This window comes from Lagenorhynchus albirostris, chromosome 11 (assembly GCF_949774975.1).
Source record: "Lagenorhynchus albirostris chromosome 11, mLagAlb1.1, whole genome shotgun sequence".
Lineage (NCBI taxonomy): Eukaryota > Metazoa > Chordata > Mammalia > Artiodactyla > Delphinidae > Lagenorhynchus > Lagenorhynchus albirostris.
The window spans coordinates 17,148,902-17,275,551 of NC_083105.1; the positions used below are offsets into that span (position 1 = coordinate 17,148,902).

Below are 126,650 nucleotides of genomic sequence, written 5' to 3' on the forward strand. Positions count from 1 at the left end.
TTATGGCTGAGTAGTATTCCATTGTATATGTGTATGCCACAACCTCTTTGTCCATTCACCTGTTGATGGAAATAATTTTATCTTTGAACTTGTGTTTTGTAAGTGAAGGCCAATAAGACAATGGAGCATACACACAAGCAGAGGAGGTATACGCAAGGTGCACATCTGCATTACCTGCTGCTTCATTCACATGTAGTGTCTGTGATGCTCCACGAGCACAGAATTCCAGTGGGCCTACTACATGTGGGAGTTTAGTGACTCAAAGCTAGTATGAGGTAAGCATATTATGGAAGGCATCAGCACCCACTGAGTGTTGATAGACTATGTGCATTTTAAGAAGTGAGAGAAAACAGTTCGGCTAGTTTTGTACAATGGGCTATAAAAAACAAATTGTATCATTTCAGTGATTCCTCATATGAGTTAAACACTCACGTTTGCATTTAAAATGGGCATTGAACAATATAAAGATGGACAGTAAAGTTCACGCTAATCATTTCATTCAACTTTTTCTTTCCTTAGGACATTAAGTGATAAATAAAAGTATCATGACATGTTGAGAGACAGACTGCCAAAAAAGGGAAGAAACTTTATATTTTAGTAAACTTAATGGCACTTTCCCCTTGCTTTCTGAACATTTTGCACCAGGCTCCACAAAGTATGTAGCTGGCCTTAGTGGAGAGCCATTAAAAAAATCCTGAGCAGGGAAGAAACATGACAAGACTATTGCTTTAGAAAAATAACTCTCAGCAGAGTGTGGAAGTTAATACAGAGGGAGGCACAACAAGGAGAAAGAAGATCCGTTATCATGGTCACACTGGCAAAGGATGGTACGGTCTGTGCTAGGGCAGGGCAGGGGGATGGGGAGAAAGGGGTAGAAGTGTGAGGAATTCATGGGCAGAGTTCTAGGGCTGGATAAGTCATTCCATGGAAGATAGCTTGACTCCAGACTTCTGGCTTCAGCCCCTGGGTGAAGTCATTCACTGAGACGTGGAATAGAAGAAAGAGTGAGTATGGGATGGTGAGGGAAGAGGGATGGGTTGAAGGGGAAGTGTGGTCTGCGGGGAGAGGGGGTAGCCTCTTCATGCCTGGATCTATGCAGTACTTCTCCCTCTGCCTTCTTTCATCTCAGCTAGGAGAACATGGGGAAAATCAGCTCTGTATGAGTAAGAGTTCTCTAATACGGAGACTTCGTGACATTCCTCTCTCCTGAAGAACACTTAGAAATTATACGAGGGCAGAAGAATATAGTTCCCTGTGCTATACAGTAGGTCCTTGTTTTTTATTTTATATACAGTGGTGTGTATCTGTTAATCCCATACTTCTAATTTATCCTTCCCCTCCCCTTTCCTCTGTGGTAACCATAAGTTTGTTTCCTATGTCTGTCAGTCTGTTTCTGTTTTGTAAATAAGTTGATTTGTATCATTTTTTTAGATTCCACATATAAGTTATATCATAATAATTGTCTTTGTCTGACTTACTTCATTTAATATGATAATCTCTAGGTCCATCCATGTTGCTGCAAATGACATTATTTCATTCTTTTCTTTTACAGCTGAGTAATATTCCATTATATATAATTCCAATCCCAGGCGTGGGATTACTGGATCGTGTGGTAAATATTTTTAGCTTTTTGAGGAACCTCCATAGTGTTTTCCATATTGGCTGCACCAATTTACGTTCCCACCAACAGTGTAGGAGGGTTACCTTTTCTCCACACCCTCTCCAGCGTTTATTATTTGTAGACTTTTTAAAAAATAAATTTATTTTATTTACTTTATTTTTGGCTGCATCAGGTCTTCGTTGCTGTGCACGGGCTTTCTCTAGTTGCGGTGTGCAGCTCGAGAACGCGGGCTCAGTAATTGTGGCACACAGGCTTAGTTGCCCCGTGGCATGTGGGCTCTTCCTGGACCAGGGATTGAACCCGTGTCCCCTGCACTGGCAGGCAGATTCTTAACCACTGCACCACCAGGGAAGCCCTATTTGTAGACTTTTTGAGGATGGCCGTTCTGACTGGTGTGAGGTGGCACATACTCTTCTTTATAGAACTTTCTTTTCCTTCTATTCCATTAACCTAAACGTAGCCTAAAGAGAATCTTTTCTGACTAACTCATTCTAGGGAATTGTGGCAGAAATGATTGTCCCCAAATTATTACTCCCTTCTCTTTTCTTTCAATAATAGAACCCCTGAATTTAAAAAATTTTTTATTTATTTTTATTGAGATAGAATGCACATATCATAAAACTCAGTGTTTTAAAGTATACAACTCAATATTTTTAGTAGATTCACAAGGTTGTGCAACCCTCATCACTATCTAATTCCAAATTATTTCATTAGCCCCCAAATAAACCCCATGCCCATTAGCAGTTGCTCCCCATTCTCTCCTCCCTCCATCCTCTCTGGCAGCCATTAATCTATTTTCTATCTGTATGGATTTTCCTATTCTGAACATTTCCTATAGTTGGAACCTTATATTAGGTGATCTTTAGTGTCTGGCTTCTTTTATTTAGTATGTTTTTAAGGTTCATTCACATTGTAGCATGCATAAGTACTTTATTCCTTTTTATTGGCAAATAATATTCCATAGTATGGGTATACCATAATACCATATTTTGTTTATCCATCTATAGTCGATGGACATTTGGGTTGTTTCCCACTTTTTGGCTATTATGAATGATGCTACCCTGAACATTCATGTACAAGTTTTTGTGAGGACAGATGTTTTCAATTCTCTTGGGTTTACACTAGGAGGGAGTTGCTGGGTCATATGATAACTTTAACATTTTGAAGAGCTGCCAAACGATTTTCCACAGTGGCTGTGCCATTTTACATTCCCACCAGCAGTATATGAGGAGAATCCTTGGTTTTTAGCTGGGCATACTAAGTCTGGGAAAAGGTCAATTTTCCAGCTTCCCTTGTAGCTATATATGGCCGCACAACTAAGTTCTGGCTTATAGGATGGGATGTAAGCAGAAGTGGTATGTGCAGTTTCTGGTTGAAACATGTCCTCTGTCGCTTTCTCCAACCTTCTGGTTTGGAAGGTCGACTTAATGACTGGAAGGCCAGCAGCCATCTTGGGCCATGGAGTGACTTTGGGAAGGAAAGCCAGAGGACAGGATAGAAGGAATCTGTGACTGACACCATGGAAGGCCATGCTACCCCCTTGGGCTTTTTAAATATGGAAGAGACATAAACTTCTATGGTGCTTGACACTATTATCTTTTTCTTATTAGTTACAGCCAAATCTAACCCTAACTGATACCGTTACTGAATTCCTTCACTCACTGAGCAAATTTTCATTGAAAGTCAATTAAAAGCCAGGTCCTGAGCTTGGTGTTAAAGAAATAAAGATGTATGAAATAAAGACTGAGAAAACAGAAGCAATCAGAAAAGAATTCCTTCAGCCTCCTCCATTTCATCCACCAACCTACTGTCTCATGTATCAGCCTGAATGCACTGTCCCTGCTTCCATCATGTGTGACTTGTATCCCACTCCTTTTTGTCTGCTCAAGGACTTTCATCCTGCAATTGTCCCTTCACCCTCCTGTATCTTCAATTTTCCTCCCTACTCTATTGGATTATCCTCATCAGTGTACAAATAATCTAAGAAATACAGTCTTCTCACCCCTCAGTTTCTCCCAGACTTTTATGTTTTCTTTAAGCAAACTGGAGTTAGGTTTCTGTCAGTTGCAACTGAAAAAATCCTGATTAATACAGGACACATGGATAGGTACCTATGGAAACAGCCAGTGTACTTTTCCCCATTCGTCTTCAATGGGTAAAAAGAGTATAGCTCCATAGAGTTCATCCTTTCTCTCCGCAGAGGACATGGCAACTCTAAATTGTTCATTTGTGTACTTTCTTGTCGCCAACCTCACAGCTGTCCAGGGATTTCAGATATAGTTGTGTGGATGTTTGAAATCCACCCTCACAATAGTTTAATAGGGACCAATATTTTTAATGGAACATTTTTTAAAATTTCTCATGTTTACATGAAAATTCCTCTTACATAGTTTTGCACAGATTATCTGTTGAAGAGGAGAATATTTGGCTTCAGAATTTAAATGAGGGTCATAATAAAGACAGTAAAATGAGTGAGAGATACAGTGCTTAACATCGAGCATATTTTTTTTAATTATTATATTTTAAAAATATATTTATATATTTAAATGAATGAATAATTGGATGAATATTTATTTATATATAAATTTATATAAATAAATAAATGAATAATATTTATAAATTATATTTATTTATATATAAATATAATTTATTTATATATTTATATTATTTAATATATTTATTAAATGGATGAATTAATGAATGAAATTAATTAAATTAACAGTTTGCAAATGTGTTGTATTCCCAGAATTGGTTTTGTAACTTAGTTGGTTTGAATTTGGGATGCATTTTCCCACGGAAACAATTTTATAAATGGTACTTAAGTGCCAAGAAATCCCACTAAGGCTGTTTAGCCAATAGTGTAGCAATAAAATGTAGAAAAGTAATGGCATTGTGTCAGAATGCGGTTTAAACAATTTGGAATACTGGTGATTGAGGAAAAGTAACTTTAATTAGGAGATGAGGTGGTGCATGAAAAATGTGGTAATTCCAAAGGGGACTTCTGAGACCTTTCAAGTGTTCTGGAGGGTACTATCTCCTTTTTTTTTTTTTTTTAAGAAGATGTTGGGGGTAGGAGTTTATTAATTAATTAATTAATTTTTGCTGTGTTGAGTCTTCGTTTCTGTGTGAGGGCTTTCTCTAGTTGTGGCAAGCGGGGGCCACTCTTCATCGCGGTGCGCAGGCCTCTCACTATCGCGGCGTCTCTTGTTGCGGAGCACAGGCTCCACACGCGCAGGCTCAGTAGTTGTGGCTCACGGGCCTAGTTGCTCCATGGCATGTGGGATCCTCCCAGACCAGGACTCGAACCCGTGTCCCCTGCATTAGCAGGCAGATTCTCAACCACTGTGCCACCAGGGAAGCCCTACTGTTTCCTTTTTACATCTATTTTCAAATAAAAATGCATGCATTTCTCTCCCTTGGCACAGTCTTATACTATTCTTATCAGCATGATCATTATTGTTTGCTTGGTAGGCAATTAACAAATGTTGAGTTTCCAGTTGGATGGAAGGGTAGGAACAAAGCAAGATGGAAGGTCGAGGGAAATTTCTCTTAATTGGAAAAGAGTTGGAAGAAATGAACATGTCATAAACAGCAAACTTGTATTTGTTATTATGTGTCTCAGTATTCAGAATAGAAGGAAGGTGACACAGAGAGGCTTACTATTTATACAGGAAGTAAGACCCACACGTAGAAAGAAAAAGTACTACTGGGTAAGTCATGTTGGATGACAATCAAGGCAATGCCTGTTCAGTGATCTTTGGGGCCAGGAAGGGAGCAGGAAGTGCTTGAGTCTGACCTTGTGCAAGAGGATTTCAGTGAGAAAAGAGTTGGGAAAGTATATGAGGTGAAATTAACTGAATGGTACTTGATAGAAAATACAGAAAAAGGGGCTTCCCTGGTGGCGCAGTGATTGAGAGTCCGCCTGCCGATGCAGGGAACACGGGTTCGTGCCCTGGTGAGTGAGGATCCCACATGCCGCGCAGCGGCTGGGCCCGTGGACCATGGCCGCTGAGCCTGCGCGTCCGGAGCCTGTGCTCCGCGACGGGAGAGGCCACGGCAGTGAGGGGCCCGCGTATCGCAAAAAAAAAAAAAAAAATACAGAAAAAGGGTGAAACACGGTGTGAGCATGGTTCTACCCAAGAAGAAGAAAGAATATGGTGGGGAAAGGATGCTGGATGATTTCCCCATGGAGCCTACACGATGGCTCAGGAAAGGTTAGTGCTGATCTAGAGCCAGACAGGGAATAATGAATGGCCTTGGAGTTTTCAAGTGATCAGGCAGCATGTGATCAGACTTTCAGAGGTGTTGGCAATTCAGATTGTGCCTTAATATACCTAAGTGTTTCTATAAAACACAGAATTTGTATTATTTTACCATATTCTGACCGTTTTTGTTTGTTTTTGGTTGCGTGTCCTATTACGCAAATCTTACAGATTCCTAAAGAAGGAGATTCTGAAACCCTTGCCTTTGGTATTAAAAGATGTCAAGTACTTCCCCTTACCTCCTTCTCTTCTTTCTTTAGCTTTCTTTCGTTAACTGACTCTGACCAAATCACTTCATTCTTTGGGTCCCTGATTATTATTATTATTTAATCTCTAAATGACAACACTGAACTAGATTATCTATCCCTTCCACTTCTAAAAACTTGATTATGAAACTTTCCAAAATGACAAAACACAGCAATCGACGAGGACGAGCCCTAATCATATTGGCCAAATTAAATAGCTGTGGTTTCCCAAGAAGTTACTTCTAAATATCACAGATGATTCAGTTACCCCCTTTTTTTCCCCTAGAACTAGTTGATCTCTCTGCTCTCAGAGCTGTTACGAGGGCACTGAGATTTACGTAGAAAAAGTGGTGCGGGAAGCGCGGGATTTTCACACAGCATTTCACAGATTTTCAAATCAGCAAAACTGTTAGCTCCTATCTCCCTGACTCAAAAAATCTGGATAGCCACAAGTAGATAAAACCTTATCTTTCCGCTCTTGAGTTCCCCCTCCTGGGCTTTAGATGCATTGAGCGGCATAAGATTCGGCCCCTTAACTGCTGAGCCTAACACCCTAGACGTTCACTTGGCGCCTGGCTGACCCGTGGGGGTCTGCGGTTTCCCGCGAGAGGTGGGCGCGGGGGGAAAGCGGGGCCGCCACACTTCCGGTGTCCGGGTCGGGCGCTCGCCACACTTCCTGTTGATCCGGCTCCGCTGAGGGCTGGGCGGAGAGGAGGGCCGGCGGGCGGGCGGCGGTCACTCACTGGCCAGGCGTGGGCGCACGCGGGGCCGCCCTGGGCACAGAACGTCGTCCGCCTCGTCGCCTGATCCTCGAGCACTCTCGGCCGCCGCGTCACCTGCCCTCCGTGCTTTCGTCCGGCCCTCGGCCCCGCCGCGCGGCACCATGCCCGCCGTGGACAAGCTCCTGCTAGAGGAGGCGTTGCAGGACAGCCCCCAGGTACCTCCCGCCGCCCGGGTCCCCCTCGCCCGAGGGCTTGAGGCCGAGGAGGCCCTACCAGCCCCGGGGTGGAGGCTGGGAGTACGCCGGGCCCCCTCGGGGGCGAAGAGGGGGCGGGCCCGGCCCTGTGTCTTGAGTCCGGGATGCTCCGGGAGCCGGCATCCCTCAGAAAGGGCTGGAGACGTCGGGAAAGCCCCCCGCGGCCGGAGTCTTTGTGTCCCGACCCCTTTCCAAACTCAGCTGAAACCGAGGCTGCTCGGCCTACGCTTGGGCTCCACCAAGTGCCCCGGGCAAATAATCTTTTTTTTGCCTCAGCTTTGTCGTAAGATAGGAATAATTGTGCCTGCCTCCTAGAGTTGTTAGAATTAAATAAGGAAACGCCTGTCAAGTTGTTCGCGGGCAATGTCTGGTACAAAATAAGAAGTCAGTCTTACTTATTATTACTACTACTGATATGATGGGACCTGGTGGATTTAGGACCGGAGTGGGATACAGAGAGCCTAGACCTCTTCCCCAGCGGTGTCAGACCTCCCTTTGGCCCTGTTTTCCCATTCGTGAAGAGGAAATTACAATACCTGCCCTATTTGCCGCACAGGGGAACTTCATTAGCGCACCCGAGATGAGAATCAAGCCCTTTGAGCTCTGCAGATGAAAGCTGGTGTGCAAATGTAGTAAATGTATGCAGAATGACATTACTTCATAAGTCAGTGCACCTTTCCCCAGGGAACCTTTGTTCTTCATTAACATTTCCCCAGCTTCATATCTGCCCTAGAGGCTCTGCATCCTTGGGTTATTTAAATACCTCTCTTTATTCCCTAGTATCTCAACTCTTGAAAAATTAGAGTAAGAGTAACCTCTTTTCCTTTCACCGTTTCTCATCCCTTTGTGCTTCGTTTCCATTTTCTTCTTAGTGAATTGTGCCTGCCCGGGATGATCCTCTGATGGACTTACCTACACCCACTCTGCATCTCTCCAGCTCAGAATTAGTAGTCAAAAGGACTGTGTGCTTAGTTGCCTTGTGCCCATTTCTTTGTGATCTTCTTTACATAGGCAAGTAAGAAAGTGTAAGCAAGCTGTGATTTTTTTCTTTTTTTTAATTGTCATCCGCTGGTCTGATTGACTTCTCAAAGGCCTCTCTGAAGCCTCTAAACTTCTGGCATTTTAATGGGATCAAAACCCTGGGTAGAAGTCATTTTGTCCATCCTCACACCTGTTGCGTGCGATCTGAAGATAATATTGTGGAATTTCTAATGATATCATTTTGAACAGGGGTTTCCACTTGGTTTGTAGTTGGAGAAACTGAGGTGCAAAGATATATTGCTTTCCTAACTGGACATGGTGATGGCTGAGCCAGGTTAAAGAAGTGGCACTAACTGATTCTCCATGTTGCCCTCACCGAGGAGTTACATTTGGAATTTTTGGCTCTCACATCCGTGAATAGGCACTGGTTCTGAGTTGTTTATAGGATGTGCTCAGCAGTGAGGTAGGAGACAGCGGACTGGCAAACGAGTCAGGCCACTTGGGTCCTAATTGTGGCTCTAACACTAACTTATCATTTGATTTGGGCGAGTCACTCATCCTCATCCTGTGACTGGCTGGGTTTTCTCATCTGCAGAATGAGGGTCACGGAGCAGATAATATTTAAGGGGCTTACAAGTCTAACATATCTGCATGATTTATAACTGAGCTTGTATGAGGAAGAAGAGGTTAAGAGGCATTGTCATTTCTATTTAATGTTCCCCTTTATGTAGGGAATTTGTCATTGCTTTTGAGACGTGGGTCTCACCCTGTGAGGGTTCTTGGTGAGGTTTGAATGGAAGCAAACTTCCAGGAAGGTCCTTGATAACCATCAAAACATATTTAGCTCTTTTGTATGGGGTATGTGCCTAATGCAGCTTTACTGCCAAGGAGATTCATAGACTTGTAACTGGAAGGAATCTAATCCAACTCCTTAGTTTTATCTGTAAAGAATAAAAGCAATAGCAAACACCTGTGTCATACGTGCATTTTTATGTGCCAGGCCCTGTTCTCAGTGCTTTACATATGTTAACTTAGCTAATCCTTTCAACAGTCTTTTGAAGTAGGTACTGTATTAAAATTACGAAGGAGCTGAGAAGTTAAATAACTTGCTCCCAAGATTATACATTATCAAGTGGCAGAGCCGGGATTGGAACCCAGGCAGTCTGCCTATGTTGTTCAAGTTAGCCCAGCTACCTAGCACCTGGCTTTTCTGTCATCAGTGACCTAAAATGTTTCACTAAAAGGAAGTGATCTTAAGAAACCATCTATTGTTTCCTCTTGTTTTATGTAGAGTATTTATGAGGGTTGCTCCAGTAACCTGGTTGCACAGGATTCATTAAATGAACACAAAAGCTTTTATATTTGAGCTCAGTGACCCAAGAAGAGCTGAATAGCAGTTGACTGACCTTATACACATCTATTCATGCCCTTTTAAGTTCACAGTGCTGCACAGTGTATTATAAGACAAGTCTTTGTGCGTACATGTATTATTTCTGGTTACCTCTGGTGTATGAAAGATGAAATGTTTTAGGGATTAAGCTACTTGCCTCCATTGCTGTTTGCGAGCCTCTGCTCCTCGCTAGGTGCTGCTAGATGCTGGGAATGTAATGACAAATAAGATAAGAATGCCTTCCCTCTGCTGGTTCACAGTCTGTTCTGGGAGACAGATAAGGAAAGCAGCAGTTGCAGTACTGTGTGAATGCTGCTGTGATAGGAACACAAATGCTGCTTTGAGCTGCTGCAGCTCACACCTCTCCAGGGGCTTATTCTCTTTCCTGTAAGTAGTGTGCTTTTGAGATAAAGTGTAGCACTGTTGCTTGCTGTTTTGTTACGATATTTGTTTGTTTCCTTTGCAGTTGGCACAGCTGAAGCACAGAGAATTTAAAGATTAAGTTCTGAGATTATTCAGTGAGAGGTCCAGCTGGGAAACCAGGCCTTTTTTAACTCAAGCAGGATGCCTCAAAACATTACCTAGTGGTTTTGTCTTCATTGTGGAGGGCTTTTGTCCTGCTGTACTCTTTGTTTATGATACATTTTCCTTTCAGTAGGCTTGGTTCTACTGAGACATTTCTCTCCCTCTCCCACACTATGGGAATAAGAGTTTTAATTGTTTTTACCTTAAAAATATATATATATGTATAATATTTATACTTATATATGATAAATATTAAAACATTTAAAATATATTTAAATATATATAAAATATACACGTGTGTGTGCGTGTGTATATTTTACAATCACAGCTGTTAAAATTGTGCCATTATATAACTAGATGCTATTCTTAGGAGTGAAAAATGTCTAGAACTAGTTTATTAGATGATACCCAGTTTCTTTATTCTAAGATAGAGGGTAATGTGGAGCTAAGGCTAAGGTGTTTGGTTTCGTTTTTCTGTCCATGCCTACTCTTGAGAGTGTAGGGTAGTAGAAAAAGGACAGAATTTAAATCTTGATTCTGCAGGTTACTCAAACACAACCGCTTGTGTTTCAACATGGGTAAAATTAGAGTAAAAATAGTTGCTTAATTCTTATGAAGAATAAATAACATATGTAAAGTATCTTCATGCCTGCATATTATAGTAACTCCATAAATGATTGCTGTTATTGTCTTTATAAGTGATATGCACCAGTCTTTCAGATTTTTTTGTGGAACTTTCGAGCAACTGGTATACCTGCCTGGTCCTTGGTCTTATTCCTTCTTTAGGTCTCAGAACATTCTTGTTCTTCCAAATATGTTTAAGCAGATGCGGAGCTGATAAATGTGGATATTAAAACAGTGTCTGAGATAGCTGGGTATATTTTTTTTCAAGGATGATCATGGCCTAGTTAAGTTAGAAAGGGAAGACGGGAGTGTTTTTGTCAGTTCCAATGGATGTCATGGTAAACATGTTCAGAATATAAAGAAAAAAAAACTTCTGATGTAGTTTTGGCAGTTATCACAGGTGAGAGCATGACAGTAGGATGACCCAAGAGAAGTCAGCTCCAAGCAGTCAGCATCCTGCCTCCAGACAGGATGGTGGGCTGTGGGCCAAAGAGCATGCCCACTGATGAGTGGATGCAGCCTCCTGCGGTGGAGGATGCAGCCTTTGCTAGGTGGTGGATGCAGCCTCCTGCGGTGGAGAAAGCATGGCCATTGGTACCAGCCAGACCTGGGTTTACATCGCAACCCTGCTGCTTCCCAGCTGTGGGAGGTTGAGCAAGTTTCTTAACCTTGATGAGCCTCAGTTTCATCATCTCTAAAATGGGATTAATGTAACTGTGGTGTCTACCTCATAAAATTGTCGGAAGGATTAAATGAAGTAATATTTAGTGCTCAGCACAGTGTCGGACACATAGGAAGTACAGAGTAAATGGTAGTTTTAGTTTTCTTTCTACTCTCTTTATGGAGGACATTTATACAAGCCCTCTCTTTTCATCCTGTGGCTCATTTTCCATTCTATGTATTTTATTTCTAAGAGTATTAAAAACAATAAATAGGACTCAACTAAATGGACATCAGTAGTATTTAAAAAATTAAATATCCTCAATCCAGTTGTATCACTCTTTTTCATTCTCTTAGATATACTGTTATAGCAAAGAAAGGAACGAGAATCATCATAAACATTGAAGGACTTCTCCAGCATTGGCACCACAAATACCAAAAGATTCTCTCCTATTAGATGACATTTATAGATAACTGTGTAGATAATAGTGTTGCTTTAGTGTTGAAATGAAATCATAACATGTGAAACCCTTAGTGTCCAACATGTTATAAGCAAAGTTCATTATCTTCTTCATAATCAGCATCATCTGCTATCATTGTGTATTAGGCACTGGTAGGCACTTTATGTAATTCATTACCTCTAGTGTTCCCTGCAAATTAGTGTTAGAGCCTAAATTTGGACCCAGGATTGACACGGTCCCAAGGGGATTCCAGATCCTTTGAGAGGCCCCAGTAGACTGTAAGCTCCTGGAAGACAGAGTTGGTTCTGATCACCTTTGAATCTCAGATCCCAACACAACGTTTCATCAAATATTGGATTAAGGCAGAAGTATATACATGAATGAATGTAGAGTGATAGACCAATCACTGTAGGTTCTCAAAACATCTTTTAACAATCTTTGTTTTTCAAGTAGTGTATTTTAAAGAGATGTAATAAAGAATTCTAAACCAATGTTTTTCACCTACTCATTGACATCCATTAAAGCATTATGAGATCCAGTGGGTCACATCCATGATTTTTGTTTTGTTTGTTCTGATCCTTCTGTTGATAAGAATTGGTACTGAAGAGAGTACATTCGTCTGAGAGCAGGTATTTTTAGCCTTAAAGACCTCGGGCAAAACCAGGGTAAACATGTACTACTGTGAAGTCCACCAGAGTTTGTCAACAAAATCAAAGGTAGAATGATTCAAACATCGGGGTTCCTCTTCCAGTTTATTGGGGGTGCTTTTGGGTCAGTTATTATTCTCTTACCTGAGATAGGTTAGAAAAAGAAAGAAGGAATTGAAATTCATTTGCAGGAAAATAACGAACCTTAATGGATTGTTCTTTGTAAGGTGCCTTTGGTATCATCTCATTAAAGACATTTCTATAGCTTACTCTCCATTCTATGCCTAATGGGTTATTTTCTGAAATATAGATCCCATTATCACTAATGTAGTATTTGAAATTCCCACTGTGCTGGACACATTAACAAAAGTCTCTTATGTGGTCCCTTGATACTTCTTTAGGCACCGTCCAATATGTAAATATTTCTTTAGTGCTCAGCGTATCAGGCACTACGCATGAAAATGAGAGGAAATACCTTTCATCTAAGACATTGCTCAGCTGCTCTCGAAGCACTGAGTAGTCTTCCCAGAGGAACTGAGCTAGCATTCTTAAGTTGCTATTTGAGTTTTGTGCCCAGAGCTTCCACTGGTGGGCCCATGGTACATGAAATTTCCTGGTCATGAGTTTGAAAATTGGTTGAATAGAATATGACGAAAGACATGGAGCCTGACTGTAGTATCTTAAGTAGAAAGAATGGCACACCCCTGCAAGACTTACAGGATTGCAGAAAACTGGACAGATGGTTAACTGCTGTGATGATGCAGTGCTGGGTGACCACACCCCAGGTATACAGACAGGCCAGACAGTGAGTTCAGTTTATGGGCTTGAAGGGAGAGACTGCCCTTTTTAACACTTATTTTATTGGATGGACTTTACTGGTACTTAGGTAGAGGCTAACGTCAAGACAGATAATAGCCCTTGAGTCTTCTTAACCCTTTAAAAATTGGCTTTCTTTCCCTGGCCCCAGTACTCAAACTGTATTCAGTTTGCCCTCGCAATGTAGTCTAAAGGATTAGAAAAGAAGTTCTGAATTAAAGCTCTAGGAATCAGCTTATATTAGTATTAACAATAAAAAAGTAAAGCCAGACAACAGACATCTTCCCTCCCCGTATCTCTGTGTGCGTGTGTTTGTTTTACCTCCATGTAACTTCTCCACTTAGAAATAAAATTGACCTCTTTTCTTGCAGACTCGCTCTTTACTGAGTGTATTTGAAGAAGATGCTGGCACTCTCACGGATTATACCAACCAGCTGCTCCAGGCGATGCAACGCGTCTATGGAGCCCAGGTATCCTCCTGCCCCCTCACCTGGAGAGGAACAGAGTGGGAGCCCTCTGCCCACCTTGAACTTCTCTCAGGAGGTTGAGAGATTTGAGTCAGAACACCACCATTTAAACTTTTGAAATAAAATCACAATTGTTTTTCTCTTCTGTTCACCTCAAAAAACTGAGGACAGTTCATTTTCACAGGTTAAGAAATAGGGTAATTTTTCTGTAACTAGTAGACCCAGTAGAAAGGTACCACATAACTGCTTTTTAATTTTTAAAAAAATTCTACTCCAAAGGGAAACATTTGAGTCTCCTCTTCCTACTTGTGAATGAGTGGGTTCAGTATTCTAAGGCATGGCTCTTTGTCTTTCTCATAAATGGTCAGTCTTAGATGTCAGTGCAGGCGAGTAGAGATGTTTTTTCAAGGGCTTCCTCTGAAAAGACTTGAGTCACAGTTCTGGAACTGTTGGGTGGCTTCTTTGTTTTGAGGAACAAATATCTCTGCCTTGCAAAACCATGGAAAATAAATTGCTGAGCAGCAAAAGTGGATCTTTTTAAGATCAAGAAATGCCCATGTATGTTACTTTCTAAGAGAAAACTTGTGAGTTACTTAAAAATAAAATTTGTCATGTTACACATCAAAATATTATGGCAACCGATACTTTTCATTATTGATTCCTTGCTGACTTAAGCCTGTATCTGTTAATATGTTCCTTTTTCTCATTGACGATCTCTAAATAAATACCACATTCAGTGTATAATAATAATATATCAATAATATGTATACTCATTTATTTTACATAGCTCTTAATATTCATATATAATCATTTATTATTATCATGGTTTTATTAATCATTCATTCATATCCTATATGGGGAAAAAACTCAGCTCTTGCCATTAGGGAGCTTACAACTGGGTTGGGAGACAGACAAAAATAATTACCAAAGAGTGTTAGAGGTGCTAGGAGAGAAGGGTCACCTAACCTGGAGGAATTGTGCTGGGCACCCAAAAGGAGGATGATTATGATAGTTGAGACTTACTGAATACTTCGTAGGTTCCAGGTGCAGTTTCAGGGGCTTTTACATGTAATCAGTTCACTTCAATTCCCTAACAACTCTGAGGTGGCTGTTGTTATTATATCTTCATTTTATAGGTCAGGAGATTTAAGGATTCTGATGATGAATGACTTTCCAATTCCACCCCATTAATACATGGTAGAGCAAGTCAGCCTGAAGCCAAAGCCCAAACAATTAACTACTAAGCATAAGGGTGGTAGCCTGAGCTAGGGAAGCGGCAGTGGAATTGGGAAGAAGTGGATTGGTGACTGATTCTATGTGAAGGGGTTGGATGGGTGAAGGATGAATCAAGAATGATGCCCACGTCTTTGACTTCAATAACAGGGTGCATAGTTGGGAGAATACAGGAAGAGGAGCAGGGTGTGTGTGTGTGGCAGTGGCAGGAATGGCAGGGATGTCAATCTTAATTCTTTCCTTTTTTTTTTTTTTTTTGGTCGCACCATGGCTTGCAGGATCTTAGTTCCCTGACCAGGGATTGAACCTGGGCCCTTGGCAGTGAAAGTGCAGAGTCCTAATCACTGAACCACCAGGGAATTCCCCTTAATTCTTTCTTGAGAGGCTGATTTTGAGGTGTCCATGGGACATAAGAGTGGGGAAAGAGATCTTGTTGAAAGTTCAGGTCCAGAGTTCAGGCTGGAGATAGATATTTGCAAACTGCTGTATTATAGAAGTGTAACTTGATTAATTGGAACTAATTTTAATGACCAAAAGAATCATGTGCACATTTGTGATTTTGCTCGTTTGTTTAGGTAAAACATTTAAAAACTGGGACATACTTTGTCGATTTTTTAAAAGCCCTATTTATTTCTATTACATGTTTTTGTATTTTTCCCTAACTATTCAAAATTTAAGAGAAGAGAAAATTTTTTACTGAGCTTATACCTGCTCTTTAGTAGTTTGAATATTGTTATTAAATGATTTTTCTCATGTTTAAGAGTCCCAAGACTTACGGACTGTGACTCCACCACTCCCAAGAGTCTCTGTTCTGCCTTTCCATGTCTGTCAGAATCATTTACTTGGAGATGTCCAGATGCTCTCTTATGCGTTTTTTTCTTTTGAGCCAGAAAACTGCATTTTGCCAAAATTAAGTGGGTCTTGCATTCCAAGAGGCTGTAACCAGCTTTTACTTCACATCACATGATCATCACATGGGTTACTGGCAGAAGCCCTTCCTTCTGCCTCGGCATTTCCTGCAGCAGAAGCTAGCAAGAACGTCTGGCTAGTGCTGCCAACTCAGTGACAGATACAAGCAGTGGTCAGTGGCATTCAGGTCGGCTGGGTCAGGGTCAGTTGTTTTTCAGGTTTATTTGAAGATGTTTTGTTTCTTTTCAATTAAATTAAAAAGAAAACTTTCTAACTCCTCTTTGATCAGTTTGTTTATATGTATGAGGGTGGGAAGAAAGAGAAAGAAAGAAAGAAAGAAAGAAAGAAAAGAGTTACCAATGTTTTCATTCAACTTTTTTCCCCAAAGTTATGTTTACCTGGTTTTATTTAACATTCTTCCTTAAATATTTTACACCTAGTTGTGTTAAATTGCATTAATAGAGTTTTATAATTTCATTTTTAAAAACAGAGGCACTTAGTAAGATGTTGTTTTTCATTATTATATTTTTTAAACCAGATTTATGCTACTGATAAATGATAAATGTTCATAAAAGATACTTAAAATCAGGCCACATGGTAAGTTTCTGGATTCTGATATAGTGAATAGCATTTGGACCTTAGTTTTAGAAAGAGGAAGAGTAAAAAGAACTAGAGGAAAGTTCTGTGAACAAACAGTTTTGCTGATTTTGGCTAGTTTGGGGGAGATTTTAAATTTTATTTGGCTTAAGCAGTAGAATGAAGCTATAGGCTATAAGCTGTTTTCAGCATTTTACAGCAGTCCCTGGTCACATCTGGTCTCCTAATTGTCAGATGTGCCTTTGCACATGGGGGAACTGAGTACTCCATCATGGGTCATCTGAATGAAGGAAGCCATACACACTTCTCATGCAGCAAGAGACGGGTTACTTAGAAAGCTCTGCTATCTTTCAAACTATTGACTAAATTTAAAACTTCTATAGTGTCTGAATAGATGCATGGGTATACTTATTCAGTAAAATCTGCTCCAATTTTGCATTTAATACATTTGGTATACTTGTTTTGATTCTGTATATCTACTGTGATTTTGTTTCTTTCCTAGAGAGGTTAAAATTTTTAAAAATCTTTTCGAAATGGATTTGTTAGGGTCTTACAATGAAATTTACTTACGTAAATTTCTTACTTCTCCTCTCAGACATTGTATTGAGAAAACTGGAAGGTCAAATGATGTTCCTAGCAGTATTAATGAAACCTGGCATCTCCTGGAACCTGTCTTTCTCCTCCAAAAGATGACAAGCCTCTGTAGTTGGTGCCTTCAGTCTGGATGGAATTTTTTGTTTGTTTTGTTGATTTTTTTTTTTAAGTACATTTTGGATGGAATTTTTCGAAGTGAGAACCGTGGTTCAGGCTCTCTCACTTCCTTTCAGCAAAGCAGGCTTACACAAACACAGTCTCATCTCTGCAGCTGCTCTGAACCAGACCTTTGGGAGTGCAGAACTCCTGATCCTGAAATGTAAAAGCCCGCATTGGAGTTGGGAGTAGTATCTTTTCAAACTGGGGTGAGACCGTGGGAGGGGATAGGAGTAAAATACCTTGAAGGGAAGATATGCATACATTTGGTATTATAAAGAAGAAAATATTTTTCTTTAGAAATGATAATATATATAGATATCAAGCTAAATAAGTTAATGTTCCTCTTGGGAAACAGAGTAGTGGGCATCCAGGAGTGTGAGCTTGTGATAGGGGAGAGAGAAGGATTTGGGAGGCAGACAGGATCAGAACTGTATATTTTAATAATAAAAATATTATTAGGCACATAAACATACCACACACTAGGCAAGGCACCACCTGTGTATAATCTCATTTAGCTTTCACAATAAAGGAGAGGTATTATTATATAAGAGAGGTTATGTAACTCCCTGTGGTCACACAGCTGATGAGTGGCAGGAACAGAATTTGAACTCAGGTCTTTGACTCCAAAACCTCCGCTGTCACTCTGAACCCCTTTGCTGTACTCTTTTGACATACTGGTCTCTAGAAATGGCAGCAGAGGCTAAGGAAGTGGGAGTCTTCAAAGGTTGTTCTTGTCACCATAGAACACCCACACTTATCAGCCTAACAGCTTTGTAGTGTGTTATGGGTGGGAGCCAGCTCCTTTTTGTATCCCCGAGTAATTTCCCTTGTTTAATTGGTTTTTATCCATAATGGTTTCAATCAGTGCATTTTAACAGCTCTCAAAAACAGTCAAATTGAGGTTTCTGTGACAGGGACAGAAAAATATGTGTGTAGCTTAAGGCATTTGGGAGTAGAGAGCCCCTGAGTGGTTTCTGGAAGCACCTTCAGAGACCTGAGTTTTTGCACTTGATTTGCATGTGGGATCTACAGCCTTCCCTCATTCTGGCATTGAAGGCTTTCAGATTAGTATGGAAGATTATTCCGGGCCAGGCTCATTCATTAGGTATGAGGTTAAGTATGTGACCTTAGATGCATCAGATCTGAGTTCCAGTCTTGACTTGGCCACTTGCTGTGTGACCTTGGGCAAGTCACGTGATTGCCTGAGTTTCCTTGTTGGTTAAACAGGCCATAATAATACCCACCTCATAGGTTGTTATTAGAACTAATACCTGTAAAGTATAAGATCAGTCCCTGGCACGAAGTGCTCACTGTTAACATAACCACCTTCTAAGCCTTAGAATAATAGTAGTTATGATAGCACTGTACCCTGGGACTGCTACTTGGGTTAAATAGAAGCTTGGTCCCCTGATCTTGACCTTCCTGAAGGAGCAGTCTGTACATTCCTCACTTCCTCACTGCGTAGTTGATATTTGCTCCTCAGGCACCTCAGTCTGGGCTCGATCCCCCACTGGTAGCACAGGCTGCTTAATGCCTGGTTCATAGCCTCTCTCCACCCTCCATCCCAGGTAGCACCCAATGCTATTAACAATGCCCCCCTCGAAACTGTCCTTCTTTGGTTCCTGTGACAGTGTCTGTCCCGAGTCTCTACCCACCATTCTTGATTTTTCTCCTTTCCTGGCGCCCTTATGCTGCCTGCCCCTTAAGTCTTGGTGTTCTCCAAAATTCCACAGGAGTCCTTCTCTGGTTAGTCTCTACTCGTTTCCTGGGCAAGGTCACTTCTTCAGCAAAGCCTGGCCATTCAGAATCTGTGTCTAGCCCTCGTCTCTAGGTCCTTATTCCAAACGACTTTTGCCTATTGTCACTGTGGAGAGTGAGTTTTCAGCTCTTACCTGGGCTATTGCAGCACCGTCCTAAGCAGTCTTCCTGTCGTCAGGGGCTTGTTTTCCCCTTCAATCCATCCTTTACTCTCGAGCTGCCACATGCAAACCTCCCTTCCCTCCCTGTCTTCACCTGCTTCTGTGGCTCCCTGTAACCACAGGCAGAGGTAAAAACTCCTCATCAAGGCACGCAAAGCTCTTCATGAGCCGAGTTTCAGCCTACTCCTCTAGCTTCGTCTTTGGCTGTTCCAGAATGTGCCAGGCCCTCTGCACATCTCGAGACTTTGCTATGCCCTTCCTGCTTCCAGGACTCCACATGGACCCCTTGCCCTGGCAAATGGCCTTCCCAGCAAATGGCTTTTAAGACTGACCTCAGGTCCGAGGTGTCTGACACCTTTTCTTTCTTCATTTTCTCCCTTCGGACGAAAGCACCCTTCACCCGTGTGCCCAGATGACCTGCACTCTTGTTGGTCAGAGCACTGAGGGACAGTGGGGGATTTTCTTTCCTCCCTGTGCACTATGAGCTCTGAGAGTAGATTGTCTTTGTCTCCAATGGCCAGCACCTTCCGTGGCCCCACTCAGTGTTTGATAAATAGGTGTTAAATGAAAGACTGCATCCGGGCCACCTTGACCAGACCGTCGGCACACCCCCTCTGTGCGATTTATTGTCCCTCCCAGATCTGTGTCCCGTTGTCAGCACCTTAGCTCGGTGCACTGCCATCATGGGTCATCCAGTCTAGGGTCCATTCATCTTGGACTCCCCCTCCTTCCTCATTCACTCTAGCCTGTTGTTTTTGCCTCAGCGATACCAGGCATATCTCTGCTACTTTCTGGCTCGGGCTCAGCCTTCTTTCTCTCTCACTCGACTTCAGGTGGTCTCCTGACCCTCACGTCATCCTCTTTTTCCACCACAGCCATTCATGATTTTTCTTCTGCTCACATCTGACCTTGTCGTTCTCCTGCCAAAGTTCCTTGGGGCTTCCCTGGTGCTGGCAGAATAATGTCAGAGTCCTCAGCAAGCATCCCCACATGGCCTGCCCCAAACACAGCTCTCCAGTCTCTGTCCTCGCTACATTCCTCGCCACTCCCTCTGTGCGCAGCCCCCCCCCGCCGGGGGCTCCTGATCCAGTGCGACCCCCTGACCCCAGCTTTGGGGTAGTGCTGTGATGAATCAGACTCTCAGCCACTTGGCTTTAGGTAACATTTCTGGCCAGTTGTTTAGCCTAGATCAAAGCAGTGCCGACACTGTGACTTGGACTCTAGTGGATTTCCTCTGCCCCTGCTCCTGGCCTCTCCTTTCCTGCCCAGAGGCCTTTGGGTAGTTTCAGGTGACAGTTGCAGTTAGCGAGCGCTCTGTGCCACCATAAGGTAAACATTCCTTTGCCCAGAGCTCAGTTTTCCTTCCGGGTTTGTTAACCACTGGTCTTTCTGCCTTGGCGCCAGCCTTGGGAAGTTCTGATGAACATAGGATATTCTGTCGGTAAACCCTTCGTCAGGTCATCTCTTAAGGCTTCCTATGAGGTACCCAATAGCATAGATAGTAACCAGAGAGCTTTTCCAGGGTGTCGCAGAACTCCATTTAGAATCTACATTTTACGCCACCACTTTTGCTGGACTACAGCTAGAAAAGTATGGGATTTATGCTGGTATCTGTAGCGCCTGTGAGGCCTGCTCACTGAGTACAGTACTATTAAATACAGTTTTGGACTTCAGATCAGAATAGTATGGTGTTAAGCACTTGGACTTTAGATTTTGAGTCTGACAGATCTGAGTTGAATCGTTGCCTTGCCAGTTACTAGTTGTGTAATTATAGAAAGGTATTATCCTTTCTGAACCTTTTTCTCCTCATTTGTAAAATGAGGGTAAGAATATACCCTACCTCATTAGTGCCTTGTAAGAATTAAATGTAATAATATATAAAAAGTGCTTAACAGCAATGTCAGGTCCTAAAAAAGACTCAGTAAATGTTAGCAGCTATCTTTATTATTGTTACTGCTAATATTTACTCTTCACGCAAGTTCCAGTTTTGCAAGTCTTATTGAAGAGATAATTAAGCAGGCTTACCTCACAGGGTGTGTATTAATTAGGTAAAGCATTTCATAAAACCTTTGTGTACAGTAGAATCTTACAGTGAGTAAGATTAAAGTTGGTCTAGTTTAAAAGACTTTTCATGTCATGTGCTCTGTATAGGAGAGGTTCATTTCTTTTCAGGGCAGATGACAGGCCATTTTGTACATGTATTGTTTGTACCCAGTGGAATCATGCTGGTAGAACAGAATCTTGCTGCCTGAAATCACACACATCTGAAATACATAGCACTTTCAGAAAGTATTTCTAGGGGAGACCCGGCAGAGTCCACTGTACACAGGAATTTTGGAAGCAGTTGTCTGTTGTGTGCTGTGCCCCTTCTTCCTGGCCTCAGTGGAGTTGTGCGCATGGCACACGAGTGCCCCCCATTGACCTGGGCACAGTCGGATGCCAGCAGCTCCCTGGCAGGTGTGTCCACTACACGTGGGGTGCTTGCCAGTACCTTCTAAAGGAGAGAAGAATTCAAGTAGCCTGTGGCACTTGCTTGTTATGAAAGCACGGAGGGCGGTTATCATATCTGTTGACCGGTCTCTAAAGAATACAGATATGGGGGAGTAATATTTTAGACTTAGCTAAAATAAAGAAAAGAATGGACTAGAAGAGTAGAAACTAGAAGAGTAGAAGAGTAGAATTCAATCCTTCTTGAATCTGAAGGATTGTAGCTTCATGGAGAGCCTCCTGAGGGAGCTGTGGCAGAGGACAGCTCTTTTGAGACACTTACTGTCTGAAGCAGGATCAGTACTTTACAGCCCTTGGACTGGCCTCTTATTTTTGTAAATAAAGTTTTATTGGAACGAAGCCATACTCATTTGTTCATGAATTATTTATGGCTGCTCTTGTGTTGTGACAGAGACTGTATATCCCATAAGCCAAAAATAATTGCTCTCTAGCCTTTTACAGGAGAAGTTTGTCAACTCTAGCCTAAGGCAATGGCCTTCTCAGGTCTTTTCTCTTAGCAGGACTTGGGATCTTAGAGAGTAGTGTTTAAGAGTGTGGATTTTAGACAGACATGAATTCACATCCCAGCCCTGCTACTAACTAGCTGTGTGACCTTGGGCAGGTGGCCTAACATCTCTGTGCCTCCATTTCTTCTGTAAAATTGAGTTACTAATTAGAACATGCCTGACAGGGTTGTCAGAATTAAATGACATAATGCCTGGATTGCAGTTAGTTGGTATCTGGCATGAATTAAGTGCTGTGTAAATGTTAGCTGCTACTGTTAGGATGATTCTGTGGGTCTGCAAATCATAGTCTACTTGGGGCTGCTTGGGGAGGCAGATGCCAAGGTAACTTGAACAAATCCATCTTAAACGTACTGCTGCTAACTCAGAGAAGAGGAGATGGGGATTTTCTGATACAGCAGGGTAGCAGCTCAGTGAATGGGCTAAGACCCTTGTTCCCATGCACCCTGATCTTCAAAACAGCACTGCTAAAGATGGTCAACTGGCTGTTTCCTGGCTGACTGCTTTATGCCGGTCCACTCTGTATTTTATTTCCCACCATTTGTGATGTTGCCTTACAGGGTTAGGAAGTATTTCTCCCCTCACACTATGATTCCAGGTATTGTTTAAAAACTTGAAATTTATATGAATCTTCTAACCTTGTTTGTTCCTTCATTCATCAAACATTTGTGGAGTGCCTGCTCTGTGCTAGGTAATGGTTGCATGCTCTTGTCTAGATCCAGGACATAGTACTTCTGGATTTGTTTGTTTGCCCTCCTCTGGGCTTTGTGACTGCCAGCTCTGGTTAGTTTTCAAAGTGGTGGCACCCCAGTAGGATGCCAAAGCCAGGAATTATCATTATGTTTGCCTGACTTCATTCTGGGGGAGAAGAGAGAGCACCACGTTTCAGGGTCTACTGATGGCTGTTTCTTGGGGCAGATGAAGGAAGTCAGGGAACAGGTTGACCAGTTATCTGCAAAGAAGGCCCAAAAAACATAGGATTAGGCTCTGATGGGTCTTGCAAAGGAGGCCCATGAAAAATAAAACAAGCTCCAGCAGAGTTCAGGCCTTACCCCTAAGGAACAGCAAACCCAGGGGAATTAGAAAGGAAGTGGAGGCCAAGGCTGGCCAGTACCCTCCCCTTATCTGCTCCAGGTCAGACCCAGTAGCTCCCTCCCTCTCTTAGGAATACACCCTGAACTTAAAAAGAATCCTTAACTGAGCTTTAGAAACGTAAGACACGTTTTCTAGGCTGGATGTGTTGATGATGGGAGGATAGTGGTAGACAGCTGCTGTGTAGCCGGAGATCAGAGGGATAAATATGAGAAGAAGAAAGTGGACAGTATTGGTCAGTGAAAAACAACACAAAAAGGGCCTTCCCAGGCATTGTAGCTGTGCTTCTGTGTTACCATCCATCATTACTGACCTAGTGCTATAAGTTTGGTAGAATCTGACTGGGTCATAATGTTGCTTAAATTCCCACTGCACTTAAAGTCTGCAACTGGGCCATGGAGCCCCGCATGCCCTTGCTCTGCCTATGTTGCCAGGCTTGTCTCATTTCCACGCCTTGCACCCCATGTTCCAGCTATGCCCTGCTTTATAGCTCTTCAGACAGGCAGGGTGCTTTTACTACATGCTTGTCCCTTGTCCCATGGGGAAAGCTCATCCCCATGGCTAGCTCCTGGTCTTTCTCCAGGGGTCTGCTTAGAACATCTCTTCCATGGTCTTCTTGAGGACCATGCAGATCCTCCAGTCAGAGCCTCCTACTGCACGCAGTATTTCCTTTGTGGTTCTCATGCTTGTAACGATTTTTTAGTGTCTGCTTCCCCAGTAAACCCCATGAGGGCAGGGACCACGTCTTTGCTGGAGGTTTGGCACATGTTAGTTGTTCAGTACATTTGTTTACTGACTGAATGACCAGAAGGAACATCAGTTTATAAATGATGGGGAGGAAAAAGCAAGCTTTAACCTTTTAATTTGTTTTGGTCTTGTTTTCCAAATAATTTCTGAACAAAATATTTTATTATTTTACAGATACATACATATTATGTTTAAGTGAGTCTCTGAGGTGGCATTTTTCAGTGACTTTGTATGCACTGGATAAATCTTACTTGTTTTTCTCTTCTCCCTACAGAATGAAATGTGCCTGGCTACTCAACAGCTTTCTAAGCAACTGCTGGCATATGAAAAACAGGTAACTTGATATATATGTGGCATATAATGCTGTGCTTAGGACTCAAGCAGAGTTCTTATAAAGGAATTCTCTAGAGGCAACCTTTAGAGACCTTCCTTCCTTCCTTTCTTTTTTTCCATAGGCAATTTCCATTTTTTCTTTTGTCTTGCCTTTTCCTATCCACTGATAAATTCTGATGATTATCCCAATGTTTTTATGATGTATTCTTATTAGCCTACAGAAGTAATCAACTGCCCTGAGGGTTCATATTTTCCGAGGGACTACAAGTGAATCAACACTAAGAATTCCAGGAAATAAACTGAAAGATACCGTTATATCTCAACAGAAGGGTGCTGACCGACAAAGGAATAGCCTGGGAAGGGCGGTTGACTGTGTGGCTGGGGCAGAACAAGGGGAGAGCTCTAGTTCTCCGCAGACGCTCTGACATGATGTGCTCTTGGGAGAAGAGAGGAAGTCGAGGTGGAGGGCAGGGTATTGTGGGGTAACGCTATGGTGCTGAATTCCCTAGCATTCAGTTAACACCTGCTGCTTTTCTTTGGTGGTAGAATTTTGCTCTTGGCAAAGGCGATGAAGAAGTAATTTCTACACTCCACTACTTTTCCAAAGTGGTGGATGAGGTAAGATAGCCACATGGCAACATTTTATTTGATTCTTTTTTGAACTTTCTTTCATCTTTATTTTGGCCCACTTTTTATTTTTAGATATCTACTTAAATATCTGAGAAGGTATCTCAACCTTATCTTCCAAGGTTCATTTCATAAAAGAGGTTGTATGCTGTTCCATTTGTTTCTGGTTTGAGGGGAAAGGCTTTGGTATATATATGAACAATAGACTGAAAGAAAGACTTCTAAGAATTCAGTTTCCTAAGGAGGGAGAATTAGTTTCTCAGGACTGCTGTAATAAAATTACAAGTAGGTGGCCTAAAACAATAGAAGTTTATTCTCTCACAGTTCTGGAGGCCTGAAGTATGAAATCAAGTTGTTGGCAGTGACACGTTCCCTCCAAAGATCTAGGGGAGAATCCTTCTTTGCTTCTTCCAACATCTGGTGACTCTGGCTGTTCCTTGGCTTGTGGCAGCATAAGTCCAGTCTCTGCCCCTGACTTCACATGGCCTTCTCTCCCCACGCCACCCTCGTGTTTTTTCTCTTCTGTCTGTGTCTTTTCTTCTTATAAGAGCTCTTGTCAGTGGATTTAGGGCCCACCAGGATAACCTAGGGTGGTCTTTTTTTGAGATCCTTTATTGAATCTGCAAAGACCCTTTTCCCAGATATTCACATGGTGTTTGGTGTAAACATATCTTTGGGGGGAGTGCGATTGAACCCACTAAAGAGAGATTTCTTACAACTGTTTTTGTAGCTGTATTGTATAATACATTTGGAATATTTGTGAAAAACAGGTATTGTTATAGAAAAAGTACATAAATCGTAATTGTAAAAAACATGAGCTCAGATGCTACAGGTGTTGGGCAGAACCCTCTGCCAAATTAGGTAGGTATGAACTGTTTCACCTTCCAAGGAGTGTGTAGTACCTACAGTAGAATATCACCGTAGAGAATAAGCAAAAAAGGCAATGTACAGGTGCCATTTCACTGTGCAGTCATTGATATGAACGTAACGCTATCTTCAGTTCATAAAATGAGAAACTAACGTTCATATGAAATTGTACCAGATGCCTGTTCATTCATTCAACAGATCAGTTCACCGAGGCATTATTCATTCAGCAAACATTTACTGACCACCTACTATTTAGCAGATGCAATTCTAGGCACCGGGGATATAGATACAAACTGTCCACTTCCTTGTGAACTTTGTCCTCTGTCCCACTGCTGTGGCTCTTTGAAGTGTGTGATAATATGGATGCATATCTATTCCAGAAGAGGAGGAGGATGAATGGAGAATGGAATTAGAGAGGAGCAGAAAGTAAATTTTTTTGAAGGTGGGGAGAAGAATTTTTCTTAATTAACAGTGAATGAATAACCCAGGGGGAGAAGCAGTAGTCTACACCCACTGAAGTTATGTGTTTTCTTGACTAGAGGAGATTTGCTCAGGAGATGTGATTAGTTGTCAAAACCCTAAACCAGGATTTCTACTTTAAGATATTTACTCAGAGCTGTATTTTCATGGGTGGGAATGATGATTCTTTTTTTTGAATTAATTTTTTATTGAAATATAGTTGATTTACAATGTTAGTTTCTGGTGTACAGCAAAGTGATTCAGATATATGTATCTTTTTTTCACATTCTTTTCTGTTATAGTTTAGTACACAATATTGAATATAGTTCCCTGTGCTATACAGTAGGACCATGTTGTTTATCTACTTTATATAGAGTAGGCTGTATCTGCTAATCCCAAACTCCTAATTTATTCCTCCCCTCTTCCCCTTTGGAAACTATAAGTTTGCTTTCTATGTCTGTGGGTCTGTTTCTGTTTTGTTAATAAGTTCATTTGTATCATGTTTTAGATTCCATGTATAAGTAATATCATATGATATTTGTCTTTCTCTCTCTGACTTAACTTCACTTAATATGATAATCTCCAGGTCCATCCATGTTGCTGCAGATGGCATTATTTCATTCTTTTTTATGGCTGAGTAGTAGTCCATTTTGTGTGTGTGTGTGTGTGTGTGTGTGTGTGTGTGTGTGTATGTGTACACACCACATCTTTATCCATTCATCTGTCAATGGACACTTAGGTTGCTTCCGTGTCTTGGCCATGTAAATAGTGTTGCTGTGAACATTGGGGTGCATGTATCTTTTCGAATTAGAGTTTTCTGTGGATATATGCCCAGGATTGGGATTGCTAGGTCATATAGTAACTCTGTTTTTAAGTTTTTTAAGGAACCTCCATACTGATTTCTTTAGTGGCTGCACCAATTTACGTTCCCACCAATAGTGTAGGAGGGCTCCCTTTTCTCCACACCCTCTCCAGCATTTAGTGTTTGTAGACTTTTTAATGATGGCCATTCTGACCGGTGTGAGGTGGTACCTCATTGTAGCTGTGACTTGCATTTCTCTAACAATTAGCGATGTCGAGCATCTTTTCATTTGCCTATTAGCTAATGACAGTTTCTTTAGTGGGGGGTGAATCATTCCAGAAGGATGGAAGCCTAGAATTGTGATTTAAAGGCAGTGTCATGGCCTCCTGGAAGCTTAACACTGTGAGTTTTTAAACAAGCCTCTTGATGTCAAGACCTAAGCCAGTGAAAGCAGTTAACTCAGGTGGGAAGAGTGGAGTAGCTTTTGAGGTGGTTTTCTCAAAAGGTGGGCCTGCATCAGGTTGAAAATTTTTCAAGAGAAGTAACTTAACTCAGAAATTGAAAAATCCAACTAAAAGTAGAGATTTGTGTTGCTTATATTTAATAGAATGCATTAGATTCAGGTATTCGATGTCCTAGGCATACAGAGATTTTTTATCCTTGGTGATTGTACCAAAAGCAAGGTTTCTAGATTACTTCCTTTTAGTGCATCTGAGACAGGAAATCTTTGACATTATGGATTTCATTGCCCACTATGTGTCAGGCCCTCTGCTCTGAGTGTTTCCTATTCATGTTTTGTTTTATCGTCACAAGAGCCATGCAAGGAAGATGCTGTTATGCCCATTTTCCGTGTGACGATACTGAAGTGCCAAGAGGTGGTCTGTGCTCTTCGCACTCTCCTCAGCAAAGGTGCTGTGTTTGGAAGTGATCATCCCTTACCGCTCAAAGCCCCAAGGCAAAAAGTTGGTGACACAGACCACTTGATCCTTAAGAAGCAGTAGCAGAGTAGCTAGGAAGTTTGCCATTCTTGAAGTGCATAACCACTGGAAAGAAAACCATTTAACCTCTCTGAGTTTTGGTCTTTTTCATCCGTAAATGGCAGTAGCAGGACAGCCCACAAAATTAGGCTGTTATAAAGGTTAAATTAAATAATTATATCAGAGCATTCGGTGCAGAGCCAATTCATCTAATTAACTGTTAGTAAAAAAAAAAAACAAAAAACAGTACATTTCTTATTGAAGCTATTCAGGAAAAGTAGTTAACACATTATATCCTAATGCATGTTTTGGCATGGCTGTCTTCATGTGTTCCCCTCAGAAAAAGCTGCCATTCTTTGGCTTGATTGAAAGATAGGGAGAGCATTGACTTCTTGGCCTGTCACTCCCTGACCCGACAGATGGTTGACCTGAAGCCAGTCTTTAAGCTTGTCAGAGCAGCCTCTGCAAGCACAACCCTGAAGGACCAGATCTGTTGCGGGGAGATCCGTGTGCAGAAGGGGGATTCGGACACGTGACTGCTATCGCTGCCGAAAGAAAACTTTGCCAGATGTTTACTCCACAAGATGACTGCTGGGTGACCTCCGCTTATATACCCAGCAGGAATCCCAGAGCACCCTCACAATATCCAGAAGTCTGGGCCTTGCACTGTGTTCATTACTGACTACCACGTGTTTAAAGTTGTGGCAGCTTTGTAAGCATGAAAGACACACTCTGTATCCCACACGGTGTGTTGGAAAGAGCATAGATTTTGGATCCCAGTAGCCCAGGATTAAAATCCCAGGTGTGTCACTTAGTTGCTCGCTGGATTTGGCGATTCATTTGCCCTCCTGTAAAAATGAGGATAATAAATAACAGCCATCTAACAGAGTAGGTGGGAACTGAGTGGTATAAAGCATGTAGAGGCGGCACACAGAAAGAGCTCAAAAGTGGTAGTGCTGATGGCGATCATTTTTATTTCTCCTAGACGATTTACAAAGACAGGATTTAGTTAAGGCCTTGGGGTAGAAGGGGAGAAAGAATCAAGGGCTGTTAAAATTATCTAGTGAGGAGGAGCACATTTGAATACAGCTTTCTTGTGCTCAGAAAGGTCAGATGTCTGAAATCTGGCTGAGTTATTTCTGCGGGGAACATTCTTTCTCCACGGCAATTCCCGGGCCCCCAGTGTCTGTAGTTGCAGGGTTAGTAGGTTCCCAGCAGGCCTGTCTTTCAGGGGTGACTTCAGCCCCCTCTTAGGTAGGAGCACACAGAGGCCCGGCAAAGTGCTGACCTGTGCTGCCAGCACATCAGAGCTTTCTCCCTGTCTAGGTGGGTGTGGCTCACATCAAGAGCACAGGGCCGCATCTTGCACAGTTAACAAACAATAACTGTGGGCTCGGAGACTCCTAGCAAACTTAACTGATGCCCCGGTCAGCTGGAAATTTGCATTTAGTTTTTAATACCTCTTAGCTTATGTCATTTACTGCTTTGTGAAGGGTATTTATTTGCTAAGGAAGTGTAACTGAGCTCTTTAACCACATGGATGTGTTCAGTGTGATCCCTCAGTGAAATAAGACAGTGTCAGTAATAGTGGGTATAATTTTCTTCAGTAGATTTCTCTTTCTTTCAGCTTAATGTTCTCCATACAGAGCTGGCTAAACAGTTGGCAGACACAATGGTTCTACCTATTATACAGTTTCGAGAAAAGGATCTTACAGGTAAAGTAACTGAGTTCAGTGCCATATACTTTAAGAATATTAATTCATTTAATAGTAATTTTTACTGGAATTATTTGTTTAACTGTGTGGATCATTGAGAAATGCCCTCTTTTTCAGCTTTTATTAAATCTTCACTATGTTCTTGGCTCACCTAAAGGAAGTCACAGGCCAATAAGAAAACAGACTTGGAAGCAGACAATTGTAATATTATGTGATGAGGGCAGCAGGACAGAGATGTACAAGGAATAGAAATGGCACACAGTAAGGCGTGATTACCCTTTGAGGATGAGGTGCCAGGGAAGGCTTCCCAGAGAAGAAGAAGATCTCTGAGCTGGGTTTTGATAAATAAATGTTTACCAAGTAGACAAAGACGGCAGGCTTATATTACAGGTTAGGGGACATTTGTAAAGGCATGCTGTTCTTGAGGAGCCATGAACACTTTGGAATGTAAAGTGGGAGGCTTGGAGAAGAAAGGACAGAGTGGGGACCATGCTTTATCTCTGCGAGACTCTGGGGGTACAGCTGTGAACAAGGTAGATAGGGTCCCTGTTCTGATGGAGCTCCATTTTAGTGAGTGGGAGTATCTGTGACTAGTTCAGAGAGCCTAGTTGATCTTCTGGATTAATTTTGATTCTTCAACTAAAATAAAACTTCAGAATAATTTTATATCATTTGAAATCAAGGTAGTCAAAAACTAAATATAAAGAATAAATAAGGGCTTCCCTGGTGGCGCAGTGGTTGAGAGTCCGCCTGCCGATGCAGGGGACACGGGTTCGTGCCCCGGTCCGGGAAGATCCCACATGCCGCGGAGCGGCTGGGCCCGTGAGCCATGGCCGCTGAGCCTGCGCGTCCGGAGCCTATGCTTCGCAATGGGAGAGGCCACAACAGTGAGAGGCCCGCGTACCGCAAAAAAATAAATAAATAATCTTGAAAAAACTTAGTTGATATTACAAAAGGGAATGCAGATTTTCTAGTCCTTTAGTCCTTTCTTATGTCATTGAAAATATTCATTGCATAGAGAATAAAGAATTGTATTTTCTAGAACACTGATTATAAAACATTGCAGACCAAAAAAGTCTAAACCTGAGTGCTGAAATATCTGTTGTTCAGTATAGTACTTCCTGTTTAAAAACAGGAAGTTTAAAGCTTTCTTTTTAGGCAGAAAAGATGCAGTAAATGGAAGGCCAAATCTTAAATATGAAGCTTTTTTCCCCTCACTTTGAGATCCCCTGTCATCATGTCATCTGCAGCCTATGGGGGAAATAGCAGAACTGGCATAAACTCTACCCAAGGGCAGAGCAATAGCACTAACACTTGATAAATAAAAAATAATAAATAATATGTAAGCTTGTATAAAGAGAAACCTTGATTGAGCAGGGCTTTTAGTGTTTTTTAGTGTTACTCGTCTGTAATCGCGTGTAAAACCCAAACTTAAATGCGGTCATGTGCTGATTATCCAGTAGTAACTGAAAGCCTCATTGCGTGCATTTTTAAAAAAGATTTTCTCTAAATGAAAACATTAGAAATGTGTGGGGATATCATTTAAAAAACAAACTCCAAGTCTTTTAGAAACAAAATAATTACCCCCTAAGACTTGTATTGTCAGATTGATGTCTTTCAGGTTTGTTTATAGGAACCTAGGATTGAGAATGCCCAGTCGTGTTGATGATGTGGCCTTTGTTCGTCCAAAAGGGCTCAACTTGTGGATTAGTAGTATCAGTAATATTTACCCAGGATGATGATTTTTTTTAAGAAAATAAAACTGTCTAGTAGTAGTAAAAGGAGAAGCTCTTAGTATCTATGAAAAAAGTTAATCAAGGTATACTTTTCTGCTGACACCAAGACAGAAATTTTAAGTATCTGGCTTGGGTCATACCTGAGTCAGAATCAGAACCAAATTAGAATCTGGCATCCCCTCTGCTTAGTGGTGTTTTTTTTGTTGTTGTTTTGCTTTTGTTTTTTAACATCTTTATTGGAGTATAATTACTTTACAATGGTGTGTTAGTTTCTGCTTTATAACAAAGTGAATCAGCTGTATATATACATATATCCCCATATCTCCTCCCTCTTGCATCTCCCTCCCTCCCACCCTCCCTATCCCACCCCTCTAGATGGTCACAAAGCACCAAACTGATCTCCCTGTGTTATGCAGCTGCTTCCCACTAGCTATCGATTTTACATTTGGTAGTGGATATATGTCAGTGCTACTCTCTTACTTCATCCCAGCTTACCCTTCCCCCTCCCCGTGTCCTCAGGTCCATTCTCTATGTCTGCATCTTTATTCCTGGCCTGCCCCTAGGTTCATCAGAACCATTTTTTTTTTTTAAGATTCCATATATATGTGTTAGCATACGGTATTTGTTTTTCTCTTTCTGACTTAACTTCACTCTGTATGACAGACTTACTACAAATAACTCAATTTCGTTTCTTTTTATGGCTGAATAATATTCCATTGTATTATGTGCCACATCGTCTTTATCCATTCATCTGTCGATGGACACGTAGGTTGCTTCCATGTCCTGGCTATTGTAAATAGAGCTGCAGTGAACATGTGGTACATGACTCTTTTTGGTTTTTTGGGGGTTTTTGGGGTTTTTTTTTTGCTGTATGTGGGCCTCTCACCACTGTGGCCCCTCCCGTTGCAGAGCACAGGCTCAGCGGCCATGGCTCACGGGCCCAGCCACTCCACAGCATGTGGGATCCTCCCGGACCGGGGCACGAACCCACGTCCCCCGCATCGGCAGGCAGACTCCCAACCATTGCGCCACCAGGGAAGCCCCAAGACTCTTTTTGAATTATGGTTTTCTCGGGGTATATGCCCAGTAGTGGGAGTGGTGTTTTATTTTACATTTTGTTGCCTTTTTCATTTACCCACCAATGTAAGTACATAATCTGAATGAAGAGAATACAAGAGTTATTTAGGAAGCTATTTAAAATTGATGAGGAAGAAACTCTGAAACTGCTCCATCAGGAAGTAGAAGATGAGAAAGAAATGAAAAATTAAAGAAGAGAAAGGCAGAAAGCAGCCCCCTATCAGAAAGAGTAAGAAAAATGTGAAGAGAAATTTAAAAGCTGCAGGCAGTTTTGAAACAGATCGAAAAACAATGTAGAAGATGTGAAAATGCTTTGCTCTGTTTGACAAAGTAAAAATGGATTGTTTTAGAATCGAAGAAAGTGTCGCTTCCTTTTAAATATCTCTGTGTTTTTAAATTTTTAACCTTGGACAGTCATTGCTCTCACTAACTTTTTGTTTTTTTGGTCTTAGACTTTGTTAAGCCGTCTTTGTGCATGATGGGTGTGGCACCCACATGGAGTAATATTTATTGGTGTTGGCTTGTTGCAAGTACAGTATACTAGATTGCTTCAGATTTCTTTCATTAAAACAAGCATCCCCAGGCACCGGGACCCGAGGGTGCTGGCGGAGGTTCCCCCTTCCACGCACATACCTTTATTTTCTTGGGAAAGCACAGAGCTCCAGGCTAGCATATTTTATTTTTCTTTGCTTTAAGATGTTTCTTTTCTCTTGTTCAGAAGTAAGCACTTTAAAGGATCTTTTTGGACTCGCCAGCAATGGTAAGCATCTTCTGTGTTCTTGGTATGTGAGTTTAGTATGTCTGTGGGAGGAGATGCTGAATGAATGTTCTTGCCTTTCAGCCCATCTAGGTGCTAAAATATCTCTTTATTTTTAGAGCATGACCTCTCCATGGCAAAATATAGCAGGCTTCCTAAAAAAAAGGAGAATGAAAAGGTACGAATACCTACCTTCCATTTTTCACTTCATTTACTTAAGCTCCTTTTATGTTTCCCTATTGTGAATTTATGGCATTGAGGGTGTCCTGATGAATTCTTTTTTTTCTCCTGTACATGGATTTAAAAAAATAATATATTTATTTATTTATTTTTGGTTGCGTTGGGTCTTCGTTGCTGCGCATGGGCTTTCTCTAGTTGGCGGCGAGCAGGGGCTACTCTTGGTTGTGGTGCATGGGCTTCTCGTTGTGGTGGCTTCTCTTTTTGTGGAGTATGGGCTTTAGGCGTACAGGCTTCAGTAATTGCAGCACGCAGGCTCAGTAGTTGTGGCTTGCGGTCTCTGGGGCACAGGCTCAGTAGTTGTGGCACACGGGCTTAGTTGCTCCGTGGCATGTGGGATCTTCCCGGACCAGGGATCGAATCTGTGTCCCCTGCATTGGCAGGCAGATTCTTAACCACTCTGCCACTTGGGAAGTCCCTGGATTTTTAAAATATTTATTCCAAATCTCATAAGTAGACTTCTTCTCTGTTCTAGCTTTTTTCAAACTGGTTTATTAAATGTCAACTTGGAACCATTGTAAAATGATAATCACATAATGATTCTAACTTAAGCTTGATAGCTCATATGGTTATCTGACTCACATATACTTGGGCACTTGAACTCCTTGCCCTGAATGTTGACTCTGATTTTTTAACTCATGCTCTCTAGCTTTTTAGCTGCTATAGATAATATCGAATATTTTCAGGCATATAGCTTTTACTTCTGTTCCATGATTTCCTGGGAGTACAATCTTATGAGAGAACCAAAATAGTTATGGCTTCGAATGCACGCTGCCATATTGTTTTCCTAAAGGACTGTAGCTCTTTGTAGTGCTACCAGCAGAAAGTATTGTCTTCACCCCAGTGCAGCCTCACAAACACTGAGATGCCATTAATTTGGTATTTTTAATTTGGAATTTTTAAAAACTTGAGGTGGAATCTCATCTGTTTTTTATTTGTCACAAAAATTGTTCTAATGAATAAACAAACATGTTTTGAAGTTGCATGCTCTTACAGAATTGCCACTTGCTTTGGACAACTTGATGTTTGTTTTCCTTTCCCCTTTTAACCAGGTGAAGACTGAAACTGTAAAGGAGGTGGCAGCTGCCCGGCGGAAACAGCATCTTTCATCCCTTCAGTACTACTGTGCTCTCAACGCGCTGCAGTACAGAAAGCGAGTGGCCATGATGGAGCCCATGCTAGGCTTTGCCCACGGACAGGTAGGGTGATCCCTTTCCCTGAGGCGTCAGACCTAAGCCAGCTGTGGAGAACAGCATGTCATTCTGCTGACGTAGCCCTTAGGAGATACTGAGGCATCATCAGAGAAAGAAACACAGGTGCACAGCCTCCCTAGAAATTTCTGAGATTCAGCACTTGGAGAGCTTCCAGAGGGGCTGGGTCATCATTAGTTGGACTTACTAGGCTATACGTGCAGGAAATGATGGCTTTGATCTCAAGACTCCTATGGGGAGGAGCTGGCATGACCCTTTGTGTCGGATTCAGATGAAAGCCAGGCCTGGTCCAGTTTCCTGAGAAGCAGCTGACTCCCAGGTTGGTGGAGCTAGGCCTACAACCCAGGACTCCACACGATCCTTTGCTGCTCGGTGTGGTAAGGGTCACCCTCAGCTGGGCTGTTCTTTAAAGATACGTTGCTGAGGTTATTGCTGGCACCTGGGCATCTGGGGCGTGGGGAAATGTTGCCATTGCCTGGTGAAGTCTCTGTAGAATATTTATCTGGCTGCTTCCTCCCATTTCGTGGGCTACTGAACGTTTGTTTGCAGGGAGGCTCCAGTTTTGGGATGGGCCCTTGACCGTGCGGCACTAGCCCTCACCCTCCATCCCTGCCCTGCTTTAGCCCCACTTAGGTTGACCCCACTTAGGTTGACTTGGGCATGTGAGAAACACAGCTGGGAACCTTCTCTCAGTTGACAATCTAGGAACAGAAAGGAATGTGAGGAAGCAAAATGTTGAGAAGAAAAAAAGCAACTTAAAAAAACCCACATGTGAGCATCTATTTTTTTAAATACATTTTAAAAATACATATATTACAAAAGAATACAGTATCAGTTTCATTCAGGGAAAAGGAGAACAAGAGAGGATCTTTAAACATCTAAGCTCAGCTGTCTGTCTTCTTCATATGGTTATTTTATTGTTGAGTGATAGGGACACTAAGGTCAGCTTGGTGTCTTTAGAGGTAGTATTTAACTAGAGCAATAAAATCTTTCTGTGTCAGCTGAGTAAAGCTGGATTAAACCAAAAACTAGCACTGTGCAGCTGTGGGCTTCAGTCCTCAGCAAATCCTTGGGAGCTTCCCCTGCTTCCTCATAATGGGCACTGTGTCCACACGTGTATACTCGCTCACTCTCTGTCACCCTCCCCTCTCCTGTTGCACCTGTGCCCCTGCCGATGTCCTTGCTTTGTTAGAGAATGCCAGTACTCCTTTGCTCTCTGTGATTAATACCTCCTTTCACATCTGTCCTCCCTGATTGACATTTCTTGCCTTTGAAGCAGTAATTCCTGCTCAATTGGAGACCCTGAGTCAGGGAGGGACCTGGACTCAGCATCTCAGAAGGATGAACTGCTCCAGGCCTGATGGATCAGTGCTTGGGGAGCTTGGTTGTTTAGAGGAGGGTCTTCACAAGTCCTAAAGGACGGGTTTGATACTGGCTGGTTTCACTCGCTTCCATGGCCAAGGACTCCACCACCTCTCCCAGCCTGGACACAGTGGGGAGGACAAGACATTGGGTGCATTAGCACCAGTGTAGCCCCCGTGCCTAGGAAGTCAGAACAGAGCACACCGTCGTTGTTGGGTGGTGGCAGGAGCATTTTTGAGGACCGAGGATGGCATGTTTCATTTTTCATATGAAAAGTATGCAGATTTCAAGACAGAAGACCAAATAAAAATCTCACCCTGCAGACTTTTTAATCCTGATGAAAACTATAGTTCCTTCCTAAAGACCAGGTTGTTGTCTGACACCATGAATCTTTGGGATGATTCTAAAGCATTTGCTGTCCTACTGCCTCATCAGCCCTCTTTAACCAATGCCCATTGAGCATCTACTTTGTCAGTTGATGGTCATATGACCATAGTACTTCCTGCTGTTCACAAAGGGCCATGAACTTAGGTCTTTGGATGATGTTGCACTGAACGAGACTTCTCAGCACCACCCACCTTAGTGGAGGTGGTTTGACTCCATTTCTTCCTTCCGTGGCCCTCATTAAAGAGGTTTCCAGTTAGACCATGATTCATTCCTCAGGCCTTCATACAAACTGAGGTTTTGTTATCTGTGTACAGGTTCATGAGAACACAAAAATGAACTCTAGTGTCATATTTACAGGGTAAGTACTACATAATGTGGCTGTAGAAGCCAGTGTCGTATCCCTTCCTTCATCCGTTCATTCATCAGGTATTTTTTAGGGATTGCATGAGCCCCTGCCCTAGGCATTTACAGAGTAGTAGAGGAGCTAAGACATGGACTCAGAGTATAAATTCCAAGGAGTTCAGGGAGGGGAAGGAGAGAAAAAGCCACCTTGATGTTGTGCACTTAGAAATGTAGAATGCTTATTTAACAGACCTTGATATTCAACATTTCAGGGACTCAGGATGGCATTTACAGTGTTGATCTCTGTATGGTTCAAAGATCATGGGGCCAGAACATCTCCCTGCAGGTATACCTTGCATTAGGATAATCATGATCATCGTGTTTCTGTACTGTGAAAACTAAGTACCTTGGTGTACATACTTCCCCAGGGTGTCTGGGGAGCCAGGTGTAAGGAGTCAGACTGTGCTGATGACACCTACTAGCCTTCTAGAGGTGAGAGGTCGATCTCCATGCCCACCACCCAGGGTCAGGGCTGCTTCCAGATCAGAATGCTGGGGAGTAGCAGGGGCCTTGTCCCCCGTGTCCAGCACCTGTGCAGTCCTGCTGTGTCCTTCTCATACACAGTCACTTTGAAGTTGATGTCTGGGTTGGAAGAGCCTTTTAAGGATCTTCTGCCCGGTCTTCCCTCTGCAAGATCGCAGCCAAACCACCATCCACACAGCCTGTGTTCAGAGCCGCACGAGGCTCGATGAGCAGGGGCAGTCGGTGGTGGCCTTCACTTCACTGAGAGCCGCACGCTGCTTGTCTGCTCCTTGCTGGTGCTGTGCATGTCACTGGTCACCAGTTTAGCCCCTGGAGATGCAAAGGTGAACAAGACCTAATCCTTGCCCTCAAGAAACCGTTTACTGTCTAGAATTCACACAGGAAAAAGGCTGCTGATGATAATATCAAAATAATTATCAGTAGTAATTATGGATGAGGTGGTATGTACCAAGCACTTATATTATCCCTGGTCTTTACTGCCTTGCAGCAAGTTAGGAGGCTTCACCCTCCTCCCTCTACAGATACACCAGGGGCTTTGGGAGTCAATCTCAGCCAGTGAGGTGGGGCTCAGCAGAGAGGCAGCAAGTGCGTGAGGAGGGGCCAGCCAGTGTCTGCTGCCCCTGTGCTCTTAGTCTCACATGTCATGAATTCATCGATCACCTTTCTTAGACAATTTTCAGAATATCATAATTATATCTTTCAGATTAACTTTTTTAAGAAGGGAGCAGAGATGTTTTCCCAAAGTATGGACAGCTTCTTAGCCTCCGTTGCAGACATGGTTCAAAGGTAATGCTGCGCTCCGGTTTGCATCTCGTGTGCCTTTTGCCTCTCCTGCTGAATCAGTCTCTCTGGGAGGTGGGGGGAGGGCCCCAGAGAGCCCCCTGCCCCCTCCACTCCATGAACGCTCAGAACAGCGCCCTCCTCTTAGCTGCTGCTCTTGGTGTGGTTGAAAAGTCATGATTTCTGCAGTTCTTGACCCGTGTGGAGCCAGAGTCCTATCTACTACATTAAAAGACTAAATAAAAGGTGCTTTGTGACCGCCTGGAGGGGTGGGATAGGGAGGGTGCGAGGGAGGGAGACGCAAGCGGGAAGAGATATGGGAATATATGTATATATATAACTGATTCATTTTGTTGTGAAGCTGAAACTAACATACCATTGTAAAGCAATTATATTCCAATAAAGATGTTAAAAAAAAAAAAAAAGATTATAATGTCCGCAGGAGTACTTTCCCATTAAGTCCAAGTTCCTATTCTTAGGATCTCCTTTTGTTAATATTCGCATTTCACATGCTATAAGCCTATGAGTCCAGTTTAGAAGAGATGCTTGCTTTTTTCTTTGAGAGCCAATAGGGTTAGCGGCCAGAAGTGCTGCAACTTTTCAGGAAACTTAACATCACATTGATTTATGATAGATAAATAAGGCCTTAAGCCTTTTTTTGAATTAATTTAACAAACTGCAGTTCAGCCTTGCAAATGTTTATTTTTAACAAATACAGTGTCATCTCTGCAGACTGTCCTGCCCACGTTTAATTAAGGCTGGGGCTGCCCTGAGTCTTCTTGCTTCCTGTCATCAGCGTCTGCGGTAGTGAGCTCGCGGGAGGCGCCCAGGCGCTGCCAGCACCAGGCTTATTTCATTAACAGCGCAGACGTGTGGTTCCTTGAGTACTCCTCATGATTCCTGGAGTATAGAAATAACGCCTCTCTGTATATACGTGTGTAGTTGATAGGTAAATATACAAAACAAGTATAAGTATAGGATTTTGTGTGGAAAAATGAAGAGAAAGTTGTTCATTTTCTTGAGGATGTTGCATTTCAAAATACCTTAAGGAGGCCAAGCAGTAAATTTATTTAGACAGTAGTTTCCGTAAAATGCTGAAGATAGAGAATGAATCCCAAGGAAGACCAGTGCTGAGCATCGTACAGGCACGAGGGGAGAGCTGTGGTTTAGGAAAGCATATATTCCTTCCTGAAAGTCCCTGAGCTGTTTTCTTCCTGATCGTTGGATGCAGGTTAGATTTATAATTATGCTAGAAGGCAATTTGTGAAATCCGAGCTCCGTTTCCTGCCTTTTAATTTGTTAGCCCCTGGAGGGTTAGGAGAAAGTGAGAGAAGGGAGCCTATTAAATTGTCATTTAAAAACCCTCTCTCCCTTGTCTCTCACTGTCTTTCTCTTACCTTCCTTAACTCTCAGAATCCCATGGTTTTTGTTTCTGAGAGAACTACCTGTGCTTCAGATTCTTTTCATGTACTAGATTTTTTTATTAACTGGTGGCAGGACATTCATGCCCATTTCCGAGATGCTGCAGTGTGTATCTTTCCACACATCCTGCAGCCTGTGTCCTCTCTCCTTGTCAGTGTCTCTCTGAGCCGTTACTAGGCCACCAAAGTGCAGCACCAGCTGTTCCCACAGTTTTGTGACCGGCATTGAAAGCCCCGGCCACACAGCCTGCTCCCGAGGGCCGGGTCTAGTTCTGTGAGTTGTGCTTCTGCTGCCTGACCAGGCACATCTTGTTACAGGGGCAGCAGGCAGAGCTCCCAGTGGAACCTGGGAGCACAGGAACCTCCTGGTTCAAACGGCTGAAGCATTCAGCTAAGAATTCTAGTTTTCTTATCCCTTACGTTGTATCCTGGTGAGTAGATAAATACTGCTGCGCCTGTGCCACTAGGTGGGGTCTTGCTGCCACATTGCTGGGCATCAGCAGCCAGCCAGCCCGAGTGGCCAAGGAACAACGTCTAGTGGTGGCTCTGGGCTCTGCAGTCCTTCCCCGGGAGGTGGATGACTGGTCTCACTGCGTCAGGGTGTGAGAGGATTCAGAACCCAGCCTAAACCCAGATGGGTGGCATTTCACACCACCCCACAGTTCCAGGGGCTTTCCTTTCAGTCCCTACTTCACAGTGATACACTTCAGGCTTTTTTCTTGGCTCCTTCACACACACACACACACACACACACACACACACACACACACACACACACACACACACACACACACACACACACACACACACACACACACACACACACACACACACACACACACACACACACACACACTTTTTTAATTAAATGAAACATGATTTAAAATAAAAATCTTCGAAGGGAACAGTTGAAGGGAGTCACTTTTCTACCCTGTTCTTTGAGTTCTGGGAGGCTTGGATTAGCTCAGAGTTTTTTGTTTTTTTTGTTTTTTTTTCGGTACGCGGGCCTCTCCCTGCTGTGGCTTCTCCCGTTGCGGAGCACAGGCTCCGGACGCCCAGGTTCGGCGGCCATGGCTCACGGGCCCAGCCGCTCCGCGGCATGTGGGATCTTCCCGGACCGGGGCACGAACCCACGTCCCCTGCATCGGCAGGCGGACTCTCAACCACTGCGCCACCAGGGAAGCCCTAGCTCAGTTTTTGAGCCTCCCTGTATGGATCGGGGAGCAGAGGGGGTACAGTTACTAAAAACTCCCTGGAGTTGTGTGCATGGTGTCACTTTGGTTCACATGAGGGCTTTTCTGGGGGAGACAATCCTTACCTTTCATCAGATCTTCAAAGAGGCTCCTCACAAAAGCTGAAGGACCTAAGCGGTTCTGTATACTTCTGGCTCCCTCCGTCCACTTCTGTACAGCTTAACTTCTTTTTTCTCATTCCATTCTCAGCCTTGGCAATGACAACCCTGTTAAACTAATGAAGTTTGTTGGTGGAGCCCCAGATCGTTCCATTCAAACATCAAAATAGCCAAAATTAACTTGGACTGACGGCTTGCCTTAGGGTCGCATTAAACAGGATACAGGTGGTATACACTGAACCTCTAAGAGGAGCATCTGGAACACACAAGCCCAATCTCACTCACCTACAGAACGCTTTTGAAAGGAAATGCTGAGGAGCTCACTCTGTAAAACACTAGACTCGCTAGCCCCTAGGGTGCCTCCCGATTTCAACATCGGAATTCAGTCCTACCTCCTTTACACAGTGGAGAAGTGGAACAACGCCTCTAGAGTTTGTTTTCTCGGATGGAGGGCGCATTTTGGCAGACTATGTTTAGGACTGTCACCCAGGCTGTCACCCCTGGGTGGGGTAGCTGTTGAGGCCTCACTTTATGGGGAGAAAGGGCAGCTGCTTATTTCAAGCTAAAGCTTCCAGCTTTTCCACGCCTCAGACCATGGGCAGACGGGCCGGCCAGCCTGCACCGCCTCAGGGCAGTTGTGAGGCTCTCATATAAGGAAAAGCATTGCTCTTGGCTTTGCTGTCGCGCCTTGGTACCACCTCCTGGTCACCTTCCGGTCTCCAGTGGCCGTCCCCACCATTCCTGCCTAAACCTGGGGGTGGGGGCCACAAATGACTGCCATTTCCTTCTTGCCTTTCTGGCTCTTTCACAGGCTGCCAGCACACGCGGCTCCTGAGGATGGGTTCATCTTCTAAAACTTGCATCGACAAGTCTGAGACTGGATACCACTGTGTCAACAGAGAAATTATTTAGCTGGGTTCAGGCATCGTCCAGTGGTATTCGTTATGCTCTGTTTGAAAACAACAGTCATATAAACAATTTGGTAGCACAGACCGGAGTCCCTGTGATCTCCAGCTTTCAGAGCCTCGGAGGTGGAGTGTCGTGCCCCCCTGTGTGAGGCAGGAAGCCATGGGGAGGCTCCACCATCTGCTGTGACAAGTGACTGACCTGACACCTTCTGTCTCAAGCATCCAGGTGGAACTGGAAGCGGAAGCGGAGAAGATGCAGGCATCCCAGCAAGAATTACTTTCTCTTGAGGAAGCTGTTTACACTCCAGATTTCGATGTGGCTGCACCCCAGATCAACAGGAACCTCATCCAGAAGGCTGGTTACCTTAACCTTAGAAAGTGAGAGTTCATTGCCTGCCTCCTTTTCTAAAATCTGTGTTCCCTGGGAGTGGCTAAAAAGCACCTGTTAAGTACCCCATCAGAGGGCGGGGGTGTGTGAGGTTGGGTTATAGCTCCCGCCACAGCGCCCCTCCTGCCTGGGACATAGGAAGTGTCTGGGCCGAGGTCCCAAACTGCACTGAGAGATGGGGCTTGAAACAGTCTTGTGAGTAAGAACCCAGTCAGTGCGTAGACTCCCAAGACACCACAGGCCGCCCCTCCCTGGTCACCATGGCCGTTTGACATAGACTGCTCTTAACTGTCATCATCCTAGACCATTGAGACCCTTCCCCAGACCCCCTGATGGGTGAGAGCAGTGTGCCGGTGATGCAGCACTGAGGCCAGAGTCTGAGGGCCAGGAAGCTTCCAGAATCATCTAGGTTCATATAGACTGAACCCCATGTTTAACCCTCAGGTTTCAGATGTTCACTGTGAATTAAAGAGGTGCCCAGGTTTGACTGTGTCTGAGAGCAGGTGGGGTTGTTGTCAGGTGTGGTGGTGAGCTCTGACTTCGGTCAGACATCCTGGCCCAGCTGGGCCCCGCTGCCCCGGCATTTCATCTGTAAAATAGAGCTGAAGATTGCACCTACTTCATAAAGTTGTCTCAAAGATTGAGTGAGGTAATTCCTAGCAGGTATAAGTACTCAAATGTTAGCTGTTACCATTATTGAGGCAGGAAACCTAGTGCCCCATACATGGTCGATACTCAGTAAATACCGAATCAAATAAATATATTTGATATCCCCCAAGTGGAGGATGTGTGAAGAGGAATTGCCAGCTGTTTTCTTACCAGGTTAGAGCCTTTCAGAGGTCTGTAAAGCGCGTTGAGATCACAAGCCAGAGGTCTCCTTTAGTTCTGTACAGATAGAAAACTCCACAAGGTTCTGGTTTTATTTGCCAGGAACTAGATTTTTCTCTTGTAAACAGCCCACAGAAGAAGCATAACATGTAGCTGGAGCAGAACCCAATCTGGTATAAAGTGCCCAGGATTCTGGGGTGTGCGCTGTGGCCGGGGTAACCCTGGTCACTCTAACTAGACTTAGAGCAGTTCAGCTCTGTGTCTTAGAGAAATGATCTTCCAGGTTTTCAGTTCCCGATGGTGATGGACTAATTCTGTTTCCAGATCCCGGCTTTAGAAGCCAGAGACTGGCTGCAGTGGGGGTGGGCGCCCCCTGCCCCCACCCTGGAGTTGGCTGTGGACCAGCCTTTCCCGTCTGAGCAGAGCCCATCAGCTCCCAGCTCATTCAGGCTAACCTGTGCCTCTCCTGCTACTCTTTGCACTTGAATTCTTTTCAGAGAAGTTTTGCTTTAATGTAAAGCAACACATTATTTCTAAAATGCTACCAATACCCATAAAGAGGCAGCAAGACTGAGGTGCCTCTTATGCTTCCCAGGACTAACGAGCTTTTCACAACACAATTCTTACAGTAAAACAGGGCTGGTCACCACCACCTGGGAGAGACTCTACTTCTTCACCCAAGGCGGGAATCTCATGTGTCAGCCCAGGGGCGCCGTGGCTGGAGGCTTGATCCAGGACCTGGACAACTGCTCAGTGATGGCGGTGGACTGTGAAGACCGACGATACTGCTTCCAGATCACCACTCCCAATGGAAAAGCGTAGGCCACACGGGTTTTATGTGGGAGGAAACAGGTGCGGTGACGCCACTTCTGCCAAGGGCCTCCTCGGTCACTCCCCTGTGCCAGCCCTCCACAGGGGAGGCCCCGTTCTGGGTGGTGGTGACCTTTCGGGAGGGTGGTTTTATGTCCTCTTTAAGCAAGCACACATGACCATATGGAATCCAGCCTGCCTTATCTAAGAGGTCCCAGAGAGGATTTGTCTGTGGCTATGGAGAGGAGGTGACCTCCACGTGTAAGACGGCGATAGGAGCTGTTTGTCAGCGGAGACTCAGAGAGGGGTGGGGCCATAGCCGCTCCTCGTCTGTCCTAGACAAGCCTTTGTGTCCACATCACGGGGTCTGGGGGCTGACGGGGAGAGTGGGTGCCTGCCTGAGGAGTCCGCTTCCCCAGCTGACACAGGAGATGTGAACAGGACATGCCGCTGCAGCAGAGTTATTCGTCAGCACTCTGTCCCCACATCTGCCGTGCACCTCGGGCCCGGGAGAGGCCATGTTTGCAGAATGGCAGCCGTGTGTCATCACAGTAGATCCCATCCCAGTGGGACCCCCTCTCACTTAGAGCAGTGGTTTCAAACTGCTCCAAGGAGTTTGGAGCCCCATGAAGTGCTCCAGGCTTCACCTGCTTGAGGGAGAGGAGTGGCCCTGTTCTCAGTCAGAGCTGCTCTGCTTGCGTTTGCTTTCTCTGTTGGGCTTCTGAGTTGAGATTTTATTTGAACAATAGCACATTCATGGGGAGGGGGCAGCGTTGGTATGATGTAGACCATCTCTTCTCCCAGAATGGCAGAGCATTTTTAGACATCATCCTTCCTCTCTGGGTGATGGCAAATGACCTGGGAACGAAGCTTCTGGATTCTAGTCACAGTCCCAGGCAGTTACTTAACTCCTCTGGGCCTTGGTTCCCTCAGATAAGAAATAGGGATAAAATCCATGTTCCCCACCTCCCACAGATGAGATGAGGAACAAAGGGACTGGCAGGTGTGGAGTCCCTTTAAGAGTGACGCCTTCACAGAAGTAGAGCAGAATTATTTGTGTCTTATTCCTGGCCCGCTGCATGCAGATATTCAGTCACTGAGGTCCAGGAAGCACTTACTTAGATGTACTTTATTTCAGGGGAATAATCCTCCAGGCGGAAAGCAGAAAGGAAAACGAAGAGGTAAAGGTTTTGTTTGTTTCACTTCTGTTCTAGTATAGTGGGTGACTTTGGGATTCAGCACGTTTTTTTAATGTCATCTACAGTGGATATGTGCAATAAACAACATCTCCAGACAGATCTACCTGACTGACAACCCAGAGGTAATTCACAGCTGCCCTACATGCGTCTCAGCTCTTTTCTCAATGTGAAAGGTAAGCGTCCACCTCTTGGAACTGAGCCTGTCTTCCTCTGGATTTTTAGGCAGTCGCCATCAAGTTGAATCAGACGGCTCTGCAAGCAGTGACTCCAATTACAAGTTTTGCAAAAAAACAAGAAAGCCCTTGCCCCAGGTAACTAAAGGACAGAAAAAAACTAGCTTTCGTGGAGCCAAACTGTGTAGTAGGGATTTCACCTGTACTAGGAATTTCATCTTTACAGCACCGTGGTGTTCAGCCCTGCTGTACAGCAGCAGTAACTCTGACCAGGAAAGGGTAAATACTTTGCCCATGTTCACACCACAAATGAGGGGCCGAGTCAGAATTCAAAGCTGTCTGCTTTCCATGTCCACCTCCTTCCCCTGGACCATGCAGCTGCAGCCTGAGCACATAGGACATGCACTGAGTATCCTGCTAGTCAGGAGTTCTCCCCACATTTCGTATCAGCATCAACAAAATCATGAAACCAAAACAAAATTTTTTTTAAATAAGGAAGAAAATCACCTTTTGTGTGTCCATGTTATGGTGCAGGCCTTATCATATGTGCATTTGTTTCACATATATATTTTTCATATTTTCACATTTTTCGTAATTGTTCCTTTACACACTATCCATCATTTATTATTATTGACTATTTGAATATTTAGTTTGCTTCCCCTTCCTTTGTTTGCTCTTGTCGTTTATAGTGAGCATTTTCACACATACAGCTTTCCTCGTTTTGAATACTGCTTTAGGATTTATTCCAGGAATGCCATCTTAATGGGAGTTTCCATTTGATTAAATAATAGAAGGTTGTATTATCTGTTATGCTAATGAAAGCATGGCATCACAGTGCAAGTTGAAATCATGACTGTATTAGGCCTCCATCTTTAGTGGCATGGTAGAAAGAATCCCATTACATGTTTTACAGATACTGTCTAATAACTCCAGAAGAAAGTTGTCAGAAAGCTCAGAGTGGTTGAGTAACTTCCCAGGGTCTCAGTGCGGTGCAGTGTGGAGCCAGCGCTCGCACACCCAGCCCTGGGACGCCAGGAGGAACGGCCCGAGAGAAAGCAGAGAATAGGCTGAGTCCGATGGTGAAAGAGCTAGGTGCCCTGCTGAGGAGCCACAGGCAGGGGAACAGAACTGCAGGCTTTGACAAGAGGGGAGGCATAGTCAGAACCGGCTGGAAAGACTGCTGGGCGGCACCTTCTGGGAGAGAGCAGGTGGGGCGGGAGAAGGGAGGGCAGCGAGGCCCCACGGGATGTCCCTGTGATAGTAGCTGTGAAACAGAACATGAGAACCTGAGCAAAGGGAATAAAAATGGGGACGAGGCAACAAGTCTGAGAACACTCCAGTGCCATAATTTAAGGGTAACAGTTTACACAAAAGTAGCATGTTTACTAAGTGCAGCTTTAAGGAAAGCACTTTATAAATGGAAATGGAAATACAGATCTGGCCAGTGGGGCTAACCTGTGAGCATTGTACTGGCTAAATGTGTCTGTCTTCTCTCTGTAAAGCCACACAAGTGTTAAAGGGACATAGTGGAGAACCCTGCACTAGACTTGGAGTTAGGCGACATGGTCTTAATAACAGCTCTGAACACAGCTAGATGTCCTTGAGTGGGTCGTCAGCACTCTGGGCCTCTGTCTCCTCAACTTTGTGATATAAGATGAGAGAAATCAGACCACCTCCAAGGCCTCTTCCAGCTCTAAAATGCTGTCTTTCTGGGGTGTAATCAGAAGGTGTGATTGGTTTTCTAAAAAAACAGTCTGCAGCTAAGATTTATTTATTCTATTGTTCTACAATAGAATAAGTAAATCACATTCTTAGAAAGGAACCCATAGAAGGGATACAGAAGAATCCCTAGGAAAAAAAAATGACTGTAGCCAGACAGCTGAATCAATGCAAAGATCGGAAGGGTGACAGATGTGGCTGCCAGATGATGGCCCCAGAGCAGTGGAGGGCCGGGCTAGCATCTCTCTTAGGGTCAGCTCATTAGGAATAAAGAGGTGTTTTGATGACAGTGGGAGAATGAAGCAGAGAAACTCTGTTCTTGGGAACAAACTGCCGTTCACTTCCAAGCAGATTTCCTACGTGGCCTTCCCTCGTTCTGCGGTTACTTATATGTAATATTCATTCACTTATCCAGCTGTTCAACAGATGTATGTTTCCAGGCGCTGAGCTAGATCGTGAAACTTACAGACTTGTAGGAGAAGACAGGCAAAAGGTAAACAAATACTGAGTTAAAATACAGGAAAGCACTATTATGTTAAAGATGGGGGTGCTGTCATGGAGAATGAGGAGGAGACCTATTTAGGGCCTGTCTGTAGAGATAATTAAATTGAGAAGTAAGAGATGAGAAGTAGCCTCTCTTGCAAAGAGCCAGAGGTAGTGCATTCCTGATCCCAGCTGTGGAGGCTGAATGGCAGAGAAGAGCTTGGTGTCTTTCAGGAACTGAAAGGAGATCACTGTAACTAGACAGTGGTCGGCAGAGGGAGGTCATAGAGCAAGACGAGGTTGGGAGGGAGGCGGGTAGGGACAGATCATGAAGGAAGTCAGGGCAGGGGTTTGGGGAGCTCTGGAAGGGTTTTAGAGGTAGGGGTGTGTGTGTGAGAGAGTGAGAGAAAGAGAGATGATCCACTTTACATTTTCCAAGGTCAGCTCTGGCTGCTGTGGAGGACACACAAGGCAGAGCTGGGCAAGCAGGTGTCCAGTGAGGAGTCTGTAGCAATAGTCCAGGAGAACACGATGTTTAAGACACAGGTGTCTTAAACGGATCATGGCAGAGGAGATGAAAAGTAGGTGGATTGGGGACTTACTTTGAAGGCAGAATCTGTAGGACGTTTGTTATGTGAGATGTGGAGTGGAAAGAAAGGAACAAACAAAGGATGACCACAGTCTGGGTTGAACACCTTGGCAGTTGGTGGCGATATGACACCACCATGAAGACATGAAGAGTTGGTAGTCAGTATCAGGAGTTCGGTTTATGACAGAAGTTTGAGAGGCTTGTGAGACATTCCAGTGAATTGTCAAGTAGTCAACTGATATATGTCTGGAGGGCAAAGAAAATGTCTGGGCTGAGTCTGAATTGGGAGCCCATCAGCATGGAAGTGGTGGTAGAAGAGGTCAGCTAGGGAGAGTGTAGAGGGAGGGAAGTGGAGCCTGGGACAGAAGTCTAAAGAGCTCCAACATGTGGATTAGAGGAGGAGCCTGCAAAAAACACTTCAGGAACAGCAGAAGAGTAGGAGGAAAACCTATAACGTGTGGCATCAGCACAAACCAAGGAGGAGAATCTCACGGAGGAGAGGTCAATTATGTTAGATGCTTTGGGAGATCAAACGGGATGATGATCCCAAAGTGTCCATTCGAGTTGGTGACATGCAGAGCACACGTGATGCTTTAATTTCTATCATTTCACTCCTCTGTTCGAAGAATCTTCAGTGGCCGCCTACATGCAGAGTCAAGTTAGACCTCACCCGATGGTATTAACAGCCCGGCACCGTCCTGTCTTCCTTGTGTGATCTCTCCTCATACCCACTAGGGAGCCAAAATCTTGGGACTCGCTTCCTTCCCTTGAAGCTTCTACTCACCCCTTCCTCCAGTGCTTCACTTACTGTATCATACTCCTCTCTTAAAGACTGGTTCATAGAGCAGATGTGATTGATTTTGGTTACTGAGGCAGTGTGACACTGTGGGAGAGCGCTGTGCTGGCAGTGAGGAGACCTCAGTTCTTAATCTAGCTGACCCACCGGATAACTGAGTGCCTTCAGGATTACCACTCAACTTCTCTAGAGGCCTGTTTCCTTTTCTGTTAATAACGGAGGTTAAAACTAAGCATCTCTCCTTGCAGTGACCATCTACCATTCTGTCTATTGTGCTTGTATCCATTTTCCATTCATTATGCTCATTCGTCAGCTGATACTATAACAGTTCCATACAACCTATTTTTTTTAATTTATTTATTTATTTTGGCTGCATTGGGTCTTCACCGCTGCGCATGGGCTTTCTCTGGTTGTGGCGAGCGGGGGCTACTCTTCGTTGTGGTGTGCCGGCTTCTCGTTGCAGTAGCCTCTCTTGTTGTGGAGCACAGGCTCTAGGCGCACGGGCTTCAGCAGTTGCAGCACGTGGGCTCAGTAGTCGTGGCTCATAGGCTTTAGAGCGCAGGCTCAGTAGTTGTGGCACATGGGCTCAGCCACTCTGCGGCATGTGGGATCCTCCTGGACCAGGGCTCGAACCCGTGTCCCCTGCGTTGCCAGGCGGATTCCCAACCACTGTGCCACCAGGTAAGCCCCATACAACCTATTTACTTATTGACATACTTGAGAAATTTGCAATACTGATATACAAAATATCAAATGAATGGAAAGATATTGAGAGTCTTCTTATGGTTCAAACAATGTAAGAAATCAAAATACTTTTACATGATTTGCCCCTCAAAGGTTTTTACACTCTAGCTGGGGAGAAAAGATTATAAACATGAAAGGTTAAATTACAGCATTCTGACACTGGAAAAGAAACCCGTGCTCTCCTTTTACGTGCCACAGTCTCAAAACAGTACATGTGGGCACAGTGCTGCTAAGCTCAGGAGGCACATAGAGATCCAAGACTGTCCTCGTGGCTTACTGAGAAGAACCACAGGACTGCAGAGGAAGGAGAGGGTCAGGCTGGCTTGAAAGGCCTAGTGGATGAGTGGCGATTTGAGCTGGTGTTTGAAGTGCAGGAGAGAGTGAGTGAGCAGCAGACCTGCGATGGAGCTGGAAATGAGAAGCACGTGGGTGTTTGGTGTAGCTCTAGTGGAGGATGCATTAAGGGAGGGGAGAGGGAGACCTTCAGGAGAAAGGACAGCCAGGTGGTTGAATGCTAGGCCAAGATGTATTATTCATTCAGCTAACGGTTTTGAGTGCCTACTACGTACCAAGTAATAAATATGATTTAGCTATATAGCTCCCACCCTCAAAAACCTGTCTCAACGAGAGAAAAATACAAACAGGAAATTAACAGGTAATATAATAAGTAGTCTTAACAATGCAGAATGCTGTGCACCAGAACAAGCTATAGGTAATGTGGAGATCTGAGGGATTTTAACCATGGACGTGAACGACATTTTACGAAGATTTATTGGTAGAGTGGGTTAAATCTTCTCCCTTATCTACTTGTAAAAGTTACATCGGCATTCAACAAGTATTCATTTGATTGTAAAAGCTTAAGGTTAAAAGGGATTTAAAAAAATTTTTTTTTCCTATTTTGTACTCCAGCCAGAACATGAAAAATTCAGAGGTGGAAAATGACAAGATTGTTCCCAAAGCAGCAGTCATACCTGAAGCTGAACAACTAATTGCACCTGGAACACCTATTCAGTTTGACATTGTACTTCCTGCTACAGAATTCCTTGATCAGAACAGAGGGAGCAGGTATGGGCTAAGGGGGTTTATCTCTGGGAGAACTGAAAATAAATTTAACATCTCGTGTCCCTACCCACCTCCAGAGACTATCACCTTCTGACTTAGAGTTCAAGTGTCACGTGTCCCTTTAGCTGAAACTGTCAGGATGTTTGACTCTGGCTATTCCCCTAGGCGTATCAACCCTTTTGGTGAAACTGAGGATGAGACGTTTCCAGAAACAGAAGGTAAGTGGCTAGTTCTGTGTACTTATTCTTTCCCCGGCACAAAATGACCAGGGCCGTTGAAATAAGATGTGAAGTCATGTTCTAAAGAGCTTTGACTTGAAATATGAATTGAAATTATGATCCACAGATGTGTGTTCTCTGTGCAGACTCACTAGGACACATGCAGTTAGGGCCACCCTGGCATAAACACTAAGGGGAGGCTGACGGATTTCCTGCAGCTGTCGTACCATCAGCCACATCCATGCCCTTTTTGTAGCTCCTGCAGAGAAATGCTGCCAAATCTAAATTTGCTATAACATTACTGCAAAACAAAGTCCAAGAGGATAAAATCTGGGTGAGTCACAGACTTGCTATTTCATTTTAGAAAACCAAAAACACAAATAACTCATTCTTAAATTTGAAGATGACATGAAAAAAAATGGTATTTAATTTGTTCAAATTCAGATTCTGATTTTTGGTGTTTGATTTACATTCTTACAAGGTACATAAGAACATACTCAGTAGAGCTGACCAAAACCTGCTACTCCCAAGAGCTACACTGACCAAAACCTGCTACTCCCAAGAGCTACACTTCCCAGCCAAGGCAATTTAGAAGTGCGGGCAAGACCTCATTTTAACACAGCCCTTGACTGAAGCCTGAGAATGTCATTGGAATGAAATGCCACTTATTTAAATTTAAAAGTAGGACTTGAGAACTGGCATTCCTTACAGCTTTAGGTAAAAAAAGAAAAAATGATGTTAATCGGCTCTGCATCTAATCTGACTCTCTATCTAGCTGACTTCTCACACAGTCCAGTTTCTTAACTGTCTACATAAAAAACTTCCTGACTTGTAAAAACTAGCTTCATATGGGAGTAACCATTTACAACATATCAGTTATATTTTCCTAATAAGTTTTTTTAACCCTTATTTTTTAGGGGCAAGGATACTCATAGGGAGGACAAGTGAAGAAAAAGTAGGTTCTTAGTTTCAAATGGTGGATAAGTGAATTACTGTTCTTACAGGAAAAAAAAAGGATCTTTTAAACCTTCATGATCTTCCAGGTGTGGCTGCTGTTACTCAGTCTGTCAGGTTGCGTGCCGTTATCAAGAGGCCAACACTGCCAGCTCATTAGCATCAAATAAGCTGATAGTTCTGCAATCTCCATTAGTTTATGGAACGTCATCACTGCCCTTCAGTAATAAATGATGTGCATGATTTGAATGAAACCCAACATCAGGTCTTATTTCTTCAAATACATTTTCTTCTGTAAGAGGACTTTACAGCAGGCCAAAGTAATGAATGAATTTTCTAGTGTCTAGTGGAAAAGCTCTTATTTTCAGAGAAAAAGTAAGATGCATATACTGCCACTTACGTGTAGTCAACCTAGAGTTTTCATGCTAGAAGGATGTTCATGTGGTTTCATTTTATAGATGAAGAAAAAGAGGTGCTTTTCTAGTCTAATGAATAGTTCCAAACAGACAAAATATGGACAATAGGAGATTCAGAGCTTTGGCAATTTGTGGCTTATATAAAAGCAGAGTATTCAGAAGTTTTGGTAGAAAGCCCTCCAGAAAGCAAGGCAAACCCTAGGTCTTCAGCCTGTTCTCAGACCAGCACATGTGCTTCTGGTATGCGCATCGACAGGCAGGAAGTGAAATGATCCTGAGCAGAAAATGCTCTCTTGCAGATTCTCTTTTGCAACAGATGTTTATAGTTCGGTTTTTGGGATCAATGGCAGTTAAAACAGACAACACTACTGAAGTGATTTACGAAGCGATGAGACAAGTATTGGCTGCTCGGGCTATTCATAACATCTTCCGTATGACAGAATCCCATCTGATGGTCACCAGTCAAGCTCTGAGGTACATTCAGTTTCGTTTTCAGATTTTCTTACAGCTTCGACTGATTCCCCTTTGAAAGCACGTTTAACCATCTAGAATGTTCATAGTAAGTAAAGATGCTACTCATGTTTCTGCTGTTTTTTACATTTTGGTTTTATAAGATACATTGGCTAGACGAAGTGCCCTTAAAGACAAGAGCTGATATTTTTAGCAACTGGTATCTTTAGTGGTGAGTGAATTCTACCCTGTTGGGCGTAAAGACGCCATCACTCGAGAGTTACTCTCTGTATCTCAGAGGTTGCAAGTGGAAGGGTTTTTGTTTTTTCTCTTCCATCTCTAAGAGTACTATTTATAAAAATTAAAAACTATGAAAACAGAACATGAGCCTGCCTGAGATAACTAGACCACCACAAGGAAAATCTGATTAATGTTTGTTGGGCTGAAAATAAAGGAGCCAAGTCATGTTAGCTACATGATTTGTGGTTTCAAGTAATAAGATCCATATGAATGATGGCAAATGACAGTCAAGCTGTGGCTGCCATGGGCATTAAGACCTGCGCTGTACAATACTGTAGCTACATGTAACACTTGAAACCTAACTCATCTGAATTGAGAAGTGTTTTAAGTGTAAAACACATACCAAACATTTAAGATCTCATACTATCCCCCCAAAAAAGAATGCAAAATAATTTTTAAATTAATAATGCACCTAGCTGGTAATATTTTCAACCTATTAAAGGGTATTAATTTCAGCTGTTTTCACTTTTTTTGATGTGGCTGCTAGAAATTTTTAAATTACATATGAGGCTTACACTAAATTTCTGTGGGACAGCAGAGCAGCACTGCTTTAGAGCCTTATTCCTGACTTTGGCATTTATTAGCTGTATGAACTTGAGCAAGTTACTTAACCTTTGTGCCTCGGTTTCTTCAGCTATAAAATGAAAACAACCATATCCACACCCCATAGTATTGTCATGAGGAATAAGTGAGTTAATTCATGTAAAACACTTACAGCTGTGATGGGCACACAGAAAGTAATAAATGATAGTTTCAAAAAAGTTAATCAGCAGTTTGGCAAAAATCAGAATATAGTTTCTTCCATTCATTAAAATCAGTCCTTTTCATTTGTTATAAACCTTTTACTGAGAATGAGGTTCTTATGAATAAAGCCTTATATTTATTTAAAGATTTTCTCTAAGTATGTCCTGGACCTTTCATAGGCATTGAAAGCTTTCATAAGCTACAAAGCTTATGATAATCTTTCTTAAAATCACCACCAAAAAGATCAGAGTAAATATATGTAAAAGCAATGTGAAAAACCATAGTACATCAAACAACACTATCCCAAAAAGTGCAAAGACAACCCACAGAATGGGAGAAAACATCTGCAAATCATTTATCTAATAAAGGTATAGTACCTAGTATAAAGAACGCTCACAAATCAACAAAGAAAGAACCCAGGTAAGAAATGGAAGAATGTCTACTTGAGTTGACATTCCTCCGAAGATATATAATTGGCCGACAAGCACATGGAAAGATGCTCAGTGTCATGAGTCACTAGAGCATGCAAATCAAATCCAGAACCACTTCACACCCACTAGGATGGCTGTGGATTTTTTTTTTTTTAAAGAAAGTAACAGGTGTTAGCAAGGATGTGGAGAAATTGGAACTCATTGCTGGTGGGCATATAACATTGTTCAGCCACTGTGGGAAATAATCTGGCAGTTCCTCTGTAACTTAAACATAGAATTCCATTCCTGGGTAGATACCCAAAAGAACTGAAAACAAGTGTTCATATAATAATACTATTCGCAGTAGCCAAAAGGTAGAAATAATCCAAACGTCCATCAAAAGATGAATAGATAAACAAAATGTGGTATATACATACAGTGGGATATTATTCAGCCTTAAAAAGGAATGAAGTACTGATACATATTACAACATGGATGAGCCTTTAAAACAGTATGCTAATTGAAAGACAGACACAAAAAGCCACATATTGTACGGTCATTTATATGAAATATCTAGAACAGGCAGATCTATAGAGACAAAGCATATCAGTGAGAAGCTGCCAAGGGCTGAGACGAAAGCTGAATGGGAAGCGATGCTGTAACAGGGATGCAATTTCCCTTTGAGGTGCTGAAGGTGTTCTGGAACTAGATAGTGGTGATGGTTGTACAACGTTGTGATGTGTTAAATATCAACAATGGTAAATTTTACCATACATATCCTTGTATGGGAATTCATGTTTTGAGACAATTTAGAAGTCACACAGAAAATCAGATCTTAAGCAAATCCAGGTTACCTGATGTAGACAGCAAACTTAAAAGTTACTCACAAAATATGAATGGTTTAAATCTTCATTTATAGAAAAATTTTACAAAATATTTAAAGTTATCCCAACTCGAGGGAAATTGTTGATGATGTAAATTTTAAAACTCATTAAATTCATACTCATTTATAGGGACATAAAAATTTATTTATTTAGCTTTGTAGCTTAAAATTCCATACACATTTTCTCGTTTTCTTAACCACCTCTTTGAAATATGGAGGTTCTTATCCCAATTTTACAAAGCAGTTGAGAGAAGTCAGGGTGACTTACACAAGATCATAAATAAGTAGCCAGGTTGGAATTCAGTCTTAAGCCCTCTGATTATAAAATACACCATGCTTTAACAAGTATAACTGCATACCTTTCAAATTGTAACCATTTGGGGGGGGACAGCTTTATTGAGATATAACTTACATACTGTACAATTTGCCCCTTTAGAGTGTTTTTTAGTATATTCAGATTTGTGCAACCATCATCACAAACAGTTTTAGAACATTTTCATCATCCCCCCGAAGAAAACCCATACCTGTTAGTAGTCATTCCCTTTTCCCCTGCAACCTGCTCAGCCCTAGCCACTAATCTTGCTGTTTCTATAGATTTGCCTGTTCTGGACATTTCATTTAAACAGAATTATAACCATCTTTTTAACAGATTTTTTGTTTTCACTTACGAAACTTACAGCAAATCAATAATAATTTATATACACAATATCGTGTTAGAAAGTAGAAATTTTTATCTATATATAAAATAGCAGTAAATTCTCTAATGCAGTTAATTTTCTCAGAGACACTGATGATGCTTAAAATGTTGTTAAAGAATTTATCTAGAATACCTTCTTAAAGTTACTCCTCCTACACCCAAACTGATAGGGAATAGTTTTGTTAAAATCCCTTCACTGTTGTCTCACCTCTACCCCATGTTTAAAAAAAAAATTGTTAAACTTAAAAGTATCCATTTATCCAGTACTTTAAGGGAAACAGACTGATAGTAAGTGCTGAGATGGAGGCTATATGGAATAAGATCCATCCACATTAATTTTCTGGAGAATTTTCTAGAGAATTATAATGCAGCCTTTTTGGCTAAGCACTAAAATACTGTGAAATTCTCTATTTGCTATAATCTTCCATTAAAGATACCCTGAGGTTTAACTACACAGGTTCAACAAAGGCAGAAATCATGGCACATGCTCCCTTTGGATCGTCACATGGAGCGATCTCACCTTGCCCTCAACTAGGTCTTATATTTTCATATTTCGAGGGGTTTTGTGTGATTTTATTCTGAACTTGTACAAACACATCTAAGGATATAATTTTATCCAACATTTGTGATACAGTGAATCTCTTAAAATTTCAGGTTGATAGATCCTCAGACTCAAGTAACAAGGGCCAATGTAAGTACCCTCATGCATGCTAATTTTAGTGATTACTCCTTAATTCACCTTTGTAGCCACCTGAAATACAAAGTAGGCACTTAGTAAATTTTATTTGCCAAATTAAATGTCACTAATAGTGTACTTTTTTCATGACTTTTGCCATGGAAAATGATCTTGTCTTTTTTAATTCCAGTTTGTTGTGTGATATTAGGTCTATTCCTATTTTTTTCTAGTTTGAACTCACCAGTGTCACCCAGTTTGCTGCTCATCAAGAAAACAAGAGACTGGTTGGCTTTGTGGTCCGCATGCCCGAATCCACAGGCGGAGAGTCCCTGAGCACATATGTTTTTGAAAGCAACTCAGAAGGCGAAAAGGTCTTGTTATTTTCTTCATCTTAAGATTCCATAATATTTCAGCCCAAACAAAGATACTTAGAGGGTTATTTTACACAACCTCCTTGGATATTTAGTTGACTATTCTTCAGGTCCCCATTGAGTAGTTTAGATAATAATACCTCCTAGTAAGGCCCCACCGAAAGAAAACTGGAGTATAATTTCCTTGTGGAAAATACATATCAACCAAAATAGAGTGAATGAAGAACTTAATGGTGAAATATAAGTGTTTAGTAGAGCTATCCGGAAATGTTTAAAGCAGTTCCCCTCAAATTTATTCTTTTTTAAAAAATTAAAGCAAAAGTTACAATGGAGAAAATCTATTCTCAGAGAGCAAACCAAGGAAGCAGACGTCAGGAAAGTATATCTAAACTGTTCTTTAGTGTGAAAAACTGCATTCACTACTTAGAATTAATCAAAATGAATCAACCCTTCTTTCAGGAAGTATCTGTTTACCACTGTGTATGAACGTGCAGTGGTTAAATATGGTTAAGAGAGAAAGGAAAAAAGTATCCCGGTAAGAACTTTAAACGATTTAATACCTTCAGTTTTCACTTAACCTGGATATTCTTTGTACGCACAAACCGGCAACAGGAGACCAGGACGGGCGGACGCTAGTGTTCAGAGCCCTGTGTGATGAGTCTCCTACAGCCAGGTCCTTTGTCCCCATGCTGACGTGAGCAGACAGTGACCTCGTTGTACTCTCATAATCACATTTCTTTCTGAAATTCTTTATCCTTTTCTGCCTTTGCCAAACACTACTTTTCTTGTCTTTTGCAGATATGTTATGCTATTAACTTGGGAAAAGAAATCATTGAGGTTCAGAAGGTAAGTTGCATTTTAGTGCTGGTTTAACAACAACTCAAAGGCTATCTTTACACCTAGATAGCTCTCAAAAAGAGAAATGGTGCTCACTAGGCAGGGTGGCCAAGTTTGGGATTTCCTTTTAAGCCTTCTAACTACCAGGCATTTTTGATCAGCTAGTTCCATGGTCACTGGTAACACGTAGAGTTCTTAGTAAGTATCACTGCTGCACCTCCTACTGTTTTATCAGTTTTTTTGTTGCTGTTGTTGTTGGCTAGATTTCCTTTCTTTCAAATGAAGCTGGTACAAACCTCAGTATCTACCACACACTCTAAGGCCTTCCTCCTCAGAGTGGTCACAGGCCCAGCAACACTGAGACGTTACCTGGAAGCTTATTGGAAATGAAGACTCTCAGACCTGTCTATCAGCAGTTTGCAATCTTTCATTTACCCAACTAATTTTTGAGATTAAATTTTGTATAAGAAAACCCCTGGAATTACAGCAGTGAACAGGGGGCTTCTGGTTCAGCACTGTCCAGTAGAACTTTCTGCAGTAATGAAAAGGATCTATTTAATATGCAGATTGAAATGTGGCTAGTGTGACTAAGGAACTGGATTTTAAATTTTTAGTTAATGTAAATAGTAACAATGTATTGAATAGCTAGTGGGTATCATACTTGTGCAGTTCTAATCTATCAGGGAGGGGCAGACAGATCAAGGACGAAGACCAACATAATGAAAACACAGCAAGCCCTGCAAGTTTGTACTTTATGGTGTAGATCAGAGTTGGCAAACTTTCTGTAAAGGGCCAGATAATAAACCTTTCTCAGCTTACTGTCTCTGTTGCCAACTACTCTACTCTGCTGTTGTTAACACAAAAGCTGCCATAGTATGTAAATGAATTGGCATGGCTATGTTCCAGTAAAACTTCATTTATAAAAACAGGCGGTGAGCCAAATGGCCATAGTTTGCCAACTCTTGGTATAGAGTAAAAGGAAAAAAAGGAGTTTAAAGACAAGGTCAAAGTTGTGAGGGAAGTTCCTCTCTGGACTCTTTCCAGAAAGATGATTCTGAGTTGGCTCTGTAATGATATTTTGGCTGAGAGGTAGAAACTTGGCCTAGTTTCTGGAGGAAGTAATTCAACTGAGGGTTTCTTTAGAGATTCAAGGAGACCCACCTGAAGGCGCACATAGACGAGTCAGAAGGAATGAGGCTAGATTACAGAACATAATGACAGCCAAGCCAAAGGGGTTTTAAGTGCATTTTAAGCATTTTCTTTTCTCCTTCTTAAACTCCCGTAACTTCAGGATCCAGAAGCATTGGCTCAATTAATGCTGTCCATACCACTAACCAATGATGGAAAATATGTACTGTTAAACGATCAACCAGATGACAATGATGGAAGTCCAAGTGAAAATAGAGGCGCAGAATCTGAAGCATAACCTTCTTGCGCCTTTGGGTGAAGAGCACCCAGGAAGGAGAGCTACCTCCTTAAGGGTTTTCAACTTCTCTGATACAGGCACACCACTTGGTTTCAGAATGCTGACAGCTGCTTGTGGAACGTACTATTGATGCCTTGATACTGAGACTTGGGAGGGAAACAGTAAGAAATGGTTAACAACATACCCATCTACAAATGTTATTTTAGGTGCTTTGTGGTAAGTCCTTTTCTTAGATTGCATTGTTCAGCGCTCAGAATGAAAGCTATGAGAAAAATGCATTGTTCACTTTATTTCAGTGTCATCTCTTTTCAGTTTCCAGTATCTTTTCAAAAAATGGTAAAAGCCTAGATTTATAATTTGATAAACACTAAATATTTCCTATTAATATAATCTATTTTTGTATTTTACTTAATGAGCTTTAAGTGCCTGTCATTCTGAAAATTGTATATTTATAATCAAGTTTGTCTCATAATTGGACCTAACAGCATTAATTTGTGCAGTTAGGTGATGAGCCCTGTGCTTTGAGGCTCAAGCACTAGCAGAAATGCAGGTCTAGTTTTGGTAACTGTCCAAACATCATGCAATAAAAAGACAAGCAGATGAGTACCACAAAAGATGTTTAGTTTTACAGTGGAACCTTAATGAACCAGCATTCAGAAGTTCATGGTCCTTTAGATACTGTTTTTAGGGGTGGATCACCATGGACAGGGTGCAGCTCTACCAATTCCTGTTTCTTCTGAGCCAGACCCCCCTTAAAGAAGGGATCAATTAACTTTAAAACTCACTTGAAGCACAGCTGGCCATGGGGCTTGGTATAAAAGTTCCAATTTCCATCCTGACATAGACGGTTCCAGGCATCCCAGCCCACTAGGAAACAAGTATAATGATCTTTAATTGGTACAGTATGTTTAATTATAACGAAGTTCAACAGTAATATCACTTTCTTTGTAATAAATTAACCTAGCAATAAAAGCTAGCAAATAAAAACTATCTTTCTGTTTCTTTTGCTTTCTGTGGTTATTTTCTAGAACATCCCTGAAAAAAAACTAAAGTTGGTTCTGTACCTTTAACAGTTAATTCCCAAAAGAAAACCAGGACATCATAATGAAATCACAGCAGAGGGGATGTACTATGCAACATGAGTGGAATAACGTGATCTCAATGCCAAGTTTTTAAAAGGTGCTGCTCTTAAAATGGTGGATTAATAACTTTTGCAACTCAAAATTAGGTTAAAGGAATCCACTTCTATAATGTGTGCACTGTCAGAGACACAGTGAGCTAGTCAAAACAGTATGAAATTATACACCATAAAATCATCAGTTCGGTGTTAACTAATATCTTATAAATTTCTATATCGTAATCATAGTAGATCAGTAAGTTCTGACAGGCTTCAAGAGCCACAGTCCCCTGATTTCTTGCTTAGGATTGTTCAGGATGGGAGGAGAACAACATTGTTAGAAACTACAATCAGTTTTTTTAATTAAAAAAATTTTAATAATGTGTGGCCTATGGAAAACAAAAAGACTAAACAGAGCTACCATATGATCCAGCAATCCCACTCCTGGGTATATATCTGGAAAAGATGGAAACTAATTTTAGAAGATACATGCAGCCAGCACTATTTTCAATAGCCAAGACATGGAAACAACCCAGGTGCCATCAACAGACAACTGGCTTAGAAAGATGTGGTGTGCATATATATAAATACACACACACAGTGGAATATTATTCGGACATAAAAAAGAACGAAATATTGGCATTTGCAGCAACATGGATGGACCCAGACAATATTATACTTAGTGAAGTCAGTCAGAGAAAGACAAATATCATATGGTATCACTTATATGTGGAATCTAAAAAATAAATAAATCTATAAACAGAAAAAGACTAAGACAAGAAAACAAACTTTACCAAAGGGGAAGGCGGGGTGGGGTAGACAAATTAGGAATATGGGAATAACAAATACTAGTATATATATATATAACTACTATATGTAAAATAGATAAGCAAGGATTTACTGTATAGCACAGGGAACTATATTCAATACCTTGTAATAACCTATAATGGAAAATAATTTGAAAAAAATTGATATATATAAATGAATCACTTTGCTGTACACCTGAAACTAGCACAATATTGTAAATCGACTGTATTACCAAAAAAAACAAAACTGTGGCTTAACTAAGCCACAAAGCCTGCAAATCATGAAAAACCAAAAGACTGAAATCCAATACGTTAAAACTAACTTCACAAAAAAACACAGAATGAAAACACAAAATTAACTGAGCATATTCAGCAAGCACATATGACCAACAAAAATTAGTATCCAGAATATACAAAATATTCCTACAATTAGTAAGAAAAAGAAATTGAAAGAAAAATAGAAGTCATGAAGGCATTTTATAGAATAAAAAAGGCTCTTAAACAGAAATACGTTCAATCATAAAAATCAAGGAAATGCAAATTAAAACCACACAGATACTGACTACAGACTGCAGAAATTAAGCTGCTGGTAGGGATGGAACAATGAGGAATAACCTCACCTACCGCTGGGATGGGAGCACAGTTTTGCATTCTCTCCAACGACCTTGCAGGTACACCTGGCCCTACCACCTAGGAGATTCACTTGTGACACACACTGCAGAAACTCAACACACGTACCCAGAGACATGTACAATTACGATTACAGCAGCACTATTCATAGTATTCCAAATTTGGAAATAACCCAAATCTTACCTACAGACTAAATACCTGTGTATTCATGTAACACAATATGAGGGAAATAAAGCTAAATAAACTATATATGCATCAACACTGATGAATTTAAAAAAATGACAATGAATTAAAGAAGTCAATACATTTATAGTAACTTTACAAAAACATGCAAACCACCATCATATTGTTTTTAAAAATATAGATGGTTGTAACCCCCAAGAAAAGCCCAGTGCACTGTGGTTTCCTCTGCAGTAGAAAGGGGAGCCGAGACCTGAGGAGGAATGATGGGAGCACCTAAGGTGGTAGCAATAAGCTCTTAACCTACCTGGTGTCTACACAAGCATTCTATTTTCATTCACTAAACAGTACATACATATTATATACTCTTGTACATGCATCATGTTTTTAAATAAAATTTTTAAGTTTAGAAAGAGTGGGTGACTTTCAACTTAACTGAAATGTGTGTTAATGCACATTAAGGCCCTCTGAAAATAAGTGCCATGTAAATGAAAGGTGGGAGGGTGGAAAATGAGATTTTTTTTTTGAAGACTTAAGCATGCATTTTATTTTTAATAGATCTTTCTTTATTGGAGTATAATTGCTTCACAATACTGTTAGTTTCTGTTGCACAACAAAGCGAAATCAGCCATATGCACACACGTCCCCATATCTCCTCCCTCGAGCCTCCCTCCCTCCCACCCTCCCTATCCCACCCCTCTAGGTCATCACAAAGCACGGAGCTGATCTCCCTCTGCTATGCACCAGCTTCCCGCTAGCCATTCATTTTACATTTGGTAGTGTATGTATGTCAGTGCTACCCTCTCACTTCGCCCCAGCTTCCCCTTCCCACTCCCCATGTCCTCAAGTCCATTCTCTACGTCTACCCCTTTATTCCTGTCCTGCCCCTAGGTTCATCAGAGCCTTTTTTTTTTAGATTCCATATATATGTGTTAGCATACGGTATTTGTTTTTCTCTTTCTGACTGACTTCACTCTGTATAGACTCTAGGTCCATCCACCTCACTACAAATAATTTCGTTTCTTTTTATGGCTGAGTAATATTCCATTGTATATATGTGCCACATCTTCTTTATCCATTCATCTGTTGGTGGACATTTAGGTCATTTCCATGTCCTGGCTATTGTAAATAGTGCTGCACGGACATTGTGGTACGTGACTCTTTTTCAGTTATGGTTTTCTCAGGGTGTATGCCCAGTAGTGGGACTGCTGGGTCATATGGTAGTTCTATTTCTAGTTTTTATAAGGAACCTCCATACTGTTTTCCAAAGTGGCTGTATCAATTTACATTCCCACCAACAGTGCAGGAGGGTTCCCTTTTCACCACACCCTTTCCAGCATTTATTGTTTCTAGATTTTTTGATAATGGCCATTCCGACCGACATGAGGTAATACCTCATGGTAGTTTTGATTTGCATTTCACTAGTAATAAGTGATGTTGAGCATCTTTTCATGTGCCTCTTGGCCATCTTTGTGTCTTCCTTGGTGAAATGTCTATTTAGGTCCTCTGCCTGTTTTTTAACTGGATTTTTTGTTTTTTTGATATTGAGCTCCATGAGCTGTTTGTATATTTTGGAGATTAATCCTTTGTCTATTGTTTCATTTGCAAACATTTCCTCCCATTCTGAGGGTTGTGTTTTTGTCTTGTTTATGGTTTCTTTTGCTGTGCAAAAGATTTTAAGTTTAACTAAGTCCCATTTGTTTATTTTTGTTTTTATTTCCATTACTCTAGGAGGTGGATCAAAAAAGATCTCGCTGCTGTGATTTATGTCAAAGAGTGTTCTTCCTATGCTTTCCTCTAATTAAGAGTTTTATAGTGTCTGGTCTTATATTTAAGTCTTTAATCCATTTGGAATTTATTTTTGTGTATGGTGTTAGGGAGTGTTCTAATTTCATTCTTTTACATGTAGCTGGTCCAGTTTTCCCAGCACCACTTATTGAAGACTCAGTTTTTTCTCCATTGTATGTTCTTGCCTCCTTTGTTGTAAATTAGGTGCCCATACGTGTGTGGGTTTATCTCTGGGCTTTCTATCCTGTACCATTGATCTATATTTCTGTTTTTGTGTCAGTACCATGCTGTCTTGATTACTGTAGCTTTGTGGTATAGTTTGAAGTCAGGGAGCCTGATTCCTCCAACTCCGTTTTTCTTTCACAAGATTGCTCTGGCTATTTGGGGTGTCTTTCGTGTTTCCATACGAATTGGAAATTTTTTTGTTCTAATTCTGTGAAGAATGCCATTGGTAGTTTGATAGGGGTTGCACTGAATCTGTAGATTGCTTTGGGTAGTATAGTCATTTTCACAATATTGATTCTTCCAATCCAAGAACATGGTATATTTCTCCATCTGTTTATGTCATCTTTGATTTCTTTCATCAGCGTTTTATAGTTTTCTGAGTACAAGTCTTTTGCCTCCTTAGGCAGGTTTATTCCTAGGTATTTTATTCTTTTTGTTGCAATGGTAAATGGGAGTGTTTCCTTAATTTCTCTTTCTGATTTTTCGTTGTTGGTGTATAGGAATGCCAGATTTCTGTGCATTAATTTTGTATCCTGCAACTTTACCAAATTCATTGATTAGTTCTAGTAGTTTTCAGGTGGCATCTTTAGGATTGTCTATGTATGGTATCATGTCATCTGCAAACAGTGACAGTTCTTCTTTTCCAATTTGTATTCCTTTTATTTTTTTCTTCTGATTGCTGTGGCTAGGGGACTTCCAAACCTATGTTGAATAAGAATGGTGAAAGTGGACATCCTTGTCTTGTTCCTGATCTTAGTGGACATGCTTCCAGTTTTTCACCACTGAATATTACGCTTGCTGTGGGTTTGTCATATACGGCCTTTATTATGTTTAGGTTCCCTCTTTGCCCATTTTCTGGAGAGTTTTTATCATAAATGGGTATTGAATTTTGTCAAAAGCTTTTTCTGCATCTATTGAGATGATCATATGGTTTTTATTCCTTCAGTTTGTTAATATGGTGTATCACATTGACTGATTTGCATATATTGAAGAATCCTTGCATCCCTGGGATAAATAAGCTAGCCTCACCAATTTTCATTTCCCAGCATTGCCTTTGGTTGTTTAGCCACCTGTCAGAACTACCATTAGGGAAGAGCAGGACCTGCCTTACATTGTCAACACTTAGCTGAGCCATTTAAAAAGAAATAGTTTTTATGAGACCAACTCAAATACAGGCAGTTTATCTTCAAACTTTTCAACAGCTAATAATTATATGCCAAGTGTATTTCTGCTTGTAAGAGCAATCATAATAATAGCCAATATTTATAGTAGTTTCCTAATAAAGTACTTTATACAAATTAAATCCTCAAACAACCTGTGAGCTATATTATTACATTTTATGCCTGAGGAAATGAAGCACAGAAAGGTTAAGTAATCTTGTAAGCAGCAAATCAGGATTCAAATCAGTCTGGCTCCAAAATCTACACTTCTAACCACTATGTGCTATATTACTAGCACACAGAGAAAACCAGAGACAAAGCGATCTCCAAATGCTTCTCTCAATACATTAATCTTTGAAGATTATTCTGATATTCAGTAATCACATCAACTTAAAAGTGCATCTTTAATGCCTTATTACCTTTTGTACACATTCTGAAATGATTACTGTAATACTAATTTTATATAGTTGGTGCTTCCGGGTACAGAAGTGCTAACTTTTTTTCCCTCACGTTAGTAACAATGAGGGCACTACCAAAGAATGTGTCAATACACACAGATCTTACCTGCACTACAGAATGTACAGTCCTTAAAGGTGGTCCCAGAATTACGACATCAGATCTGCACTGATTGGGAGATAAATTTCATCTACTTTCCTGAGTATGTCTCCACTCATAGGAACAACCGGCGCTATCCGGTAAACTAGGTGGTAAAGAAGAACCAAACTATTACAATAGAGGGAAATATCCATATACTTGTCCAAATCGACCTTTCATACAGTATATAAGAACTTCTCGTATAAACCAAACTCTCCTTTTGCTGTCACCATCTCTGAGTTCACTGCACAGTCCTATGACTTCATGTAATCTCTATAGACCCACTTATTCTGGATTCCTTTTTTAAAACTGAAGTCTTTGACAACCTGTTAAATTGTTCCTAACATCTAAAAACAAAAAACTGTAGCATTAAGTCTCTCTTAAGAAAAGGTATACCATCAGTCTGAAACTTCTGCACCTTAAGCTGGAAGAAGAACTAAAATTATTAAAATTGGTTAAAGTCTACCTTTTACATTTGGCCAATCCATCAGAAAAGAGTAACGTGACAATGTATGTGATGGTATTGTCTCATCTTTCCCACAACCTTACAAACTTTTCTCCTCAGAAGGAGCAGCAATCAGACTTTCTGAGCAAGAACATTTTTCTCCAGCACAGTATTTAAAAGGCTTTCCTTTATTACGACTGTTTCAGTTCAAGTCATGACCGCAAATGGCACTACAGCATTGCAAACTAATGATCCCTTCCCAGGATTAAGATTTAAAATTAAACATTCATGTGGGTTCTTTTATTTGAAAATAGCAAGCAATAGAAAGATTAAGAATATAAAAAGGAAAGAAAACAAAAGTCCACCTGGGATACACAAAGAGGAGCCAGTACCAGTTTTATACTTGAAATTTTGCCTATGTGCACGCAAGTATTTTTTTAAAGAGATTCCACACACTATTAGATAAAAGGAACTCCAAAAAGATCAATATAAGAACTACTGGGGTTAAGACATTCAATTTTGAACATAAACATCCAGAGGAAGTAAATTTTTGAAATTATATTTATTAATGTTCTATTATATCAATGCATATTGTATTCTCTTAGAACTGGGGAAGAGGAAAGCCCCACTTAACGGAGATAACAAACTTGCCATCTTTTATAAAATTTAATTAGAACTGACAATGTTATGGTTAGTCCTTAATTCCTGAGAATTTGAACATTAAGTTTTCTGTGAGTTTACAACAAATGCTCACACTGATTTTTAAACTGCAGTATGTCTGAAAAAAATGAGAATATTAACAATACATCAGCAAGGAAAACTGTCATCTAAATGTGTACATCAACTTAGGTGTAAAACACTCAAGCCCTGTTGCTCTGCACTTTTAACAGCATTTAAATATGCTTAATCTTTTCAGAGATTTTATTTCAAATAAGTAAACTTATTATACCTCATCCAGACTGCAGTGACATTATTTTGAACTAAAGGCAAAATAATAATCTGTCACATTTTTCTCAATTGTAGGTATCCATGCAGTCAGCATGTGAACTCTATCTAGTATTGATAAAATAACTGACATGTGTGGGGTAATGACAGAGACATCTGATTCTCTTCTATTTAGAATTTCTATCTCTATTAAAGGAGATGATTTTAGGGAAGTTAGAGAAGAAAAACAGAAAAAACAATACTGTTGCTATGAAATGGTGACCAATTTGATACAATCAAATGCAAGATCATTAATATAAACATTTACAATAATGAAAATATAAATTATTAATTATGCAGCATGCTTTAGGGCCATTTCTACAGTTAGTACATATTACAAATATTAAATGCCTTTAATCCATCCATTGTACATAACTCTGTAAATCATGTTTACATAATAAACAAAAAACACTTCCTACCTATTCTGTTTCTTCTGAATTTTAACAGTGAAAGTGTTATCTTGAGCTGGGAAAGTTACCCTGACCGTGATCAATGAATACAGACAGGGCATTGTACACCCGTTCCAAAAGCTGGAAATCAAACAACAATGTTAGAATTACTTGCAGGATTTACCCAAAGAAATGCTTAATAGGCAAGTGCAATGGAAAAATCAAGTATTTCCTAAAATGATGTTAGTATTACACATAAAGTTTTAAACTTTTTTGTTTTCACTGTAAAGGTATCACTGTATTATATTAAAAGATTATAGGCCATGATTAACCATTTAACTGATATAATCTTTACAAAAATAAAGCTAATAGCTTGCCAGGAACTAAATTTACTCAAAATCTTTCTGTACCTTTTAAATCAGCAAGTGGTTTAGTTTATTAGAACTTTATTCTCACAGTGGTGATTTTTTAAAAGCCTGCACAGTGCTTAATCTGATTTCTTAGATTATACTTGGTTTAAAGAAAAAGTCTGCCCAAACCATCATCAAGACTTCAGTTCAACCTAATGTAGAAGAAACCTGAGTTTGGATGTAGAAATAAGAATTCATTCAATTTTCTCTGCTATCATACATAATGCCTTCAGCCAAAAGTAAAGCTTCAAGCAGGACTCTATGGCTTTATCTGTATTTTCTTCCCCCTTGATTATTAAGTAAATCTTAAATTTAAAGCAGTTTTTGGAGGTTAAATGTTCTCAAAGCAATGTAAACTAGTTATAAAATATCTCACCACAGACAGCAGCAGCTCTAGTGAGCCACATGAAATTAACAATGAATCAGTTCACACTGTACAAAAAGGGTACATAACACTTATGCCTCACCTCTAGTATCAAAACCATCTTCATATATCCCTTTTATAAGAATATTGATATGTATGCTTCATGAATTTCAGCTCAATTCCTTTTGTTTAAACATTACTGGCTGTACATAGTATATGCACTGAATTTCCAATGACTGAGACAAATATGGATCAAAGACCTATACAAATACAAATTATAAACATTCATGTAGATTACAAGAGGTCTGAGGTGGCAGTTTAGGAATTTAAGTTAACCCTTCTAAAACTTCACTTCAAATAACTGTTCCCAGGCACATCTAGCCAAAGTCCAGACAAAAATCTGATTTTAAAATCTCATTCTCAACCTTTGAAAAGTAGAGCCTTCAGAAGAAGAATGGACTTAACTTTAGAGCACTGCCTTAGAGAGTTGCAGCATCTAAATATTTCCCAGAGATGTGACCCAGGAAACACTTGGTTATTAGCTTATTAACATCCATTTCATATACAATTCTGATGATTTCATAGGGGCAACGCATACCATCAGTATCATTTGACAACAGGATCTGCAGACACAGTGCTGTCGGACAGGTCTCCGTTGCTTGTTTTAGTCTCTTCTGGAAGCATGAGTGAAAATAATGGACATATTTATGTTCATTTTAAAAAGTGAATTAAGTAAATAAGAAGGACTAAAAAAAAAATTAAGGACTATACTGCTAAATTTCAAATTAAGAAAATGCTACATCCACCAAATGTTTCTCTAATATCACAAATTATATGTAGTTTATTTACCTTAATTTTTTAGAAATCTAGGCTAAATATTGCAAATGTAATTGTTTTGACTGGTTTGTAATAGTGGTAGAGAATTGTGAGAGAGCAAAACTGCATCTGAGGTGGGTTTCACACTGCACCTTCCCCCAGCTGGGCCAAGAAATTGTAGTGCTATTATTGATAGAAACATGGTTACAAATTCACATATAAAATTGTCCAGAATGAATAACTTTCCAACTGTATTTATAATTTATTTTTAAATGCAGTTTTTATTATGACTGTGATAAAATGAATTTCTGCCTTTTGTGAAAAATGTCATATATATATATATATATATATATATATTTCATTAACAGACAAAAACTAATGTTTTCAGCAACTTTGACAACATCTCTGAGCAAACTTTAGCTAAAATAGAGTCCTAAAACAGAACCACCACCCAGCATCAGGCACGTGGGTGACATACACTACCCAAAACCCTAGAAAGCTCCTTAAGAACAGCAGTCCAAAGCAAGGAGCTCCACTGAGACTGAAATGTCTGTTTTGTCTTAATGCTTTAGGCCTTAAAGTAAATGGCCAATCCACCTGCAGAATATTCCCAGTTACCTAGGCTGGAGACAAGGTTCTGGCATCATGAAAGGCCTGAGCAGAACGTAAGCAATAACTCAGTTTCTTCACAATTTAGATTATACTGACTCAAATTCTTCCAGATGGCTTTGCTAAATATTATTTTTAAATGAACCCAAACATAACACATATTTTTTTATTTAATAAATATTTAGTATCTTCCAGGTAACAGCCGGCAGTCATTCTTCAAGAACACAATTATTATTCAGTCTAGATTCCAAAAATGCCTGCACATGCTAATAAGTAATACTGATGGAACATTATCAACAGGGAATAGGGTAACTGATATAAGTGGTCTACCCAAATGAATCACCTCTATTCAGTGTGAAAAACATTTATTTTAAAATCTAACTGGCAAAATAAGATTAATAAAAACATCACGTTTTATGAAGTATCTTTTATTCTTGATTTGTGAAATACAAGTAAGAAAAAGGAAAAAGAGCAAACATGAAACCTGTCATGTTGCTGTACCTAGTTTTAAGCTTCCAAAGAGGAAACCTAAGTTACATAATTTCCATAACAGAAAAAAGGAAATATCCATTCTTCAGGGAAGACAATTGTTGCTAAATTTCAAATTTGAGAGAAATGTACCATGAGGGTCCCTTAAGTATGAAATGCTGAACGATTTACACCCACAAAGAATATAACGGACAGAATCCTCTCCTTAATGACTATCAGCTATTATGGCTCTACTGCTCTCTAATTCTCCAAGGCATGGCTATGGAGGAGCACAGGAGGCTATTACTGTGACACTAAAATGGCCCTGACTATTTTATGTCTCCTTAATCACCTGTCCCATACATTCAGTCAGTGTCTAGTCATCAGCAGCTCTGACTTAAGCCAACATTTAGTCTCCTCCTCTAATTTGTTCCTTCTTATCTGATACAGTTGAAGGGTGAAAGAAAAAACCCTAAACTTGGTAAATTTTTTTTAATTAAGAGATGAACTGAATAAAGAGTTATCTCAGAATGAAATGCATAATCTATGTTAAATTTCTTTTCAGTTTCACAAATGATCCCCTTAGGCTTTACTTCTTTAAAAAGACATTTCTAGGTCTATATTATTTTTCAAAAATAAAAGTCTGACTAGATAAAATGGGGTATTCGTGTCTACTACTAAAGACAGATTTATTGGTCTTTCCAAATTTAAGCCACTCACTGACCTTCTTTCTCTTTCTTTTCTTGGTTTTCTTCAGCTGCAGTCTTGTCAGCTCTGAAGAAAATTCTTGCACTGCTCAGCGAGAAACAGAGCAATTCAAATTCCTAAGTAAATTAAAAAAATTAGAAATAAAAGCTGAAAATACTTTAGTAAAACATCAAATTTATATTTAATATCTCATTATTTCTAAAAAGCTCTAGTGAGTGCAAATCGCAAATACAGAAACTGAACTGTGTAATCCACCCATTTTTTAAGATATGAGTCAAATGGCTTCCAAATACCATTCATTTAAAAATATACTCTTATGACCACTATTCATCTCACTTGTTAAAATGGGAGTTTCAATATGATTTATGTTTCTTCAGTGATCAAGTAATGGATATTAAAAAGTCAAAGCAAAAAAAAAAAAAAAGTCAAAGCAGATCTGACTGTTACTCTCGTCTACCTGTAGATAAACATCCAGTCGCTTCTGAGTGAGATTCATGGTTTGTAGTAGTTTTTCATCCTGACTAGTTGACTGCACATTCTGTTGCTTAGCAACTGCTCTTATCTCCTTCAGGTACTTCTCTCTAACAGACTGGAACCAGTGAAGTGAGTCAAATTCCTGGTACTGATCCAAAAGCTTCAGAATATAAGCCACACCTAGAGTCACCAGCAAAGCCAAAACGAAATTACAATGTGTAGACAAGTTATATTCTACTCCACCAATAATTCCTAAAATTAAGCTAACCATTTTCAATTAATCCTCTTTCAAATTACATTTTACAGCACAAATGAATAAGTTTAGCAACATGGCTTAATTCCTCCTTAAAAACATATAAAGAACTAAAAAAAAGGCCAATCAAGAAGAAATAACATGGCTATGAAAATCACCTGGAGATAACATATGGCTGTAAAGGTGGGGAAAAACTTCCACTGCTGAATAGACAACAACTAGGAAGCTACAGGAAACTAAATACAAGATGCTCAAACTGTAAATAAAACCACAACAAAAACAAAGCCTAAATAATTAGGTCCAACCACTCTAAGTGATTAGCAATACCAAAGGAGCATGAACAACAGTATAAATAATGGTCAGTCAGATGACCCAGCCAAAAAATACAGTAAACACTGCTCATGAAAAACAAATCTACAAAGAGCACACAGCTCTATTCTCAAGCAAACATTCTGAAAAATCCATTGTAAGGTAAACATAAAATTCATGAGAAAACAATTCCACTAAGCTTACCCATGGCAAAGCCATCATCAGTAAAGGCAGCTCCAATTTTATTTTTTTTATTCAATTTCTCCTTGCAACTAATGGAATGCTCTACGAAGTTGAGGGTCTAAAAAGATATAACAACATATTAGAGAAAGAATTGTGCTAAAAAATCTTCAGTTCCTAAAACAGACATTTCAAAAATTATAAACAGGATCTCTTCTAAGCTCCTGTCCTTTTGATTTGAAACATTTCCCTCGTATAAATAGCCTCTTGGTGAGGTCATAATCTGTGTAAGTATCTCTTCATGGCTCTTCTTTCCAAGTCCTTTAAATATGAGCACTCCCTCAATCACCACTTAACCCAAGCACAGCGCTTTGTGTATGGTTCATTCTAAAATATTATGCACATCTAACAAATGAAGGCACTGAGACTTGAGTGGTTTAGTAACTTGCCTAAAGTCATACTCTAAATCAAGGTTGTAGTCAGAAAAGTAGGACTGCTTTACTTAAAAGCTTAAGCACTCTTAAGCATGGCAGTCCTTACTTCTGCCCACCCAATTCATTTTACAATAGTAGTTCTTACCATAGTCTCAGTTTAAAAGGCTTAGTAGTCATTTGGATAAACAAATTCCCCCCAAAAATAGCACTTCCCTAAAAGTTTAGCTCCTCTGAAATACCTTATCTAATCATAGCATTTATTCAACAAATATTTACTGAAACTTAATAATAATACCAGGCATTATTAAATAATTACAATAAAAAAAATGAATACCACCAAAGAGTTCACACTCTACAGAGCAGCACTCCTGGCAATGACAGAAATGCTGTGCATCTACACTGTCCGATACAGTAAGCCACCAGCCACATATGGCCACTGTGCACTTGAAATGTGTATGGTAAAACTTAGGAACTGAACTGAATTTCTTCATAAATTTTTAACTAATTTACATTTAAGTAGCCATTAGGGGCTACAAAAGGATAGCACAGCACTGGGATATAGAGAGACCTGTTTAAAAATAATTATGGTACAGTGTGGTAAGTACTATAATAGCCTACACTGTAAACGAGATTATCAAGTTCCACTTATTTTGCCTGTAAAACTTACTTGGCAATTAATGACATTTTATAAAATCTTTGTCAACTGTTACTTAAATCTTTAGATATCTCATTTATGTTTGTCTTCTTTCTGGAATTAGATTATAAACTCAAGGACACAAGAATAGTGTCCTATACTTCTCTTCTTTGTAGTGTTCGTAATCCCTCTTGTTTTCTCCATCACTAACTGAAATCTGACAGCAGCTCTGTAAAACTAGACTCTTCCTCAATCCCACAACGGTTTGCCATTGCTGTTTACCATGACTTCAAATTAAAGAAAGATGGTGAGAACTCACCATGAGTTAACTACACTATTATCAAAGTATAACTAAGACAGACTCGCCTCCAATCTGACACTTCTATTCATATCTGAAGATGAAAAGATAATGCCTATCAGATAACTGTGGACATTTTTGCTACATAACAATTATTATAAGAGAGCATTAACAATTAACGTATAAAAAAAAACAGTAGAAAGGAAAATGCGTGAAGAAAAAAGCTGTCCATAGACCATCAGCTGCTTTCAATGGATAATAATGGTTCAAATATGTTAGAACATATGTGTTAATTCAGGCAGCAACGTGAAAAGTTATAACTAGATCAAAGTTAGATGTAATCAAAAGCTAGGTCTGCTCAGTGATATTTAGATTTTAGAGCTATCCATTTACAAATTTTTTAAGAAAGAGCTTTGTTATAGAAACCTTTATAGAAAAATAACTCTTATTGCTATGTATACCTCTCTCATCTCTTAACTCCATTTTCCCCACTGTGACAATTGTTTTTATATTGCGATTTTGGTTAACTTGAGCTATTTTTAAGATGCCAACTACAGAATTAGAGCAAAACATACCATATACTACAACAAGAAAGCACTAAAATTTTAGCTTAGATGTTCATATTTACTACCAAAAAGAAAGAAGTTGTCCTCAAATAGTATGCTTTTAAGAAATACTTCATATTGTAACAGTCTACACTAATCACTTAAAATGACTATATGGTATAATTCAGCCCAAAGATTATATATGTGTGTGTGTGTGTGTGTGTGTGTGTGTGTGTGTGTGTGTGTGTGTGTGTGTGTGTGTGTGTGTGTGTGTATAAAATAGTGTATGCTCAAGTAATTTAAATCACACTAGGATTTCTCTGGCTGTTAGGAACAAATAAGAATCTATCTGAACTATGAATAAGTCTCATTCTACATAGCTAATAAGTAAAAATTCTAGGCCGCATTCACTGAGACCACATTTAGTTTTATCTACAACCAGAAAGTCAACAATATAGTCTGTTTGCATTTCCTGCTGTAATAAAAACTGGATCTATTTATTCTTTTTCAAAAAATTCATTTTGGGTACTAAAAATACTCACCAGAGGTGGAACAATGATATAGAAATTTCGGAGATGTATGTTCTTCGGCCTTCGAAATTCTGGAGCAAAAACATCCACAAGCATTTTGAAATACTCTGTGCCTTCGGCAGAATTTCGTGTGTGATCACTGAGGACGGAATCCAAATGCCTAAAATGCAAAAAAATTATTTACTTGGTTCCTTTCTCAAAAGAAGATGTGGCTTTTAAAATCCACTTCTCATTAGTTTACATGAGAGCACTCAAAAATGTAAAATGTAAGACATCTCTAAGTAAACTTCCTTGGGGCTCAGAATGAACTCATTTTTTTATGGACAGAGGCTAATCAATGATTTAATTAACTTAGTCCCTAAAACAGAATATGTAGGGCCTCTTGGAACTTTATAGAATTTTCTATTTCTTCTTCTCACAATGAGCCCTGTAGAATTCCATTTCATTGTGAATAAGTTCGTTTTCATCTTAAATCTCTTCACTAACACTTCTTCTATACCTCCTTACCTCAACTGAAACCCATCTCCTTTTGAAGAACTTAGCTTCCCACTCAACCTTCAGAAACATTAACTGCTTTTTCTCCTACATCCCTTCTGTATAGCTATTACCACTTTCAAATTATTATTCCCCCACCACTAGACAGTCTTAGAAATCTCTCCTTTGAGACTCATGATCCAACTATATCCAACTACCCCCTCCTGAAAGCAGGCATCTGTAACAGTTTTAACCACTGCTCTACATGTGTTTATCTTGGACTATGAGACCTACTCCAGTTCTCCTCATCATTCTGGAAGACTTAATGTCCACTTAGATAATCAATTCATTATCATAACCTCATAACTCCATGCCTTCACCTGCCATGAACTTTCCTTCACTTGATGAGTAAATATTTTGGGCGAGAATACAAAATAGGTACTTGCCATTACATTACATCAGGGGGCCCTATAATGTCAGCATGTCCTGTTACTTACTGGTGATGCTAAGTTTGATCACTTGGTTAAGGTGGAATACATCAGTCTCTGCATTGTGAAGATGTTTTTTCCCTTTGTGATTAATAATTTCTGAGATAATTTTTTCATAGTGAATGAATACTCTGTTCTCCAAAAATGTTTGAGAACCCACTGACGATTTGTCTCATTTCAAGTATTACAGTGATGGTTGCAAAACTGTTTTTTTTCCTAAATTTTCTCATCCCTTCTGTATTTACTAGCTGGCTAGCACTGTAAAAAGGAACTTTCCCTCTGCTTCTCCAACTTTTCTTATTATCACTATACTCACGGTTTCTTTTTTAAATTCAATGTATTACAAGCAATTTCTACCATTATTCTTTTTGATATTCAAATTGTCTCCACTTTGCCCAGGGGTGCTCTTTCATGCCTGACTCAATAAGTGTTACGATTATTAATACTATAACTTAGTTTTCTAAAGACTTTCTTAACAATTCTGCATGCCTCTCTCAAGTTTTAAATTGTTTTCCAAAATCACCATTTACTCAAGTCTGTAGATCTGCACTGTCCAATAAGATAGTCATTAGCTATTTAAATTTAAATGAAATAAAAATTTTAATTCAGTTCCCTAGTCCCATCAGCCCTATTTCCAGTATTCAATAGCTACATGTGGTAGTGACTACTGTACTGGACACTGCTGCTACAGATTACATGAAAGGAAGGACTAGTATTCTAGAAATACTAGTTGGCAAATAGAAATATTTAAAAAGAGTAAAAAGAAATAAGTGAAATGAATTTTATTAATGAGATATTTGGCATTCTTTTTTAAACACTAAATCGTCAAAATCAGTTATGAACTTTACACTGTAGCACATTTCAATTCGGACTAGCCACGTGTCAGGTGTTCAACAGTCACATGTATTAGAAACCCATGGTCTAGAAGATTCCTTTTAGGGAAGTTGGAAAGGCATCAGAATACTGTAGTCTTGAAAAAATTGTATTTCATAAACTGAGACCATTACTTGCATAGTAAAAACACTGACATATAAGTTTATATATTACCCTCTAGTCTTGTCTTTAACATTTAAATGAACATATACTTTTCAAATCTCCAAATTTAAATTATTCCAAAATTAGATTACCTAGCTGCTTTTAATGTTTCTTCTGCAAGACCTTCTTCTTTTACTAGTTCTTCAAAATTTACAATATCTTCAAGATCAGGTACAAATCTACATAAGAATTTGGGAAGGAATTTATTAAGTTAAATATGTGCAACTGACACAGATATGAAAGCAGTACTGTAAGACTCTAAATTTTTCAACTGTATCTTTGGAAAGAATTTTGCATTTCAGTTATATTATTAATATAACCACTTTAGTTCCACAATTGAATTTTAGATATATGAATAATCAAATTATCCTTAAAAATCATGTAATCTATAGAACCATTCACAAACTGTAACAATAAAAGAAATTATAACTTTAAGTTAACTATAAGCTTTATTTATAAGTTATAAGTTAACTAAATAAAGCTTTTCAACGGTCTGCTGTAGTCTTAAAATTTGAGAAAAAATTTAACTAGTACAACTAAGGATTTTCTCCCATATTTGACCTCAAAATGTATCAACAAAAAAGAAAAAAACCCTCTCTACAATATTACTTATAAAAAAAACATATTTAAATGACATAAAATTTCTAAATGGCATAAACAAGGCAAAAATATGTTTGCATCCATACCTAATGGCATTGCTGCTACAATGAAGCCCACCAGATCTTATCATCCGTACATAGCCCATAGCATTACCTTAAAAACCACACACAAAAAAAATCAGATGTTTATACAAATAACTCTAAGTTCTAATAATCAGGAATACAGTTATTTATAGCAATTACAAGGTTTCCACTCCTAAGTAGCAAGAGATTTTGCTGTATTTTACACTTCAGTTTTTGCTCCATAAAAATAAAACTTACATATTTGTGCACTTAAAATATAAAGGTACATATATACATCTATATTAAATATTTTTAAAATAAATGTAATTTTCACTTGTAAAGTCATTAAATGCTGACTACATTTTAAAAAATCACTTTAATATATTACTATATCAATAATTTCTTCACTCACATTAAGTATGTGTTTGTGTCTCTCTCTCTCTCTCATACACACACACAGATGGAAGTGATATTCAGAAATCCTTATTTGATGCCTCCCAAACTAATATCTCCAACCTGGGCTACTCCTCTAGGCTTTTTTATCCAATGCCTACACCTACATGTCTAAGAGAAATTTTAATTTAGTAAGTTCAACTCAGACTCAAGATCTTCACCCCCAATTATATTTTCTACCTTAGAAACTGACAATTCTATCCTTCCAGTAGCTCAGGCCAAATGCGCTGAAGTCATCCCTGACTCTTTCCCTTCTCTCACACTTTATATCTAATCAATGGGCAAATTATGTTGGCTCTACCTTCAAAATGTAGCCAGAATCCAACCAGTTTTCACCACCTTCACAGCTATCACCCTATTCCAAACCAGCACCATCTCCTGCCTAGAAATGCACTATGCAATGGCCTCCTGATCTCTCTACTTCCACCTTTAGCGTCCCACCCCTCACAATGTTTCCTTTACATAACGGCTGGTGGTTCTTTTAAAACTAAGTTGGAGCACTTCATTCCTTTTCTGAAAACTCTACAATAGCTCTCCATCTCAGAATAAAATCCAAATTCCTAACATGGTCATCATAGCCTTGTATGATCTTGCCCCTTGCTGCTGTTCTGATACCATGCCCTACCATTCAGGTCTTCACTAACTCCATTCCAGCCCCTGACTATTTCCCAAAAATGCCAAGCAGACTCAGGCATTTTTGCCTCTTTCTGGTATACTCTTTTCCTAGCTATGCATACACATGGCTTATTCCTTCACGTTATTTAGGTTCCTGCCCATATGTCACCTCCTTAGAGCTTTCCCTGAATATCACTAAATAGCACTGCCCAGCCCCACTACATCTGCTTACTCAGCACCTATCATTGATACATTATATATCTCTTTGTGTCTCATCCCACTAGAATGCAAGATCCATGATACAGCTTTTGTTTTCTTCACTGCTCTATCCCTAGAGCCAACATTTCCTCCTCAAATGAAATGAAATTACTTGGGAGAAAGAATAGACAAAAAGGTAAGAAGCTGTTAACATTTCACAACCATATATTACAGTAATATGTACTTTACATACATAATCTCATCTGATACCTTTTAAAACCCTCAAGTAGTATTACTGAATCTATTTTAAGGCTTATCTCAATATAAGAGATGATGTTAAAATGTTTCTTCATGCATCTTAGAAAAATCAAGTATCTAGTGTGACTGTTTTCCTCCAAATTGTCAAACTGGCATCTGACTGATCAAATGTGCTAGTGAGATGCAAATAGAGAGTAGCAGTTAAGAGCAAACCTCTGAAGCCAGACTAGTTGGGTTCAAATATGGACTCTGTACTTTATAGCTGTAAAACCTAGGTCAAGTTATAAACTTTGTGTCTTAGTCTCCACATCTGTTAAATTAAGCTCTAAAGGGGCGAAGACTTTGTTTATTGTCATAGGCATCACCAGCACCTAGGAACATTGTGTTGTCCTCAATAAGCCTGTGGAATGAATGAATGGAAATAACATTTACTTCATAACATTGTGAGTTTTACATGTATTAGAACATATAAAGCACTCAGAACAGCCTTGGCACATAGTAAATAAATGCTCAATAAATGTTAATGGTTGTCAATTATTTCAGCAGGCAAAGAAGGACTTAGACAAAAGGACTTCTCACTTTGCTCCCCAGCTCCGAGATTCCTCACTCCTTTTCTCAAGAGAGTGAAGAGACTCAAAAGCACATTACAATTTTTCATAGGCAGAGGTAAAGAATTTATATTTCCTAAGAAGAGAATAAAGAATAAAATGCTGGAACAAAGTAAAAAGGATAATATGCGCCAACTGCGGAATACATGCTAGTGGCAACAGAGGTGTCGTTATTTTTTGTGTATTGGGGGAAAATGTGTATTTTGATGTGTATTGGGGAAAAATGACTGGCATATTAAGCTCACGATTTAATGATAATTTCATAGTACAAAATTATACTTTTAAAAAATATAAAAACATGAAATAAATACTACTACAGGCAGTATTCACATGGGGGAAAAAACTCATACTGGTGTATGAATTAAGTGAAGTTTTAAGCAACACTGCTCCAGAAAAACAGCTCTTAATTTGAGGCCCATGGACTCTGACTTTGAGCATCTGAACTCCAGTATACTATACTCAAAAATATACGTGAACGTGCATATGGGCACTGTTCTGGGAAAAACAAAAATCAATCCAGAGTTTTCATCAGATTCTCAGAAAGGGTTAAAAACTATTGCTCCAAGCGTTTACAATCTAATATGTCATCAAATATTACTATGAATAAAAAAGTACTTATTTGAAAATACTTCATTATTAAACTGTTTAAAACTAAAAATTTACTAAGGTAAAATTCTCTAAGTTCTTGTACTAATACAAAATAGAAAGGCCTAATATGTAAACCAATTAATTTATAAAACTTAAGCTAGTGCTGACTTTACTACCTAACTAAATGCTTATAACACCCTTCCCACTAGTAAACTTAAAGCCCCTTAGAACAAAGGCTATTTGTATTCTCAGCATCTAGAAAAATATCTGGTATAACAGAGCCTTTATAAATGTTTGATAAATGAATGAATGAATCTCAGGAGGCACAATTTTACCAAATTATAGTCAGTAAGAATTTACTAACTGCTTGGTGTCTGCAACTGTGAAGAATACAAAACACCTTTGGACTTGGAGCCAAAAAACGCCCAGCAACACCACTTATCTCTCTTGTGTTTCTCTTTTTTCATCTTTAAAAACATGACTACGTGCCAATCTCAAGGGTTACTGTGTGGATATTAATAGAGATAATACATGTGAAAAGCTCTAGTAAGCATAAAGTTTTTTTAATCTAGGATTATTTTTAAATGCAGTTCTTGTTTTTAAATATAGTATTACACATTTCAGAAGACAAGTTCTACTTGTAAGCAGAAGGACAACTCAAGAAATTATATGTAAATATGAAATGATGTAGCATAGAAAAATTATTAGTTAACTTTTCACATAAACATTTTACACCTTTGCATTTAGGCTTAACTTTTAAAAGTCTAAAACAGTGCCTTGAACAGAGTAGGTACCCAATAAATAGTTACCAGTTGACTATTTACCATGAGTATGGCCTTTGAGATGAGTTAGTTATTATATTTTTAATTTAACTAAAGAGCTTATCCACAAAAATATTTATATTATTTTATTTATAAATATTTCATTTATTTAAATTAATCCACAATCTCTTAATTATTATGCACCAACAGTCTAATCATACTTGAAAAACTTTTGGTAAGAAAAGGAAATTATTAGTGGAATAACGCTGAACTCAGGCACTCACATACTGAAGTTTATTCGTATGAGATACTTAATATATGCAATAGATTCTTGGGATTTGCACTTTATTTCCCAACAACACTTTTACAATAACTTACCAATCTGGCTGATGAGCTGCCTGAACTGATCAAGGTAGCTTTGTCCCTCTGGGGTTATTCCAAGTTTTCTGATGCCTCGATTGAATTTTTCTGCTCTTTCAAAAGGATACTAGAGAGATAATTTGAAGACTACCATTATTAACAAAGACCCCTAAAACATAAAATGCCTACCATGACAATACCACTGTCCTTTCTAATTTTGTATTTCCATTGTGCTTAAAAAAAGTCACTGAAGTCTAATGACAAAAAATTTATAGCACAAAAACTACCAATATTCAAGGTCAATACAAATTAAATAAGGAGAATAATTATTAATGCCACCAACTTTAGGTTTTCCACCAACATTATTTGTCTCCCTAGACCCAACAACTCTGTCAGATAGATAAAAGAAATCAATTCCTCCTAGAAACATTTGTTCAGAAATGTGTGACCAAGTTTCCATGGCCTGAGAAGTATCAGGGATTTATAATTTTTCAAGTCTTAGCCCATTAAAAGATTTAGAAAATTACTCATTTTATATTAATAAAAAATGGAAACAATACTTATCCAACAACAGTATTATTTATTTCTCTAAACACTAGTAACTTCTGTTCCAATAAAGATAAGTGAATATAATTTTGTACTGATAACTGTAATCTGTAATTTTAATAATTATTTCACCAGAAAGTAATATTTTGCCGCTCTGACACTGAAAAGAACTAAACTAGTGTATAAAAGGGCTGGAACTAGGTGATGCTTAAGACAGTTCTGGATGCGGCACATCAAACGTTAAGATCCACCTAAGCCTGTTGGTTCTCCATCCACATGGCTATATGCCTCTGTACTGTTACCACTTGCAATTCTTCATTTCACTATGGGAAAACTTAGCCCTGAGGGTGAAGGGAAAATGACATTCTTATAAATTATAGATGGGACTGTCAGTTGGTACAGTATTTTTAGAGTACTTGGCAATATGTATCAGAATTTTAAATACTCATATTCTTTGCCCTTTTCCTCTTCAAGTAATCTTTCAAAAATATTTGAACACACAGATAAATGTTCAAAGATGTTATGTGTAGCACCATTTGTAACACAGAAAAACCAGAAAAAACTAAATATCCACTCAGTAGGAGAAGGTTAAAGGAGTTACAGTATACATCTTTACTATCAACTCTTTAAAAGAATGAGGTACACCTATAAGTACTGACATGTGATAAGCACACCGCAAAACAGTATGTTTAGTTTTAGTCCATTTTTGTTAAGAAAAAAAAGCAGTTTTGTAATGCACAAATACATGTTTATCACACAGACATCTGGAGGGCATCACATGACACTGTTAATAGCAACTGCCTCCAGAAAATGGAACTGGAAGGAAAGAGAAATGAAGGAGGAGATTTAGTTTATGCACTCTATATTGCCTAAATGTTTCAAAATGAGTATGTTCTGCTTGTGTATTATTTTAAAAGAAAGAAAGGTAACACCTGACTACATTGATCATTTAATTTTTCCTTACACTTTTGTTTACAGTGAATGCAAAGAGTAAGAAATTGCAAGGGAAAATATAGAAAATAGGAAGCCAAATCAAGGAGACGTTATGTGAAAAATAAGAAAAAAACAACCCAAGAGAAAAAAACCCAAAATGAATTTTAGCATAAACATTTGCCATACAGGCAAACCTTGGAGATACTGCAGGTTTGGTTCAAGACCACCACAACGAAGCAAATATCGCAATAAAGTAACATGAATTTTTTGGTTTCCCAGTGCATATAAAAGTTATGTTTACATTGCACTGCAGTCTATTAAGTGTGCAATACCATTATGTGTAAAAAAATTTACATGCCTTAATTTAAAAATACTTTATTACTAAAAAATGCTAACCATCATCTGAAAACACAGGTTTGCCACAAACCAATTTGTAAGAAAGGCAGTATCTGAGAAGCACAATAAAGCAGAGCACAGTAATATAAGGTATGCTTATATACTCAACAGTTAAATCAAACTACCTTAAAAAGAAGATGTAAAAATACCTTATGATCATTTTGGTCCTTGATTTCCCTGAAAAACCGAATATCTTTAATCAATCTGGATTTGATATGTTCATCATACATAAATTGGCTAAATATATAGAACTTCTTTTTCAAAAACTGGTAGGTGAAATTAACCTATAAAATTAAAATTTCAAAAATTGGAGAATGTTATGAAAATTAATTTCAAATCAATATTACTGAATAAAATAATCTATTTATAAAGTCTAATTCATGTTGGACCTGAATTATTTAAATAAATGAAGTTTTTTTTGCCCAAGTTTACAGAGCTTTCTAAAAGCTCCCCTTAAATATTTTTATGACACAAAAGGAAAAAACCAATCAAAAAAATGGAAAATACTTTCATAATAAGACTAAGAGCTATAGTGAGAATCATAAACCAGATTTGACGCTCTAGTTTTCAAGTCATAAACCACACTCAGAAGCTTCTATGTTCCACCATTCATAAGATTACTTATTACTAATCTACATGTCTAAAACGATACTAAAGTAAGAAACATGGTGCAAGAGACCTTTCCTGAAGGAAGAGAGTAAACATTCAATTATTTATCCATAAATATTTTGAGCACCTCTTATGTACAAGGCAATGTACCTGCTCTCATGCTAGACATGGTCATCATCATGAAGTGTATATTCTAGCAGGACAGGCATTTTAAGACAAGTATATGTTAAATAAACTATTATATCTCAACTGCAATAATTTCTAAAATGAGAAGTATAGGTGTTCTGAGAATGGGTTAAAAGGCCCTGACCTAGACTCAGAAAACACTGAAAGAAGTAGGATTGGAGCTGAGATTAAAGTCAAAATAACAAGATTAATTCTGACCTATAGATGAAAGCCTTGTACTAATTTCCATCCCCACCACCCTCAAATATTACTAATTATTTTTGCACATGTATGCCCTTTGTAACAGTCTTCATCACCCAGTTATATAAATGCGTGCTTTCTCAGAACTTTTCTTGTGGCTTAAACATTGCTTTTTCTTGATCTCCTCAGCAGCAGTAGTCTTAGAAGTAGTCTCTTCTTTACCCTTTCCATTCCTTTTTTTCCATACACTTATTTATTTATTCATTCATGGCTGCGCTGGGTCTTTGTTGCTGCACGGGCTCTCTCTAGTTGCAGTGAACGGGGGCTATGCTTCGTTGTGGTGCGCAGGCTTCTCATTGTGGTGGCTTCTCTTGTTGCAGAGCACAGGCTCTATGGCGCATGGGCTTCACTAGTTGTGGTGCACGGGCTTCAGTAGTTGTGGTGCACGGGCTTAGTTGCTCCGCGGCATGTGGGATCTTCCCAGACCAGGGCTCGAACCCGTGTCTCCTGCACTGGCAGGCAGATTCTTAAGCACTGCGCCACCAGGGAAGCCCATACCCTTTCCATTCTTAAGAGTGGGTAACTCTGCCAGGTAACTCTTATTTCTTCTATGCTCACCTCATCATCACCAGACATCAGGAATTTACATTCATTAGTGTGGTTAACTGATTAACAACTGTTTTTCCTGCTAGAGTACAATTACTATGACAGCAGGAAATGTCTGTTTTTCTTATCCCAGTGCCCAGCACAGTGCCTGAGACACATAAAATATGAGCATAATTATATCTGTTACATGAATGAGTGTTTGACAGATGAGGTCAAAGAAGAGTTTGATCCTTAAAGGTTCAGAGTTTATTCATCCTGAAAGGCTCAGACATCTCTACATGGATAACTCCTTGTTTTAAATTTGAAACTCTGACTACCTATGGCCCCTTCCTCTATTGATAACCACTAACAGAGCTCCAATCACATTACTTATCAGCTCAAAGACTTCAATGGCTTCCCCACTACACTAAAATGGTCCCTATGTAACTTTCCAGTCATGTAACTTCTCCCTATTCCCTTACTCCCGAATACGCTTAAAAACACTTTACTATTTAAATATTTGCATTCTTCTTTCCTCAAGGAGAAACTGTGGCCTGAAAACCAGGTAAATTTAAAGACTTCTCTTTTTCCATTGAAGGAAACATAGCATATAAGCTCAAATGATTCTTGCAAGTGACTGAATGCCCATTTCTAAGAAGATTCAAGATATTTTTTCAGCAAATTGCTATTTTTATAGATATCAAATAACTAGTAAACGCCCTCCCAAAAAAAGAGCATGACTGATGTTAAATAAACTATCAATGATTTGCTTTCAGAAGCAACTTACAGAAAATATCAAACAATCCACCCAGATATATACTTAATGCTGATGTCCTCAAATCTCCAATGTTATTTATAATGATGATCTTAAGACGGTAAAACATTCTAAAGTGCCTTTTTTTGTTTTTAAGATTTTTTTTTGATGTGGACCATTTTTAAAGTCTTTATTGAATTTGTTACAATACTGCTTCTGTTTTATGTTTTGGATTTTTTGGCTGCGAGGCATGTGGCATCTTAGCTCCCCGACCAGGGATCAAACTCACACCACCTGCCTTGGAAGAAGTCTTAGCCACTGGCCCGCCAAGGAAGTCCCTAAGGTGCCTTTTGAATTACAAAGCTTCCATGACATCTAACACAATTTCAGTGACAGACATTTTAATTATACCAAACAGAAAAATGGAGATTAAGGTATAATATAAACAAGCAATAATGTATATTTACCAGAATATTTGATGAAAAAAACTACTTTTCAAACTACCAAATTCAACAGGGGTCTATTACCCACACAACCTCCCTCCCAGAAGGTTCTTACTGTTGTATTCATGATTCCTGTGCCATGTGTTCGAATTGAATTAGCAATATGCCGAATGTTAATAGTGTTCAAATGTTTGTTATTGCTTGTTCGTTCAATAAAAATCTGTAATGAAACAAACACAATCAGTAGCAAACACTGGCCAGTTAACCCAAGAATTTTACAATTTTATTTTATTAAAGATAATTGAAAAGTCATTCAAAATGATAATACAGTCAAAGCAAAGGAATAAACAAGATGATCTCTAAACAATTATTTTTTGTCTTCTTTATTTTACTAACTTGCACTATTGAGAATCAATTCTTTGCCCCTCAGCCTTTCTACATTAAAAAAATTTTTCTTGCACGCACATTATGGTCACCTTATCCTTGACAAAGGAGGCAAGAATACACAATGGAGAAAAGACAGCCTCTTCAATAAGTGGTGCAGCTACATGTAAAAGAATGAAATTAGAACACTTCCTAACACCATACACAAAAATAAACTTAAAATGGATTAAAGACCTAAATGTAAGGCCAGACACTATAAAACTCGTAGAGGAAAACACTCTATGACATAAATCACAGCAAGATCCTTTTTGACCCACCTCCTAGAGTAATGGAAACACAAAAACAAACAAATGGGACCTAATGAAACTTAAAAGCTTTTGCACCGCAAACGAAACCATAAACAAGACAAAAAGACAACTCACAGAATGGGAGAAAATATTTGCAAACAAAGCAACTGACAAAGGATTAATCTCCAAAATATACAAGCAGCTCATGCAGCTCAATATCAAAAAAACACACAACCCAATCCAAAAATGGGTGGAAGACCTAAACAGACATTTCTCTAAAGAAGACATACAGATTGCCAACACACACATGAAAGAATGCTCAACATCACTAATCATTAGAGAAATGCTAATCAAAACCACAGTGAGGTATCACCTCACACCGGTCAGAATGGCCATCATCAAAAACTCTACAAACAAAAAATGCTGGAGAGGGTGTGGAGAAAAGGGAGGGAACTCTCCTGCACTGTTGGTGGGAATGTAAATTGATATAGCCACTATGGAGAACAGCATGGAGGTTCCTTAAAAAATTAAAAATAATACCACCATATGACCCAGCAATCCCAGTACTGGGCATATACCCTGAGAAAACCATAATTCAAAAAGAGTCATGTACCACAATGCTCACTGCAGCACTATTTACAATAGCCAGGACATGAAAGCAACCTAAATCTCCATCAACAGATGAATAGATAAAGAAGATGTGGCACATTTATACAATGGACTATTATTCAGTCGTAAAAAGGAACAAAACTGGGTTATTTGTAATGAGGTGGATGGACTTAGAGTCTGTCATACAGAGTGAAGTAAGTCAGAAAGAGAAAAACAAATAGCATATACCAATGCACATATATGGAATCTAAAAAAATGGTACTGATGAACCTAGTGGCAGGGCAGGAATAAAGACACAGACGTAGAGAATGGACTTGAGGACATGGGGGTGGGGGGAAGGGGAAGCTGGGACAAAGTGAGAGAGTAGCACTGACATATATACACTACCAAATGTAAAATGGATGGCTAGTGGGAAGCTGGTGCATAGCACAGGGAGATCACCTCAATGCTTTGTGACAACCTAGAGGGGTGGGATAGGGAGGGTGGGAGGGAGGTTAAAGAGGGAGGGGATATGGGGATATATGTATACACATAGCTGATTGACTTTGCTGTATAGCAGAAACTAACACAACATTGTAAAGCAATTATACTCCAATAAAGATATAAAAAAAATTTTTTTCTGAAACTCACTCACTTGATTGTTGAGATTATAGAGGTATCGAGACACAAATATATGAATGTTTCTCATAATTTCCAAGACATCCAGGCCCTACAAAACAATCCACAAAGAAGTTCTATTATTATTAGTTTAAAGTAATCAGACATATCAACATAGTGACTTACTGCTTATACCAAGTCTCCCAATATTTTTAAATTATTTTAAAGAACAACTATACAAAAAGTACAACCAAAGGTTAAAAAGAGCCTTCAGACATGTACAGTTAGGACTATCTGCTTGGGGAAATCTGACTGCTTGTTATCTTATTCCTTTTGTGTAGACAGGAACAGTTAAATTTAAAATTTCAAAGATCCATGACTCACAATCATTTTGCCACCACTCTTGAGAATATTTGTCTTCCCAAGGATCTTTTCTATATTTTTTGCAAAGTAAACTAACGGCCAGATTATAAAAATAGATTTTAGAATCGATTTTAGATTTTAGAATTTTAGAATTCTATTTTAGAATTCTAATTATTTTAGAATTCTATTTTAGATTCTAAAAGATTCTAAAATAACAGCCAGATTCTGGCTATTATTCTATATATAATAGCCAGAATATGTGTATTATATATAAACAGTATACATTTATAAAATATATACTATTTTTCAGGCATTGTGCAAGGTTCTTTATATGGAATTCGCCAATATGAGGTATTATTCTTCTTAATTCCACAGCTGAAGAAAATGAAGCTAAGGGAGTTCCGCAAGGAAACTAGGAAGAGGCAGAACCCAGGGATTCAAAAAAATCTAATTCCAAATCCTTATGCTTCTTTTAATCATACTAGACCACTTTTAATATACAAGTTACCTAACAAGAATCCTTCTTTCTTCAGTTATTACTCTAATACCTAATGGTATCATACAAACTGTTCCACAGCTTTTCTAATTGGGGGTCAAAGTAATATCACAATACCCCTTTGATTAAGCTTTTATTATAAATTTTCTCATGTTTTAATCTAAAAATTTATTTACTCATTTTTTTCTCCCACATGAGCTGAGACTGTTTTTATTTATTTTTGTATCCCTAAATGTAGTTCAGTGTCTAGCATGTTTTCAGTAAATATTAAATTTATAAATAAATGAATGAAAGGATATACAAACTGATCCTGCAATTGGTCCCTATATATGCAGTAAGATGAATGAAAAATTATGATCTTCAACTTTTGGAACTGAATTACGATTTCTTGGTAAATATTGTCTGGATTATCTTAGAAAGAATTACATGCACATTAACTGAAAACAAACCTTTGCACTCATGAGATACTGCCATACTGTAAATCAGCTTATTGAATTAGTAAACCTAAATACTTGTTTGCACTTCTCATTTTAAGACAAATACAATTACATAAATTTAACCAATTTTCTAAGATATTAAAGCTTATATATTGTATTTAGGTTTAAAATCCTTAACTGTCACCTTGATTAAACTTTTTAAAATTTGGCAGAAGTCACCTCACTATCCCGACACGTTTCTGAAAAGCTGTATATAAATCTATGTATATTTCAAATTTTCAACAAAAGGAAAAGTATAAACATTTGGAAGGCTGTGGTAAATTCTTTCATAAAGCAATTTAGCACCATCTAATTTTTTATTCTTCTCAAGTATGAGGTTTTTTCTTGGAATATAAACATGTACTAAATAAAGTAAAAAGAAAGAATTTTTCTTAGAGAAATACTGTTATCATGCTACAATCAGACTATACCAAGAACAGTTTATACTATACCTGTTCCAAAGTCTGACTAGGAAGATGTGCCTCGGTCATAACCAATCCATAACGCTGAGTAGCTAAATTTCTCATTTCACTGTAAGTGGCCCAGTCGTGAAGAGCTACTGTCGTTAGATTGTAGAAAGTCTTGTCTAGGTAGTGAGTTACATAAGCTTAAAAAAAAAAAACCAATCAAAACTTTTCTGATTCATGAACAGCAGGAAAGGAAGAGAAATGAAACTAAAAAGGAAACAACCTGTCTTTGAACATTAAATTTCTTCCTTTAAAATAAGGTGCTAGGAAAATAAAAATGAAGAAACAAAAAGGAATTCAAGAATAAATGCACTAATACAAAGAAAGATTTTCTCAAGGTTTCGTTTTTGTTATTTGCTCTTTAACAGGGCAAACAGATATAGAATATGACCCTAAGAAGGAAACCAGAACACTCACCTCGAATGTCAATGAAACGATTGAAAAACCGAATTGGATTCAGAGAGAAAAAAAGGGCCAGGTCTTTCATGCCAACTTTGAAAGGGTTTCTGTCATCCAGCTTTAAATGAGTATGCACAGAAAGTCGCAGGTCCTTCTCTATTTCTTTGCACAACTTGTCCAGCAAATGCTATTCACAAAAGAATTGCTATCTTAATTTTTCAAAGTAATATTCTAATTGTATTATTCTTCTAGGTGTCTATGTTCTCACTGTTAGAGCTTTAGTATCTGTGCAATGATGAAAAAATGTGTCAAACTGGTTTAAGAGTCTAAATACTCTATGGTAAAATATTATTTTATTGGGAGAGTGAAATTATTTTGCTATCTATTGAAATCAATGATTATTTTTGACCAGGGAGCAGTTACATGAGTTCTAATGAATTCATTAGTATTTTAAGTATAACACCCTTGAAAAAGAAATCAAAAGCTAACGTCGGATGGCTTCATTACAAGGAACATGAATATACAATATAAAGCAAAAAATGTATAGAAACTGGCAACAAAGGAGGAAAGGTCCTGAGAATATGCAAGAGAGAAAAACTTTTAAAAGCTTCCTTGTAATAATCATTAAAAAAAAAATCACAAAACTCATTGAGCTAAAGGCAATGAAATTAATCATTTTTTCTGGTGTACCACGGGGTTCTAAGTACTGGCCAGACATGTATCTTATTTTCTAAATACAAGTATTTAATATGAGAAATTATATTTAAAAGTTTCACAATTTTATCAAACCTATATAAGGTTTATATTGTGAAGTTTACTCATTTTTAATTCCTCCCTCCATATAAAAATACTGCTAGTTGGAAATTTAATTTTAAAGATATCAGTGTTTATAATACACACTTCATTAAAACAAGGACGGATGTACTATATTGCACTCAAATTATCTGTTACACAAGTAATAGGCTTTATACTTTTAAATATAAAATATTTCAGTCATTAGCTTTCCAAATGAAATTCAATAAAACATTAATAGTTAAGTTACCTTAACTATATGACCATTAGCTGCAGACAATAGTCAAACCAACTTTTCCATTTGTATTCTTCTAACAAACAGAACTTTAAATTCAAATATACTACTTACTAAAGTACAAAAAAGTTTTCCAAATTCCTGGATTTCTATATTAAAAATTAGGAATTAAAGACCAATTTAGCACAATAGTGATAGTTCCTTTGTGATTTACAATAATAATCTTAAATTTGTGAAAGCCTGCTTCAATCCAAAAAGTTTTTCTAAACATTGCATTCTAGACATGTTTTAAGCTTTTCAATCTCAAAATATGTTACCTCATTTAAAATTTCCATGATTTCCTTGTCATAGCAATCCAGAAGTACTTCATAGGACTCTAAATGCCTTGCATGCATCATAGCAGGTACACAGTCACGTAAAGCACTGAACATGTACTAAGACGAAAAGTAGAATGTACATGAATTTAGAAAAATTACATTTCTAAATTATATTACAAAGGTTAATCACCTACCTTAAAAGACAAAACCTCAATCTGAAGGCTTTTTTACACATGACTATCTTACTTTCCTAAGTAAGAGTTGAATTTTATTCTCAGAAGCATATACTTTAAGTATACAAAAAATGCACACTAACTTATCCTTTTCCTACCTTGATCATTCAAATACACTCATTCCCATAAAGAAATGGAAAGATCTGAACAACATATAGCTTACTGACAAATAAGTCATATTATTTTGACACAAACTAAAACCCAGTGCAATGAGAATGATTAGGAATATGAGAAGAGTGAAATATATATTAATTCATTAGTAGTAATATAAAATTTATCTAAGACTATATAAATTTTATTGAATATGCATAGCACTGTTAAAAAACAGCATCAGCAGTTTTAAAACAGTTTATTAAATGATCTATTTTAAAATTAATTAAAGTGGTTTACACAGTGACTAAAAAAATGATGGGTTTATTCTTTACATTATTCTTTACTTACATGTAATCTGGCTGCATCAACAGCATTTTCATATACATCGTCTAAATAAATTGGGAAGACAGCTCGATGCCAGTATAAAAAACAACAGTCACATTGTGTTTGGACTCTACAATGTAAAGTAATAATTAGTGGTACCAAAATTGAAGTAACCCAAAAAAATAATAAAAGGAATGACATTATGTATCATAAGGGTAAAAGCTCTGTCTTACTCTTTTGTTTTCCTTACATCATTTAACCCAAAATTAGTATAGAAAAGCCACAAAATAATTATTTTTCAAATTGAACAACAGTAACAAAACACTCCAATACCCGACACTGTCAGAATTCTGCAAATACACTTCAGTTTTAAAGCATACTTAAGAAACAATATAGGGTGGGATAGGGAGAGTGGGAGGGAGGCTAAAGAGGGAGGGGATATGGGGATATATGTATACTTACAGCTCTTTCACTTTGTTGTGCAGCAGAAACTAACACAACATTGTAAAGCAATTATACTCCAATAAAGGTATTAAAAAATATATACAGATAACTGAGTTTAAAATAAATTTATTTTCAATATTATTTGATATGACTAGACTTACAAGACCTGCATCACATGCACCTGTCTCAAAGCTGAAACGGAGACTTTCCAAAAAACTGTGACCAAAACAATGACAACAACAACAAAAACCAGTCGCACTCAACCTGTCTATAATCTGTGCTAAGTGACTATCTCACACATTATCAGGCAACAAAATGATCATTAAGTATCTTAGAGTAAAGAAGGCTCAGTATTTCTACCAAGGGTGGAAAGTTAAATGCCACTAGCTACAAAAATCTGAGCTTCTCAGAACAACAAAAACATCATGTTACAAATATGAGTATTAAATACAAATTGTGCTGAAACCTTAATTCGGCTGGGAATCAAAATTCAGAAGACCCACTTTCCCATTAAGAAACTTACTGCTTGCTTAATAAAAAGAAAACAATAAAGCCACAGGAGCTATATAAATAACCCTTCCAAAACCTAATTCATCTTAGTGATTGGCTACCCAACAATGTAATTCAAATTCATGCCCCAAATAAAATTACAGAAGACTATGTCAGATGGCTCTAAGTCTCTCACAAATAGATGAAGTCTTGTTATAAAGCAGCAATTTTAAGTCCATCACAGATACACATCACAACAATCACAATAATGTTCCAGGGTCTGCCAGATGCTCTAAGGGCTATATCATATTTTCTCATGTGAGTTCTTCCAAAAGCTACATCCTTATTGTAGAAGCAAAGTTAAAGAAATATGATCGCTTGTCACAGTCTACTTTTAGTCACGCTAAAGAAGTTATGAACAGGAACTAATGGTCTACCTAAGTTATATTCCTTGTCTTGCTATCCTTAAAAAAAAAAAAAAAAGCCCTGATGTTTCCATTACCCCTATCTTTTGAGTATCATTACATATACCTACTTACCTTTCTCTAAGTTCACTGATAAGATCCAGCTTTTTCATGACTACTTGAAGTGGAAAGAGTTCTTCATCTTTAAATGTTTTCTATCAGGGAGGGGAAAAAGGCAGAGAAATTGCACTTGTAAGACAGGTTTCTTAGGTCAGTAATAAGGGAAGTGTGAAACCTCAGATCTCACTTTTATTCCATAAATAATAGCAATACACTTACCATTTGTGTGCCAACACTTAGTGCCAAAGAAACAATAAGTCGTCGTTGCTTTGTGCTTGGTCCGTTTAGAGTGTTTTCAGCCAAAACTAGAGCAGAGAGCACATCAAGACGCTGTTCACTATATTTTTTGTCAGAAATTACTCTTTTCTTAAAGATAAAAGAAAACAGGAAATATCAGCTTTAAATCTGAGGCAATAACAAAAGATGCAGAAGAAAAATTTCTCAGTTATCTTTTCCATGATTCAATTTAAGAGCACTTAGACAAATACTTTCCCCGTTCAGCTTCTTGTGATAATGTTAGATGCTTTACTGCCATAACATTATCGCTGAGCACTGTCAGGGACAACAAATTACTAGGCATACTTCAAAATTACCGTATTGATGTAATAAGAAAATCATTTCTTAAAAGAAGATGCATCGTATTTTAAAAATGCATAATATGTCATTTTTTAATAGAACTGTGTTAATGCTACAAGTTCAGAGTAAAGATAACCCTGATCACTCTAAGTAAAATCATAAAATACCACGGAGATTATAACCAAGAATATTGTGTTTGAAGAAATGGAGTACACAGGTTTAACTAGAAAACACAAATAAAACAACAGGAAGGGCAAAATAGAAAGATGATATAATTATGCTGAATACATACGAACTTTCATACCTTGGCCACGGAAATAGAATTAAGAGCCTGATGCTGAAGGTGCTGTGTTATATGTGAGACTGAATCAGCCACAACCAGGCTTCTCCTGTAGAACATATGTTTTATTGCCTAAAAAGAATCACAAGTGATTTTATGAAAATCAACTCAAAACGTTTAGGTAAAATTATAGCATATCTTTATGACCTTGAGCTAGGTTAAGACATTTGTAAATGAGATGCAAAAAGCACTACCATAAAGGATAAGACTGGTAAATTCAACTATATTAAATTAATGATTTCTATTTATCAAAAGTCACTATAAAGAAAATTAAAAGACAAGCCAACGTATGAGAAAATATCTGCCACACACAAGGGATTAGTACACAGAATATGTAAAGACACCAAACAAATTAAACACTTTTTTTAAAAAAGGCAAAAATTTCAATAGATAACTGAACAAAAGACATGAATATATTTTTCACAAAAGAAACACAGTTAACAGTATTAGACAAGACACCATCATTAACAATCAGAGAAATGAATGTTAAGTATAAAATCATTTATAAACACCAATGTGCACGTGCACACACACACAAACACACACAAAAGGCCGATGATACCAATGTTGGTCAGTTAGGGAACAATGGGAAGTCTAATATATTGTGGAAGGTGTGTAAACTGATAGAACTACTTTGGAAAACAATCTGGCATCATCTTGAAAAGCTGATTATGTACATATCACAGAACCCAGCAATCCACTCACAGATATACAATACTTCAGAAAAACTTCTGCACAATTACACCAAGAGACATATACAAAAATGGCAACATTATTTATAATAGCAAAAACTGGAAAAAAACCCAAAAGTCCATCCCCAGGAAAGCTACACAGTAATGAAAATTAATGAACTACAGCTATTCATCCCAACATGGTTAAGTTCAAATAAAAAATTTTGAGTAAAATGAACCAAGCCAAAGAATACATGAAGAATACATTAATACAAATTTCAAAAACATAACTAAACAATGAATGGTTGATAGATTCATTCATATGTGGCAAACTAAAAAGAAACAAGGGAATGATAAAATTCAGGGCTGTGGTTCCTCTGAGGAGGTAGGATAGGATGCGATCAGGGAGGGACAACACAGGGGCTTTGAAAATATTGGTAACATTCTATTTCCTAAGTGGGATGATAGGTTTTTAAGTGTTTATTATTTTTAAAGTTATGCTTATATATTAAATATAAGATATATATGCATCTATACATATATATACTTCTGTATTTGTATTTCATAAGAAATAAATATAACTGGTAATACCTTAAAGAAAAAAATGCTAAAAATCTAAAGACACAATCTCCAAACTATCTTTATTTCCTAAGCAAATCTAAAGCCACTATTAGCAGAAATTTACTAGCAAATCTTTATTTCAGTTTTTACAAAAGGTTAAAAGTGGGCTCTCCTGCCTGTAAGGAGTTTCTTTTTTTTATTTATACAGAGTATGCTAAGAAGCATTTTACCACATCTTCAAAAGTATTCAAATCCCAAAATTATAACACTTTCTCTAAATTACAAAATAAACAGCCTCTGCTGACTAGCCTCATAAGCATTAGAATACTATAGAATAATATTAGCGTCTCATGTTTTTTTTTTCTTTTCTTTGTGGTATGCAGGCCTCTCACCGTTGTGGCCTCTCCCGCTGCAGAGCACAGGCTCCGGACGCGCAGGCTCAGCAGCCATGGCTCACGGGCCCAGCTGCTCCGCGGCATGTGGGATCTTCCCGGACTGGGGCACGAACCCGCGTCCCCTGCATCGGCAGGCGGACTCTCAACCACTTCGCGACCAGGGAAGCCTGTCTCATGTATTTTTAAAACTCATGCAACATGCTTAAAACTTCCGTGAGTAAAACTTTACCAATACTTAGGCTAATACCTTTTCATTTTCCTTCTTTTCTCTTTCACTACATGTTAACTTTTAATAAAGTTTATTGGCCATTCATAGAAAACTACTCAGAAATTTCTTTCAGTGGCTAGTTCCGTTATCCAACTGAGAGATGAGTACACTTTTCCATAATTTTTTTATTCTCATAATCAAGAAGTCAAATCTTAACCAAAAGAAAAACTCCTGCTTTAAGCTCAGGTCATTTCTCAATTATAATGGCAAGGTAAAATAATCTAAAACCTACCTTGAGAAGTTCAACAAGCCTGCATAATGCCTTAACTGATGTTTTGGTCATTGGCTTTTGCATGGACATGTAGAGATTCATTGTGGTTTTAATAATGGTACTAATACTATATGCATATAGAAAGCCCTATAAAAAATAATATAAAACATTGATTATAATCACAAGGTTTCATTTCTTCAAGATTTCAATCTCTATGTAATAATAATTCTTCAACTTGCCAATAACTAGTGTTTTTAAAGTTCATTTTAAAGTCAGCTCTTAAGATTTTGAAATATTCTTTCTTACACAATGTTATACATGGTGGTTAAGTTTCAAAGCAGCCCTTAAAAGTTATGTAACCTATCACTTACCAGAAGTTTAGTAAGGTTGACATTACAGCATATAACCACAGTTAAAGAATCTTTCCATTAAAACAAGACTTTCAGAGGAACGATTTGGATGTCAGGAAGATATCTATTCATCCTTATCTTACCTGCCAGGCAAGAGGATAAAGACTCCTATCTGCTGCAGCTTAAGACAAGAGCTGAGGACTCTAAGGAAGTAGGAATTGAAAAATGAGAAGGAGAAAGAGAGCTGCTCTCTGGCCAGTACAGATACCCAACAGTATTTCTCAGTTCCAAGCGAATCCCCGTTTCTTTTTCACCCAGGACAATCCATCCTATCCATCTGCTACCATGTCCCTGCTATGCTGGTGCTATTCAGTCTTTTTCTCTTTCCAGCCCAATAAGAACAGATTCTCTCCTATCCTTCTATTTATGAAGGAAGCCACAGGTCTTCTAAGGTTTAAAAAAAAAATTTAGTGCTAGTAAACCCAGGGAAACAGTATAGAATACAAAACAGGAAAAAGGGTATTACCTCTCACATATATTTTCATTTAGATCCAAAAAGGACACAGAGAAACATAACGATGGAGATTCTTTAGGTTTATAAAGAAGGACCAAAAAAAGATACATGTACAGTTTAGAGATGAACTACGTTATTGTGAATATATCCAATGAGCCAGGGCAGAAGCTATATGCCAGTGATTCTCAACCTTTTTCTCCTGCTCTACCATCAGTAACAATGGCTCACTAAAGGAGTGATACCCAATGGGGCGAGAGGGGATTTTTGTGAACCAGTAATAGCTCTGTGGTGAAGAGATGTGATAAAATTAAGAGAACTAAGAAATGAGAGAGAAGGTAGCATCCTAAGAGGTGACAATAAGACCAAAGCTTGGGGCATACATGCAGGAAAGAGCCACAAGTCTTACCTTGTCAGCTACAGGACTATTACACCAGACTCTGCCCTAGCGCAGCACTGGGAAAAGTTAAAAAGCAGAGACAAGGAACAGCAAAAGTATAACTCTAAGGCAGGTAAAAAAAAAAAGGGAGTTTCTTTTATGTGGGGGAAACGGGGCAGAGAACTCACGGGCCAATACCACACCATTCCTTGATGGTCATTAATTTGTGAAGGACATTGACAAAAGATGTATTTTAAACATCTAAATGGGGAGGGGGGAGGTCTGGGGTCTGTTTCCGTTAACTGCAGAATAATTTGGACCAACCTTTCCACAGAAAACAACTAGGAAATCTGGGCAAAACATTTTTAAAATCTCTTGAAAAGCATCAAAGAGCTATCAAGAAAATAAGAAAATACAAGGCCAAGACCTGGGAGAAGACAGAAACCCAAAGCCATGAGTCTGGCATTTGTGGCTGCTTTCCCACAGAGGCATCTGCCCATTCCCAAAGAGAGTAGTAAAGACAGAAGCCAAACCCACAAGGGAAGGAGGGTAAAAATATGAGTCCATGGCCCATCAAGGAGGGGAGGGGGTCCTGGCAAATCACCTAGGCTCTGAGTTGGGTTCTTAAAAACTCCCCCTAGAAAGTAAGCATGAACTAGAAAAGACAGCCATCATAGAATTTAGGTCCCACTTTAAGTCATCTCAATCTATGACTGGGCTGAGATGATCTGGGTGCTGCTTGTCCTAGACTAGCTGTGTATCAGAAGCAAAAATTAAATCCTCTCTGGAGGAAGAAAAACAATACCCAGATCCTCAATTATATCTACAGTTTTTCCATATACAACATGCGTTATTAAAAATAACAAGGCATACAAAGATATAAGACATATCCAAAAACAAACAACAACAAAAAATAGATAACAGAAAGACCTAGATAATGAAATTATTAGACATGGGCTTCAAAATAGTTATGTTGAATATGCTGAAGAAATAAAACACAAAATTATTTCAGAAAACAACTGGAAACTATAAAAAAGAAACAAACTAAAAGTAAAATAATTAAAATTAAGAACTCAGAAAAAAAATAAGAAGTCAGCAGATGGGTTTAATAGCAGGTTAGATGTAACTGAAAAAATAATTAGAACAGAAAGAGAACAGAAATAGTACTTAAAGAGTTAATGACTGAGAATTTTCCAGAAGCTCTACAAATCCCAAGCAGCACAAACACAAAGAAAACCACACATAGGTTCATCAAAGTAATAATATAGCTAAAAACCAAAAAGTAAATCTTATAAGCAATTACACAAAGACACATATTGCAAAAGCAACAAAACTGACAGCTGACTTCTCAACAAAAACAAAATTAAATGAAATACTAACAGGTATACTGCAAGTAGAAAGATAAGGAGATGCAAGAAGGATAAAAAACAACAGAATGGATAAATACAGGGGTAAATCTAAATGAATACTATTAAAAACAACAGCAACAATGCCTTATAAGATTTAAAATATATACAGAATCAAAATACACAGCAGCAGCACAGGTGAGAGAGGGATAAATAGAATTCAGTTATACTGATACTGTCTGGATAAGTATAAGTTATACTTATACTGTCTGGAAAGTGGTGAAACTACTAATTTATATTGGAGTTGAATGTTCAATAATGCATCTTAATAGCTCTACATTAACCACTAAAAAAAGAGTAAAATACTGAATTAACAAACCAATAGAAGGAAGAATGAAATAATAAAAATAATTCAAAAGAGAGCAAGAAAGGAAAAGGATAGGGACACAGAACAAGTGAGACAAACAGAAAACAACTAATCAGGTGCTAATTTTAAATCTAAATATCAGTATTGACATATACAGAAAACGGTTTTATTGGGGAGAAATACAGGCTGCTTACAGGAGACACACATTAAATAAAGAAGTCAAACAGGCTGCAAGTAAAAGGATGACAACAGATGGACCATATAGACCTTAATTAAAAGAAAACTGGTACAGCTATGTTACCATCATACACAAAAGACCTATGACAAAAAGCATTACTAGAGATAAAAAGGGACATGTCACAATGATAAAAGGTTTGACTCACCAGTAAACTATAACAATTCTAAATGTTATGCACTTACTTCGTCTCAAAATATATAAAACAAAAGCTGACAAAGCTACGAAGGATAAATAGAAAAATCCACAATAATAGTGGGAGATTCTAACCCAGCTGTCTCAGTAACTGATAGAATATTCAGACAAAATCATTAACAAACATGACCCTACTTGATATATATAGAACACCACAACCAACAAAAAGCAAATTACATTCTTTTTAAGTATACATGAAATGTTTGCCAAAGCTGTCCATAGGCTGGGCCACAATGGGCCTCAACAAACTTCAAAATACTGGAAGTATCTTAGTACTGCTAGAAATCAATAATAAAAAGATAACTAGGAAACCCTCATGCATTTAGAAACTAAGAATTCTATTTCAAAATTACCAAGAGAGCAAAGTAAAAATCACAATAAATGTTTTTTAATATTCTGAACTAAAGAATAATAAAAATACAACACATCAAAACTTATGGGATAAAAAAAAACAAAAAAAACTTATGGGATACAGCAAAAAATCATGCCTTGGAGGGAGTGTAGAGATTTAAATGCATATATTAGAAAATCTAAATTCATTAATTAAAGTCAAACAGATCCAAACATACATAACCAAATCAATTTTCAGTTTTAAAAACAAAAACACATCCTACCCTTTACAGTTTTTTCTAAGTGCACCTTCTGTACACTGGATTAACAAAGAAATGACCCCCCCCCAAATATTCTAAGTAAGAAGATGCAACTACCTGTATAAAAACATTACATCTATTGGTGAGGTCTTCAGCAAATTTATCCATTCTCTGCTCTTTAGATAAAATAGATTCCATTTTCATCATCCATGAGCTCACAAAGACGTAGTAAGACTGTACATCTCTAACAAAGGAAAATATTGAGGTTATTCAGCATAGGAAAGAAAATTTACTTCCATTTCTTCATACTGGATGGAGTATTTCTCTGCAGCAACCACTTCATCTTTCTGGCTTTCAATATATACATATATCATATATACAAATATAATTTACTTAAGCAGCAAATATTTACTGAATGCCTATACATGCCAGGCACTGTTTCTCAGTACTAAAAACAAAAAAGGGCAGTAAACACAATAAACAAAAATCTCTGCCCCCACGAAGCTTACATTCTAGAAAGGAGACTTGTATAATAAAGAAATCAGAAACTGAAATCTGTAAGATGTCAGATATGTGCTATGGAAAAAATATAGCAGGGAAAAGAGCCACTGGGGTGGTAAGTACAATTTTAAACACAGTGATCAAAGTAGGCCTATTGTAAAGCTGATTTTGAGTCAAGATTTGAAGTTGAATAAGTAATCCATGCAAATATATAGAGGAGAATTTTAGGAAAGTAAATAACAAATGCAATCATCCCAAAACAGCAGTCTGTCTGGCATGTTCAAGTAATAACAAAGAAGTCAGTATGACAGGAGCACAGAGGGCAGAGATGAGAACAGAAAAGATCAGAGAGGTACAGGGGTTGGGGGGGTGGAGGAATAGGAAAGTGGAGAGTGGAAAGGGGGTTTGTGTAATGCCTGGTAGGGCAGTAAGGACTTCAGTGGAAAGCCTCTAGAGGATTTGGGCAGAGTGACCTACTCTAACTCTGAAGAGGATCAATATCACTTTGACTGGTATGTTGAAAATAAACTATAAAGGGGACAATGGTAAAAGCAGGAAAACCACTTAGGAAGCTGCTGTGATAATGCAGGAAAAAGGGGATGACAGCTTGAACCAGAGATGAATGGAAGCTGTCAGAATCTGAATATAAAAGCTAACATTTACTGAACGCTTACTATATGCCCAGCCACTGTTATAAGCACTTTACACAAATTAACTCATTAAATCCTCACATTAACCTTATGAGGTTAAGTATTACGATCTCCATTTTACAGAAGAGGAAACTGACACACAGAGAAGTAATGTGCCCAACATCGTATAACTAGTACACAGCCGAGCCAGGACTTCAGCCCAAATCTAGGAAGCTTTCCCATCGTGGAAAAACTAAATCAATAATATAATTCTACTATGCAGGCTGCTTACTAACACTAAATCACTGTATCAATTCATTTCAAATTACTCAAGACGAGAACTTTTAGCCCACAAGCTATTTAAGCTATACTTCTTTTATTTTAAAAACAATTAAGTTTGGGCTTCCCTGGCGGCGCAGTGATTGGGAGTCCGCCTGCCGATGCAGGGGACACAGGTTCGTGCCCCGGTCCGGGAGGATCTCACATGCCGCGGAGCGGCTGGGCCCATGGGCCATGGCTGCTGAGCCTGCGTGTCCGGAGACTGTGCTCTGTGACGGGAGGGGCCACAGCAGTGAGAAGCCCGCATACCGCAAAAAAAAAAAAAAAATTAATTTTAACTAATTCAATCAAATCTGATAAAAATTATTTCTTCTGAGCCAGGATTCCATTATACAAAAGACACCAATAGCTGCACTTCTGGCTTTGCCTCAAATGGCACTAAAATGTATTATTTGACTTGTGGATGATTTGATTTAGAAGTCTGGAACGCAGAGTAAGAGCAGAGTCTTAGGGCAATGCCTGCACTTTAAGGAAGAGGCTGTGATCAGGACCCAAGCAGGGATACCATGTACAGAAGGGAACAGTAAAGTCACAAGCAGGGACAGAAGGAAGAGGCCTACAACAGCAATCAAGTTGATGGCAATCCAGTCAGTAACATTAAGAAGAAGGCTAATACACAGTCAAGGGCAGTCAAGAATCACTGAGTTTTAGGTCACACTACACGGGATAAAGCAGAGGTCTGTCACTCCACCCATCATTCCTACATCCAGACACCAGATAATCTTCATCTCCTGTAAATATATAAAAATGAAACTGCTTCAAGTTTTAAAAAGCCAAGTTAATTGACAAAGTGAGTCCAAAAAGGGTCCTGTCAGATTGTCAGCTTCATTTCAAAGTACAAACAGGAGTAACACTAGGGAGAAAGAACAAATCTCCTGTCCTAATATAAAGCACTCAACAGTGTCAACACTTGTACGTCAACTGGGGGTTTGAAACAAAGGTTCATACCTCTACCCTCCAAGGGCAGTATCCCCAGCATCAAAATGGTTGTGAACAAAAAGCAAAATGCAGCAACCTACAAACCTTGGACCCTAGTCAAAGAGGTGGCTGGGGGCACTTGGCCACGTGGGGTCTAATGTATGGTGCGGAGGCAGGAAAACTGTCCCCCACTGTTTCCTCTTCCTCCATAATGAACTCTGGAGCCTGACTGGGACAGCCCTTAGTCACTTCCTCAACTTCTTCTAAAATGTCAGACAAAGCTCATGCTGATCACACCATCTCCTCTCTCCTGGGTTTCATTTTAGTGTTGTGAATTTTAGGTTTCTTTGGCAGTTAATGAGGAGAATGAAAAAGACATTGCCCTCTTCAGCTCAAAGGAGCTCTATAGTGACTGCAGAGAGGTATGTTTTTGAAATTAAAGAATTCAGAAATATTGAAATGTTATCACACGGGGGAGGGGGGGTTGTCTTTGAAAGTCAACTTATTCAATCTTTTACATAATAAGACTCAGTTCCTCCAGCACCCTGGACTGATGGTCATCTCTATTCTGCCTGCGTAGCTCTAGTGAAAGGGTACATTACCTCTCAGGGCAGCCTACACAACTCTGTCGCAAAGGCTCTAGAGTAGGACGGGTGTGGGTTTGCATGCCTTCTCTGATACGTACCCAGCTGTGTGACCTGGCAAAGTTCATTTCTCTAAGCCTCATTTTCCTTACCTGAAAATGGGATAAAAATATAGAGAAACACTATAGGGTAGTGTTAAGAGCTTGTGCTCTAGAGTTAGACTTCCCAGCTCTGCCACATATTAGTTGTTTCAATTTGGATAAGTTCAATCCCTCTGTGTCTCAATTTTCTCACCTATAAAATGGACATGACAACAGTACCTACCTCATAGGATTTTCTGATGATTAAAAAAGATGATACACATGAAGTTCCTGGAATAGTTATTGGCTTATAGAAAGCATAGGGTAAATACTAGTTGTGACTTTGTTATTTCCCATATGAGAAGACTGTTACAGGGTTTACAAAAGACGATGTGTTTAAAGCTTTAGCATAATGCCTACTACATAGTTACAAGCTTGATAATGTTGGCAATTATTATTAATATCTGTCACATTCATCTTTTGGTTCTAATTCAACTTCCTGGAGCCACAGAGATCAAATCTGTTCCCTCTTCAACCTGAATGCCCTTCAAATATTTAAAGAAATCTAATACATCATTCCTCAGATTTCTCTTTTAAAGGCCGAACTATATAGAGACTTTTCAGTGAGTCTTCAAAGGTCATGGTTCTCAGATCTAACATCCTGATCAGGTTCATCTGAAGATGCTACCGTTTGTGACACTCTTAAAATGTGGCACCACCAAACACTCATTATAATCTGACCAATAAGAATTTAATGGAACTACCAATTCCCCTAGCCTAGATATTATAACTACTAGCTTCCATAACTTGGGTATAGTTATTAATGTAATTAAGTACAAACTGACAGTTTTAGCAACTGCATCATACTGTTAAAGAATATGAAGTCTCTGATAACTAAAACATACACATCTTTTTTAAAATTACTGCTACCAAGCCTGGTCCTGTCTCTCCATCCTACTGAGCTCATCTCTTTAATCTAAATCCAAACTTATGTCTTTATCCCTCCTCAACTCTGTTTCAGAGTGTATTGGAGAGCCCTGAAATCTCTGCCATGAGTAGTCCTGCCTGAATTGACTTGTCACTCTCCACTAACTTTAATTATTCGACTTGGGAGTACTAAGAGGTGCTTTAGGGGATCTCGTATATTCCAGATATATTCCTCTTTGCCCCACTGTACAGGAGTGACCCAATTTCCCCTCAATAGTCAAGATTAACAGAAAGTAGGTAAATATCCCTATTACCCTTTAACCATGTTACAGTTAAAAACTGTCCAGTACAGGGCCACTGGCAGAGTCCTGTGTCGCTTCACTTAAAATCTTCATCCCAGTCAACGTGAAATTTTAGCAGTATACTCAAGTGACAATGTACAGTAAATTTAATTGTTAAGGCTATGTGATGAGAACATGGGGGCTCATTATACTATTTTCTCTATTTTGTGTATATCTGAAATTTTACACAGTAAGATAAGCTAAAAGATGTAAGTATCAGAAGAAACTAAGAGTTAAAAGTGTTCTTTTAGGAAGCAGGACGAAGGCACAGGGGGGAATGGGGCAGAGGACAATCATTTTTTTCCTCTGAACCTTTAGTACTTCTTAACTTCTTAAATATGTGCATACATTACTTTCATAAAAATAAAAAAAAGGACTGCATTAAACTAAAGTCAACTCCTGCAAAAATCAACATTGAGTCATGTACACACAATGTTCTAAATGTCATCAACTGGCATCTACTACAGAGACTTCACTTTACACACAAAAATATTTAATGCACCTGACAAAAAGTATATGAATGTATGCACACATATCTATATTTCCATAAAGTATAATTTGCCTACATCTTAAATTGAGTTTAAGCCTACAACATTTAAAACAAAAAACACTCCTAGAAAATAAATCTCCTTGAGACTGCCCAACGTTTTCTCTGGTAATGAGTAACTATGTCTGATCTTATAATTCAAATGCTTTCTGCATATTTAGAATCAGTATAAAATTTGAAAATATAAACTATCTAAATATTTACATTATGGGTACTTATAAAACCTACTTGGTAAGGGACTGAGCTTTCTGCTGTAGGAAAGTATCTCTGTAGATTTTAATGGCTTGAAGACTTTTTCTATCCAGAAGTTTGGCAGCTGCTGGTATTTTCTGGATCAAAAAATTGTCAGGAAACCAAATAATATTAGCAGTCAGAGTGATGGCTGGTACCTGAAACAGGAAATGAAAGAGGAGGAAAATCATTAAATGCAGGTTAAGCAACAAACTGTTTAATAATCCTACAACATGCAATGGAAAACAACCTATTTTAAGAAAAATAATGATAAAAAGATACTCATTAATATGAGATAAATTATGTTAATGCGGCACAGAGTAAAGGCATTCCTATATCTGGTGTGGAGCATGACACTAATTTTATTCTGTCTAAATATTAAACAACACACACACACACACTCACAGATTTTCAGATGAACAAAAATATGCAAAAATTAAACAGAAACTTGAGTCTTCATGACCTTTACTTTCACTCTATTTTAGTGAAAAAATACAAAATAAATATCCAAGATGGCTGGGTTCTCATGGTCATATATCACTTGATTATATAAACCATCTAAATTTTCAATTTTGAAAACAGGTGCCACATCATGGAAACAGCAAAGACAGAGAAAAAAATTGTTTTAAATTTCTTCCTACTTCAATAATGAGAATGGGTGGCAAGAAGAGAAAGCGAAGGAAAAGAAAGAGGAAAAAGTAGTAATAGCAAGTTAGTGTACAGGAAAAAATGTGGAAAAGCATCCACTAATATGTATTTATACAATGTGGAATTATGGGGTATTTTCATTTACTATGTTACTTATTTCTGGAATGCTTAAATATTTTAAATATTCTTTAAAATGAATATTATGATATTATTTTTGTAATTATTATTACAAAATATTACAAAAATTATTATTTTTGTAAGCAGGAATAAAATACATTTTAAAATACCCAATTTTATCCCAAATCTTTTCCATCTATTCAAATTGAAAAAAATAGAAGTTCCAAGTTCTTACCTTCTTACAAATGTCCAATAAAGACTTGTAAAACTTTTTATCAACCGTTCGAAAAATCTGAAAGTGCAATACAAAGAGTCCACAAATTCCTACATACTTGTCTCTCTGGTCAATTTCAGAAGGTTCTCCTTATAAAACAATAACATGAGAGAAAAACAGAATATACTTAAAATTCTGCTTTAAAGGAAATGAAAACTTTTAAATGAAAACCAAAAAATGCATGTTACATTACCAAGTTTGGCTTCTACATTTGCAAAAATTGAGCGAATACTATGTGCAAATTCTTCAGCAAAAGTGCTATTTTTTGACACAGATACTCCTCCATTGAGAGAATCAAACTGCTGTTCTATACAGGCCTAGACAGGAAACATTTAGAGAAATTTACACTCTCATAAGCTATTATGACTTAATATGCTTTAAACAGATTTAAATATAGAGTGATAAACACCTACATTCATCATTTTGATTTTACTAACACTGAGGCTCAGGTTTTTAACCTTAACCTAATATCTAAATCCTTCTGAATGGGAAATGTATATGTACTTACATATTTGAGTACCCCTTATGTGAAAGTAATAAAACTGAACCAAAATCTGTAATTCTACATGAAGAGATACACACAAGTGATTATAGAAGGTGTATCTGATGAAGCATGGGAAAGCATGCTTTATTATTTTAATTTGCAATTTTAAGAGGAGACTTTTTCTGTTTACAATTACTTTCCTAACACTTTATTACATTATGTGTAGAAATGGCTCCTGGAAAAAGAATCAACAAAAAAATTCTTCTGAAATTAACAGATTAACAGTTAAGTTGGTATAAACAAGAGTTGTGATCATTCTGTAAAAACTGTGATCATCTAAAATATAAATTAAAGGTAACCTTGAATCAGATTTTAAATGGAACACACAGTTGACCCTTGAACAAGTGGGGGTTAATCCCCGTATAATTTAGAGCTAGCCCTCTGCATCCACGGTTTCTCCGCACACTTGCATTCAGCCAACCGTGGACTGTGTAATACTATAGCGTTTACTATTGAAAAATATACATATATAAGTGGACCTGTGCAGTTCAAACCCATATTGTTCAAGGGTACTGTAATGCAATTTCTGGTGGATGCTACCCAAAGTTGTGCCATCCAACAGAACTTTCTGTGATGTTGAAAATGTTTTATATCTGTGCTGTCTGATATGATTGTTAGCCACAGCTGGCTTTTCTCCCAGCTTTACTGAGATATCACTGGCATATAACATATATAAGTTTAAGGTGCACAGTGTGATAATGAGATTACATGCAGCTATTAAGACTTTGACATGTTGCTAGTGTAGCAGAAGAAATGAATTTTTATTTTTTTTAATTAATTTACATTTAAACAGCCACACGTGGTTAGAAGCTACCTGGATTGTGCAGATGCAAATTATATTCCGAGTAGGAAATTAAAACAGACTTATAAAAGGCTGTCTTACAAACCTAAATCTAGAGGTTAACAACAAACAAAATGCTTGACACAACTACTCAGATACTAACCCTTGAACGGTTTTATCCTTTTACATAATTTAAAAAACCCTTATCACAAATACAACCAGTATACTATTAATTTCATTTCCTACTAGATACTGATATAACTATATTTTAGTACATTAACCATGTTTTAAGCCTAAGCACTTTTAAAGAAAAATATACTCACAACAATATGCTATAAAAGTGACCCACTACAATTCTGAGATGGGTCTACTAATATAAGCCCATTTACTATAGCCTGATACAGCACTCATACCTGAAATATCATTCCATCAAGTAACTGTCCTTCTAGCTTCAGCAAGAACTTCTCAAATGGCTTTAGTTTTTCTTCCTGAATTCCAAATTTTGAAGGGTTGTGATGGACAGATTTCAGTAACCTTGTAGAAAAGTAGGAGAAAGACCTTTGATTTGCCTAATAAATTATTGTATTAAAAATATTCCCAGAAATCAAAGTTTTATATTTGTATCACTTGTTTGGCTCTACACATTTGAAAATTTGAACAAAAACAATCCTAACATATTTAATTTTCTAATCATACCTTTTTATATCATCTTAAATTCAGATATCTGGTGCTCTCTAGATAAGACATTTAGTGAATGCTTATAGACTGAATAAAACAAAATGCCTTGACTTTTAAAAGTTCTGGAGTATAAAACAAAATAAAACCAAGCGGAGAACAAACAACTATCATTCGTATAGAACAAGGAAAAAATGAATCTGAGTCCTAAGATAGTCAAATTAACAACTACACTTTAAGAATTAGGATGCTTTGTACAAGTATATCATACACTCAAAAAGCCTACCTGAAATTAAAAGAATGGTTACTGTCTTCAAAGAAAATCTGACATGAGATCCTTCTAAGTACAGATCTTCAGGTCTCCTAACGGATCTGTACTATTTATATTTATTTATTTTTTACTAATACATTACCTATACAAAGTAAGACTATTTTAAACATTGTAATTGGCTCACCTTTTGTACATAGTCCAGTGGTCTTTCAGTGTGATATGATTGTCAATAATTTCATCCAGGGTAAGCAGAACTGTTAGCAGCTCTCCCAAGTGCTCATACATAGTCTGTCAAAAAACCTTAAATGATTATCATTTAATCACTAGTTAGAAGTTAAGCTTCATGTGGATTTTTTAAGTTAAACACACTTGGGCTAATTACTAAATTAAAGCAGTGGGTAAATTAAACTAAAGATGAAACTGTTAATCCTCAGATGGAACCATCAGCCTTAAATTGGGAAACCCTTCACCCAATATTTCATCCTTGATCGTGATACTGTAGATTCTCTGAAGAGACCACCTGGAGAGTCTGCATTGGGCCAATACTAGGAAGAGTTACACTGATAGTGGGTCAGTAATGCCTCATCAACTTCACAGATAAAAGAGAACAAATGCAAAAAAAAAGAACTCCTTTAAGAGCCTTGCAATAATTGTTGTACTCCCCAATCATACAAACTCCAAAGTAAAATATACTAAAAATTACAATTTTACAGGTCAAGTTAAATTACTTTTACCTGAAAATGAACTCCAGTTGTCTCTATAATTTTGGGTGCGATCCTGTAATAAAATAACACCCAAGTTAAAAAAAAAAACTCCTTTTTTGTCACAGTTCATGTTTAAGGAAAACACATAACAGCAGAAGCTCTTGCAATTTTAATATGTATTTATTTTTATTTAGGCTTTAGTCACTAAAATTTACACGACCCAAAGAATTATTATCGTATTCCACTTTCCCAAGCAGATAACTTGTACATACAGAGTCTGGGCTCTCCCTGCCTACACCCAACTCCTCAGTGGGTAGGTATATGTCAATAGGCAGCCCATGAATAACCCTTAGCCATTCAAACCTAAAGGATCTAACTTGGGATGGAGCTAAAGAAATAACAAAACTGGTATTTATTTCTTTCTAAACTATCAGAATTTCGCAATTTTCAACTAGAATCTTTATCCCACCCAAACTGGCATTTGGGAACTAGACCTCTGTTCAGTTGGATTTATTGCTAGCATTCTCATTCCTACTGAAAAAACAATGCATACAAATGGGATTATACCAAAGTCAAAAGCCCCAGGATAATTCAATTTTACTTCCTAGAGAGTCAATCTACTCAACAGTAAATAAATTAATACTTATCAAAGCATATATAAATATCCCACAAGATAGAATATTTAAAAAATTAAACACAAAATTCAGACAAATTTCCTCTTTCAAGGGCAGCAGTGTGGTAGTGGGGAGTCTCTTTGAATTACACACCAAGTACAGCAGGGGTTGGGGGGAGCTGTGCTCTCGTTCACTTCTGCCATGAGGAGAACTTCAGTGAGAGCACGAACATAAAATAAATAACTGACTGACTGGAAAAACATGAGAATGAGAAACAGTTAACACAGTCTTTCACTTTATAAAGAGAGTTGAGATGCAGCATGGTATAGTAAGAACAACAATGAATGGACTGGTGACCAAAAAAGCAGTACCTAACTTGCTATGGAATCTTGGCAAATAATTTCTTTGGGCTTCAGTTATCTCTCTTCTCATAATTGAGACTCCCTAGTCATATACCTAAAGAAAGTTTTGTAACATTATAATTAAGTAATAAATGGGAAAATTTTTAAATATACAGTTTTAATCAAATGCAAGATATTACTTTGTGGTGGTTAAGAATACTAAGGGCTCTATGAAAATGTGGTCTTTTTCTTGATTTAGGGCAGTGGTCTCCAAACTTGGAAGAGCATTAGAATTACTCACAAAAATTTTTCAGGGTAGATTACCTAGCCCCACTCCCCAAGATTCTGTAGTTTAAGAAAAGTGTCACATGATTCTAATCCAAGGACCCTTCAATGTAAAGGAAAGAGGAAATAAGTAGAGACAACTTGGTACATATACTAATTCTATATTAGCCTTTTCTATACAATCAGATTTCTTTAAGATTATTCTGTCAACATTCTCGTTCAGACAGATAATGGGCTCATTCACCATGGCAGAAACTGTCTTACTAACCTATGGATTACACACATCAAGTAGTGTTTAAAACATCATGAGTGTTCAAAGAACGCTGAATAAGTGAATGAAGGAATGAGTGAATAAGTGAGTGAACAAATGAAAAACTTTCAGATATTTAGCTAGTTTAAGAAAAACATTTCCTGCATCTCTATTAAAAATGTAAAAACATTTCTAAAATCCATTACTTGTTACTGATATAGAGGGCAGCCAACTGATGGACTACATTCATCACCACTTCATAGCACCTCGTAACAAAACAAGACAGTTCCTGAAATGACAAGTTGAGTATACGTTACAAGTTGAGTAAATGTCACTATTTCTGACTGAATTTTTATGGTAACAATACTAAACAAAATAGTTTTCTACTAAAAATCTCCAGTTAACCTGCAGAAAGACAACTTCAAGCATCCTTCAAGCAATCAGTTCTTAATTCACCTCCCAACGTTATTTCTACCTCTTTGCCCCTACAGCATTTCATTCATCCTTCTATTTTAAGTCTTGTTTTCATTACTCATATAACTCCTAACTGACAGAGACTGTCTTATTCCTTCTTTGAATGGCCACTGCCCAGTATGGTGGCTAACCCTCAACTGCTTCTCAATAAATGTCTGCCTATTAAATGAATAAATGAGTGAACATCTGAATGAATGAAGAAGCTCAGAAGCTGCCAGTTTAGAAAGCATGACAATGAGGGGAAGGGGTCTTCAGAAGTCACTCTGAAATAACTTCAAATGTTTATTACCTTGAACCTTATCTATGAACAGGCTTGGCACACATCAAGTGAAATATTAATTATCCCAGGAATATGTTTGTCATTAGTTAACTCACATCTATCCTAAAATATTTAGAACCTAATTAAACTTATGGCTGCTCTAAACTGTAAGCTCCATGAGGGTAGAAATTTCTGTTGGTTTTGTACACTGCAGTATCCAAAGCACCAAGAACAGTTTCTAACATATGCTAGGCTCATAAAACATTTGTTGAATGTTTAAAAATGGAATCATATGCAGCTGTTAGATCCACAATTTAAATTTTTTGAAAGTGAAAATAATACATTTCAATTTTATTTAAACAGCTCTAGTTTTACATTTCTTATTAAACTTCTAAAAGTCTAATAAAAGCAGAGGAAAGAACAGAAAATGCAGGACAAATAGAAAGCACAAAACAAAAAGGCAGAAATAAGTCCAGATACATAATACACTATTTATATAAGACAGAAATAGAATTAACCAATTAAAACACAGAAATTTTCAGATTATATAAAAAAGCAAAATCCAAATAGATGCAGTTTTAAAGAAACACAACTAAAACATAATGACACTGAAAGGCTGAAAGAATAAAAAGAATTAAAAAAAAATGCTAACTAAAACAGAGCTGGGGCAATGATATTAATATCAAACAGATTTTATTAGCATTACTATAGCTAATGACCATATATGTAACTATATATTACCTACATAATTATTATCACAGCTTAAGAAGATCACCACACAATAAAAGATTCCATTTACTGGAAATTATGAACAATTATAAACTTGTATGCACCAAATAAAACATCCTCAAAATAAGAAATGCAAAATTTGACAAAACTAGAGAAACTGACACATTCACTTCAACCTTGTAAATTAACATTTCTTAGACTCCTGCCCAGCAGGCTTCCTGTTAGGTTCTGCCAACAGGTGGCATTAAAAGCAGACTAGAAGGCAGGAAATAGACATCCTTCCTATTTCTTGCTGTTTTTATCAACATAATCCAGGCAGGAGCAGTTCATCCCAGCAATGGCAGCTTGCCCCAGGCTCCTCCTTCTTTCAGCACTACAGAACCAATCTTCAATTTTAAACTCTACCAGCAGCAACCAGGCAGCACTGCTTCCTCAGAGGTATGATACTAATTCCCTGTGGCTCCTCCTCCTATAGCTCCCAGACTCTGGCAACCCGAACCTTTTCCCTTTTTTACCCTAGATGTAGAGGTGATATCTGCTTCCTCTGGCTTACCTCACTGTTTTTTCTTTCAGCCCTCCAATTCTTATGGAACCAATTCTCTATATTAAATCTCCTCCTTTTTTTTCTCTCTTTCTTTCTTTAATTGAAGTACAGTTGATTTATAATACTGTTAGTTTCAGATGTACAGCAAAGTGATTCAATTATACATATTTTTTTCAGATTCTCTTCCATTATAGGTTATTACAAAAGATTGAGTATAGTTCCCTGTGCTATACAGTAAATCCTTGTTGTTTACCTATTTTATGTATAGTGTTGTGTATCTGTTAATCCCAAGCTCCTAATTTATCGCTCCCCACCACCTTTCCCCTTTGGCAACCATAAGTTTGTTTTCTGTTTGTGAGTTTGTTTCAGTTTTGTAAACAAATTCATTTGTATTATTTTTTAGGTTCCACATATAAGTGATATCACATAATATTTGTCTCTCTCTGTCTGACTTACTTAGTATGAAAATCTCTAGGTCCAGCTCTGTTGCTGCAAATGGCATTATTTCACTCTTTTCTATGGATGAGTATTATTCCATTTTTGTATATATGTACCACATCTTCTTTATCCATTCATCTGTTGATGGACACTTAGGTTGCTTTCATAACTTGGCAATTATAAATAATGCTGTATCACTGGGGTGCATGTATATTTTTGAATTAGAGTTTTTGTCTTTCAGAATAGATGCCCAGGAGTGGCATTGCTGGATCATATGGTAGCTCTATTAAATCTCCCCTTTTGAAATACCTCATGTGATTTGTTTTCTGGACTGAACCCTGACTGACACAAACCATCATAGAGGATACTTTCAACAAAATGCTCTGTTAGGTAAGAAGACCAAAAAAAGTAGTAAAGATATAAAAGATTTGAATATAGTAGCATGCGTGATTCAATGGAATATATCAAATCTTATATCCAACCATCAAAAGGTAAGTGAGATTATGAGTACTGTTCCCTTATCTCCAATTTTTGCCTTTGTCATATTATATAAGCATTGCTTTTATAACAGAGAAACAGAAGTTATTTCATTCTTTTGATAAACCAAAAGACCTAGAATAACTAAAACTTTGCAGTGATGAAAAACATATCTAAACTGAAACATCTGGTTAGAAGCATCATGTGCTGCTGCTTTTAAACCTCATCATAGCTCACATAACAGCTTAATGATCTCCATTAACAACTTTTTCGAACATAAAGTATCCTTTCCTACCAGGTACAAAATTTAAATTATTTTAAAAGGCATGGTGATAAACTGTCCATAAATGAAATTATACAAAGAAACTTATTTTGATAGCTTATCTTACTAAAAATGCTATGAAAATCTTCCAGGAATTACAGTCTCCTTAACTATCAATTTAATCCATCTCCAACTAAGTATCTTACCCTCACAGTACACATTCTTAGCATTTGAAGGTTTCATAACTCTTTTCTGATTATGTGTGATTTACTCAAACTTTTCAAAGAAAAGGCTCAATAAAAAGTAAAAACCATTTACCTGTAAGAATGAAATAAATCTCCCCATCTGAATTTGGCAATCGCCTTCCACCATGCTGGAATCTGTAGCTTTAAAAGGCAACATGAAGAATATTTCAATTTTTTATTTTAATCAACACCAAAAGAAAAAATGTGATTTTTATTCATTAGGACATCTTCTAATCTGCATAGTATTGAAAACAGAATTTTTACACTGAAGAGAAAAATGAAACAATCATTAATCACACAATTAAAAGTAACCATCTGTTTCACTATTTAATGAATTCAAGGAAAATCCTCATCTAGCTACAGTGCTTTGTAATTTATAAAAATATCAAAATAAACTTCATACAGAATTTGCTGCTGCTTCATCACTGAGGTTTTTTTTACCTGTTTACCAAACAAAAATATAAACCGACAAAAAATCTGAATGTTAATTTTCTCACACTAATACTTCACATGATCATGACAGTCCTAGAATTGCCAGTTAACTTTTTGTTCATTTCAATCGCAAAAAAAAGCATCACAACATTACAATGTGAAATTTTAAAACTTACCTCCTTCTCCATAAAACAAGAGACCATTGTAAAATTTAGTTTCAGCCTGTTTAAAAAAAATTAAAATAATTTTATAAGGTTGCTATTTTGTTTTTAAATTCCTAAGCTCTCTTAGTTATCCCTATTTAATAGTAAGCAGATGACTACATCACATACATAAATTCACTTAAATTCAAAAACTTCTTGCAATATAGGTAAATGTAATTTATCTTTAGAGTACCAAAGATCTTACTGATACTCAACCTTATTTCTTGATTTCTTTAGCCTTTACTTTGTCTTATCTGACCACTCTGTAATTTCCCACATCCTCCCACTAGTTCATGAGAGAAAAAGCAACCACATAGTATCAAAAAGGTAGAGAAAAAAAGATGAAGTTTACCATCTTCTACCAGAGTTTTAATGGCTCATGGGTGAGGAAACACAGAACATATTAAAAATGCAAAGTTTTAAAAAAAAATCAGTTATATCCAGAAAGCCAGTTATATCCAGAAAGTTATATGACAAGTAACACAGAAGGAATGCAGACCCAGACTCAAACCATTATTACCAGTAAAATGTTAGGTTGAGTGACACTCTTTCAGCTTCGGTTTCCTCATCTATTCCTCACGTACCTCCTGGGTGGTTATTAGCATTAACGGGGTTAGCATGATGTTTGGTACACAGTAAACACCCAGTGAATGGTACTCATTATTACTACTATTATAAATATACAGTTCATTCAACATTCACTAAATATTTATGCACACTGTACACATATAAGCACATATTTGCTTTTAAATCATGTTTTTAAGGTCTTAAGAGTACAAATAATTACCTCATATTTTAATTTCTTGATTTCACAACAAAGTGCAGCATAAACAGTGATGACTTTGTTTAAGACCTAGTTTCATGAGTAAAAACACAAAAGGAAAAAAGTAAATTATAGCAGATAACTAAAGCATTTTAAAAATAGATTTTTAGGTTTAGGAATCTGTACCTTGTTTTCAGTCTTTATGAGTTCCAAAAGGGAAGACTGTTCATAAGGCAAAAGCTATAGAAACAAAGGAAAATAAAATTTCTTTTTAATTTGAAAAAAATCATGAAAATTCTAAATACACAAACTGAGAGACTATCTCTCTTCTACGGAAATTTGTGTTCGACCCTGTACTCAGCACTAGCACCACACCAGATGGGCAGTGACTGCTAATGGCTATGGGATTTCTTTTTGGGCTGGTGAAAATGTTCTAAAGTTGACTCTGGTGATGGTGGCACAATTCTATGAATACAGTAAAAACCAAAGAATTGTACGATATATGAATTACATCTCAGGAAAGCTGTTATTAAAGTAAGTCAACATGCGACTTAGGACAGTTGTCTAGCACATAATAAGTACTCAATAAATGTTAGGTATGACTTAAGCACCAACAGTTTCAAAGATAAAACAGAACTACCTCAAAATGGAACAGAGCAGGAGTGACTTATTTTATATCTTAAAAAAATCACTCCCATATTAAGGTCCCCTAAATAGCATAAGGGAGCTTTTGGGAAATCATGGAAATATTCAGTATCTTGATTGGGATATGAGATACATGGGAATAGGTGCTTGGTAAAATTCACTGAACAGTACTTTAAATCTATGCTTGTCACTGTATGTAAAATAACCTCAATAAAAAAAACAAGTAAAGCTTCAATATGCTATTCCAATCCTCTTCATTTTCTTGATAATGAAAAACAAGTTAACTCAAAGAGTTGGAGTTCGTGTCATTCTTTGACACTGAAGACTTTGAGTTTGTGTCATTCTTTAAAAAGGAAAACAAAAACACATGCATGGCTTAAAGAGAAATTAACCATTTTTCTCCAAGTTTATTTTAGTTCTTTTAGATTCCAAATAATAAAAATACATATCCCAATTTTGAAAACTGTTTTCAAGATACAGTATGTCCTTAAAAAGTATACATAAATTAAAAAATAAAACAAAATCAAACCTTTAATGCTATAGGATCAAGATTGAAATCCCAAACATCTCCAATTGAATCATCCAGTGCGTCCTCAATTCTTCTCAACTGAGAGGTATACTCCTCAAGAAATTTCCCATAATTCTTAAGCTGGACTTCAGCATGAATTTCTAAATTTAAATTTTAAAAGTTTGTAAGAAGTATAAGTAATGAATTACAAGACATTTACTTCAAATAATCTCAAAAGTCACAGCAAAGTAGATACTAAGCATTGTTAATGTATCACTTCGGAATGTCTGGACTTCTTGAAAATAAAGTTTTAAAGTTAAACAATAACTGAACTTTCAATCTTTTCCAAACAGATACGATAATTGTAAAAAACAGTAGATGTTACCACTTAGAGATATCATCTTAAAACTGCAACTTTAAAATACTACGAAAAAGTTACTATACCGTTTACTCCAAAATCTAAAATATGTGAATAATGCCTTAGACAACTCAATGTCCTGATTCTATGTTTCAGTCATAAACAACTTTTTTGTGCAAAAAAAAAAAATCATGACCTGATTTAGGTGCAAAAATCTGTGTTGTCATAGAAGCAAAATTTTAAAATGTAATGCTTAATTACACAGTAAACTACATCTAAAAATACACCTAAATATTGTTTTTTAAATGGTTTTAGACCTGCTTCATCATATTATTCCTGTAATGCCTCAAATTTACCAAGATATTTTGTTTTAATTATTTAACTATCATAACAGAATTGGAAAAGCCACTAAAGGACAGTGAGTACAGAATACTGTGCTGATATTTACAGAATTTACACATTAATAGATGACTCTAGGAACTCACTGGAATAAACTGGACAATAAAAGTTTGCCTACTCAGCAAAGTTAATGACAGTAAATATTCCACCTTATTAAACATAAGAATTCATTACTTATTCCAAAGACAGCAAATTCAACTCCAACTCAGTTTCTTTTATTGATGTGAATTACTTTATTCCATCGCTGTCTTCTAAAAAAAAGTAAAAATTTTCTCTCCTCAAATTAGCAATGCCAAGCAACTCTAAGATAAGGTATGTTCTAACTCATTAAGGATAAAGACCTAGCTTCACATTCTCCCCTATTTTGCAACTAATGCTCCAAATCAGGTGGATCAATTAGTTCATTATGGTTCCCATCTCATTATAGTATTAATCTAGGCAATTCTGGAAAAAAATTAGTCTAGATATGATTCATATTCCAAAAATTAATGAAAACAAGGCACAGAGAAGTCCTCTCTTCCCTACAGCTTAAATTTTTAAAACTGCATTAAGATTCTCGAAATCCCAAGTACATGTCTAATTTTCAGTTACGTGGGAAATGACCAAAGCTGCGTTTAAACAGCAAATGAGTTCTTAATGGCAATGCTAGAAAAACATGCCAATGAATTATTCATTTAGTCTGTTTGGAAATTCATAAAGTAGCAGGCAAGAGAAAACCTGTAATAACATTAACATTCCTTGCTGATAAATTTTTAAGTTGGTAAAAGTTAAAATAAAAAGATTTGAAATAAGAACTCCATAATGATTCTTCAAGAGTAAAAAATGCAAAAACCTATTTACATGCTTATCTCTTCCAACAGACTTAATTCCTTGTTTTATCTTTGTATCCCTAATACCTACCACAGTTCCTGGCATGTGGAAAAAGTCTTTTGAGTGAATCAGATCATTCTGATTGAACCATTTTTCAAACCCAAAACATATTTTCATTCCAATATTTTGCAAATACTAAAGTAGAGAACCTCTGTCCATACAACTTCATACATGACAAGGTGCAGTTCACTTTAACAGTAAGTACAGTTATCTTCTCTGTAAACAAGTTGAAAGATTCAATACCACCAGGATCATTTTTTCATGCTGCATAGGAGCTTATAACTTATGGAATGTTTTGTGAAAAACTGCTAACCATCCTGAATTAAGCTCATGCTTCTTTGAGAGGCTAATAAAACCTAATTACATCTAATGTGCCTGTCTTTTGTAAAATTATGCAAAATTTACACTTAATTTTTTAAAATAAATTTATTTATTTTATTATTATTTTGGGCTGCAATGGGTCTTCGTTGCTGCGCGCAGGCTTTCTCTAGTTGCAGCAAGCGGGGGGCTACTCTTCTTCGTTGCGGTGTGTGGGCTTCTCACTGCAGTGGCTTCTCTTGCTACAGAGCACGGGCTCTAGGCGCGCGGGCTTCAATAGTTGTGGCGCGCAGGCTTCAGTAGTTGTGGCTCGCGGGCTCTGGAGCGCAGGCTCAGTAGTTGTGGCGCACGGGCTTAGTTGCTCTGCGGCACGTGGGATCTTCCCGGACCAGGGATGGAACCAGTGTCCCCTGCATTGGCAGGCAGATTCTTAACCACTGCACCACCAGGGAAGCCCTACCCCTAATTTTTAAAAATTACATTCACCTTTTGAGAAAACTACATTAAAAAAACAAATTCACAAGCAGTATGTTCCAATCTCTCTTATATCACCTACGCAGATTCATATCACCAAAGGTCAGAAACAGATCACCAATTTGCATTCATCTTAGGTAAAGTTTCACTGAAATAGTTTGGCCTCTAAATTTTGCTGCGTGGAACTGAATTTGCTAGGTTAAAATGAGACAATCCAATTTTATTAAGTAAAATCGGAAGCAGATTTGCTGTAATTTCTGAAACCTTTTTAGGTGCGCTGGAAACTACAGGACATCACTTTTGAAAAATACCACTTAACGTAAATAAAAGGCATGGGAGGAGATAAACTTGACATTCACGTGTTTATTTTTTTACCGCGAAATGAGTTCTTTTTCGCTATCTTCTAGAGAAGATAAGCATATGAATATGAAGGTAAAAACACTCAAACTTCCAAAAGTTGGTTTGGGAGGAAAACGAAGAAAGACAGGAAACCGAAACAGGAACCTGGACCTCAGCCTCACCTACCACTGCACGCTTTGAAGATCTGGCGAAAGCCCCGGGCGGCCAGAGACAAGGCAGCCTCCGCTCCCCGGGCTGCGGGCCCTCCCCGGGCGCGCCCCGCCCGAGCCCCCGGCTGCACGAAGTGGACGCCGCGCCCCCCCGGGCCACAGCGGGCTCCCCAGGACAGTCACCGCCCCGAAGGCCGAGCCGTGGCCGGGCCTGACCCAGCAACGCCGGGGATCCCAACCCGGAAAGTTAGGTTCGCGAGCGCGTCCCTCTCACACCCCGAGGCGCAGAAAATGTCCCGAAGCGGACGGCTGCGCGCCGACAGCGACGCAGAGCCCTCCCGCAGGAGCGCTGCCGGGCTGAGGCGGGCCGGGGAGCGTCCACCCGCAACCCTTGCCTGCCGCTCCCTTACTCTGTGAGCCGTCGTCAACGCGGTCGAACTCCCAGTCCGGGGACAGAGTCTCCACCGCCATCACTCCGGTGCCTCCCACAGTCACAGCCCCAAACAGCCTTGGCGACGACGGCGGCCTCACCCGGGCGGCTGTAACCGCACGTGACTTCCGGCTTCAGTCCCGCCCCCACTCGCGAGGGCCGGCCGGGCTCGTTGCCCCGGCGGGTCGCGGGGGCCGCTGGGAAACCGAGTCCTCCGTTGTGGCTCGCGGAGGCTGCCGCGGCGCCGGCGGTGGTCCTCGCGGTGTCCTCCCGTTCCTGTTTGGGCCTCGCCACCGTTCAGTTCACTTTTCACGCCACACCAATACCTTCAATTTCGCTCTGCTATCTTCGGGCCATTTTTAATACTAGGAGAAGTGCTCCCTCAGTCTAGCCTAAAAAGGGCAAAATTGATGGGGTCGGGGCTCAGCAGACGCGGTTCTCTAGGACGTCGCCGTCCAGGCGCTTCTTCCCAGAAGCCCGTTTATCCTACGTCTTCCCGGTAGTCACCGTCCGACCTCTTGTTCTGCACGCCCTATGCAGATTGTTCTTGAGAAAAAAAGCCGTGTGCAAGAGGAGGAGTTTACTTTACGAACACCTTAAACGAGGAATTTTACTTCTCTGCTAATATTGCGCTCACCGGCTCTCTACCCACCTCTTCTTAAAAAGGCAGGGGGGAAGAAGCAGCGCTGTTTAAGTGGGTTCTAAAAGGTACCTACCCACTAACTGGCTTTTCGGTGAACAAGGATCCGTGTAACCCAGTAAGGCTACATGTCTACAAGTATTTGCACAGCAGTGTTCATTGCTGCATGGTTTTTAATAGATACTAGTAAGAATCCAGGTAAACGTCCATGAATAGGAAGTAATTACATAAAGTTTAATATGGCCATACTACGAAATACTAGATAACTGTTAAAAGAAATGAAGTAGGTTTATAGAGACATGAGAAACTGACAGGAGAAAAATGTGTATTTGTGGTTACATTTGTATATTTATATAAACGTGTACTGCCATATGTGCATGTAGATGCATAGAAAGAGAACTCAGATCACACCAAACAGGACAGTTGTCAACTGGAAAAGAGTATGTGTTGGTGATTAGAAAGTGAATTTTCAAGTTTTATTGTGTCTACTTACATGTTTTTAAATCTTTAACAGTGAGAATTTATGAAGGTCTTCTGTAGTCTTAAAAAGGACCAAAAATAACTAACTTAATCAAAGCTAGTAAACGGCCTCTTGAAAGAGCATTCCCTGAGGCCCTTGAATCTGCAGTAGGTCAAATATTTGAGTGCCCACTAGGTACCAGGTACCATGCTAGATGCAGAGATTATTATGAAAAAACAGACAAGAAAGGTGGGTCCCACCCCTATGGTGCTTGCAGTCTTAGTGGGCATTTTAGAAAGGAGAAAAGAAAGGCAACTTGAAAATGACAGGTAACATCAGTGCCTCACGGTTGGCAGACATTTTTCCTTTTACTTATGTGTGATCATGAGTTTGACTTTGCTGTATTCTTCACATTTGTGTTAATCACTGTAATTAATCTCCCAATAGCTCATTATGATACATTGAAATTACAGGTCAGAGCAATTTGAATCTGCATATCCACTAATCTATTAAATCAGTGCAAGAGGCAGTGTCATGTAATAACCAGAAACACAAGTTTCTACAGCCAAATTGTGTAGGTCCAAATCATAGCTCTGCCACTTACTAGCCATGGGGTTTTGGGCCAAGTAATTTAACCTCTGCTTCAATTTCCTCATTTGTAAAGTGGGAATAATGATAGTAAACTCCTCATAGGATTTTTATGAGGACTATTTTAGTTCATACATGTAAGAGGCATAGAGCAATGCCAGCCACATACTATAGAAATGTTTGCTGTTCTGACTCATCATATCCTTAATTTTAAAAGAAATCTCAGGGATTGCCTCTTTTTTTAACTTTTTATTTTATATTGGAGTATAGTTGATTAACAATGTTGTGATAGTTGCAGGTATACAGCAAAGTGACTCAGTTACACATATACAGGTATCTGTTCTTTTTCTAATTTTTTTCCCATCTAGGCCATTACATATTATTGAGGAGGGTCCCCTGTGCTATACAGTAGGTCCTCAGTTGGTTATCCATTTTAAATATAGCAATGTGGACATGTCAGGGATTGCCTGTCTTGAACTTACATATCTTTAAATCAAATTCCATGCCTAGAATTTACAAATTTATTAGAGAATTACAAGTTAGATACTAAATCAAAAGCACATTCAGGGACTTCCCTGGTGGTCCAGTGGGTAAGACTCTGCGGGGGGCCTGGGTTCAATCCCTGGTTGGGGAACTAGATCCCACATGCATGCCTCAACTAAGAATTCACATGTTGCAACTAAAGATCCCACATGCCGCAACGGAGATCCCATGTGCTGCAGCTAAGACCCAGCGCAGCCTAAATAAATAAATAATAAAAATAAATATTAAAAACGGTCCACATCCTAAATAAATAAAGCACATTCACTATAAACTGAAATGTGCTCTCTGAAAGTTATTTATTACAACAGATGTTCTATATTTCCCAGGCCTAGGCTATCAAAGGCAAATAATCATTTTGAAAAATTAAATATCCTTCTTTCTACTTTTCTTCATTCTTAACAGTACTTTCTGAAAGGCAAGCTTGGAACTAGAAGGGAAAGTATTGTGCTATTTTGAGAGCTTCAAAGAACTTTAGAACAGTTGCCTTCAGAATGTGCCTGCCCTCTGGCTCCTTGCCGTTAACCCTTATACCCGCAACTTAAGTACCAGTTTATTCTGTACCAAAACATAGTGAGTGTGTGTGTGTGTGTGTGTGTGTGTGTGTGTGTATAAAACAGTGCTAAGGTCTTGGTGAACTTGTTTCTTAATATACATTTAAAGTATGTTTCCTACAATAGAAAATCTATGGTAATAATTCACTAAAGGCATTTCTCTTAGTAATTTGTCAGAGTCCTATGTGTATCAGTCAAAAAGATACCTAATATGGTAATTCATATATTTCTTTACAAAATAATCTCTCACCTGGACAGGAGTCTGAGTCTTCCTAAACCTATCATGACAGATCTTTTCTTTGCATTGTCCACACCACTGAGTGGTTTCTCAAGACCTATCTGATCAGGGAATGCCCCACTTTAAGTCCATCAATGAATTCCATTGTCCTTGGCATGGAGTTTACACTTCATAGGATGGAATACAAGGCTTTTTCCAATCTGCAACAGAGAACATATGGCCTGCAAAGCCTAGAATGTTTACTGTCTAGTCCTTTACAGAAAAGATTTGCCAACCCCTGGTCTAGAATCATACAGTTATACAAAGTTTATTATGAAAAACAGCAAAGTCTCACCCACCCCCTCCCCCATTTTCCTGTCCCCAAAGGCAACCACTTCTATCTCTCTTAGTTGATTATTTTAATACTTACTTCCGTTTCTCTAAATAGCATAATGACAATATTCTTTAATTTTCAACTTTGAGAATTATATATTGTCTTCCCACTATGGGAGATGAGGATGTAACTATCTTTATCCCCTCACCCCACCATCCATATCTCTGCCATCCCCCCTTTTTCCAATATAGTTATATAATAATTTTGGTAGGTCAATATTCAGTGTTATGACTCTATTAACGCAACTCATAGTTGAGCCATGTAGTAGACTATGATATTTTTTCCATGCAAAGCTTTTTGTTTTTCCTGGCATAATTATTTTGGGGTTTTTTTTAATGTTGTTTGCTTAGTTTTGTTTTTACCAATTCAACCTGAAAGTCTTCACCAATTGTCTAAATTTCCTCTCAGGATGTTCAGATGCCTGAGGTGCTCCATTAATTTCATCATCCTACAGACGGCTCCTAGAGCTTTCTAGCTCACTACCATCTGGACATTTTTATTAAGTTCAATATTCATTAAATGTTTTTCTTTGACATAGTAATTATTTTTATTGTGCTTTTGAATGTGTTTTTCATTTTCCAAATGCATGGGGATTTTTGATTTATCATTCAAAATTGATATCTAACCCAGTTTCATATGGTCAGAGATGATGGTCCGTGTGATATCGATTCTTTCAAATATTATGAGACTTCCTTTATATCCTAATTTGTAGCCTAATAAGTGGTGAAATGAGAAAATGGATGTGAGCCTGAAAAAAAAGAGGTGTTCTTTAAGTATTGAATGCAGAGTACTATGTTCATCAAATCAAACTTCTTAATTAGAGATACAATGAAGTTTTGTTTCAGCCTCCTGATTATTCCAAAAATCTGCCATTCAGCTGGGTTTTTGGATTCCTATACTCATGGATGACCAATGATTATGGGATCATGTAGGTTACCATCATACCTGATTCTGTGAATCCCGGGTTGCGCTGAGCACTCCAGCCCTGTGCCTCCATAGTATTTACTTTGAAATTGTATGTTTGTATAACTGTATCCCCTGTTAGGCTATGTACTATTTTCCTATTATGGCTGTAACAAATTGCCACAAACTCAGTGGCAAAAACAGCACGGATTTATTATCTTACACCTGGGGAGATCAGAAGTCCGACATGAATCTCACCGTGCTAAAATCAAGGTCTTGGCCGGGCTGGTCCCTCCTGGAGACACTGAGGGGAGAATCCACTTTCCTGCCTTTTTTGGCTTCCATGCATTATTCCAGTCTCTTCTGCCATCACATCTACTAGTGACACTGATTCTCCTGACTTCCTCTTATAAGGACCCTTGCAATTACACTGGGCCCATTCAGACAATCCACGATAATCTCCCTTTCTCAAGAACCTTAACAATCCCATCCACAGAGTCCCTTTAAACAGGTAAGGTAACATAATCATAGGTTATCATAAACATAGGTTTGGAAATTAGGACATAGACATATTTGGAAGTCTATTATTCACGTCTGTACATATAGTACATCTTTTCTGATAATTCCAATATCTGGATTTATCTGTATGTCTCTACTCTGTTGTTTGGTATGTGTGTGGGGTTTTTTTTTCCCCCTCTTGGTTTTCCACCATTTGGTCTTGTTTCCTGATAAGGCTGATAAATTTTTTAGTGCATCCTGGTCTTTAAGTATGAAAAATTACAGAGATAAATTGAGGATCTGGATGGTGTTATCTTCCTCCGGAGCGGATTACTATCTCTTCTGGAAGGTTATTAGAGTAGGGGCAGACTACTTTAACCCAGTCTAGACTGTTCTGATTCCAAACTGGGTTTTTGTCTTTGTGAGGGCTGGTCTATTTCTGTATCATCTTAATCCCAGGATGTAGCTCTGCAGGGGTGCTGGGCAAGTCCTGCCAAACCTCTGCTCAGCTTTTCAACCTCGCAGCTGCTGCTTTCTGGTACTTACAAATCAGCAAATGCCTTGAGGTTCACCTCTCTGGACCTTCTCTCCTGAATCTCGATTTCTCAAATCCTCACCTACCTAGGTCTCCAATGCCTTCAAAAAGATTTTTAGCGACAAAAGCAAAAATGGACAGATGAGACTACACCAAACTTAAAAGCCTATGCACGTTAAAGGAAACGATCAACAGAGTTAAAAGGCAACTTACGGAATGGGAGAAAATAATTGCAAATCATCTATCTGATAAGGGGTTAATATCCAGTATATACAAAGAGCTACTACAATTCTACCATTAAAAAAAAAAAAATGTGGGCTTCCCTGGTGGCGCAGTGGTTGAGAGTCCGCCTGCCGATGCAGGGGACGCGGGTTCGTGCCCCGGTCCGGGAGGATCCCACATGCCGCGGAGTGGCTGGGCCCGTGAGCCATGGCTGCTGAGCCTGTGAGCCATGGCCGCTGAGCCTGCGCGTCCGGAGCCTGTGCTCCGCACGGGAGAGGCCACGGCTGTGAGAGGCTCGCGTACCGCAGAAAAAAAAAAAAAAATTCTAGAGATCTGTTACACAGCAATGCGAATATAGTTAACACTGCTTAACTGTACGCTTAAAAACGTAAATTTTATGTTATGTGCTTTTTACCACAATTAAAAATTCTCCCCCCGGAAAGATTTTAAAATGTATTTTACCAGCTCTTCTAGTTGTTCTCAGCAAGAGGGTTGTTCTGACATAAGCTAGGCAGTCATAGCCAGAAGCCATGAAGGCTTTTCTATTTTTGTTTCTAATAAAGTTGTTTACTTCCCTGTTTCCATTCTTTTCCCCCTCTAGCTAATTCTTGACTTAGTAGTCAGAGCTTGATTTTTAAAATATAATCAGAGTATTCTACTCCTTTGTTTAAAAAACTATCAGTGGCTTCCAATTGTGCCTACAATAAAATACAGCATCTATAGGAAAAACCTGTCTACCTCGCCAGCATCCTCTTCAGGCTCTTTCTTTTCCACTCATTATGATCCAGCCACATTGGTCTTTTAGTTCCTCCAACAAACTGAGCTCTTTTTCACATGAAGGCCTGTACACATACTGTGCCCTCTTTTTGCCTGGAAAGTTCTACCCCCCACTGGCTATCTTCCAGTTATCTTTGATATCTCAGATTAAATATCACTTCCTTAGTGAGGACATCCCTGACTACACAAGCCCAAATAGGTACTTCTATTGTATGAAATTCACTGTATACTTCTTTCCTTTGTAGCTGTCATCAAAACTTTGGATTATTTATTTGGGGGTTACTTGCTTAATCATTGCTTATCTCTCCCACTAGATTATAAACTCTATAAACATCCATGTCTCTTTGATACAGTTCAATGCCAAGTATAGCGCCTGG

At 38.6% G+C, this 126,650-nt stretch overlaps 2 protein-coding genes across 7 annotated transcripts; one reads left to right on the forward strand and one right to left on the reverse strand.

Annotated features, from left to right (window-relative positions):
• Positions 1-6,842: 6,842 nt before the first annotated feature.
• APPL2 (adaptor protein, phosphotyrosine interacting with PH domain and leucine zipper 2) lies at positions 6,843-60,002 on the forward strand. Of its 3 annotated transcripts, XM_060166567.1 has the most exons (21): positions 6,843-7,065; positions 13,580-13,678; positions 24,211-24,270; positions 24,816-24,887; positions 29,629-29,716; positions 33,248-33,289; positions 33,406-33,464; positions 34,576-34,722; positions 38,072-38,154; positions 42,048-42,206; positions 43,674-43,862; positions 44,993-45,035; positions 45,119-45,175; positions 45,276-45,364; positions 50,467-50,622; positions 50,785-50,837; positions 52,507-52,681; positions 56,346-56,382; positions 56,598-56,738; positions 57,537-57,584; positions 58,867-60,002. In XM_060166567.1, exons 1-21 carry the CDS (start codon positions 7,012-7,014, stop codon positions 58,999-59,001), a joined length of 1,986 nt encoding a protein of 661 aa, XP_060022550.1. In that variant the 5' UTR covers positions 6,843-7,011; the 3' UTR covers positions 59,002-60,002. The 3 variants fall into 3 exon arrangements, with proteins under 3 accessions (XP_060022550.1, XP_060022552.1, XP_060022551.1); XM_060166569.1 differs by lacking the exon at positions 6,843-7,065 and having other exon boundaries at positions 13,589-13,678; positions 24,211-24,599; XM_060166568.1 differs by lacking the exons at positions 6,843-7,065; positions 13,580-13,678 and having other exon boundaries at positions 24,229-24,270; positions 24,392-24,887.
• On the reverse strand, positions 38,874-120,060 carry WASHC4 (WASH complex subunit 4). Of its 4 annotated transcripts, XR_009543546.1 has the most exons (35): positions 119,926-120,060; positions 116,609-116,748; positions 115,621-115,674; positions 115,459-115,524; positions 114,645-114,690; positions 114,110-114,177; positions 110,815-110,897; positions 109,149-109,191; positions 108,599-108,702; positions 107,882-108,002; positions 106,337-106,460; positions 106,105-106,232; positions 105,102-105,262; positions 100,125-100,251; positions 96,056-96,181; positions 93,893-94,000; positions 93,232-93,378; positions 93,028-93,107; positions 91,580-91,685; positions 90,906-91,022; positions 89,580-89,748; positions 89,148-89,302; positions 87,398-87,472; positions 85,599-85,703; positions 82,876-83,010; positions 80,870-80,978; positions 77,035-77,101; positions 76,441-76,527; positions 74,364-74,511; positions 71,935-72,031; positions 71,152-71,348; positions 70,711-70,810; positions 68,692-68,767; positions 68,197-68,353; positions 66,490-67,460 (listed from the first exon to the last, which is right to left on the reverse strand). XR_009543546.1 is itself a non-coding variant. In XM_060166566.1 (34 exons), exons 1-33 carry the CDS (start codon positions 119,984-119,986, stop codon positions 68,700-68,702), a joined length of 3,522 nt encoding a protein of 1,173 aa, XP_060022549.1. In that variant the 5' UTR covers positions 119,987-120,060; the 3' UTR covers positions 38,874-39,048; positions 68,692-68,699. The 4 variants fall into 4 exon arrangements, 3 of the variants coding, with proteins under 3 accessions (XP_060022549.1, XP_060022548.1, XP_060022547.1); XM_060166566.1 differs by lacking the exons at positions 66,490-67,460; positions 68,197-68,353 and adding an exon at positions 38,874-39,048; XM_060166565.1 differs by lacking the exon at positions 68,197-68,353.
• Between the last annotated feature and the right edge of the window lie 6,590 nt (positions 120,061-126,650).

Bases quoted from the DNA above. Each gene is read 5' to 3' on its own strand.
- APPL2 (XM_060166567.1), top strand. From the start codon at position 7,012: ATGCCCGCCGTGGACAAGCTCCTGCTAGAGGAGGCGTTGCAGGACAGC. The intron at 34,723-38,071 runs GTAGGGTGATCC...TATATCTTTCAG, and splicing joins TAGGCTTTGCCCACGGACAG to ATTAACTTTTTTAAGAAGGG. The intron at 57,585-58,866 runs GTAAGTTGCATT...CCGTAACTTCAG, and splicing joins AAATCATTGAGGTTCAGAAG to GATCCAGAAGCATTGGCTCA.
- WASHC4 (XM_060166566.1), bottom strand. From the start codon at position 119,986: ATGGCGGTGGAGACTCTGTCCCCGGACTGGGAGTTCGACCGCGTTGAC. The intron at 93,108-93,231 runs GTAAGTGTATTG...CCTCCCTGATAG, and splicing joins TAAGTGTTGGCACACAAATG to AAAACATTTAAAGATGAAGA. The intron at 80,979-82,875 runs GTATTTTTACAT...TTATCTCTCTAG, and splicing joins AGGACCAAAATGATCATAAG to TATCCTTTTGAAAGAGCAGA.